Here is a 121,801-nt window from a genome sequence, read left to right as displayed (position 1 = left end):
GATCTTTAAAAAATGACAAATTTATTTGTTAAATCCAAGCACATGCCCCAAATAACTGGACGTGCTGGTTCAAATGTAATATAAAATGCAAATAGATTAAATTTATCTGTAAGATTATGAAGGGTTACTGATGATTGTTTTAAAAATGTTCAACTGTATGCTGTTTCTAACAATTACACTTTATCTCCAAGAGACAAAAACAGACTGAAAGTTGAGATAGCATTAAAATCTATCTTATTTATTTCAAATACTTGAAAACGGGGGTTACAAAGTTGGTATAGGGTTAAATTAGATGTCATAGCAAATAATACTAAAAAGAAAGTCAGAAGAGAGAATTAAATCTAAGATTATTAATTGTATGCAAATTGTTGTGAAGTACCTCTCTAGAAATTGTTCATCTTGCAAAACTAAAACCCTGTCCCCATTAAACAATAATTCCCCATTCTGCCTGCCCCCAGCTCCCGGCAACCATCATTCTGTTTTCTTTTTCTATGAGTATGATTACTTTACATACATCATATAAGTGGAATCATCCAGTATTTGTCCTTTTGTGAATGGCTTATTTCATTTAGCATAACGTCCTCATGGTCGATCCATGTTAACGCCTGTCAGGACTTCCTTCTTTATTTAGGGCTAAATATAATAGTCTATCATATGTATATATCCCATTTTCTTTATCCATTCATCCTGCTATGGACACTTAGGCTTTGTCTGTTAAACAAGTGTATTTTTAAACTTTTCTCTGAAATACTTCATAATTAAACATTTTAAAAACAATTTAAAGAGCAAAAAAAAATCAGTTTCAAATCAGTTAAAAATATTTTCAGCAAGGAATAAACGTAAACTTGGTGGAATAAAGAAAATCCCTTGTTTTACGTGCCACCTCATTTTGTTTAAATAGAATAGAGATCTAAGCTAAACAAATAAATCTATTAGCTGAAGGTAGAGCGGTGTTTGCTACGAATGAAGATGACGTGGGTTCGGATCATGTACGTTGATTTGGTTTTGTTAAGTGTGTACTGCACGATTTGGGTAGTGAATTTACACGCCCCTTCCCCCCCCCCACCCAAATGCTTGGTCTCAGCTAAGAGTGAACGTGGTAAGCATTTCTGGGGACATACCAACCGATATGGATTGCATTTGCTTTCTCTCCATTCCCACTGTCACTACTCTCATTAATTTTTCTGGAATGATAGCGATGTTTTCTAGAGACGTCTTGGCTGCTGTTTCTGAATCCATCACACCACGGCTGAAGCAGCGTCCGAGTGCAGCTGTGAAGCGGTTACTCCCTGCTCCAAAGTTTTCACTCTCTTTCTATAGAGGATCCGGCCAAGACTGATTTTCATGGTGGTCAGTGCTCTACCTTTTCAGCCTGAGCTCCAGCCTACACACCACAAAGCCAGATTATTGGCTCACCTCCAAACCTTTCAACCAAGTGCTTTCCCCGACACAGTTCCCCTTGCCTGGAATTCCCTGTTCCTCCAACGTCTCTCTATTAAAACCACATCCCTCTTTCAAAGCCCGTCTTAGTTGCGACTTCCGTCACCAACATTTTGCAGATTCCTCTGGCTGACATTCATCATTCGTGTCCTTTGGGGGCATAATTGCAACACACACCTCCATGCCTTGCTACATTTTCTCAAGTGTAGAGACCACACACTCCTTCATTCAACGCTCTTTATAGAGGAAGACAAATACCATATGATATCACTTATATGTAGAGTCTAAAATATAACATATGACACAAATGAACTTATCTACAAAACAGAAACAGACTCCCAGACATAGAGAACATACTTGTGGTTGCCAAGGGGGAGGGGGGTGGGAGAGAGAAGGATTGAGAGTTTGGGATTAGCAGATGCAAACTATTATATAGAGAATGGATAAACGACAAGGTCCTACTGTATAGCACAGGGAACTATATTCAACATCCTATGATAAACCATAATGGAAAAGAATATTTTAAAAAAGAATGCATATATGTATAACTGAATCACTTTGCTGTACATCAGAAACTAACACAACATTGTAAATCTACTATACTTCAATAAAATACACTAAAAAACCCACTCTTTATAGACAGCCTACTATGTGCCCAGCACTGCAGACAGTACTCACCACAGTGCCTTTGACCATAACTGGCCCTTAAGTATCAACACTGACTTGAATCACTGTTGGAAGGTGACCTGGGCCCAAGAGTAATAATTCTTTCCTTTCATACATTGTCCTTTTCAAAATATGTCCACATCGAGCTATTTAGCTCCCAATAATGGAACATAATATTCAATACCATCTTCAAAATCTAGAGTCTACCTCTTACTAGATTAGTCACTGTAGCAGGTTACTTTATCTCTCTGTAAATCAGTTTCTTCACTTGTAAGATGGGGCTATCCCATTCACGTCATGGGGCGGCCGTGAGGAAGAGTAAGTGAAGAACAAGATAGGTGCCTGGCGCAAATCTAGGAGCTGTTCTGTGCTTGTATCATTACTGTCACTGTTCTAAACAGCAAAAGAAACCCAGCTTGGAATGTAAAACAGAATCAAGGGCATATAACCGAGAGTTGTCTCTAGTTTTCTGCCTAAGTTTTCCCTTCAGCCTTTGGAATTGCACAGTGCTATACCTTCTGGAAAAATGTATCTTCTGGATACCGGAAGTGGGAAAAACACCCCTCCCCTCCCTTGTGTAGCGCGGGCTGGGGGAGTTCCCAGCCCAGTGGGTGCCTCAGCCTAGCCCTCATGGAAAAACCCTGTCACAGCTTTGCATTCTCTGCTGAGATAAAGACAATTAAGACCTTATGGGTTGAGTACCAAACAGAACCTCCAAAATTTGAACAAAACCATTCTCAACTAAGAGGTCCAAGATAATCTCTCGGTGGATATCTTTAACAGTTATTAATGTTGAAATAAATTCCATAGTATACTGTGGATACTGAAGTTGAGAAAGTAAAATTAACATGGTCTAAAAGAAAGTTACTTAGCACATTTTGCTCTTTTCTGAGATTGCTAGCGTGTTGGCGGTGGTTGGCTGTGGGCAAGGATAATGTGGAACATTTTTGTTGGTCTGCTAATAAAAAAAAAGACCTTATGGCATGTTTTGCAAATATAAATATGATTTCCAATATTCTGGCCCCTTCCATTGGTCATTTCATCTCTGATGACTATAATCTGATATTTGGAATGATCTCAGGACAAGCCAAGCTAAGGGCAGCCTGGGTCATGCTTCTCCTTTTATGCTGATAGCCTATCTCCAAATTCCAAGGTCTTGGGAAAAAACCCACCACGTTTGATCTCTCCTGCTGTCCAGAAGCGCCAGGCTCCCTATCAGGGCAGGTGTGTATTCAGGTCACGGGGTCCTGCACCTGGGGCCCTTCCACCAGCCCTGGCCCTGGGCGGCTCTCACTGGTGAATGGAATGTATCGGTTGGTACTTACATTCTCCCGATTTATAGCATGGAAATCGCTACCACAAATGCTGCCAGAATCTTCACTTTCATAGATGTGAGAATCAGTAGGAATCTAAGAGAAAAACATTTCAGTACGCTTCATAATGTTTAAATAAAAGAATAACTCATTTCGTGCCCAATGAGAATTCTCGGGAATATCAATACACTTGGCATTTGTGGCTCTGAGTGTAAGGCATGGTGGCTTAGATAACGGTGCGGCGATAACTATCACACATTTACAAAATCCAGTTCTAGTTCTATCATTGTGAAAGAGTATATTTTTAAAAGTCCAAAGTCAAAGGTGAGCTAACGTACAAATAGCTGTATCTGACCCTTACCTGCTTGTTTCGCTAGTTCAGATGGGGCATGACATGGAGCAGGTCTGTCGTCTACACGTATTTGAACTCTCATACCTTCCTTTTAGTAGTCAGGTTAAGGTGTTCTGTCTTAGGTTCTTCAAAGATTATTTGTTTTAATTTCTCAAGATGATATTCCATTATTCTGTCACATCTTTTTTCCTCTCTCTTAGGTGTAGGTGTGGGCTGCTGTAATTTGGGACCAGAACACAAAGAGATTTCAGAAGAAAAATGTTAGACATTGGGTAGAGGTTTCATGGGCCAAAAACACAAAGTTAGAGTGTGGGGGGCTGATTTCCTTGTTCATTCTTTTTAAAAAATTGTTTATTTTATATTGGAGGATAGTTGATTTACAATGCTGTGTTAGTTTCAGGTGTACAGCAAAGTGATTCAGTCATATATATGTATATATACAGATTCCGATGTTCTTCCCATATAGGTTATTACAGAGTATTGAGTAGAGTGCCCAGTGCTATACAGTAGGTCCTGTTGATTATCTATTTTCTATATAGTAGTGTGTATATGTTAATCCCAAACTCCTAATTTATCTCTCCCCCTCACCTTTCCCCTTTGGTAACCATAAGTTTGTTTTCTAAGTCTGTGAGTCTGTTTCCGTTTTGTAAATAAGTTCGCTTATAGCATTTTTTTTAGATTCCATATATAAGTGATATCATATGATATCTGTCTTTGTCTGACTTACTTCACTTCATATGATCATCTCTAGGTCCATCATGTTGCTGCAAATGGCATTATTTCATTTTCTCTCTTTTTTAAAAAAAATTTTGGGGCTTCCCTGGTGGCGCAGTGGTTGAGAGTCCGCCTGCCGATGCAGGGGACACGGGTTCGTGTCCCGGTCCAGGAAGATCCCACATGCCGCGGAGCGGCTGGGCCCGTGAGCCATGGCCGCTGAGCCTGCGCGTCCGGAGCCTGTGCTCCACAACGGGAGAGGCCACAACAGTGAGAGGCACCCGTACCGCAAAAAATAAAATAAATAAATAAATAAAAAATTTTTGGTTGTGTTGGGTCTTTGTTGCTGTGTGCGGGCTTTCTCTAGTTGGCGGCTAGAGAGGGCTACTCTCTGTTGCGGTGCACAGGCTTCTCATTGCGGTGGCTTCTCTTGTTGCAGAGCACGGGCTTTAGGCACGTGGACTTCAGTAGTTGTGGCACGTGGGTTCAGTAGTTGTGGCTCGTGGGCTTAGTTGCTCCGAGGCATGTGAGATCCTCCCGGACCAGGGCTCGAACCCTTGTCCCAGGCATTGGCAGGCGGATTCTTAACCACTGTGCCACCAGCGAAGTCCTAGTTCATTCTCTTTTTATGGCTGAGTAATAGTCCATTGTATATATGTACCACATCTTCTTTATCCATTCATCTGTTGATGGACATTTAGGTTGCTTCCATGTCTTGGCTATTGTAAATAGTGCTGCAATGAACATTGGGGTGCATATGATGTTTCCAAATTATGGTTTTCTATTCCTTGTTAATTCTTGAGCCACGAAAACTTGGTTTTGCCGTTGAGTCGTTTCCATTATTTTCTGCTCTGTGTTCCCTGTCTCAGAAGTTTGCATTCAAACCCATTGCCAAAAGGGAGACAGTTGGGTCCATGGGTGCCTGGGGACTGACCAGCCGTTATAGGTCAATTCCAGTGTAGCGGCTTCCTGCATCCCTCCCAGGGAATCTGGGTGTTTCTGGCGGGGAAGGGATCACATCTGGAAGCTGCTCTCACTATGACACTGACAGCTGGTATTGCTGTCCCAGGTTGGGACGCACCTTCATATGAGCTATTGTGGTTGCCTCTGAGGTGTAAATAGGGCAAGGAGTATGTGGGTATCTGAGCCACAAGGGATGCTCCAAGTCCTCTAGCTGAGAGTCTAATTTAAAAGATGATGAAAGTGAGGCTTGAGAAGCTAAGTCCGGGGCTAGAGTGATACAAGCTGGTCGTGGACAGAGGAGTGATATAGGGTGGGGGACAGACTAGTAGTGGCAATGGTGTCTGAACTGGGCAGACTGGTTCCTCCTCATTTCCAGCCCCAACCCTAGCCTGCTAACTCACCAGCTGTCTTCATGACTTTGGGCAATTTTCTGCGTGCCTCCATGTTCTCATCTGAAAAATGGGGATAAAAAATAGTACTCAACTCTGAGCATGTGTAAAGGGCCTAGAACAGTGCCTGCAACATATTAAGCGCTCAGTTAATGTCAGCAGTGATCAGTAGTGGTATCAAAGCACATTTAATCCATGGAATTCTGATCTCCAGGTAAGTACTCGGTGGTTTTTTTCATTTCATGTTACATCTCTTGTGTCCTCAAGGGTGTCTCAAGGGCATTTCAAATGGAATGAACACAGCCAAGGAGAAAGGCTGTCCTGTTAGCCTTGCATCAAGGAGGGGCCTCATGAGCCTCCCTCACTCTCATCCCTAACGTACCTCTTGCAGTTTGGTGTCGGGGCAACAGGGTAAACTCTCTCCCTCTTTTCCAGTGAGATGGCAGGTGAAAGGGACTTGGAAGGAGAGGTAGATTGAAGGGGTCATTACCAAGAAGACCAGCACACTTGTGAGAGCAGTGCTGGGAAGTCTAAAAGAATAAATAGATGTGTGAGAGATCCCAACACCAAAAGGCACCTTTAAAGCTGTGTTTGGAGCGTGTGGGGGACAACGAAGAAGAATAGTACAGCCGGGGAAAGAAGCGGCAATGTTAACTGGGAGTTTATTTAGCTTGGTTTTTCCTTGGAATAGGATAACCAACTGGAAGGTGTAGCATGAGCAATGGGTAAAACCCAGGAGGAATGTACCAGTAATAAGGCTGCACTGAACTAATTCAAATTAATCGTGTCTCGGCCCAAGACTAATTACATGCCAGGGAACCAAAAGAAATTCTGAAGAAAGAGCTTGTAAACGATGCTCCTTTGGTTCCTTCAATTTCCAAAAAGGAAGCCATTTAGATTCTGTAAATTATAGGTTGGGGAGCGTGAGGTTGACTTTATTTTTTTTTAGAAAAAGTATGAATGAATGAAACCATTCAAAAGAGGGTTTGAGAACTCTTGAGAAGGAAGCATTTTGACAAAGTCATGTGTGCGGAAGGGGTTTGGTGACTAAGGCTCACTAGATTCTATGGGATAGGAAGAAAGTGGGAGGAATCAATGTGAGATTTGGGGGTAGATGGACCAGAGATGGCAGAGGAAGACAGCCTGGGCTCTGAAGTCTTGGGAGGTGGGCACCCAGGAGGCAGAAGGGGAGTCTGAAAACCACGGGAAGGTGCAAGAATACTGTAAAGACCTTCTCAAGGGTCAGGAAGTGGGAGGAACCAGCCACCTTCCGGTGCGTGCTGATGGTGGCTGGAGTTGAAATCCGAGGCGTGGGCCCAAGCCTAGTCCGGTCCTGAGATGCAAACTAATTTGTCAGCAGAGTCAGGGGCTGGTAACACACACATAATCCATTAACATGCCCGTACCGTGTATCATAGCCTAATTCTTCCCCTTGATTTGTAAGCTTGTGAATGGCAAAGGGCCATTTCCTGCCTAAAGGATCAGTGATTAAGCAGTGCTTGATTGAACTAATTTCACTTCTTTTTACCCCTGTGTTTCTATGCTAGAGACCCAGACTTCTTATAAGCACAGATGGTTTCCAATGTGCTTATCATGGATGAGGTGGAAAATGAAAACGAATGAGCTTTAAACTGCTTAATTACAGAACCCATTGTTTGAACAAATCCAAGCAGAAGAGCTTTGATGAATAGATTGATGTTAAATTGAAGGAATGGATTTTGTGGTGAGAAACAGCATTCTAAAACTCACAGAGGGACTTCCCTGGTGGCACAGTGGTTAAGAATCCGCCTGCCAATGCAGGGGACACAAGTTCGAGCCCTGGTCCGGGAAGATCCCACATGCCACGGAGCAACTAAGCCCGTGTGCCACAACTACTGAAGCCCGTGCGCCTAGAGCCTGTGCTCTGCAACAAGAGAAGCCACCACAATGAGAAGCCCGCGCACCGCAATGAAGAGTAGCCCCCGCTCACCGCAATTAGAGAAAGCCAGTGGGGAGCAACAAAGACCCAACGCAGCCAAAAATAAATAAATAAAAAATAAAATTCACAGAACTTGTTCAAATAAAATATACTTGAAGTAGACTTGAATGAAACACTGGACAAAATTTCAGATGACAGGTTGTTGGAAAGAATGCCTAATATTCTGGTGGACAGATTGAGAATCCAAAGACATCTGGATAGGCCAAAATAAATTCCAGAAGCAGTGAAGACTCAGTGCGTTCACCAATGTAGACTCTACCTGGAATATTGCATTCAATTCTGAATGAAATTCAGAATTTGACTCTCTTCTCTGTGGCCTCCCCACGTGACCTGCACTTCTCCCTGCATGGCTGCGGGGCCTCCACAGGAGTATTCCTGGTGTGTGACAGTGGAAGCTGTAGATGGGTAAGGCCCGTCCATGGAAATTACACAGTCACACTTCTGCTGCATTTTACTGGGTCAAGAGAGTCTCCAGGCTCCCCAGATTCAAGGGCAAGAATTCCACTCTGTAAACAGCAGGTTCATCATAATCAATGATCAGTCACGTCACTTCTTTCACGGTTTTTCTGTGATTGGCCGCTAAGCGTCTGTTATTGGGTTCAAACACAGACAGCAAAGCATGTACTTGTGTTTCCTCCTTGTCTCCCGGTGATAAACCCATGTGACATTTTACAAACACGGATGATCGAAAGGGAGAATTGGCCCAAAAGATGAAAGTGCAGGAAGAAAATGAAAAGCAATCATGCTGGGAGTGGAATTTGGATTTGAACGTAAATGGAGTCACAACGAAAAGCTGACGTGGGGGATGTGGACACTCTAGCTGGGCAGCCACAGAAATTCTGTGAAGGTGAATTTATTGCATAAATGAGGAAAGCAGTTGTGATGGAAAGAAGGATGTCTTTTAGAGAAAGTGACACCGCCAAAAGAACACACTTAAAGGAACCCTTGGAGGTGTTTCACAGCACTGAAAGCTCAAAGGAAGAAATTTGGGAAGCGAACCCAAACTTAGAAAGAGGTAGGGCAATTTCCCCAGGCATAGAGAAGATGCTCGCTTGATGTCAGAAGTTACACAGCGGGAAGAAGGCCAGCACTGTTCAACTACTATTGGTAAGTTTTTACCAAAAAGTGAACCACTTTCTCAATGTTTTTGATGTCTGAACTTATGGTGTATTCAATAAATACTAGTTTTACTCTTTTTAAATTTTCCTATGCATTTGTAACCAACAGTAAGAGAGTTTTTAAGGTTTTGACAAAAAAATTTTAAAGGTCAAGGAATAATCATCATTTTTCCCATTTATTATTCATTGGTTTGCACAGTATTAGCATCTAGGGTCATGTTTATGGTCTCACGTTGCAAAGGGAGGACCACCTCTGTGTGTGTGTAAATATGAAAATAAAAATAAATACACATACACATGCACACAATAGCTTGCTTTATGGTAAAAAATGGGGCCCCCCTGGAATGTTTTAGAACCATGAAGTGAGCCTCCGCCAGGGGCTACTCTGGGAGTTTATGGGGCCACCTTCTGGTTGTCTTAATGACTCTAAGGTGCTGCTAGCAATTGGTGGGTGAGGTCAAGAATAACAAGTGTCCTGCTTTGCACAGGACAGTGAAGGCCACAAGGCATCTGAATAACCCACCAGACATCTGTGTAAGTGAAAAGCATGTTTAAAATTATTTGGTCTTCCAACCTAATTCTATTTCACACGATAGTTTAAAAATGTTTTAATGTAATTGAATTTGTGGGAATGCAACTACTGTGCAAATTAATGAATGATTGTACTTTGAACCAAGAAGTTTGCACCATTTTGGAAAATAGCATCATCGATGACAAAGGTGATAATGGAATCTGTATCTTTTTTTTTTTTTCTGGTCAAACTTTTTTTTTAACATCTTTATTGGAGAATTGGTGCGTTAGTATCGGTGCGTTAGTTTCTGCTTTATAACAAAGTGAATCAGTTATACATATGTCCCCATATCTCTTCCCTCTTGCATCTCCCTCCCTCCCTCCCACCCTCCCTATCCCACCCCTCTAGGTGGTCACAAAGCACTGAGCTGATCTCCCTGTGCTATGCGGCTGCTTCCCACTAACTATCTAGTTTACGTTTGGTAGTGTATCTATGTCCATGCCACTGTCTCACTTTGTCCCACCTTACCCTTCCCCCTCCCCATATCCTCAAGTCCATTCTTTAGTAGGTCTGCATCTTTACTCCCGTCTTGCCCCTAGGTTCTTCTGACCATTTTTTTTCTTTTTTCTTTTTTTTTAGATTCCATATATATGTTAGCATACAGTATTTGTTTTTCTCTTTCTGACTTACTTCACTCTGTATGACAGTCTCTAGGTCCACCCACCTCACAACAAAGAACTCAGTTTCGTTTCTTTTTATGGCTGAGTAATATTCCATTGTATATATATGCCCCATCTTCTTTATCTGTTCATCTGTTGTTGGACACTTAGGCTGCTTCCATGTCCTGGCTGCTGTAAATAGAGCTGCAATGAATACTTTGGTACATGACTCTTTTTGAATTATCGTTTTCTCAGGGTATGTGCCCAGTAGTGGGATTGCTGGGTCGTATGGTAGTTCTAGTTTTAGTTTTTTAAGGAACCTCCATACTGTTCTCCATAGTGACTGTATCAATTTACATTCCCACCAACAGTGGAAGAGGGTTCCCTTTTCTCCACATCCTCTCCAGCATTTATTGTTTCTAGATTTTTTGATGATGGCCATTCTGACCGGTGTGAGATGATATCTCATTGTAGTTTTGACTTGCATTTCTCTAATGATTAATGATGTTGAGCATTCATGTGTTTGTTGGCAATCTGTATATCTTCTTTGGAGAAATGTCTATTTAGGTCTTCTGTCCATTTTCAGTAGGAAGCTGCTGTGCGAAACCAGGAAGAACAGTCTGGCAGAGTCTGGAAGAATGATTCTAGAGCGCCTGCTTACTGGGGAAAAGATTTTAGTTTGATTCGAAGTTTCTGTTTTTACCGCGATTCCTAAGTCTAACCAAAGTGCCTTTTGGAAGGTGTGGATCTGCACATCTCAGCCGTAAATAACCGGAAATATTTTTATATGTGTCTCCACTAGATGGCGCAAGGTGCTCACCTATTTTGAGGCGATCCAAAGGCCCTTGGGCAAAATAGGGACCAAGAACAGTAAAACACTGACCAGGCAGTGGGTGGATACGAACTCCTGTGACATTCTGGAAAAATCATAGGAGCTCTACTGTAGTGGCACTGCATTAGCACACGCCTAATATCACCAGTCAACCATGCAGTGTTCCCTCCAAAAACACTGGCATCGCCACGTATTAAAATTATTGATTCTGACATACAACACATAAAACTCATGAATACCCAAGAGAGATTCACTTCTAAGTCTTATTCAGGAGCTGCACTTAGAAAACAGAAGATGTGGATAATTACTCATAGTAAACTAATCAGCCAGTCGAGCAAGGCACATTTACTGAATAGTGGAGTCCCACATACCCTTAACTCGACTTCCCTGTTGGTAACATCTCACATAATTATAGTACAAGATCAAAATCAGGGAAATTGTCATTGGTCCAATCCACAGCCTTAGATTTCACCAGTTTTATATGCACTTGTGTGTGTGTGTGTGTGTGTGTGTGTGTGTGTGTGAGTGTGTGTGAAGGGGGGTCAGTTCTTTGCAATTATATCACGCATGTAGATGTGTATAACGACCACCACAGTCGATACAGGACAGTTTCATCACCACAAAGATGTCCCTTGAATTGTTACTCCTTTATAGTTACACCCAATCCCTCCATCGCTCAGCCCTTCCCTGCATCCCTAAACCCTGGCAACCAGATGGGATGATGCACGTGCCAACATTAATGGGTGTATTAGTCAGCTCAGGCTGCTGTAACAAAATTCCACAGACTGGGGGCTTAAACAACAGACATTTATTTCTCAAGTTCTGAAGGCTGGAAGTCCAAGATCAAGGTGCTGGCGGATTCGGTTCCTGGTGAGAGCTCTCTTTCTGGCTTGAAGACAGCTGCCTTCTCACTGTGTCCTCATAGGGTGGAGAGAGAGACAGCTCTGGTATCTCCTCCTCTTCTTATTAGGAGGAGACCCCACCCTTATGACCTCATCTCACTCTAATCACCTCCCAAAGGCCCCACCTCCAAATACCATCACATCGGGGGTTAGGGCTCCAACATATGAATTTTAGGTGGACACAAACATTCGGTCTATAACACAGGTGATGACTGAGGACCAGTGGACCCTTCCTTATACCCCCAATCCATTCCCTAATGACTTGATGGAACTTAGGACCCATCCAACGGAGAGGAAGGAAGGCAAAGAACCCTAAATTGACTAAGAAAACAGTAATTTGATTTTTAAAAGACCCATATGGATGGTTTATCATGAACAGGCAAGAGTAAAGTTCGTTCTACACAGGAGGTTGGGAACTCAGTATGGAGAAAACCTTGAGATACAGGGTAAAAAGGATTACATATTTTGGTTCAGCAAGTCTGCACCTGTGAGATTCAAACCTGCTGCATGTGTTACAGAGACAAGAGAATTTCTCCCTCACCAGCCAGGCAGCAAGCCTGTGAGCACCGGAGAAAAAACTCGATGACAGCTCTGTTGTTAAGTCTTGATTTCAGAGAGTGCGATCTATCTCTTGGCATCAACCACAAACCCAACAATGTTTTGCTTTAGTCAAAACCCTTCCAAAGACACACCTGTGGCTTTCAGTGAAGTTCTCTGGACATCTCCCAACATCTGTCTGGAAAGGATCCAGCAGGTCATCAGGGAGAAAACTCACACTGTGGATGAACTCCAAGTTTTGCTGGCTTCTCCATCTTCAGTGCCTGAGAGAGAAAGAAAAAGCCTGGTGGGGCATTCACGTTGGGCACTGAGGCAGGTTGAACTGATCCTCTGTCCCTGCTGTAGCATCAGCAAAGCCTCTGTGCTATTTCAAGTCTTCTGTGGTCCCCGGTTAAATCCCAGAAAACCAGGACACCTCTCGGGGCCCTAGGCATTCTTCCAAAAGATAAGATTAATTCCTAACTTTGCACTGAGCTTGTTCAGTGTTCAGTGAGCACTTCTACAGAAACAAACCATTGCTCAACGGACAAATATTTCTTCAGAATGATTTGCCTGGCTTTGAATTACTCTTTAACACAGATGCAGAAAAGTAAAGACAGCCATCCACAGCTAATGCCGAAGAGTGAGGAACTGGCTTTGATTTTTTGTGTGTGTGTGCATTTCAGGAAATAAGGCCAAATTCATGCTAGTTGTGCCTTCTGATGACCTCGGGAATAATAAAAATATATTACTACATATAATCCTTAAAATTTTTCAAGGGAAGGCGATGATTTTAGTCCGTATGTTTGGAGAAAGATGATAGCGGTTTCTGAGAGCAGATTTTTGGGGGGAATCTTTGAAGGGGCAAGGGTCTCCAGCATAGAAAAATAGAGGTAGGAGTGGGGAAAGTGACAGATTAGAACTCGCTTCTCTCACCATGAGAACTCAAGCCCATCAGGATCTAATCCTCTCAGAGAAGATTAAACATCGGATAGAATGTTATATTGCGGGTCAAATTCAGTTGTCTTTCCCCTGTTCTTTTAATTATAACTCTCACAAAGATGAATAAATAATAAAGAGAGATAACTGTGGGCTAAAAACATTTTCAGCCATTGAAAGTCAATATTCTGCTTTTTCTTGGAAAATATTCACCCCCAGAGAGGTAAACACTTTGTCTAAGGTCTTATGGCCATGCAGGCTGGTGTGGTAGAAATTCCCAGTGAAAGGCACACCGTGAAGAGCAGGCCATTCTGAGTCTTCCTTACTGAGTCAATAAATATTTCTCAAGCTTGCTGGGGGCTGACGAAGCATACGAAGATGAACAGAACACAGAGCCTGCCCTCCGCTGGGTCTTGGTTTAGTAAGGAAGACAGACGTGTAAACAAAGAGATGAGGTCTCTCCTAGAGGCGCAAATAGCACTCACCAACCTGATGAGTCAGTGGAATGCATTCCATGCAAAGCAAGGAAGAAAGACAGAACAAGGGAGTGTATAGGAAACCAGAGTCATTGAGTGGGGTGGGTGTGTGTGTGTGTGTGTGTGTGTGTGTCTGTGTTTCGGGGCGTACAGGTCCCTCCCGTGTGTGCTACTGAGGTTAGCATTAACCCAACAAGCCCAGGTAAGATCAAGTCTGATGTGAGAGAACCCTCAGGAGTCAGCTTTTCCATTATTATTGTTGTTTTTGTTGCAGCTATAATTTTAAATTAATTGATCAATTGAGCCCGAACGGGTAATATATTCACAGTGTTCAAAAGTAAAAAGATCAAATATTATGTGTAAGAACAAAATTCTTCCCTTCCTCTCCTGGATTCTGACCTGTTCCCACCCTCTCACCATCCTGCCTTCCCCAAACACGCTTCTTCTATGTCTATGTTTCCTAGAATTGCTCTATGCAAATACAAGGGATCATGACTATGCTTCCTTATCTTCTTCTTTTCTAACACTAAAGACGGCACACATTACACTTGCTCTTTTTTCTTAATTTTATAATATATTGGGTATCTCTCTACAGCAACACAGAGGAAGCTGCCTCATCCTTTCTTCCAGCTTCATGCTATCATGTTATATTTAACCAGACTCCTGTTAATGAACGTTTGGATTCATTCCAGTTTCTGGGCATTACAAACAATGCTGTGGTGAATAACTTTGTACCTACACCATTTTATATGTGAGCAGGTTTATTTGCATGATAAATGCCCCAAAGTGGGACTGATGGGTCAAAGCGTAGATGGATGTCCAGATCTGGTACAGACTGCTGCCAGAGGGTTACATTTCTTTGGCTTTTCATTAGTGGGCCTACCACGTAAATCTATAGAGAGTTCTACATATACGTAACTATAGACTGGCATCACAGTCACTTAGCCCAGATGAATCCTAGGTGGGGAGTCCACAGCGTGGGTGTCATTAAAAAGCATGTGTGTTCTTCTCAAGACTTGTCATTGCCAAGGAGGGGGTAGGTGGGGGAGGGGTGGATTGGGAGTTTGGGATTAGCAGATGCAAACTATCATATATAGAATGGATAAACAACGAGGTCCTACTGTATAGCACAGGGAACTATATTCAATATCCTGTGATAAACCATAATGGAAAAGAATATGAAAAAGACTGTAAATATATGTATAACTTTGCTGTACAATAGAAATTAACACATTGTAAATCAATTATACTTCAATAAAATAATTTTTTTTTTTTTTTTTTTTTTTGCGGTACGCGGGCCTCTCACTGTCATGGCCTCTCCCGTTGCGGAGCACAGGCTCCGGACGCGCAGGCTCAGTGGCCATGGCTCACGGGCTCAGCCGCTCCGCGGCATGTGGGATCTTCCCGGACCAGGGCACGAACGCGTGTCCCCTGCATCGGCAGGCGGACTCTCAACCACTGCGCCACCAGGGAAGCCCTAAAATAAATTTTTTAAAAAGTATGTGTGCTCTTGCAAATGCATAATGCATCACATGAAATGTTTATTGAGCCTAATTTACACTGAGAGCTTTGGAGGCTGTGTAAATGTCTCTGTCAGATTCCTAAACAACATAACCTATCAATACAGCATGTGGCAATGAGCCATTTAATTTAACTTTAATGGTTTACTAAGAACAAGTTACTTGATTTACAACTGGTTGCTCACTTTCACCTGGCTGTACTGAAATGTCAAGTTGACTTGATTTGAAATTGTACTTTTTCCTTACATGAGAAGGTTAGACCACATGTTTATCAAGTAAAAATGTATTTTTTAAAAGTTTCATTAACATGAAAGGTTTATTCGAAAAAGCAAAAAAAATATATATTTAACTACTCATTTTATAGTATTAATAATGGCAGCAAGTATGGGTCACTGAAACAGTAATAGTTTTTATAACATCTAGGTATACGGTGCCGTTTGTGGAGGGTGTGGGCGGGATTTCAGAATCATCTGGGAGATTTCCCAAATGGCAAGTTTTCCCCCCAACGCCTTCCTGAGGCTCTGGTTCACCGCCTCCTCCACTGCACCACCCCTGGGGACATACTCTTCTCACCCAAGGACCCCCAGTGAGACACTATCACTAATAGGAGTGACAAAAACACGATCACTAATAGGAGTGACACTATCACTAATAGGAGTGACAAGGACAGTTCTTTAAAAAAAATTAGCTTGATGAAAAAAATATACCATAATCCCTCCATTTATTTATCTCCTTTTGCAAGGGGCTGGAGAAAACGTTGTCACGAGCCTGCACTGGTCTGCAGGTTTGCCCCTGGGGACTACTGAGATCTCCTTTCCCACCTGTTAGCTCAGGAACATTCTACAGGTAACTCCCCAAACTTGGACCTTTCCCCCAGCATTCTGTGTTCTTTTCCCCGATGTCAAAGCCTTTTCCACTCTTGGACCTTCTCCTTCCCCTGTCTCCTTAATGCCCTGTCTTCTCCACCTGGCTTTCAAATCCGATTCACGCAAAGAATAATTTCCACTTCCTCCCCGAAGCCTTTTCTAATTATTCTAGACCACAATCACAATCTCACCCTCCTCTCCACTTAGCATCTCACCACTGAGCTCAAATTATGTTGTCTGTTAGTTCCACCTTCATATCTAAATGGTAAATTCTTCCAGGTTGTGGACTGTGTCTAAAACCCCTGTTATAACACAGCTAGCACAGGGCATCATAAAGCCAGAAACACATTCTTTCAACCATCCATCAAACGCACTGCATGTCGACTCTATTCCAGGCAGACTGGGAATATAAAAATGAGCATGAGACAATCCTTGCCCATGAGCAAATCAAGTCTAATTAGGGTCTCAACTCTCTAAGCAGATAATTAAAATAAAATATGATGTGTTACACTTTGTGAATAGTTGATAAATTCAGCAAATCATCAATCAGAAGAAATTGGAAAACTGTATTCTCTGCTTCCAGTTTCACAAATCTTCTGTCTGGGTAAAACTCACTGTCTGTAAACTAGGTGAACAGTGGGTATAACTAGACTCCCAAGATATCAAGGGCTCCTGGGAAACCGTGGAGCCAAGGCCAAAATGAATCCGTTTCCTCCCCAGTCTTTTTGATTAAAAAAAAAAAAGGCAAGTTGTAAGAAACTGTCAGGATTATGCAAAGTTGTCAGGGGTCCAGGAGAAACACAAGGCCATGTAAGTAGATAAAAAGGTGAGACCGGGGAGGTGAGAAAGAGCTGGCCCAGAAGAGAACAATGGCCTTGCAAACACTCAGAAAGGAACACAGACAAGGGAGGGACTGATGTGGGGGCCGGAGGAAGGGCTTGAATCTCAGAGCAGCTGGATAGAGGGACCAGGCGGTGACCCTCGGGGGTAAATTCAAGGGAGAAGAAAAGAGACCAAATGGACAGCCTGCCTTCCCTCTTCAGTCTCTGCCCTGGCTACACTAGCTGGGCCCATCAATTGGTGGTCTCAAGCGGGGGACCAGGGGAAAGCCCCTAACTCTAATGAGTCTGATTCTAAAATTCTGGAATCCCTGGCCCATCCTTCAGTTACACAGGGGAGCCATTTCCTGGCAAGAGCCGGCACGGGGGCCTCTCCGACCAGCAGCTCCTCTTCGTTCTTGCACTATGAAGCCCTTGCTGCTGAGCCCTGGACCCAGATTCTGCCAATGAGCACCTGGGTCCTGGCTGGAGATTTGTGCCTAACTGGAGTGTGGGCCTGGTAAGCCCCTGATGTGTCTCCTTGGAAAAGTCAGGATAGGGTTTTGGCTTTGAGGTTCTAGAAGCTTTGTGGTCTCAAACTGCAAAGTCAGCAACTCCTGGCATCAAAGGACACATGCACGGGGATACCTCAGCCCCTTTTGGGGGAGGACAGTTAATTTTTTTTCATCCATATTTATAAGGTCAATATAAATCACTGTCTATGCTTATCAAGAGTTTTGTAAACCTTTCACAGGGTTCTTTTGGTTTTTTTGTGGGTTTTTTTGGCAGCGAGTCATGTGGGATCTTAGCTCTCCGACCAGGGATCTAACCTGCACCCCCTGCATTGGAAGGTAAAGTCTTAAACACTGGACCGCCAGGGAAGTCTCACTGTGTTTTATTTGTATCACACTACCTAGTTTTTAAAGATCATCCCTATCTGGTCGTGCAGATGCTCTGACATCACACAGAAGCCTAGGCTATTACAGTCTGCAAATACTAGGAAGTTTAGAAACTCTCTCAAGTCACATAGCTAGAAAGTGAATACAGCCCAGGCCTCCTCTGCCTCAGCACAGCCAGCTTGGCGGCAGGGGTGGGGGGCACCCTCAGGCCTCCAGTCTCCTAATTCCATTCATGGAATGCTTCTTCAATGCTAACTGTACCCTCAGCACAGTGTTACAAGTTGTGGAAGATGCTTGCCCTCAGGGAAGGTGGGATCCATTTGGTCAAAGGGGCCACAAAACAATGTAACAACCGTTAGCACCACAGCCTAGAGTACAATAGGAGAGTCCTACCAGATGAAGAAAATAAAACTCTTCTCTTGACTGTTTGACCTCTGCTGAAACCAGTTGGGACAAATTGGGACCAAGAGCAGATATAAGGTCAAAAATAGAGTCCAGTAGGAGAGGGATGGTAGAGACAAAGACCGGGTCCCAGTCCTGTTGGAGGATTGATGGAAATAACAGTAGCTGTTACTGTTTCCTTTCAAATAACCCGGCTTTGTCCAAATTCAACTTTCAGTTCACCAGTAGGTATTTCCCTTTGGCGGCGAGGGGTGGGGGGGCAATAGGCAAACCTTGATTCCAGATTTGGGGCTCTCCTCCTTAGTTTTAAAATGAGGATGGGGGTAGGCAGGCTTTGTAGGCTGCAAAGTTTCTAAGTGCGCCTGGGATACATCTGTAACTCACGGTTAGTAAAGAACTAAAAATAAAAATCCTTTGACTTCCTTCTCCTTTACCAGTGTTTTTGTTGCAGAAACTCAGCTGGACCAGCTACTGTCACTTCATGTTGGTGGCATTTTTTAAAATTAGTCAGTGGTTAGGCTATTAAATGTTCAACTGCTAATGACAATGATCTTCCTTTCATTTATTTCACCATAGCAACATTTCCCCTTCTCTTAATGTCTTTGTTTAAACAATCAGCGTTTCAACAAGAGTAAATAAAATATTTTAAAAAGAGATATCACCATAAGCTAACCCACCCACGGTTTTCATTTTTCCCTGCTTCTGATGTCCATGCATATGTATTTTTACCTAATTACACTCATACTCTCGATACGGCATGTGATCTGACTTTTTCCTTTAGATTATGCTGTAAACATTTTCCCTGTTTCCATAGACCTCGTGATTATTATTTAATAGCTGCATAACATTCCACAGGATGGACGTTCCATCATTTGAGGTAACCATTTCCCTGTTCTTGGCCACTGAGATTGATGCCAACTTCTACTACTCAGTGTATTGATTTAGATGCAATTTTTACAGAGACATAAAAAATGTCTTTGAGGTGCTTGTCTTTTGGAAGAGGAAACAAACAGCTCCAACTCATTGTGTGTCTACCAGGTACAAAGATGGAGCCCAGGGCTTCCCTGGTGGCGCAGTGGTTGAGAGTCCGCCTGACGATGAAGGGAACACGGGTTCGTGCCCCGGTCCGGGACGACCCCACATGCCGCGGAGCGGCTGGGCCCGTGAGCCATGGCCGCTGAGCCTGCGCGTCCGGAGCCTGTGCTCCGCAACGGGAGAGTCCACAACAGTGAGAGGCCCGTGTCCCACAAAAAAAAAAAAAAAAAAAGATGGAGCCCAGACTCTAAAAGGCCAGTCAGTGGGTGAGGGGTTGCCAGATAATTATTCTATGACAGACAGAAACATCACCGATAGTTTGTAACTATGATAACAATGACATTCACTTTCATGATTAACAGCCAAAAAATCAGAAATACTACGACATGGTGCCAATCCTAGCTTCCTCTTTTCTGTTCCTTTACGCCAGAGCCACATAAAACGGGACCACATTGCTAATGCCATTCTGCATTAGACTACAAATTAGCACCCCTTCGTTGGGCCTGTGAGCGTCAGAGTTGGACGCCAAGGGGAATGCGCTGTTCTCTCAGAAGAAGGCAGAAGGTCTCTTGTTGCCTTTAGGCTGGCAGGTGGGGGAATGGTGGTGGTACATACAGTAGGTGAGGGGGTGGTATATATTAGCAGTGGGAGGGTGGTACATATGGGGGGTATATATAGCAGGTGAACGGGTGGGCTGTGTACCGAGGGTCAGGCTGGCCCTTACCGTGTTCTCCTGCGACAGTAATGAAGTGAGTCCATGAAGAAGCGGGAGAGGAAGAGAGGGTCGGTCGGGGGCTTGGAGGTGGAGGGAGGTGCCACAAGAAGCCGAGGGAGGGGCGGGGCTTACGGGTGGGGGGGAAAGGACAAGGGAGCGGGTGTGAGCTGTGCGCTCTGGGCGGGGTGGGGGGGTAACCGGTGTGGGTGCAGGGGCGCGGGGCAGGATGGGGGCGGAGCTCGCGGGAATGCTGGGCCGGAGCCGGGGGTCTCGCGGGAGTGCAGGGTCGGAGGGGCGAGGGAGAGGGACCGAAGGGGCGGGGCCGGAGGGTGCGGAGGCGGGGCCGGGGAGGGGTGCGCGGTGGGGCGGGGTCTGTGGTGGTGAGGGGCCCGGGCGGGGCGTGCGGGGGGCGGGGCCTGTGGGGCGCGGGGGCGGGGCCGCGCGCGTTCGCAGCCGCGAGCCCAGCGCTGCACCTCGCGCTGTACCCCGCGCTGTACCCCGCGCGTCCCGCCGCGTCCCGCCGCATTCCGGTGACACCGCCCCGGCTCTGCCATGCTCCCGCTGCTCGGGCTGTGCTTGGCCCTGCCTTTCTGCGCGGGGTCGCTGGAAGAGGTGCAGAGCTGGGGGGACACTTCGGAGCAAGTAAGTGGAGTTCGGGGGGCCCAAGGCGGGCCCCGGACGCGGGCTGCCGCCCTTTCCCACCGCCTCCTTCGGGCGCGTGGCTGCCGGACAGGATCCTGGACGCTAGAGAGGGAGGGTTCACCCCCATCTCCTGTCACATCTTTCCTCCACCTCCTCTCTGTCCCCAGCCTTCTGCTCGGGAACTTCCCCATCTACTGGTCCCTCGAGGAGAGCGTCTGGCTGGCGAAGTTTCTTGCAGAGTTGTGTCTGCCACTTCAAAGTCCTGCAGAACCAAATCTCCTTGGCTCCTGTTACCTGCGCGGGTTTCTGCTAGTTTTTTGTTGTTCATTTCTGAGCCAGAGCCCCAAGTTAACTACAGGATTCTTTAAGACTCGTGTGTGGGGGTAGTGTGTTGTTGCTGTCGGTTCCCAGTTGTTCCAGAGAGAAAGCACATATAGGAAAAGTTCCAAACTCCTGGAAACCTCTGCTTTTCCCATCTGAAAACCGGGAGAACACGACTTTCCATCAGGTTCTTATCAATGCTTTAGCAGTTTAAAGGTGGCCAGATGATGGGCAGAGGATCAAGAACCAAAGGGTCTCAGTTACCCTGGTTAATATTCTGTGTATCTGCCAGAGTTTTTTAAATGGCTTAACCTCACAGGTGAATGAAACCTGCAAATATGAAATCTCAGTACAATGCCCCATGGATAGGAAAGCTCTTTGAAGAGTATAAAACAGGTTGGAACAGTTTTCAAAGCACAGACCTTATAGGGAGAAATGGCTCTGTCCTGATTAAAGTAGACAGTGCATTTCTAAAGTAGACAGTGCATTTCTGTGTCTCCTGGTGCTGTTTACACACACGTATTTAAATTGTTTAGCTGATAGCATGCTTTCATAGGATGGGAAGAAGAGATAAGCAAGTATACTTTGTGTCCCCTTTCCCAGCACCTTGGTTTGAAGAGCAGATCTGGAAAACAGAATCTACCTAAACATCCCATAGTTACTTTCATGTTGACACTCCCTCAAGGATGTGCTTATCTGTGAAATGGAAGAAATGGTCATTCTCTTGTAGGACTATCAGGAGGAATAACCCATAAAAATTCCAGGAGGCTGTTCGGTGGAGGAGAAACATGCAGGCTTCGGATCCAGAGAGAAAGGCTGGTCTCTCCTTTGCCTTTTACAGCTGTATGGTCTGGACAAGCTGCTTACCTTCTCTGAGCCTTCCTTTACTGTCCATCACAGCACGGAACACACCTCCTCTTGAGCATACTTGTAAGGATCCAGCTGCTAGTTTATGTAAAGGACCTGGTATACAGTGGGTGCTCAAGAAATGGTAGCTGTTTTGGTCAGTGGTTAAGGGCATAGACTTGGTGCCTGGGCTGATTCCTGATTCTGGCACTTACCAGCTCTGTGACGCTGAGCAAGGTCCTGGGTGCTTCAATCTCCAATTCTTTGAAAAGTTTGAGAGAACAGGGTGATGAGGATTGGATAGTTAATACACCTAAGGTGCAGGGAACGGTGTCAGCGCTTAATGTTGGTGGCTGCTGTCAGGCTTGGGCAGCTGAAATGCTGAGGGTAGGAATTTAGGGTAAAGATCCTAAAACTTTTTTTAGGGGGCGGAGGGAGAAGAATGTGGGAAGCCCTGAAACAAAGATTCTGTTTATGAGCTGGGAGGAGGGATTAAAGCTCTGACATCTGCAAGTCCAAGTAGGCTTAACACTGAACTTCCCTGAATAGAAGAACATAGGTTTAGCCCATTTTAGTGACTTCATGCATTCGTCAACTCACGGCACTATTTATTCATCTGGAAAATGACTAAATCAGAAAAGACTCCAAATATAAAGTTCTGTGAAAATTTGCGATTTTACCTTTTTATACTCTATTAAAAAAATTTGTGTGTGTGTATAAGATGTAGGATTTGAGAGCACAGGCTCCAGAACCAGACTTCCTGGGTTTGAATCCTGGCTCTGCAGTTACTGGGGAGTTAATTAACATCTATGAGCCCCTATTTACCCATCTTGAGAATGGGGATGATGAGATTACTTAATTAAAAGGATTTTGAAGATTAAAATAGTTAATATACTTAGAACTTAGAATGGTGCCTGGCAATGCAGTTAGTGCTTTGGTCTCAGTAATTATGGTCTTCAAAATTATATGTGAACAATTTTTAAAAATTTTATTTTTTATTCAAGTATAGTTGAATTACAATGTGTTAATTTCTGCTGTATAGCAAAGTGATTCAGTTATACATATATATATTTACATTCTTTTTCATATTCTTTTCCATTCTGGTTTATCACAGGATATTGAATATACTTCCCTGTGCTATACAGTAGGACCTTGTTATTTATCCTTTCTGTATATAATAGTTGGCGTCTGCTAATCCCTAACTCCCAATCCAAACCTCTCCCACCATCCCTCCCCCTTGGCGACCACCAGTCTATTCTCTATGTCCCTGATTCTCTTCTGTTTCATAGATAGGTTCATTTATGTCCAGTTTTAAATTCCACGTATAAGTGATATCATATGGTATTTGGTGAACAATGTTTAAATGTCAATGAATATGTAAATTTTAATGTACCTGAACTTGCCTATTAGCTTGTGTTGCAATTCTTGTGTTGCAGCTTGCCTATTAGCTTGTTATATACCTTTAATTGAAAATATTACTAATAATATGCTAGATTCAAGTCCCTTCCTCCCTCTCCACCTCCTCTGTAAACAGTGTTACCCGTAGTGTAATAAACCCACTATCTGCAGTGGTTTTCAAACTTCATCTTGCAGAAAGGCACTCAGGGGGCTCTTTAAACATTCAGATTCCTGTGCCCCACCCCCATCAATTTCCATCCACTGGGTTTGGGTGGGACCCAGGTGATCCTGATGCAGGTGATGCATGGACCACACTTAGACTAATTCAGCTTTGAAAGCATCTTTCAGGAAATCAATATTAAAAAGCAAGACTCTTGTATAAAATCAGCCTGCTTTCAAATTGATATAGTTTCTTTTTTTTTTAAAATATTTATTTATTTATTTTTGGCTGTGTCATGCCTTCATTGTGGCTCGCAGGCTTCTCTGTAGTTGTGGCACGCGGGCTCGCGGGCTTAGTTGCCCAGCGGCATGCAGGATCTTGGTTCCCCAACCAGGAATCGAACCCGCGTCCCATGCATTGGAAGGCGATTCTTAACCGCTGGACCACCAGGGAAGTCCCTCAAACTGACATGGTTTCTTTAACTAAGGATGGAGCTGTGTTCCCATTATTACAAAAGCAGTTTTTAATTTACATAGTAGTAGTAGGCACCAAGTGTTGAGTGTCAGGGAGAGTTTGCTAGGAGCTCTGTGTAGAAATAATAAGAAGCAATAAAGTATACGGTTAAGAGCACCCCAAGTGGAACCAGACTGCCTGGGTTCAAATCTGGATCCCACCACTTACTGGCTGTGTGTACTTGGGCAAGTAACTTAACCTCTCTGGGTCTCCGTTTCCTCACCTGCAAGATGGCGTTGTTAATGGTTCCTACTTCATAGGCAGGGGCGGATCTAAGTTTTGAGAGAGGAGTCAAGTTTATATAATGGGCAAAGCCCTCTTAAAGAAAAATGCTAAATGCTAAAAGTGCTAAAATAAACATTTATTTAGAAGGATAAATAAATCACAGCAAATGACACATTTTGACAAACACTACGAATACCACCGTTTGTTAAGGGACCGTGCAAGTGAAGGATCCTGATGCTCACCTTTTATTAGCTTCTAAACAATCATAAACTATTAAATAAAAAGTAACAAACCCACTTCTGCTCCTGTTTGTTGTGAGGATAAAATGAGCTGATTCAGGCACAGCACTTACATATAGTAAGCACTCAGGTCCTATTAGCTATTTGGGCTATTTATGCACAGCCTGGTTGAATCTCTGACACTGCAAGGAAGGCCTCAGCTAGCTTATGCTCCAGGGGAACTACGGAAGTCCACCCAGGGGAAGTGATGCACGCAAGTGATATTTCAGAGCCTAGATTAGAACCCAGGAGTGCTGAATGCCAAGCCGGGCTCTCAATGACGCCTCCAAAGACCGCCACTTTCATATTTACAATGTAACGTAATTTGTTTAAACACGATTTTAATTTGTAGCTCCTGGCACATAGGTTGTGTTCAGCATAGGCTTCTGGTACCGCACGCACAGTGGTGATACATTTCTAATTCCCTGAATCAAGCATTTCTGCGGTTTTAAGTTTTATAGTCTCTCACTCAGAACCTTTGCATTTGGGAAAACAAAGAAAATCAAGACCAGTTTTGTTTTTTTCTTAACGCTTTGAAAAGGAAAGTCACGGAAAGATTCTGTGAGCTCCAGACCACTCGATAATGTCTCCTTTATGTGCACGGGTGTGATCGTTGCAGTGGAGTCCTAAGGCTGGATGGGGAAGAAGGGTATTAACAGGAGAGATTCCAGAGATTTCCTCACTCCCGAACCAGAGCCAGCCATATCTGGTTTCTCTGAGGGGGAGGTGGGGAGAAGGATGGGGGAGTCCCGCGAGCTGGGCGATGAGTCGTATGTGGCTTAGTGTTCCTAACTAACGTTCTCCTAAAGTCTTGGATGCGCTAACATAAAGCAGCCGTGCCCACGGTGCTGTCAGAGGTCCAGCTGGAGGTCCTGTAAGCTTTCTGTATCTAAGGAGCAGAGGGTCCGTTTAGGAAAATGGGGCCATAGGATGGAGACCTGAGCTTTCTTTGTGGGGTTGGGGGGTGGTCCCACCCTCCTCATTATCTTCCCACAAACCAGATCCATTTCCCTTGTTTCTCACAGGTTAAAAGAAACAAGGTGACTTGCCTAAGGATAGTTGGTTTGGGTTTTGTTTTTCCAGCTGCCTGGAAAATTGTTTGGAATTTCAGCCCCCAAAAGAAGTTTCTTCTTCCATTGCTGAGGTTATGGGCCCCCCAAAGGGCAAGAGGTTCATAGCAGGACAACCTGCAGCAACATTTCTCCAAAGGAAGAGAACTTTTGAGAATTACCCAGATGGGATCCTCCCAGACTAACTGTCCTCGGTCCAGGTGATGGGTGGCAGCTCCCGTGCTTTGCAGCCTGTAGCCCTGGGTTTGGTGTCAGGTCCTGTATCAGATCTCTGAGGCAGCAGACTCCTGAGTTCCTGGCTCTTGGTTTCAGGTTTTCAGCATGCCCTCAGAAGATGGAGCCCGGCGGGTAGATACATTTCTGGCACAGAGCCCACCAGGAACTCCTGTCTTCAGCCGTTTGATGGTGTGTGGCTGAGGCTGGCCTAAGTACAGCCTGAGGGCATGAACCCTGCCTTTCTGTCCCTCTTTCAGGGCACCCGGGTCATTAAAGCATCCATCCGTAATGGGCATGTGTGTGTGTGTTCTACGTGTTCACGATATCCCTCACCCTGGGTGGAATTAGGGTTCACTCCTCTTCTCCTTTCCTGTGCTCTTTCCCATCTGTGGATTTTCTGGAACGCTTTCACGGTGCTTCTCTTCCCTCCCAATCCTGTTCCAACCCTGTGATCGATTCTGGCGGGAAAATACCATCTCTGTTATCCAAATTACGAACATGAAGCAGTGCCTGCTGTTTTCTACCTCTGGCTGGACTGTCCGATGATGGAGTGGATGGAGATTCCAGTCCTCCAGCTCTGACGGTGTTACCGCTACATTCTTTGTGCAGAGGCAGTCTTCAGCCACCCTTGCACATACTGGTAGGGAATGCTGCTTGGTCCATGTGAGCTAAAGAGGCAGATTCTGAGCTTTTTCCCAGCATGCTTCCCATATTGAACTGGATGCTCTGTAAATTTCCCTTCCCCTTTCATTCCACTCCAACAAACATCCTACACAACTACTTCTAGCCATCCCTCCATTGTAAAGCCTCTCACGGTCATCTGAGAACATAGTGAACTCTTCTTTTTTCCATTTCCTTTGTAAAAATTACCTCGTCTACTAAGTGTTCCTGAGTGTACTTCTTTCCGGTTAGGTAGTATGGTCCTTGATGGCAAAGGTCATGGCTGGTATTTCGCAGTAAACACTGTGGTCTGGACATCTGTTCTGATGCTGGAGAAGCAAGCTCAACTCAGTAGGAGCAAAAAATCCTATTTGAGCCATCTCTTAAGTCTATTATCTGGAGGTCCATGCTCTGAGATTACTATTCATGGCAGCCCTTGACATTAAGCTGGAGTCGGTCACTCACCTGTCCTTAACCCACACTCCCAGGTTCTTACAAGGCAAGGGGAAAACTCTCGAACAATAAAAGGGATCAGGAATTCCTAACTAAAAACAATGAAGATGACTGCTGTCATTTCCACTTCTAATCCTAGCTGGTACCAGGAAGTTTTGATTCTGGTTCAGTCCGAGTCTAAATTTGGACTGAAGTGTAGCCATCGTGATCCCCTGAGAGGCCAGTCATCTCAAAAATGAGAAACCAGCCTCTCTTGTTCTTCTTAATGCTTGTTTATTTTCATGGAAAACCTATTTTACAAAGGAGGAGACATCAAAGAAATACTTTAGATCAACCGGAGAACATAATACCTGCGCAGGCCTGAGCTTCCCTTCTGACCATGGCTATCTTAAGTGGTCCCCAGCCTATTCCACAATTTTAGGAAGGGAGAGGCCTGAGCTGAGCCTGCAGACCCGATGGAGACCTTGCCCAGGAAACTTATTCTGGCTTTCCTTGGATGGTCCCAATCATCCCATGTCATTTTAGAAATAGAAACCAGTGTCCTCCTAGTCATTGTTTGGTTCTCATGGAGCCAGGGCCGATGTCAACCTAAAACCCTGTACTAATTCTTTCTATTCCATGTTCTGTAGAATAGGAGACTCTATAATGGCTTATAATGGTAATGTACAGTAGCATTATCTATTTTCAGGAGGGATCAGGGAGAGGATAGTGGTTAAACCAGTTTCTGTTATACTTTGAGTTTACAAAATGGAAATATCTTTATTGTTTTTTTTCCTATTTGGAAATGATACACAGTAATTTGTCCAAAACTGAGGTAGTCCAAAAAAGTTTAAAGAAGAAGAATTTAATCGCTCAAAGGTAACAGCCATTAGCATTTTGGGCACATTCTACACACGTAGACACTTATAAAAATGAGATCATGTTAAAGATAGCGTTTTGCTACCTGATTTAATCACTTAAAATATGGCTGAATGTATAAGTGAGGACAGGCCAGGCTGTACTGGGGTAACAACCCCCAAATCTCAGTGACTTAAATGACAAACGTTTGTTTCTTGCTTGTATGACTTGTCCATCTTGGATTGTCGGTGCAGCAAGTGTGATCTTGGGCTTGGTGGAGCAGTGACCATATCAAACGTTGCTAATTACTATGCCGGTGAGAAAAGGCAGTTCTGGAGGACCTCACACCTGCGATCAAATCCTTGGCGCAGAAGTGACAGATACCACTTAACATTCATAACTTATTGGCCAGAGCCAGTCCCGTGGCTCTGTCTTCCCACAAGGGGGCCAGGAAATGCAATCCTTCTGGCAGAGAGTTGGAGAAATATTTGGGGAACAGCACAGAAGTCTAGTAAAATTAACATTGATGTCAGTAAATATAGACCCATAGTATTATTTTCAATAGCTATATTCTAATTAATCAATGTATCATAATATATTGAACCAAACCATTTTTAAAGGATATGTTAGGGTATTTCCAATGATTAGCAATTGTTTTAAAAGTTGCAAAGAATTTTTTTGTACATTCATTTCTTTTCCTATTGATTTTTCCCCCATATGATGCTTTTCTGAAACTAGGATTTCTAAATTAGAAGACGTGCATACTGGTGGAAATGTAAAATGTTGCAGCTGCTTTGAAAACTGGTTTATCTATTTCTTAAAAGTTAAATTTATCATATGATCCAGGAATTCCACTTGTAGGTATCTGCCTGAGGAAACTGAAAACATATGTCCAACACAAAGAACTCTATGTGAATGTTCATAGAGTTCAAGTTCCACATTATAAATAATAGCCAAAAAGTAGAAATAACCTAAACGTCCATCAACTGGCCAATGGATAAACAAAATGTGGTGTATCCACACAATGGAATATTATTCAGACGTAAAAAAGAACAAAGTGCTGATAAATGCTACAAGATTACGCTAAGTGAAAAAAGCCAGTAATAAATGACCACATATGGTATGATTCCGTGTATATGAAATGCCCAGAATGAGTAAATCCATAGAGACAAAGTAGATTAGTGGTTGCCTGGGCCCAGGGCAAAGGCTGGGGTTGGGAGCCTTTCTGTTAGGACAATAAAAACGTTCTAACTTGATTGTCGTGGTGATTGCACAACTCTGTGCATACACTAAAAAACATTGAATTGTTTTAAATGAATGAATTTTATTGTTTGTAAATTATACCTCATAAAGCTGTTGAAAAAGGCATGCATACAGTCTAAGCATATTTTCCAAGTCTGTGATCGACATTGTCAAACTGCCCTCCAGAAAGGCCGATTCATCACTCACAGCAGCGGTAGTTAACACTTCTGTTCTTTAAACAGTGATGTGTCATGAGAAATACTCAGCAACCAGCTAGGACTTTTAAATTAGTCCAGAGGGGCTGGTTAATTATTATATGATTTTTAAAAATAAGGATGTTATTACCATCCCCTGCCCCTCCTCTGCATGTGGGAAAGTATAACAAATCATCCACAAAAAAACACAGTAAGAAAGTTCAAGGTAAGTTCAGTTTTGCTTCCAGAGTTTCCTGGAGTTTTGAGCAGAGTAAATGAGCCCATCAGAGTTGAGCTGACAGGTTTACTCGTTGTAGCAGACACAACAGCAAAGAGCCGATTTTCAAGCCAAAAATGAATGGAAACCGAAAACAGATATTCTAATGAACTCTGTCCTGGCCATTTCATCTGTCTTCCCCTAACAGATGTAAGAACCCTCAGGTGAGGAGGGGGTGTGACATCATGGGTTCAGCAGTCAGCCAGGTCTGAGAGGGATGAATTCTAATCCTGGCCTGGATGCTCCCTGGTTACAGGTCAAAACTGCTTTTCAGGATGGATAACCCTTTGCATGAATTCGAATTGGTTTTAACCCCCTCATGTAACTCACATGAGAATGACCTCACGATCATATTTCATGTCTCTTTTCTTCTTCTAGGTTGCACTCAGGGTCCCAAGACAAGTCAGGCTGTTGCAAAGGCTGGTACGTATATTCACGTATATTCTCTTAAAAATCTGTTCCCCTTGCTATTCTGTGTATTTTGAACCAGGCAATAACTATGTTCGCAGCTCCCCCAAAGCTTATAAATTGCATGTAGAAGAAATCGAACATGAAACAGTGTAGCTTCTGTAAGGCTTTCTTTTATAGGCTTTTATAAGGCTTTCTTTAAGTGGATTTTTTTTCTGAAAAGAGACCTGATTATTCCAGTAGAACTGTAAGGACAAAGTATGAAGTTTTCAAAGACCTTCTTAGAAAAAAGCCCAACACCTAAGTGAATCTTTACTTTTTTATGATGTTCTTACACAAGAAATAAAGGCTGTGTTGTGAAGTCAACAGCTAAAGCAAGCAAAGAATTCCCATTTATAGATTAAAGCTTTGTGTAATGGAAGTTGGTCCAGGCTCTCAGTGCATGCTGGAGTTTCCAGATGGAACTTGGGCAGATGTTCAGGATTCTAAGCATTTAACTGAAATGATCTCAGTCCTTCCTTCCCGCTGTGTGTGCCGTGATCTATCAAAATGTGGGGACACGCCTTCAGGCTCTGAGGCTACGGATTCCTCTGTACATCCTCAGGAATGAGCCATTTACCCGAGGCCTCCGCACTCCTGGCTGGTGGTCGAGTCAAGGCTGGATTGACCATGACCAATGTCGCAATCATTACCATCTTTATTTGGACCAGGACTTTGTATTCTCATCGTTTTCTGCATGGCCTCTTCCTCCCCTCCCTTCTCCTATTCTCCCAATCTCGACTCCCCATACCCCAGGTTTGCTAACCTCATTGTCTCATGTTTTTGTTCATGTTCACATCATCATACACAGACATATGTGAACATAAACGGGTAAAGAATTGTGAAGCGTCTAGATTTTTACCCGACTTACAAGCCAATAAGCTAGTCTGTTGCTGTTTCATGGATGCTGGCACAAAACAGGAGACTCCTGGGCCAGAGATGAAGGATGATTTATTACTCACAGTAAGAGCAGAAGTCAGAGTGGCAGGATTGGTGCCTTTCCTCCAGCTCAGTTCTCATGTAGTGATACAGAGAGGGCCAGGCGACACCTACACACGTGGTTGGTTTTATCACAAGAGAGGTACTGTATAGCACAGGGAACTCTACTCAGTACTCTATGATGACCTATGTGGGAAAAGAATCTAAAAAAGAGTGGGTATGTGTATAGGTATAACTGGTTCCCTTTGCTGTACAGCAGAAACGAGCACAGCATTGTGAATCAACCATACTCCAATAAATATTAGTCAAAAAAAAAAAAAAGAGAGAAACGCTAAGCTTAGGGAACCTGCCTCTTTTGTAATGAACACTAAGCCTGCCTGATCTTTGCCCTGGAGGGAGACATTCTCTTTATTATTCTGGACTTTAAGCCAACCTGCCCTTTGCTCTGAAGGAAAACCCCACCTCTCTCTTCCCAAGCTGTTCATTATACAAATATCCTGGAAAATGCAGTACAAAACAGAGGTAGCCAGTGCCTCTGCACAGAAAATGTGCAGAAATACCAGACTCATGGACAGTAGTCTCCCAGCAAGACATGGATACACATATTCATTCATTCAACAAGGTTTTTGTTTTGTTTTGTTTTGTTTTTGGCCAAGCCATGCGGCTTGTGGGATCTTAGTTCCCTGGCCAGGGATTGAACCCGTTGCTGCTTGCAGTGAAAGCGCCGAGTCCTAACCACTGGACTGCCAGGGAATTCCCAACAAGTATTTTTTTGAATCCTTACTGTCTGCCCAGAGATGTTCAAGGCATTGGGAGTATAGCAATGAACGAAACAGGCAAAAGACCCTGTCTTTCATAGAGCTTGAATTCTAAAGCGGGGCAGAGATAGACACAGCCAATAAATAAATGGTGAAGTGTGTTAGGAATAGAGAAGATGCCATGAGAAAAACATCATGGCAGAGGCAGGTGGGGGACCCTCGTGTACATTGGCATGTATGAGGGTTCTCATATTTGCTTTCAGACAGTGGGACCATGTAACCACAGCTACTGTTCCCTGCATGCTGACCACGTGCCAGGCACTGTCCTGAGCGCGTCATGTGTCATAGCTCAACCAAATATAGAGACATTTTACAGATGAGAAAACCGAGGTTCAGAGAGATTGAGCCACTTGTCCAAGATTACACTTTCCGAAAGAGGTGGTTGAACCAGGATTTTGAGTCCCAGCAGTCTAGCTTCTGAGTCTGTGCTTGTCACTTATACACACAGCTGCCTCCTCACCTGATTGTATTTTTCTGTTTCTTATTATTTTCACTCAACAGTGCCTCACCTGGCCTGCCTCTATCCATTCTTTGAGATGGTGAAAAAATATTACAGGTTGTTGGCACACGATGGTTTATCAAGCATTCTACTATTGATGAGCTTTCAATATTTTTCCAATTTTTTTGCCCCTGTAAATGCTGCTGCAAAAATTTTTTTTCTATTATGTGGGTGCTTTTAATTCTGTGGCTGAGATTTTCAGTAAGAGGATTGCTGAGTCAGAGTGCACACACACTTTTAATTTTGATAGATGTAGTCAGGCTACTTTTTGAATACACCTAGTACCTTATGTCTTAATTTCATTTCTGTCAGCAGTGATGAATATGTACGTTTCTGCCAGCAGTGCTATAATTACTCCTTTTGATTTGTCAGTCTCTTAGATTTAAAGTGATACCTCATTGTTCCTTTAATGTGCATTTCCCTGAGTCTGGACTTTCCCCCATATATTTATTGGCCATTCAGAGTCATTCTTCTGTGAAATTTTTCCTGCACCCATTTTTCTATTGTGTTTTTTTATCCCCTAATTGTCAGTATGTAAGAAATCTTTGTGTGCTGTACATACTCTGTCTTCTGAATTGGAAGAGTTCTCCCCTAAATCTGTTACTTGTCTATTAACTTTGTATATAGTATAGTTGCCATATAAAAGCTTTAAGTTCCTGAGTAATAAATAAGTTTATCTCTTCTTTATACCCTTCAAGGTTTCATTCTTGGTTAAAAAGATTTCCTTGGCCCTTTGGCTTAGACTGTTCTATACAATCTCTTAAATTTTCTTAGAAATCTAGTAACGTTAAAAGGCTCACTTTTATTGATGCATGTATTATAATTTTGTGATGTGGACTTGATTTACCCATCCAAACAGTACCAGAATGATCTTTCCAGCATAGGTCTGGTGCATCACTCTCTTTTGCAAATGCCTTCAGTGACTTTGTATCACCTGTAGGATTAACTCTGAGGACATCTATGGCCCCTTGTGTTCTGGCTCCTGCCTGCCTCTGTAGCCCTCGTTTACCCGAGTCTCCTTGTATTTTGTGTTCTAGCCATACCACACTAATCTGAATGTTCTCTACTCTAATTAACGAAGAGGACGCGGTGGCCACAGCTGGTACCCTCCTGTCACTGCCAGCTCATGGACCCCTGGGGATTTGCTTGATTTTATTCTGAATTAAGTAGATACTCTTTTAAGGAAGCCCTTGTATCACAGATGCCAAAAATGTGTATGTTTCGAAAAACAGGAGTATCTTTTTTTCTGAGTCTCCATGGTGCTTAACAGCTACTGGCCTGTTTTCCTAAAATAATTCACTGCCATCCTTTAACCTCCCGATGGCAGGGGCTATGTCTTGGCATCCCCTTCCTAGCAGATATTCTAAAATTTGTAGCCGGGATATGTTTTGAGCAGACGTGGTGAGACACACAGACACGGAAATGATCCTCACGAAGGAGGAAGTTTATACTCAGAGGTCCCAAGGGATGAGAAGCATGGCAGCGCTATGTGGGGAAGCACCGGGTCAGTCAGGGGGCAGCAGGGACAGAGAGAGAATGCGGCCAAGAGCCTTTATTGGGGTTTCTACAGGAAGAAATTGATGAGTCAGGTTAGGCATGCTGCTTAAGCTTAGGATTGGGCAGTTGGAATAATGTTGGCAGTCTCTGGGCTACAGCGATGGTCCCCAGTGGTTGGGTACCTGGTCCTGGGGTGATACGGGGCAGGGGGAATATTGGTTGGTGTGTGAGAGTTTGGTAAAGGAGGTGGTTGAGGTAGAGGGCTCTGTGCTGATTGGTTGTATCTCGAAGGTGTGCTTGCAGGGGTGTCATTTGTTATCTCTAGGAATCAGCTGGCCCTGGGAGGAGCAGCCTCTCCAAGATCAAAGCCCCAAATGCCAGAGCATCAGGAGTATCGAAAATAAGAAAATATAGACAGTTCAGCAGGTAGTGTGGTGCTGGGCCCCATTACCTCACTGAGAGCCAGCTACGTACGTGTCTGTCTCCCTGCTCCCAACTCTAGCCATCGTGGTTTATCTGTTTTAGGGGGTATACAGAATGGAATTTTTCTTCTGCATAAAGATGATAATTGCGGGCTTCCCTGGTGGCGCAGTGGTTGAGAGTCCGCCTGCTGATGCAGGGGACACGGGTTCGTGCCCCGGTCCGGGAAGATCCCACGTGCCACGGAGCAGCTGGGCCCATGAGCCATGGCCACTGAGCCTGTGCGTCCGGAGCCTGTGCTCCGCAACGGGAGAGGCCGCAACAGTGAGAGGCCCGCGTACCGCAAAAAAAAAAAAAAAAAAAAAAAAGATAATTGCATTTTGTGTTTCCTCTCTAAGCATAATGAAATATTGCCCTATAGAATGTATTACCGCAAATAGGCAATTCAGAGCTGATGACACCCTCTGTCTACAGAAGGAAAATTATTTCCCCAGGGTGGTAAATACAGTCATCAGGGAGGTGCCCTGTCTGAAGTCCTCTGCTTCATGTAATAACAGCATGCGCTGTGTTTTTCTCAAAAGGAAGAAGCATTCAGGTTTAGTAAAGATCTCTGGACTGGAGTCAGCCAATTGCCAAGCTCCATAAAGTGAGAGGAGCTGATGAAGTTGTTTCTGAGGTTCTCTCCCACCTTTGGGCTGATTTCTTCTAGTGGTCGACAAAGAACTCTTAGACCAGGACAAAACAGCAGAAGGTCAATCTTCTGGGAAGAGACCTGGCTCCTGGCAAAGGCCGTGGCAAACACTCCCCTGTCACAGTTCCAGATGGCATCTTGGGGGATTCAGGATGTCTTCTGGGTGACTTGATCTTAAGTGACTCACATGAGTTACACAGAAACCTCTGGTCCCCCAAGCAGCTAATTAAGACACTCCCTGCCTAAAAGTGCTTTTCCATCTGTTTCGTTTTTTCAGAAAAGATAATGAAGACATTATTATGTCACAGGAAGACTTGACTTCTGCCCCCTGTTTTTCAGCCCACATCCCCAAACAAAATACTGAGTTGAATGCATATATGGGAAGCATGTTGGATTTTTAAGAACTGTGCTTTGGGAAAAACCTAGACCATGGTTTTATATCCTCTCTTTTATGACACATTTTCCTAAACCTCTCCCATTCCAGGTTCTGTGCTTGGCCTTGGGGTGGTGCATCTCCTCGCGATTTTATGTACCTGGCCAATATTCTTCGCCCCATGTGCCCTCCTTTCTAACTAAACTGCACTATTCTTGTGCCAGGAATGGGCTATGGTTCCTTCCCATTTCTATGTCTTTTGTGTTTTTTGTTTTTTCTATGTCTTTTTGTTTTCTTTCACCACATGTAAATCCTACATCTCTTTAAAAGCCTTTTCTTACTTTTATGGTCTTCACTGTTTTCTCTTCCTTCTGAGCTCTGGAAAGTCTTCTAGTCAATCAGTAAATATTACTCAGTCATAAAAAGGAATGAAATTGTGTCAGTTGCAGAGACGTGAATGGACCTAGAGACTGTCATACAGAGTGAAGTAAGTCAGAAGGAGAAAAACAAATATACATTAACGCATATATGTGGAATCTAGAAAAATGATATAAATGATCTTATTTGCAAAGCAGAAATAGAGACACAGACGTAGAGAAGAAACATATGGATACCAAGGGGGAAAGGAGAGGGGTGGGATGAATCGGGACATTGGGATTGACATATATACAGTACTGTGTATAAAATAGATAACTAATGAGAACTTACTATATAGCACAGGGAACTCTACTCAGTCCTCTGTGGTGACCTAAATGGGAAGGAAATCCAAAAAAGAGGGGATATATGTATACGTATAGCTGATTCACTTTGCTGTGCGGCAGAAACTGACACAACATTGTAAAGCAACTATACTCCAGTAAAAAAAAGTAAATACGTATATCTCCCTATATCTTCCTGTGCTTCTCTCTATTTTTTGCACTTTCTTCCCACCGCGCCTTGAGAGAACAGATCGTGTGTAATATTTCTTCCCAATCCATCATAGAATCTAGAGTCGTGCTTCTGAAATACTAGTTTATTACTATTTCCCTTTGGAGGATATCTATTTTTCTCTAATTGTTCAAGATTCCGAAAATTCAGTTTTACAAATGTTTTTGATTTTGATTCTTTGCTGAGAGCTGTGGGCGAGAAAAAAGGAATAAGTCATGGCCCCCGTTTTCCACGTGTTCACAGGCCAGGAGGGGCAGGGGAAGGGATGGGTAGCTTTCGGGGATGGGGGATAGAGTTGCACATAATTGATGTTAATAGATTTTTGGCGGACAGCGCAGTCACGGAAAGGCAAGGGCTATCCATGTAAATAACACAGGGGCTCCTGTGGGAAAACACTAACTGGGCAGAAGCAGTAAAACTAAAATAGTTTCTTGAAACTTTTCTCAGCCTGTCTCTCGGGGCTACAGACCATAAACTGTGCTTCCTCGTGATGTAATGTTGTGGAAAATTCTGCTACATCCGTAATCTTAAGGCAAAAGAAGATACCATAGTAGTCAAACTTAGCATTTTGTCAGGCGTCTCCTAATTTTCACATTTTAATTGCAGTGAGATTTTAAGTGATAATTATCTCATAAATGAGAACAAATCAACATGACATCAAAGATAATCTCAAGGGTACCAAGTGCAGAAGATCTTTAAATACTTTAGAAATAGTACAGGGCAAGGACTCTTTATGGTAGAAACTCCGTTTTGTTTGGAATGCCGTGCAGCTAGAGTTGTATGCTCTGTTTATCAAAGACGTAAACTAAACAAGATTTTCTCCCTAGTAGTGCTCGACTTTTGTGTAAAGAAGTGATAAGTTGATAAGAAAAATATTGGGGGGGCCGAATTCCCTGGTGGTCCAGTGGTTAGGACTCCGCGCTTCCATGGCAGGGGGTGTGGGTTCAATCCCTGGTCAGGGAACTAAGATCCTGCAAGCTGCATGGTGCAACCCAAAAGAAAAAAGAAAAAAGTTCTAGAAAATGTCAGAATGTGGCACTAGTGCAGAATGGATTCAGCTCCCTGACCTGTCTGGAGTGTTTACAGTTTAATGGGGGGGATAACTGAGGTTTACAGGTAACTTTTGAATTGAACCAGCATTACATATACTATGCTTTGGCAGTTCTGTATTTTACTGGCTGTCTAACAGTGACCGCTGGGAAAAGCCTTGATCAGCCAGGCCACCTCTGGAATCCTTTTACAGAAGAGGCAGGATTGGAAGTCAGCAACTCCATATTCTCATGCTGGATTTCTGACCAGGGGCAAGTACCCTAGCCTGGTCTTAACGTTGGTAAAGTGAGGGGATTGGACTTGAGAGTTTCTTTTTCTTTGTATTTGTCTTGATAGCTTTTACTATAACTTCTTCATTTCAAGGGCGTTTCTAATATGCAGAAGTCTAGTTCCCAAAACAAAACCAATAAAGCACGTAGAGATCAGAAAGAGCATAGAGTTCGAAATAAATTAACAAAATGACTAAATCCAGCTCAAGGGCAACTCACGCTAAAGTAGGGTTGTAAACTCAAATGTCTAAAGGTGTCCAGGTCTAAAGGTCCAGGTCTAAATGTCTAAAGGTGTACGAGGAAGGTGTCCAGTTTCTGTTGTTGTATGAAAATCTTCTCTCAACTTGGCGGCTAAAGCAGCGGATTTTGTCCTAAAGAGACGAGATGTTCATAAAGAATGTTTTGTCAACCTTGCTTTACAGTGTTGTGTTAGTTTCTGCTGTACAGCGAAGTGAATCAGCTATATGCATACATATATCCCTTTCCTCTCGGGTCTCCCTCCCACCCTCCCTGCTCCATCCCACCCATCTAGGTCATCACAGAGCACCGAGCTGAGCTCCTTGGGCTATACAGCAGGTTCCCACTAGCTCTCTGTTTTACACATGGTAGTGTATATATGTCAGTCCCAATCTCCCAATTCATACCACCCTCCCCTTCCCCCCGCCGTGTCCACACATCCGTTCTCTACGTCTGTGTCTCTATTGCTGCCCTGCAAATAGGTTCATCTGTACCATTTTTCTAGATTCCACATATATGCGTTAACATACAATGTTTGTTTTTCTCTTTCTGACTTACTCTTTGTGACGTTGTAAAGCAACTATACCCCAATTTTAAAAAAAGAGGACTTCCCTGGTGGTGCAGTGGTTAAGAATCCGCCTGCCAATGCAGGGGTCACGGGGTCGAGCCCTGGTCCGGGAAGATCCCACATGCCGCGGAGCAACTAAGCCTGTGCGCCACAGCTACTGAGCCTGCGCTCTAGAGCCCGCGAGCCACAACTACTGAGCCCGCATGCCACAACTACTGAAGCCCGTGTGCCTAGAGCCCGTGCTGCACAACAAGAGAAGCCACCGCAATGAGAAGCCTGCGCACCGCAACAAAGAGTAGCCCCCGCTCGCCGCAACTGAAGAAAGCCTGTGTGCAGCCACGAAGACCCAAAAATAAAATAAATAAATAAATTTATTTTTTAAAAAAGAATATTTTTAAATAAAAAATATAATCATATATATGATTATATATTATATATAAATATATATGTGATTATATATTTTATATATAAAATCATATATATATTTTTTATATATATAATCATCGATTATTTCTGATTTCAGGAATAATTTCCTAAAATCCAATGTTTTATTCCTTACTTTTGACTTTGAGTTAGATTCTTGGATCTCAGAAGAAGACATAATTTAGGTGATTTACAAACCCTCTCAATTTATAGATATAAAATTCTAGCAGAAATACATGAAGTGTCACCTAGTTATATTAGTTTAAAAGAGTGCTTCTCAACCCTCAGAATCCCCTGGAGGGCTTGTTGAAACATAGACTTCTAGCCCCACCCCCTGAGATGCTCGCTCTGTAGGTTTGGCATGGGGTCTGAGGTTCTCATTTCTAATAAGCTCCCAGGTGATGCTGCTGACGCTGCTGGTCCAAGGACCACATCTCAAGAACCATTGTTTTTGAAATACCTCCTTCTCAGACCGAATTGGAGAACTTGTTTTCTTTCTAGGGGAAAATCTTTCAGATGTGTTTAGATTTTTTTCTGCTTCAAGTTCAGCCACCAGACGAACAGTCTGGTGGAACTCTGCCACCACCACTGCCCACACCCTGGCCTGGCTCATGCGGTGAAGAAGACACTTAGCAGGAGTTATAATACCATGAGGTAGAAGCAAGTGCATATATTATAGATGCACAGAGAACTGTGAATAGTTTAACCAGCTTTTAAATTTGCACTGCCTAGCTACTGCCCTTATCAGAAGTTTTGGGGGATAAATTTAATTAGCACAGACTTCCCTATTTCTGGCTTCTAATTCCCCAAATACTTTCTTGAGCTCAGTATTGATTCTTATTTTACAATAATGTGATTGTCATCTGAAAGGAAAAGCCCCAGAGTATAGTTTCTCTAAGTGGATATTGAAATTAATTAGGAAATATGAGAATTTCTTTAGGTGTAATCTGATGTTGTGGTCAATTCAGTGAGTCTAGAAATGTGATCTAAACATTTATAACAGAAAAATGTTACACACTTCACATACTTCTAAAATTCCAATATTTTATTCTTTAAGTAGAGTATATTCTCTGTTAAATTGGAAATCTTAACTGTGTCCATTTCTTTTTGTTTTTTACAGTTTTTAAAAAAATTTTATATTGGAGTGTAGTTGATTTACAATGTTGTGTTAGTTTCAGGTGTACAGCAAAGTGATTCAGTTATACATATACATGTGTCTATTCTCTTTCAGATTCTTTTCCCATATAGCTTATAACAGAGTATTGAGTAGAGTTCCCTGTGCTATATATACAGTAGGTCCTGTTGATTATCTATTTTATATATAGTAGTGTGTATATGTTAGTCCCAACCTCCTAATTTATATCTCCCTACTGTGTTCATTTCTTAAAGCTGGGCTAAATAATTTGTTTCTCTGTCATGTACTGGTTGTTCAACCATGACTTTTACAACTGAGGGGAAAATCTGGAAAATCAGGACAAGACAAAGAAAGAAGAAAACAATCACAAGTCAAGGGCTCCCAAACTGAAGATGATTTCTCTTACGGAAAAAAAAAAAAAAAAAAACCTACCCCCAAATGGTTGAATCATGCTTTCATGTGCCATTGAAAATACTGTTTTTTTAAAAAATTTTTATTGAAGTATGGTCGATTTACAATGTTGTGAGAGTTCCAGGTGCACAGCATACCGTGTGTTTTGATTCCAACAGAAAACCAAACCCTTGATGACAGAATTCTCAGTGAAGTCCACCATCATTTCCCGTTACGCCTTCACTACGGTTGCCTGCAGGTTGCTGAACAGAGCATCTGAGGACCAGGAAATCACGTTTCAGATGCAGATTCCAGCCGCAGCTTTCATCACTAACTTCACTATGTAGGTGACACCCTGGTCAGAGACCCTGGGTTGAAGGTTTCTAGGCAGGAGGGTCAAGGGGAGCCTGAGATGCTGTGAGGACCACAGTCTTTGGCCGTGAGAATTTATAAATTCTCAGTCCAGTGGACAGTTCGTGGGAAAGAAGGTTGATTCCCTCCCCCACTTCCTCTCCCTTCTTCCTTCTATCTCTCCCTCTCCCCCTTCCTCCTTTTTATTACCTCTTCTTTTATTCCACTACTCTCTTCTTTCCTCTCTCCTTTCCTCCCCCCACCTTCATTTCCTCTTTCTTTCCCTCCAACAAACGGGTACCCACCCTGGGCCAGGTGCGCTTCAAGGTGATTGGTCTACTTCTATGAAAAAAGACAATGTTGCTCTGCTCCAGCAATTCCACTGGGGAGAAACAATAAATAAGCAAACAGATGAATAAATGAGATAACTTCAGACAGTAGCAAATGCTGTGGAGATGGCAAGTAGGATTGAGGCGGCTTGTTTAGTTGGGGAGGTGGATCAGAGGAGTCAGTGTTGAAGTTGAGATCTGAAGGACGAGACACCGTGAAACCTTTGATGTACCAGATAGAATATCTTCTTTTCTCCTGAACTAAGAGGTAAAGAGATGCAAATGAGGTGTGTGGGTTTAATTTTAGGTCTGGGCAAGGTTCAAGTTGGGGAATCTTCTTGGAAGTTTGAGCAGGTCTTCTGATTTCCTCCTGGAGAATCAGAGGCCCCCTGGCTTGGATCTTCCCATCTGGACCTGTTGAAAACTGCCCTAGAATGAGATGAGCGATACAAGGGGAGTGCCCTGGCCTGGAATGCATTCTTTCTGCACATCCAAGAGGCAAATAAAAATATTTTCTAGGGTTGTCATGGTTATGAGATCCATGTTGGAGTTTGTCTTGGACGGCAAGCTGGCAACGCGGCTGTCTTCTGTTTCAGGCTTATTGGAGACAAGGTGTATCAGGGAGAAATTACAGAGAAAGAAAAGAAAAATGGTGATAAGGTAAAAGAGAAAAGGAATAAAACCACAGAAGACAGTGGGTAAGTACCATTGAATTAAGGAATTAAAAGTCCACTTTAGCCAAGTGTCAAATTTTCTACCCTGCCTACCCATCTTGTTCTCACCCTTTTCTTCAAAGGTTTATCTTTTTATTTTTTATCATCATAATAAATAATTAAATATACCTGGTTAGGGACTTCCCTGCCCGTCCAGCTGTTAAGACTTCACCTTCCAGTGCAGGGGATGTGGGTTCGATCCCTGGTCAGGGAGCTAAGATCCCACATGCCTCAGGGCCAAAACATCGAAGCATAAACCAGAAACAATACTGTAACAAATTCAATAAAGACTTTGAAAATGGTCCACATCAAAAAAAAAAATCTTAAAAAAAATACAGCTATATACCTGGTTAACAATATAGTAGCTAAGGGTTTATGATGAAAAGGAATATTTTATTGCTCCCATTCCCCAGTTCTCACTTTCTAGAAACATCCACTTCTGATATTTCTGTAGATTTCTGGTAGTTACCTCCCTCACTCTAAATATTATGATAGTTTGCTTTTTAAAAATTTCATGATAAAAATCAGATATTATCTGTTGATTCTGTGCTGTGAAGAAAGAGGATTTAGCATGTTTACAATACTCCCACTTTCTCTCTGCATTCCAGTTTTTTGTATTATTATCTTTTTCTTCTTCAGTTAATTTAAGCAGTTATACCATCTCAGACGAGCCCTGTTATCTTCAGTGATAATATTCTGTCTCCTTCATGTCATTCTGCCTTTTCATTTCCATCTCCAGCACTCATCTCTTCCTACTTAATCATTTACTTTTGCATCATCAGTTATCACCGTTAAAATTCTGATCTGTCCTGGTATTTGTATTCTTTGTCTATAAACTGAATCTAAACACTGAAAACCAATAAATCAATTCACTTTTAATGACTCCGTAGATAACATTAACTAGAGAACCACCTAGTATACTGAGAATAATCAATTTCCCTCTCTACCAGCCCATTTGAAAAAAAAGTCATCTGTTCCCTTTGAAGAAAAACGACCTTAGTATCTAGAGGAAAAGGTGTGGGCTTTATGAGGATTATCTTTTCTTACACTTCATAAATTGTGCAGAATCAGGCAAGCCACAGTTCCGTTTAGTCGGATCACAGCAGGAATCTGTTTTTCCTGGAGGTCAGCTGTGTCAGTCCCCCTCCCCTTTGCTCCCTCGGGTCTGACACAAGGAGAGGTCGGAGAGTTCAGTAGTCTTTGAATTCTCTGCTCTTCAGAATTCCTTGAACCTGTCTGACCTTCCTCTAGTGCAGGCCTTTGCTACTCGTCCCAAAACTAAATTCTAGTTTTTCTTTCTAATGTCAACTGAAAAAATATGCACAACCTAAAAATCAAGAATTATGTTTTATTGGAGGCATTGCTGAAGACTATAGCCTGGGAGACAGCTTCTCAGCTCTGAGGGACTGTTCCAAACAGGAGCCAGGATATAGAGGAGTTTTTGCTGAAAAAAAAAAAGAGGTAGTCACACATCAAAAGATTACTGCTAATCACACACAGTGAAAAACAACAGACATCTCGAGTTGATGAATTCAGTGCTTCTGTGTATAGGAAGATGCAAGAGTCTGGGCTCATGGAAATTATTCCTTAGATATGCATCTTAACTATCTAGGGCCAGTCTCCTGGTTTTCTCCTTCCTGAATCCCCTCAGGATGCATCATGGGGGCAGCTGCAGTGGCTGGTGGCTTGATGATGGGGAAACATTGTGGTCCACGCTAAGGCCTCTCGCTGAGAGAGTTTGGCCGGGGCCCTGGGGGACTCGAGGGAACCTGGCTTTCTCCGATCCCCTGTTCCCTTTTCTCTTTCTTCCAGGGAGAAGGGGACGGAGACCTTCAGAGCCTCCGTGGTGCTTCCCAGCAAGGACAAGGCTGCCTTCCTCCTGAGTTACGAGGAGCTCCTGCAGCGGCGGCTGGGGAAGTACGAGCACGTGGTCAGCGTACGGCCCCAGCAGCTGGTGGGGCGGCTGACGGTGGAGGTGACCATTCTGGAGAGGTCGGGCATCGCGGCGCTGGAGGTGCTGGGGCTCCAGAACAGCCGTCGCCAGGGCAGCGGGCGGGGGCAAGGTGAGCGGTGCTGGCCGGATGCACTCAGGTGTCGTGTGCTGACTCCAAGCTGGGCGCTGGCATTAAACCAGATGGCACCCCTGCAGCACGGGCCCCAAGAGGAGGGGGAATCTGAAGGACAGCAGCAAAACAAAGACAGTGCCCTGTACCTTTGTTTTTTAAGCCAGGCTCTATGAGGAGATTTAAATGTTCAAATCATTTGACACTGTCGTATCACTCCTGGGAATCTAACCTCGGTGAGACATCTAGAATATCGGTACTGTTACATGTACAAACCCGTTTGATAATATTTGTAGTAGCAAAAACATTCCTTCATCCTAAGTATTCAACCACACAGACGTGATTAGTAAAATAGGGTTACGAAAACAATTCAGCACGTGATAGAGAAAAAAGAGACACAGTTGTACATACACTTTAATGTTAAATATGTTAACTGTGAAGCTGACAAAAGACCAGGAAGTTATATAAAATAATCATTTTATACTAGGGGTAAGGGAGTATGTGGTCATTTTCTAATACTCTATTTTATTTTATTTTTCAATACTCTGTTTTTAAAGCAAACTTTTGACATTAACGTAAACATCTAAATAATGTGCTATATCTTTCTAAATTTAAATAATGAAAAATATGTACTGCCAGTTTGACTTAAGACACAGACATTTTTTCTTCATTAGTAAGATTGCTCAATTTGCTTTTTTCTCAAATTTTAATTTTTTAAATAGCACTCTGTTGAAATGATAATGAAAAATTCAATCTAATCTAATTTTAACCACTATATTAATTTCCACTAATAGTTTACATTAAATATTCACTTACATTGTGCCTTATCCTAAGTATATCAGTAAGGCTTTATGTCAAATTGGTGACAGCATAGATGTGCCCCCAAATTCACCGGGGTTAGAATGACAAGATTTCGGACATCTGTGACACTGAGATCAGGGAAGTGCTGAGTGCTGAGTGATCATGGAGTGTGCAGAATCTGAATTCAACCCCTGTGACTGCAAGGAGGGTCCAGAGTCTCCCAAGAAGGCTTCTCGTACAAGAATATTTAGGGATGAGGTTGGAAGGAGAGGAGAGAAATAACTTGACACGAGGAATAACAGAATGTCGTTATCTTACATGATGCAAAAACAGTCAAGAGCCGGAGCTGGTATGTGGGACAGTGAACAGTACGGAACATACGCGTTCTGCCCCCAGCACGCAGTTCAGTGGGTGACTCTGGACGTGACAGTGTGGAACGTACGCGTTCTGCCCCCCGCACGCAGTTCAGTGAGTGACTCTGGACGTGACAGTATGGAACGTACGTGTTCTGCCCCCAGCACGCAGTTCAGTGAGTGACTCTGGACGTGACAGTGTGGAACGTACGCGTTCTGCCCCCAGCACGCAGTTCAGTGAGTGACTCTGGACGTGACAGTATGGAACGTACGTGTTCTGCCCCCAGCACGCAGTTCAGTGAGTGACTCTGGATGTGAGAAGTCATTCACCCTCAAAGACTGGAGTGTGGATTCAGGTCTATTATAAGTTGACTCCAGACAGTGGGCTGGCAGTCCATCCAGATCTCGTCAGAAAGTTACAGATATCATCAAGGGACCTGACATTCAGAAATGGCATGAGATACATGACACCATTCTTAGATCATCTGGGTCACTGTGTGTATGGTTAATGGATTTTCAATCAGTTATGAACTATGTCCTTGAAAAAAGCTGACCTGGGCCGTGTGAGACTCAGCTTACGCATCTGTAAACAGGGATAGTAACTGTCTCTTAGGGTCATTGGGAAGCATTTGTGTACATGTGGTGCCGAGTAAGAGCTTAATCATTGTAATTAGTATTATCCCCTTCTATTTACTTTTTTTCTCTGCAAATCTTATCTCCCTTATTAGATCATAAGTGATTGTGAAGCAGGTCTTTGTCTGATTAACCTTTGTCTCCTTACAGTATTAAACAGGATGCGTTTTAAAGAGTAGATAGCTAATGAGGTGTCTGCAAAGTAGAGAAGAAAAGGAAGAAAAAAAAGGAAAAGAAAAAAAAAAGAAAAATACACACCTAATCTAATAAGAAAGAACATTTTAAAATTTCATTTCTCCCTAATCACAATTTAGTGGGGAATTTTCCCACGTGGGAAGTATGGGCGTCCTGTTGTAGGAATGAAATGGATGTGTGTCTTGCCAGGTTCAGAACCACTGTGACTCTTCAGAGGTGTCCGCGTTGTGGTGTGTGGGTTATGCTTGGAGGGGACAGGTCTGAATGCTGTTGTTAATCCTGTTACTGCTTATCTGCAGGGCCTGTGGGAATCTCAGAGGAATTTTTCCAGACCATTGATCTCTTGGGAATCTGTTTATTTTTAAGAAAATTGTTTTCCTGGCTCTTTACACCAGAGTAGATATTTTGCCTTCCAGAGTGAGAGGTCTCACAGGCCATTACCCAGGCCAGGTGCAGTGGACCGGGGCCCTTTTGCCCCTCATTCCCATCCAGAGCTCAGCTGTTCCTCTTCCTGCAAAACGGCAGCCCCAGGAGCCAGAGGCATAGGATGTTGTGATTTTGTCTGGACGCTATTGCGTGTTTCCAGAAAGCATCCAGGATAGAGGTGCAGCTAGAATAGCACTTAGACCAGGATGTTGGCTGTGATCGTGTGAATGTGGACCGGAGCCAGCACATGCCTCTGATAGATCTGGCTGTCCTTAAGAGGTCAGACTTCTGGACTTCTCTGACCGCTGGACCCATTGACATCTTTACGGAAGCAATTCTAGATAAAGATGACTACGTGCTAGCTACTAGACTCGGCCCTTGCACACAAGATTATCTCCTTCAACCTCTAGAACAGCCCTCTCTGGGAGCTTTTGTAAAATACTGAGGGTGTGAGTTCAAATTCCGAGTCTCTCCCTAGTTACGAAGAAAGAGAAAGGCTAAAAGCAGTGGAACCTACCTTTGCCTCAGTTTACTTGTCCGATGTATGGGGATTGGACCCACGGCTACTGAATCGTAAATGAAAGGGCTTTTTCTCAATGTGAAAGCCAATTCGGTGAGATGTACTTTGGAAGCCAAAGCATTATACTTTCTGGATTATTAAAATAGTTAACTCACGTGCATGGTTCAAACTATAAAAGGATACAAATTGGTATTCGGTACAAGACCAGACTCCCTCTCTCATCTGTCACCCTCCCTTCTCCTCCAGTAACTCCTCTAAAATATTTTTATGATTTGTGAGCTCAGTGGAACAGAGTATTTGAAATTAAGACTTTCCTGGAACATCCCTGGATGTGTGATCTTCTCAAGTCATACACCAGGATAGATATTCCATCTATGTTTAAAGCTGGTTATTTCACTCTCTAGGTTAAAATCTCAAACTTCTTATGGCCCTATGGCACCAAAATTACTGCCCTTTCCATGCTTAAAAAAAAAAAAAACTGGAGGGGGGCATAAAACTTGCATTTATGATCAGATCCCTGATGGCTAGGAGTAAAATAAAATGAGATTAGCAAAATAAGAAATAAGGTACCTTGCCTGTTTTATCCCCTTTTGCTTTACATCTGCGATGCTCAAACCTGGCTATACCCTACAGGCACAGGAGAGGTTAAAAAAAAAAAAATACAGATGACTGAGTCCTACCTGAAACACGTGAATTAGAATTTATCTGGGTGAGGCCTGGGTAGCTGTATTTTTGGGGTTTGATATTATTTGAATTTCTATGAGAAACAGATTTTTTATGAGCGCTTTTTAACATGCTTATTTATTTGTAAAGCTAAAGAACAATGTTGAAAAGTTTTTCTACCACTAAACAGATACGGTTCTGTGACTTTCATTGTTTATTGCTTATATTCTTTGCTTTTTGAAAAAGCAGTTTTTATTGAAGCTTAGTTTGCATAGCATAAAATTTTCTCATTTTAAGTCTATAATTCAGTGATTTTTAGTACATTTGCAGAGTTACGCAACATCAGCACAACCCAACTTTAGAACATTCCTATCACCCCGAAAAGATATTTGTGCCTACTTGCAGTCACTCCCTGTTCCCACCTCAGCCCCAGGCAACCACCAATCTACCTCTGTCTCTATTTTCAGACAGCTGCATTTTTTTTTTTTTTTTTTTTTTTGCGGTACGCGGGCCTCTCACTGCTGTGGCCTCTCCCGTTGCGGAGCACAGGCTCCGGACGCGCAGGCTCAGCGGCCGTGGCTCACGGGCCCAGCCGCTCCGCGGCATGTGGGATCCTTCCGGACCGGGGCACAAACCCGTGTCCCCTGCATCGGCAGGCGGACTCTCAACCACTGCACCACCAGGGAAGCGCTCAAGTCACTTTTGACTGCAGACTAGCCTGTGTTCTGCATATCCGTAGATGCACAATGAGGGGTTGGTTGAATCTGTTTAAAAATCTTATTTCTCTTTTTCTTTGCTTGGTCTGGTAACCTCATGACTCTGCCTTTTGCTGTGAAGGCTCTCAGGATTGTAATCAAGGCACCTAGTGTGGTGCCTGGCATAGAATGGGTGCTCAATGAATATTTGTTAAAAGAATTTAGGAATAAATAACTGTCGGCAGTGAAGATGCTATTGGATTTTTAATACATTCCTGGCTTAAGTTGGTCAATTTTGTCAGCTCTTGGGTGTAGCTCTTATTCTGTTGTGAAGGAGGGATTAGGAGACAGAATTTGGTTCCAGAAGACCGGTTACAAGATCCCTCCCTTTTCCAGAATTGCCAGATAAAAGACAGGATGCTCCGTTACAGTTGAATTTCAGATAAACAGTATATCCTGTGCAGTATCTGAGACATACTTATCCTAAAAAAATCATTCGTGGTTTATCTGAAATTCAGATGTAACCGGACATCCTGTCTTTTTATTTGCTAAATCTGGTGCTCTGCCCTATTAAAGGCTGCATTGTGACTAACGGTTCACCCCCAGCTCCGGTTCCCCACTGCTGAGTGTCTTTCCCCTGGATCCAGTCTCCAGTCTGCAGCTGGAAGGGCATGGCCCCTCTTGGCCTCTGTACATTTGCCAGGAAGCAATCTGGTTGTTATGTGAGGGCTTCCAGCATTGTTCAGTGCAGAAATTATTGAGGTATGAATCATTTGGCTCCATAGTTGGATTTGTTTTTTTTTTGGTTCTGTTTTTAATGCTGATAGGAGGACCCATGTTACTTGTCTGTGTGGACGTTGGCTCTAGTTGGGTCGGCGCTGGCTCTGAGCAGGGTGGCTCCGAGACACCGGGGAGGGTAGCCTTCTCTCTTTCACTTGGTACTGGTGACCCTCCTGCTCTTCTCTGGGAGGCCTCACTCTGTTTCTTCCTTTCTCCTGCTGTCTTAGTTTGCTGTGCGAGGTGGGGTGTTGTCCGGGTGAATGGCACTGTCCACCACAAGTGTGGCTGCAACCAGAGGTGGATGCAGGGGACCTGTATCAACTAGAGCATCTGCCACGCCCACCAGCACACGTTCAAGATGACCCTCTTGAAGGGCCCTTCCATTCATCTGCCCAAGTATGTGCCAATGTGCTGAGTCGTGTCCAGGTTAAATGTTCCGCAAGCGTACCTTGAGTCCTCACCACGTCCTGTGCTGAACGCCTGGCACCTGCAGATGTCCAAGGCATTGTCACTGCCCTTGAAGAGCTTAGAGTGGGCAGTTTTGAAAAATCAATACAAGTTTTTTTGTAATTGAAGTGTCGTTGATTTACAATGTCGTGTTAGTTTCAGGTGTACAGCACAGTGATTGTTATACATAAATATATATATATTTTTTTCTTTATCAGATTCTTTTCCCTTATAGGTTATTGCAAAATATTGAGTATAGTTCCCTGTGCTGTACAGTAGGTCCTTGTTGTTTATCTATTTTATATATAGTAGTGTGTGTATATTAACCCCAAACTCCTAATTTATCCCTCCCCGCCTTTCCCCTTTGGTAACCATAAGTTTGTTTTCTATGTCTGTGAGTCTATTTCTGTTTTGTAAATAAGTTCATTTAAAAATTAACAAAAGTTTTAAATTGTGGTAAAAAGCATATAACATTAAATTGACCATCCTAGTCGTTCTGAAGTGTACAGTTCAGTAGTGTTGAGTTTATTCAAAATTTCCAGAATGTCTTCATCTTCCCAAACTGCACCTCTATATCCATTTAACAACTCTCCCTTCTCCCACTGCCCCAGACCTTGGCAACCACCATTCTACTTTCTGTCTCTATGAGTTTAACAACTCTAGGGACCTCGTATAAGTAGAATCATATAGTACTTGTCTTTTCGTGACTGATTTATTTTACTTAGCATCATGTTTTCAGGGTTCCTCCATACTGTGGCACACAACAGGGTTTCCTTCCTTTTTATGGCTGACTGGTATTCCATTGTGCATATAGACCACATCTTGTTCATCCATTTATCTGTAGAAGGACACTTGGGTTGCTTCCCCTTCTTGGCTATTGTGAATAGCATTGCTATGAACATGGCGTGTAGGGTCTTTGAGATCCTGCTTTCACTTCTATTGGGTATATGCCCCAGAGTGGAATTGCTGGATCATGTGGCGGTTCTACTTTTAAGTTTTTGAGGAACCACCGTACCGTTTTCCGCAGCGTTATACCATTTTATATTCCCGCCAACAGTGCACAGGGGTTCCAGTTTTTCCACACCCTTGACAACATTTGCTATTTTCTGGTGGGTTTTTTTTGTTTCTTTTGTGTGTGTGTGTGTGTTTGTGTTTTATTTGGTAGTAGCCATCCTAATGGGTAAGACGAATTGGCAGTTTTGAATAGTAGTATAAGGACACCCTCTGTAAGGTTGCATCTATAAAATGCCACCCAGGTTTTCTCAGTGATTGGGCCGTGTTCTGCCTGAGTGCCAGAGGACAACGTAGAAGAATTTACCAGAAACCTCTTAGTCTTATATTCCTTTGCTGTCCTAGCACTACTTTTGCTGGGCCTTCATTTGGTCCAGTTTCAGGCACGTAGAGCAGCTAATGTTGGAGGTCATCAATGGACACAAAATGGTATCAGGAAGGGGTAATTCATGTTTTTAGGGGTTATCTGCATTTAGAATGTATGAGGTAGCTGTACTTGTTTTCATGCATAGTTTCTCTGGGCAAGTCATTCAAACAGGGAAACCTGAGACTCAGTAATGTGTCATTTTGGGGAAAGAAAGAGCTTTGAGTAAGGAGTGAAGTAGTAAGCTAATTGGCTAAGAAATCTGGGCAAACACTGCTTACCTATACAGTGATGGAGTTGAATTTGAACGCCTTCAGCTGTAAATTTGCATTATCATTCTATGCTGTATGTTGTCATATCTATATGATGCTATTTTCCAAAAGGATTTAAAATACCAACTATCAATATAGAGGAGAAAGCCCCGTTCCAATACGAAAACTGCATGTAATAGGGGACTTATGATGGTATTTAAATTCTTTTCCGTCTTCATTGCCTCAACTTTACCACTTTGTTTTTCCCCGAGACCTATCCAATATAGGTACCGTTGACATACATTATGTTAGTTTCAGGTGTACAACAAAATGTTTTATTTGTATCTAATGCAAAATGATGACCACAGTAAACCTAGCGACATTCCTCACCATACGTGGTTACAGAATTGTTTTCCTTATGATGAGAACTTTTAAGATCAACTCCCTTAGCACCTCTTAAATATGCAACACAGTATTATTAACCATAGTCGCCATGCCATAATTACATCCCCATCACTTCTTCTTTTAATACTCTGCCAGTTTGCTTGAATGTTGTCTTCATCGTGACCATTGAAGGGTAGTTGGCCAATTATTCACATGTTTTTGACTTGCCCTTTATTGAAGAAATCTCCCCACTGGAGCCCAGGTGAGAAAATTACATAAGCAAGTATAGACAGTTTAGCCTCTTTTCCAAGGGGAAATGAGTAGACAGTGTTTGTTTGGAAATCCTTTTATAAATCACCAGGTGTTGGCTGTTTTTCTCCGACAGTTGGCAAACCCAAGGCCCACAGGAAACAGAGGCCAGGAAATCCCCCATCAGTTGACCCAAAGAGGTGTGGCTTTCAGCTGATGACTTTGACTGTGGTTCTTTGCTCCTAAATCTTTTCACCTTTAGACACTGTACATAGCAGTCAGCTTCCCTTTTCCCCCAGGTGGTTGTCTAGGAGGGGAGTGTTTATTTGTGAATAACATCCCTGTTCTCTTCATGCTTTATGCAAATTAGATGACGTGCCTTGTCATTACAAGATAGAATCAATGGGAAAAATAGGAATATTTAATGGCACTTGTATGCATGGCTCTTAACTTTATGGGGGCTCCTTGGAGAATCTGGTGAAAGCTACGGACATCTCTCCAGAAAAAAATACACATGTACACTTTCTTTTTTGAAAAAAATATTTATTTTATTTATTTATTTGGTTGTGCTGGGTCTTAGTTGCGACAGGTGGGCTCCTTAGTTGTGGCATGCGAACTCTTAGTTGTGGCATGCACGTGAGATGTAGTTCCCTGACTAGGGATCGAACCTGGGCCCCCTGCATTGGGAGCATGGAGTCTTAACTGCTGCGCCACCAGGGAAGTCCCTACATGTACACTTTCATGCCAAATTCTGTATATAATTTCAGGGAGCTCTTGGGAAGCTACTAATTCCATTATACTTTATAAAGAGCATTCTCTGTATCAACATTCTTGAATTCCCTGTTAAGAATGTTCATTATGATGTGCGTTTTTTCCTCTAAATAATGATTATTTGTTTTTACTAAGCTCTTAGTGGTGTAGAGAAACCTGTTATGGGAAAATGTAAACTGTGTTACCAAAGAGTTTTTTTTCCCTCATGAGTTGCCTTTCATCCTAGACAAAAAGAATAAGAAGGTACTTCTGAAGGGGGAGAGGCTGGGGCTATTATGTATTGAGCATCTACCATGTGCCAGGCACCATCCTCACTTGCTTTTATATATGATGTCACTTAATTCTGACTGTGATTCTATGATGTGGATTTAAAAGATGTGGAACTGAGGCTCAGAGATATTAAGTCTGTCGTTTTGAGTCTCCCAAACTCTAGAGCCCACTTCCTTCGGTATTATGTGGGTTCTAAAATAACACGTATCTTCTTGTTCGAAAACATGGGGCTTTAGACAGGAAGAGGGCATCGTGGGGATGCTAATGACCTGAGAAGCAGGGAACGGTGGGTGGGAAAAGAGCAGTCGGTGAATCTTCTCAAGGATGCTCTAGAGGCAGTCTTGTGCCCCCGAAGGTCATCTTACACAAGACCACTGATGCTTGGATTAAAACAGGGGGATGACATGAGAAGACACAGTTTCCTTCAATTCAGAGCAATCACCGAAGTTCACTGCTATCCCTGACCAAGTGGGCACGAAGGAGGGCAAACCAATAGGAGGAAAAAATATGTGCTTTCTCATTAGAAAAGTAGGTCAGATTCTCACTCTTGGTCTGCTCCCAACCTGTTGCCTTGCACTCTTCATTTTGTTTAGGACACATCCCGTGATCGCTGAGGGCCCTGCTAATAAATTAGCTCATTGTACTTACGATTTTGTGGCGGTCACCAGGATGATCCCCAATTCACAGTCAGGAAAAGCTAAATAGTACTATTCTGCTTTGAGATTTTGGTCAGTAACTGTGGGCAGCCTATACTAATCTCATTGATTTTTTTCATTCTCTAATAAATTTTTTATTAACATTTTTTCCTTCTCTAATAAAAAGAGGATTTTATTTTCTAGAGATACTACTCTGGAATTTTTCCCAGCAGACCTTTTTTTTTTTTTTGATAGGTAGTGGAAAATTCCTTGGGTCACATTGACTGTCTGGTACTTAGTGGGTGGAGGTCAATCTCAGGAACCGGGCTTCTTGGTGAATAACCCAGCTGGGAATCAACCCACTCTTTGGGCACATAAAATAAGCCTATTTAGAGGAATCTCATGAATTTTCATCATGCACTAGCAAACATCAGAGGTCAGTAGGAAACAAAAATAATAATACACTATCCTTTCTCATGGCTTATATCAAAGAGCCTAGTCAATTAATTATGAATAGAGAAATTATACTTTTTAATCCTCAGTACTTTCATTCAACCATGAATGGTATTAATTCAGGGTAATTGTAAAGACCATTTCAATGAGAGAGACTTGAAACATGAAATAGTAGGTATGTCCTGACAGTGTAAAGAGAGTCAAATCTCATTCATGTAGAATTTTAAGGTTAGAGAGAATCTAGTGGCGCCCAATTACGTATATCAAAGGCACATGACCACTGTCTTTGTGCAGGAACCAGAATCACCTGGAAGGATTGTGAAAATACAGATTCCTGGGTCCCACCTCCAGGGTTTCTGACTCAGAATTTCTGGGATGAACCCAAGAATTTGTGTTTCTAGCAAGTTCCCAGGTGATACTGCTGCTGCTGGTCCAAAACTATGTGGTAGAGCTGGTCTGCATCACCCCTGCAGGTGATGAACCCATCCAGAGTTTGCTGGAACACTTCTAGTGAGATGAGTTGTGAAAGCTGCTTCTGCCAATAGGACATCTTTCTTAGAGCTTAGAGATGCTGCACGAAAGTGCTTCCTCGTAACTCTGTCCCTGGTCCTCATTCTGCCAGCTGGAACTACAATGAATACACCTAATCCCCATATAAATGCCCACACAAACAGACTTACCCTAAGATAGAGGTTCATTTGCAAATAATACTGTGTTCCATCCCAGGGATTGTTTGTTCAATCTATTGGACTATACAGCTTTCAATGAGTTTAATTTTTTTAAAAAATTGGGCTATGCCCAGAATAAAGTGTATAAATCCTATGTGTGCAATTCAATGAATTTTTACCTATGTATATACCCAACCAACTACTTTCAGGTCAAGACGTAGAGTATTTTCAGCACCCCAAAAGGTCCCCTTATCCTCTTTCCCAGTCAGTATTCACCCCTCAAGGGAACCGCTAGGCTCCTTCAATTGCCATGAGTGAGTTATGCCTGCTCTTGAGTTTTGTGTAAATGGAAACATAGTGAATACTTTCTTTTGTATCTTGTGTTTTCACTCAAAATGACTCAGATTCAACCGTGTTGCGAATAGCAGTAGTTCTTTCCTCTTCGTTGCAAGAAGTATCCCAAGTTTGACACGTTGTGTTGTTTTAGAATTCACTGGCCCTTCTATTTTTTGTACCCCTTTGTGGTTGATGATAATGTTAGCTAGCGTGACTGCCCACCATGAATCAGAATGATGCTAGGTACATCACATCACAACCATTTCAGTAGTGTGTTTGGTAGACCATTCATCCATTTTATAGATGAGATAACCAGGGCTCAATAACCTGCCCAGAGCCTCAGAGATGATCAGAGGCAGACCCAGTATCAAATGCAGGTCCTTCTGACTCATTTGTGATCCTGAGTTCCTAGCTAATGTATTATCCTACCTCTCACTCTTGGGGCTTTGCCAGTAATAACAATGAAAGATTGACTCCAGGGAACACAGGCTGGCACTTGTCAGCATGCCTTTGAGATTTTCACAGCTCCTTCTTGAGATGAGCAGATCTGTTGGAAGTATGTTCTCTTGCATACAATTGACTTTCTGTAAGAACAGACTTTCTGTTTGCTAGCTCTCTGGTCACTCCTGAAATCTCTGCCCTTGATAAGTACAAATAATAGAAGAGTCAGTTCTGCCTGGTGGTTCCTGTTAAGGTTACACCTAACTGGTCTCTAAATAATAATTGTCAGTTCTGTTGAAGGAAATGTCTAAGCTTCCTTTGACTTTTGTCTAATAAGCCCTTAGCAGAAAGAAGTTTATTTATTTATTTATTTATTTTCGGTACGCGGGCCTCTCACTGTTGTGGCCTCTCCCGTTGCAGAGCACAGGCTCTGGACGCGCAGGCTCAGCAGCCATGGCTCACGGGCCCAGCTGCTCCGCGGCACGTGGGATCCTCCCGGACCGGGGCACGAACCCGCGTCCCCTGCATTGACAGGCGGACTCTCAACCACTGCGCCACCAGGGAAGCCCAAGAAGTTTATTCTTAAACACAAATTACCATGGACAAATTATGCCTCATTTCCTTTTTTGTTTTGCTAATTAGGGATGGAAAATTGCTGGTCAGCTTACTCCATGGTACAACTTGAATAGATTTAAAAAGAGAATCAGATGCTGTGCAGCAGTTTTAATCCGGGCTTTGATTCAGTATCTGGATAAAAAGTCCACATACTGATGTTTACGAATTCCTCATTTTGTTTTCATATTCTTCATGATGCATGCAGATCTCAAAACTTTGGGTTTCTGTTGTTCGGTATATAGACATGGTGTATGGATATACAAAGGTGGGTAGTCCACGAAATAATTCTCTGTAGTGTGTCCTACGGAAGGAATGAAGGTTAGGAGTGAAACGAGATGCTCTTTGTCATCACTAATTTTTCTCAAATCACATAACATCCATTTATCCTCTTTCTGGAATTCAATTTATATCCTAAGTTTCATGCTGGGGAAAGCTTTGGGAAATTTTTTCTTTAAAGAGTCATAAGTTTTCTGGACAAACAGTATGTTAGGGCAACCAAATGATTGATGGAGGAAAAGTGTTCCTTACTGAAGAATTCCATATGGAAGGAATGATAGAATTCGAAAGCAGCCTTCTGCGACTCTAATGAAATAGTGAACAGGCAGACATCATCAGTGATTGATAAAACTATTAAGGGAAAGACTGATGAGGAACTTTATCGTGGGTGATCAGAACCCACCATGAATCTTACTGCAACTAAAAGTAGCCAACTAGATATCGTGTACTTTCTGATGTGATAAGGTAGTAGGGACTCAGCATCACCAAGAAGTGTTCTTGTCCATGGCGCTGAAGCTGAGTGTAGCCTGTCTGTAGCTCTACCCACCAGAACACAGGAACTACAGGGGACTGAGCTGTGATTCTCAATCTTAACTGAGCATTAGACTCCCACAGGGAATTTAAACATCCTGATGCCTCAGCTGTGTCGCAGACCAATTAAATGAGCTCTTGGCCCGGGCATTGGTATGTTTTCTACTCCCCCAGATGCTACATTCAACCCAAAACTGGGGACCAGGGCTTCAGAAGAGCAAGTTAAAAGACAGGACAAGTAAACAATCACAAAATACAGAATGTAAGAAACTCCATAGGACAAATAACCAGTGTTTTACAGCACTTATGTGTAGCATTAGAAAAGAGGTGAAGAGGGGGGACACTAGTGGATTAAAAGAGATTTAAGAAACATAAACCAAATGTGATGTGGGGACTTTGTTATGATCCTGATTCAAACAAAGCAACTGTTCCAAGATAGGTTCTAGAGACTCAGGAAAATTTAAATACAAACTGAGTATAGGTTGATAATTAAGTATAGGTTGATAATTAAGCATTAATTTTGTTACTTGTGCCAGTGGTTTTGTGGTTACACTAAAAGTGTTCTTGTAGTTAGAGATATATACTGAAGTATTCATGGATGAAGTATGAGGGCTCAGATTTGTTTTAAAATTCTAGGAAACACTTGTGAGAGGATACATAAAAACAGATGCAAAAGATTGGTAAAAGGTTGATAATTGTTAAAGTCAGGTGATGGGTACATGGGAGTTCATTTTACTGTTCTGTCTACTTTTGCGTATTTTAAAAATTCTTATAAGAAAAGATTTAAAAGGAGGCATAGAAGTGAAATATATGCTAACATACCTGGTGCATTGTGATATGTTATCTGTACAAAGTTTTGGGAGTTCATATGAAACATAAACCTGCACTAAAATAAAGTCTAATCCTTTGTGTCCATGCAAAATAGATCTTGTTTCTTTTCAGAAAAAATTTATGTATTCAGTTATTAATTATCTTTATATCTTGCTTACAGATGATTCTGGGCCACCTCCTTCTACTGTTATCAACCAAAACGAAACTTTTGCCAAAGTCGTTTTTAAACCTACTGTGGTCCAACAAGCCAAGATTGCCCAGAATGGCATTTTGGGAGATTTCATCATTAGATATGATGTTAATAGGGAACAGAGCATTGGGGACATACAGGTAATGGGTTCGTTGTTGCCGTTTCATGTTAGTTGCTTGATACTCTTAGTTACACCCAGAACTAGGGATTTCAATACTTACCTATGGGAGAGAGAACTTCCAGTTCTTAGGAAATCTGTTTTAACCCCAAATATGTCTCCAAGAAGACCAGCAGTGTTCCCTTGCTGGAGGCTGCGGTTATCTGTTTCCTGCGTCAGTAATCTGGAATCAAATGAAACCTATAATTTTCCCTGCGGTGTTTTAGATGAAGTTAGAACTTAGTTCATCTTTAATTTTAACTTAGAGAGACTGGCCCATGGCTCCTTTTTCTTAGGTTATGTTGCTCCAAAGACAGGGTGGGAATATCAAAATGTATTAATGTGCATCCAGGATGTAAGCAGTCTTTATGTCTTAACATGAAAGGTGGTTAGGAAAAACCAGATAATGAAGGGAGCAGGATTCTCAAGTGACAAGAGTCAAGAAGGGATGGATAATTTAAATTGATTTAGTCAGTGTAGTCGATATACTTTTAAGGAATGACTTTATACAGATTAAATTAGCAATTAGTCAAAGATGTCACAAAGAAAGAAAACTACAGACCAATATCACTGGTGAACATAGATGCAAAAATCCTCAACAGAATGCTAGCAAACAGATTCCAACAGCACATTAAAAGGATCATACAGGCTTCCCTGGTGGCGCAGTGGTTCAGAGTCCGCCTGCCGATGCAGGGGACACGGGTTCGTGCCCTGGTCCGGGAAGATCCCACATGCCGCAGAGCGGCTGGGCCCGTGGGCCATGGCCTGTGCGCCCGGAGCCTATGCTCTGCAACGGGAGAGGCCAAGACAGTGAGAGGCCCGTGTACCGCAAAAAAAATAAATAAAATAAAAGGATCATACACCATGATCAAGTGGGGTTTATCCCAGGAATGCAAGGATTCTTCAATATACGCAAATCAATCAATGTGATACACCATGTTAACAAATTGAAGGAGAAAAACCATATGGTCATTCAATAGATGCAGAGAAAGCTTTCAACAAAATTCAACATCCATTTATGATAAAAAACTCTCCAGAAAATGGGTATAGAGGGAACTTACCTCAACATAATAAACGCCATATATGACAAACCCACAGCCAACATTGTTCTCAGTGGTGAAAAACTGAAACCATTTCCTCTAAGATCAGGAACAAGACAAGGTTGTCCACTCTCACCACTATTATTCAACATAGTTTTGGAAGTTTTAGCCACAGCAATCAGAGAAGAAAAAGAAATAAAAGGAATCCAAAATGGAAAAGAAGTAAAGCTGTAACTGTTTGCAGATGGCATGATACTATACATAGAGAATCTTAAAGATGCTACCAGAAAACTACTAGAGCTAATCAATGAATTTGGTCAAGTAGCAGGATACAAAATTAATGCACAGTAATTTCTTGCATTCCTATACAATAATGATGAAAAATCTGAAAGAGAAATTAAGGAAACACTCCTACTTACCATTGCTAAAAAAGAATAAAATACCTAGGAATAAACCTACCTAAGGAGACAAAAGACCTGTATGCAGAAAACTATAAGACACTGATGAAACAAATTAAAGATGATACAAACAGATGGAGAGCTATACCATGTTCTTGGATGGGAAGAATCAACATTGTGAAAATGACTATACTACCCAAAGCAATCTGCAGATACAATGCAATCCCTATCAAACTACCAATGGCATTTTTCACGGGACTAGAACAAAAAATTTCACAATTTGTATGGAAACACAAAAGACCCCTAATAGCCAACGCAATCTTGAGAAAGAAAAACAGAGCTGGAGGAATCAGGCTCCCTGACTTCAGACTGTACTACAAAGCTACAGTAATCAAGACAGTATGGTACTGGCACAAAAACAGAAGTATAGATCAATGGAACAGGTTAGAAAGCCCAGAGATAAACCCACACACATATGGTCACCTTATCTTTGATAAAGGAGGCAAGAATATACAATAGAGAAAAGACAGCCTCTTTAATAAGTGGTGCTGGGAAAACTGGACAGCTACATGTAAAAGAATGAAATTAGAACACTCCCTAACACCATACACAAAAATAAACTCAAAATGGATTAAAGACCTAAATGTAAGGCCAGACACTATAAAACTCTTAGAGGAAAACATACACAGAACACTCTATGACATAAATCACAGCAAGATCCTTTTTGACCCACCTCCTAGAGAAATGGAAATAAAAACAAAAATAAACAAATGGGACCTAATGAAACTTAAAAGCTTTTGCACAGCAAAGGAAACCATAAACAAGACCAAAAGACAACCCTCAGAATGGGAGAAAATATTTGCAAATGAAGCAACTGACAAAGGATTAATCTTCAAAATTTACAAGCAGCTCATGCAGCTCAATATCAAAAACACAAACAACCCAATCCAAAAATGGGGAGAAGATCTAAATAGACATTTCTCCAAAGAAGATATGCAGATTGCCAACAAACACATGAAAGGATGCTCAACATCACTAATCATTAGAGAAATGCAAATCAAAACTACAGTGAGGTATCACCCCACACCAGTCTGAATGGCCATCATCAAAAAATCTACAAACAACAAATGCTGGAGAGGGTGTGAAGAAAAGGGAACCCTCTTGCACTGTTGCTTGGAATGTAAATTGATACAGCCACTATGTAGAACAGTATGGAGGTTCCTTAAAAAACTAACAATAGAACTATCATAAGACCCAGCAATCCCACTACTGGGTATATACCCTGAGAAAATGATAATTCATAAAGAGTCATGTACCACAATGTTCATTGCAGCTCTATTTACAATAACCAGGATATGGAAGCAACCTAAGTGTCCATCAACAGATGAATGGATAAAGAAGATGTGGCACATATATACAATGGAATATTACTCATCCATAAAAAGAAACAAAATTGAGTTATTTGTTGTGAGGTGGATGGACCTAGAGTCTGTCATACAGAGCGAAGTAAGTCAGAAAGAGAAAAATACCATATGCTAACACATATATATGGAATCTAAAAAAAAAAAAAATAAGGTTCTGAAGAACCTAGGGACAGGACAGGAATAAAGACACAAACATAGGGAATGGACTTGAGGACACAGGGAGTGGGAAGGGTAGGCTGGGACGAAGTGAGAGAGTGGCATGGACGTATATACACTACCAAATGTAAAATAGATAGCTAGTGGGCAGCAGCCACATAGCACAGGGAGATCAGCTCAGTGCTTTGTGACCACCTAGAGGGGTGGGATAGGGAGGGTGGGAGGGAGAAATGAGAGGGAAGAGATATGGGGATAAATGTGTATGTATAGCTGATTCACTTTGTTATAAAGCAGAAACACACCATTGTAAAGCAATTATACTCCCATAAAGATGTTTAAATAAATAAACAAATTAATTTGCAATTAGTTGGAGGAATCAGGACCATGGATACTTTTGTTCTGGGTACAGAATCTGGCCCTAGACTCTGTTTCATGCTACCTTTGACTTTTATTAGAGATCCCATAGACTATCCATTTTGGTTTGTTTTCCTACCTAATCTGGGTACCATTTTTACATTCTTTTCCCTCCACCAGGTTCTAAATGGCTATTTTGTGCACTACTTTGCCCCCAAAGACCTTCCTCCGTTACCCAAGAATGTGGTGTTTGTGCTTGACAGCAGTGCCTCCATGGTGGGAACCAAACTGCGGCAGGTGAGTGAGTGCTTCCTGCCCGTTTTTTCCTCTCTCACATTTGCCTGGGACAGTGATGTTCTCAGTGAATAGAATTCAACTGATGACAAATGTCTGCTTTACCATTCAGCTGTTCCTGCCTGTGGGGAACCTTCCTGAACTGATTCAGTTAAGCCAGGGACATAAATTATCATTTCAGCCTGGGGGTTTTAGGAGAGCAGAGGGCTGTAGAAACACCTTGAAATAAAGGGGACTGGCAGGGTAGATAGTGTGAATGAGAGGGGAATTCGAGGAGAAGGCCACTCAACAGCACCATTGTTGATGGAATAATTCCTTTCAGTAGTGATGTCCTTTGAGAACAACGGAATAAAATCATTGGCAGCCCCCTTGGCCTGTAGTTAGAACCAAGGACTTGTATCTCAGTAATTCAGGACTAATATTCTCACAGTATTTAGGATGAATCTTAGAATTCCAGGGATGGGAGGACATTAAGGGGACCTGTAGTCTGTGCTGAAAAATTAAATTATCCCCAAAATACAACTATTTACCTTTTTTCACAAACCATAGGAAAAGGCTATTCCTTATCCTACTCTTGTATCATAAATATCAGAAATTTGCATTTATAGTATATTTCCAACTCACATAGTGGAAAACAGAACTTTTTCTGTACTGGTTGCCAGACCAACGAATATCTCTACATTCAACAAAGAACTAGGTCTCTTAGGTTTCTTTCTTAATTCATTATCTGTTTTTATCAATTAATGATAAATATGTGGTCTAATGAGTAAAATAGTATCTGAAACCTCTTAGGAACCCTCTGTCCCCCCTGTTTCCACCCCTAGGTTTCCCTCCACATAGAATTGAACCTGATCTTAGCTGATAAATTATTGCAAACATTTTCTGTTATTACTTTGTAGTTACTTTCACCATTTATATTTTTTAAAAGATGCAGTATTATATGTATATATAGACCTCACCATGCGGCTTGTGGGATCTTAGTTCCCCAACCAGGGACTGAACCCAGGTCCCTGGCATTGGAAGTGTGGCATCCTAACCAGTGGACTGCCAGGGAATTCCCAGTATAATATATTGATCTTTTCTCCATGACGTTTGATTTTCCCCCACCCAAAAATCGTGAAAAATATATTCCAAAATGTGATACAAGGATTTGTTTTAACTCTTTTCTTTTGGAGGATAGCCAAATATAATTTTTAACTTGTATAAGGGGAAGGTAACCTCTCCTGTAAGCTAGATTTTCCTGGTTCTTCTGCATCACGTTCTTGTACAGTCAGCCTGCTGACTCCTTCCTTTCTAATACTTTTTCTTCAGTCAGCATCTCTGACCTTCCATCTGGGATTCCTTTTTTTTTTTTTTTCTTTTTTTGCACCTGAAGAACATTCACTGGTATCTTTTTAATGGTGGGTCTGCTGGTACAGACTTCTCAGTTTTTGCTTGTCTGAAATGATTTATTTCCCTCTCCCTCTTTAAGGATATTATTACTGGGGATGTCAGTTCTAGGTTGGCAGTGATTTTCTTTCAGCCCATTGAAGGTATATTCCATTGTCGCCTGGGTTCCATTGTTGCTGTTGAAAAGTCCATAATAATTTAAACTGTCGTTCCTCTAAAGGTAATCTTTTATGGTCAACTGTCTTTAAGATTTTCCTCTTCATCTTTAATTCTCTGTAGTTTTAAAATGATGGTTCTAGATGTGTATTTCTTCTTATTTTTTTCTCCCTGAAGTTCCTAAGGCTTCATGAATTTGGGGATTCACGGGAAAGGCGTCAGCTGTCATCCATGAAATTGCTTCGACTCACTTTTCCTCCTGGGATTCCCATGTTAGATTTTTTTCCTCCATATTCTCTGTGTTTCCCATGATGTCTTCTGTATATTCCAAATTTTGCCTTTCCATGCTTCATTCCAACCTGTCTTCCAGTTCACAGATTCTCCCTTCAGGTCTGATCTGCTGTTAAACTCACCCATTGAGTTATTTCAGGTATTGTGTTTTTTAGTTCTAGAATTTCCATTTGGTTCTTTTTCAGATTTGCTCTCTCACTTTTTAGAATGTTATGTACTAAGTTTTTAATACTTTTTTTATTTTCTCAAGCACAGTACACATAGCAATTTAAAGTCCACATCTGATAATTACAAACTCTAGAGCCACTTAAGAGCTGTTTTGATTGTCACTCATCTTTTCTCCAGTGTGACTGGTTATCTTCCATTGTGTGATGGGCATTATATTGAAAATGTTTTGTAGAAATAGTTTGAGGCCTAGGATCAGGATCTATTCCTCTAGAGAGTTTTGAGTTATTTCTGTCAGGTTCCTGGGGGAATAACAAACTGGGATCATTTTAGTCCATTTTCAGGGCTTGAGATTTTTATGGGCAGACCAGATGGCTCAGAGCTGGATTGCAGTCCTTTCAAAAGCTGGTTTATTTCTATCCTTGGAGGTCTCTGGACATCAGCTCTTGGATGCTTAAGCTAAAAAGTGATCCCAGATGCTGAGCCCCCCTCTTTAAATTTTCATCTTCTCCCAGATATTTTTCTCACTATTTTATTAACTCTTTGATACTTTCAAGATTTAAAAATATATACATTTTGTTTAACTTTTCAGTTGTTCTTAGTGGGAAGGTTGAGTACGAATTGCATGTAGGTTTTACTTATGGGCATCATTTTCCAAAGTTTTATTCACATATAAGTGAAGCATTCTTTTGTTGTGGTTGATTATTTATTGATGTTTCAGAGGCCTTATAACCTTTCCATATTTACTAAGTACTCTGTAAAGCTCCTTGCTTTATGTACTCCAGGTTCTTAAATGCCATTTGTTTGCTAAGTTGTTTTTGTGCCTTTGGTGGATAATATCAATAGATGTTGACAGAAGGATAATCATGGCTTCTTTTGAGACCACTGTTGGCCACAGAAGACAGTGTTAATTAGGCCTTGTGTATGATCCAGTATAATAATTCCCGTTTGGAATTCCAGTCAGTTAACAGCTGCAGAGTAGGTGCCATGTGCTACATTTCCCTGTGTATCTCATTAAATTCCTATGCACCTATTGCACTTCAGATTTTCTGGGTTTTTTTTTCTCTTTTCTTTAAGACAAGAAGCTTCGTGAGGGCAGGGTTTGGGTTTCCTCTATAGAAAACAGCATTTGATGAAGATATTGATGATTAAAATTACTGCAACCAATCTGAATTCAGTAAATATTTTATATTTTGATATTTTTACTTACCATCATATTATAAATTATCCAATGGTTTTAAATATTCTTTCAAAACCTGATTTTAATGGCCACAGAGCAGCACTATTCCACAGAAACCTCTGTGAGAATGGGGATGTTTGGTACCACTGCTATCCAGTATGGTAGCCCCTTGTCACATGTGGCTATTGAGCACTTGAGCAACTGAGGAGCTGAATATTTAATTTTATTTAATTTTAGTACATTTAACTTTAAATACCGCATGTGGCTGATGGTTACCATTATTGGACAGTGCAGCTAAACAATATTTACTCCACCACCACGAGAGACTTTGAAGTTATTTCCATTTTTTGCTAATATAAGCATAATCGGAATGACTGTCTTCAGTAGAAATCCGTGGCTGTATGCCTGATCATTTTCTTTAGTTACATTTTTTAGAAGTAGGGCAAGGAACACCAACCCATTTGTGGTTTTTAATTCATATTGCAAAAACATTTTTCCAGAAAGACTGTACCAATTTATAACATTTAAACCTGTTACCAGACTAAGAATTCTAAATAAATTAAGCAGTTAAAAGTAATCAATGAACCACATGCCAAAATATGTAAGAAAATATAGGTGCACATTTAACTACTTTTGAAGTAAGGAAAGACTTTCTAAACTTAAAAGCAATGAAAGTAATTACAAAGGAAGAAGATCAATAACTTCAGCTATATAAAAATTTCAAACTTCTGTTTTAAATAAAAAGGGAACAAAAGACTGGGGAAAACTTTGCAGCAAAAAGAGGTTTATCTTTAATATATAAAGTGCTATATGAGGAGGAAAGGAGTTTATCTTTAATATGTAAAGAGCTACTCCAGATCAATGAAATTAATTCTGTATAAGAAAATGGGCAAAGGATGTGAAACAATTTACAGAGAATAAGAAGATTCAATAAGATTATGAAAAAGAGTCAATTGTACTAGTAACTAAAGAAATGCAAGTTTAAAGAAATACGATTTTCATCTTCATAATGTAAATTACTTATAATGACAATTTCTATTGTATGCATTTGTAGAACTCAACAAAATTATAATATTTAAATGATTTCCTAATAAATATTAAGAAACACCCAAATGGTAAAATGCATGATCAGTTCTACTGCATGGTCACAAGAAGGCCATTCATCACCCAAAGGCTACAGCAGCTTGAAAGCCTCTCACATCTTCAGGAACCTGAGTCACTTCAGGATTTAACCTCAAGCCCAGTCCATTCCAGCACACATGGGTCTTCTCCCACTTCTTATGGGAGAACTATCAATAACCTTCTTACCAAATAACCCCCAGAAAGATAAATCCTGCCCCAAATTGTGCAGACAAAATCAATGAACTGAACCAGGGGCTCCTAGACTTACTTTTAATGATAACATAATTCAGGTGCTTCTTAAAAATGGAGCATGAAGCATTTTCAATATGCTAAGGCAATTACATGAATTTTTTAATTAATGAGTATTTAATCTTTATAACGATTTGGTTGTCATCCCCATTTCACTGATGGAGAAACTGAGGCTTTGCAAAGGTAGATAACACAGCTAGTAAATGGCAGGGCCAGGCTTCAAAGCCAGGTCTGACCCTGAAGGCCATAAATCAAACCAAGATGCTGTGAGGTCTCAGTGAAAGTAACGGGGTGATGAGACAGCATTCCCATGTGCAGTGACAGATGTGCAGATGGCAACACGGTCAATGCCTTTACATTTCAAGACTCAGTTGAGAAGGCTGCATCTAGAGGGAGGGATTTCCTTACCAAGTGCAGTGTAATGATAGATGTCACTCTGTTATTCTCCCCTCTTCCTTCATTCCTGGATAGGGAATCCCATTCCTTGCAAGGCACTGAACGTCTGGCATGCACTCTGCTGCCTTCTGAGCCGCAGTGTGGCCGCTTTCCAGGAGAACCACCCTAGAGCAGCCAAACACATGTCAGAAGCCTCCAGGCAATTTCTAAAGCCCGTGGCTGCCTTGAGTGGTTTTGAAAACCACTGACTGTTTTAGCAGCTCTCATCTCCTTGAAGGCCACAGCCCTGAGTGAACAGCTTAGCTGGCTCTTTGTAGAGTCTGGTATACAGTATTGTGTCCCCTGGTGAAGAGGGAGATTACCCCCAAACACAGGGCTTTGGTGATATGTCAGCAGGCTTGGCAACATCAGCCATGTGTCTCGGGTCCACTCTTGTGCTGTGAAGAATCATGCATTCACTCTCATCCTGGATGTTCTTGGCTCCCGCATCTTTGAAGGGCCCGAGATACTTCACTGTATTTATCACAATGTTGGGCATATAGTTGGTATTGAGTAAGTACTTAAACAACTGATCTATAAGGAATTGTAAAGGTCATTTCACCTTAAAATGTATTCTTAGTCAAGGGTCTATCAGTACCTGAGGAGCGCCCCGAACTGTGTGCGTTTGGCATTGTCTCCTTCTGGTCCTCACATCCTGGTAGGAATGTGAGCCTGGATGCCGGGACTTAACCAGCCTGGGGGCAGCTTCAGCAACTCCTGCAGCTGCTGGCTCAGGGCTCAGCTCCGTTTTCTCTCCACCTGCTCTTGCTGAAAAATATATTGAGATGGCTCTGGTGTTGGGTCAGGCAAGATTTCTGCCTCCCAGCTTGAGTTTGTGAAACTTCTTAGTGAGACGGGGATCTGAAGAGGAACAAAAACCGTGAGCGGGTTAGACCTTTTTTACTCTGTCTGGTTACCTGCTTAAGGGATTGGCACAAGCAAACATAACGTGGGAACACTGAGGATAGTAGGTGTCTATTAAATACAGTCTTCTTTGACAAGGGTCTGCATGTTCTTCTCATTCTTTGCCCTAAGCTATATTATTGGACCTACTACTTTTGCCTTCATATTAAGGAGCTTGGCTAAGGGACCCGCTTTGGCGACCAAGCAGTGGCTAATACGTGAGTTAACAGATGTCTTTCATGCCACAACTTTCTGCAGACTTGCTCCATTCTCTGCCAATCCTAGACTCCCATGTGGCTTTGGGAGGTTGTCTTCCTTTCTCCGTTTAATGTAGTCAACAGTTTTCGAGGGCAAAGAACAAGCGCAGAGGTGCTTATCTGTAATTGCCAAACTAAAATGAGGGGAAGTGTGAGCTTGTGAATCGGAGAACTCGCATCTGAATTTCATTCGTGCTTCCTTCACTGGCTTACTTCATGCTCCAGAACCTCACTTTCTTCTTTGAGCAAAATTGGGCTTCCATGTGCTATTTGGACATTCTGTGTGTAACCTTATAGGCAAATGGTCTGTAAGCTCCATGGGTTTGGGAACCATCTTGGTTTTGATCATTAGAGTACACAGCCCCAGCTCCTAGCATGGTACCTGGCATGTAGCAGGGTAGTGATTTTTGCTGAAAAACCCACCAGAGCATAAATTATTAAATGTAACTGGCATTTTTAAAGTTAGTAGCTACAGCCCCTGAGTGACCAGCAGGTACCCAGCACACTAAGGGTTTTCCATACATTTGTTCATTTCATCTTCCAGCAATCCATCGAAACAGACATGGTTATCCCTATTTTGTAGATGAGAAGGTGAGGGACAGGAAGGTGATGTAAGTGCACTGAAATATACAAAGTTATATGTAGAAAAGTTTGGAGTGAAGCCCGGTCTACCCCACCCTGAAGCTCTTCCCCATAACATTCTTCACTGTATCATGAGGGCGGAACTTCAGGCCGGCGCTCAGGCTTTCGGGCTCTACCTGTTCTTTTTCTTTTCCTATTTTTTTTTTCTTTCTTTTTTTTTAATCGAAGTATAGTTGATGTACAATGTTGTATTAGTTTCAGGTACAGCAAGGTGATTCAGATATAGATATTCTTTTTAAGATTCTTTTCCCTTATAACAGCAGTCCCCAACCTTTTTGGCACCAGGGACTGGTTTCGTGGAAGACAATTTTTTTCGTGGACCAGGTGGGGCAGGTATGGTTCAGGCGGTAACGCGAGCCATGGGGAGCGGCAGATGAAGCTTCGCTTGCTCACCTGCCGGCACTCACCTCCTGCTGTGCGGCCTGGCTCTTAACAGGAGACTCCCCACCCTATAAGGCAGGGGCTGGGGACCCCTGCCTTACAGGTTATTACAAAATATTGAGTATGGTTCCCTGTGCTAGATAGTAGGTCCCTGTTGCTTGTCTATTTTATATACAACACCTATTCTTACGCCAAGTGAGGAGATCACTTGAACGCTGCCCATCTCAGGTGAGTGCACAGAGGTCACCTGCCCTGAGAGACTTCCCCCAGCAGCGTGCTGTTGTGAGAAATGAATGGAGCTGCTGCTCTGATACACAGAATTAACTGTTAGTGTTTCCTTATTTAGCTTTAAGCCTACCTGGGGCGTGTGCAGGGATGCAGGCCGCTTTCCCTCTTATGATTTGGGTTGGACAGGCTGAGCGTGAGGATGGAGACCACAGAGGTGCAGAGTGAGGAATCTCTGGGTACCATGAGGTCCAGTGGTGTCTGCTGGTACATTCCTTTTAGCCGTTCTCTTCAAGAGCGGTGAGAATGCTGGAAAGACGTTAAGATGTGGAGAGAGTACCTTTGAAGTGGTGGGGATCAAAGGAGGGCAGTCTGAGTTTCGCTGAGCAGCCCGGAAGAATGCTGGACAGGGCCAGCCCGGCCCAGAAGGACCTCGGGGAGGTGATCTGGTTGGAGGAGAGAGCTCCCTGCACATGTGAAGGAGCTCAGAAAGGAGGGATGCAGGCGTACAAAGGAGATCATGTCTAAGAAATTTGGAGTCTCCAGAGGTTGGAACCGTGCACCTGTCATGCAAGTAAAAAACGGACAGTGTAAGGTTTGGGCCCTCCTGCCTCACTTTTTCAGGCTGCAGGCCTTGTGGTGAGCCTCTGAAGCATGACTCCAGTTAATAACACAATGTCCAGTTTCCCTCTTTCCAGTTTTCTGGGACAGGGGTCAGCAAACGTTTTCTAAAAATAACAGACCAGTGAATATCTTAAGCTTTACAGGCTGGATGGACTCTGTCGTAATGACTGAACTCTGCCGTTGTAGCGCAAAGGCAGCTGTTGCAACGTGCAAAGAAATGGGCTTGTCGTCTTCCCATAAAATTGTACTTATTCAAAAGAAGTAGCAGCCTGGATTCGGCCCCCAGGCCGTGGTTGGCTGACCCCTGGTCTAGAGTGGCGGCTAATTGGTGTTGTCTAGGAAGACTGTTTCAGTTGATGGCGTTTATCCTCATCTCCTCAGATGCCTTTGTCCAGACAGTGCTACTAACAGATGCATGTCTCAGAAATACATTGCAGAACAGAGGTCTGGGACTCAGGGCCGTGAACGGAAGGCAGTGGGGGAAACTGGTGTCTTTGGGCTCAGACTCAGAATATGAGGAAATAAATGATGGGCAGAGGGCAAAATGTTTTTACCCTGGGCCACCAATGAAAACTTGAATCTTTTTGTTTCAAAGAAAAGAAAAACTTGCTCTTCAACAAAGATCATATAGATAATTTTAAATAAATAGGAGGCACCCATTTAAAAAGTTTGCTGAGGCAGTTAAGACTGAGCTAAATGAGGTCATGTCTAAAAAGTTTTGAGGATCTCTGAATGAAGGTACTATGTGGCTATCGTAGGAAGGAAACATGAACAGTACAGAGCTTTGAGTACTCTTGTATTATCTGTCCAGAGTGCGGGCCTTGTGGTCAGCATCTGAAAGCATGGTCTTTGTATAACCCAAAGCCTAGCTTCCCCTTCCTGGCATCCTGACCTTGCACTTACGTCTTTCCAGTGGGGATTTCGATCAGCAGACCTTCTCTGTAAGGGGCTAGATAGGGAACTTATGCTACAAGTAACAACGAGATAAATGCTATAAGTCAAAGAGGATTAAATGAGGTAACAAATGTGGAATGATTATCAGAGTGTCAGAAAGCATTGTTATTCCTGGATTGCATCCACTTGGTTGGCTGATGGAAAGGGGGTACAATTCCTAAGACCTGCCCAGGTCTGACATCACAGCCACCTCGTTCTCTTGCTTAGGACCCCACTCTCCCTCAGGATGGCATCTTGGCTTTGACTCCAGACTTCAGATTCTCCAAGAATGAAATACATGTGGATTATGTGCTATGGGAGAGGTACGAGGCATGGGGGTACAAAGATAAATAAGACAGAGCCTTTTCTCCCAAGAGGTCCAGAGAAGAAAAGTCATGTAGAAAATTGTATGCAAAGTGCTCCCTGTGATAGAGGTACATGTAGGGTCCAGTCACGGCACGATGGAGGTGCTGATCAGTTTTTTTGAGGGGATCAGTTTTTTTGAATGCTTCCCAGGGGAGGGGATAGTTAAGTCTTTCAGAAGTTAATTCAGGGATGGGATAAGAAGGGAGAGGGAGAGAGAGATAATGTGCAAAACCACGGAGGTGAGAGGAAGAGTATATATAAGAAAAGCACCAGAGGAAGACAAACACTGTATGATATCCCTTATATGTGGAATCTGAAAAGTACAACAGACTAGTGAACATGGCAGAAAAGAAGCAGACTCAGGTAGAGAACAAACTAGAGGTTACCAATGCGGAAAGGGGAGGGGGCGGGGCAAGATAGGGAAGGGTAGGGGAGTAAGAGGTACAAGCTATTAGGTATAAAATAAGCTAAAAGGTTGTATTGTAGAACACAAATATAGCCAACAATTTATAATAACTATAAATGGAGTATAACCTTTAAAAATTGTGAATCACTTTATCGTACACCTGTAGTAGATATGTTATACATCAAGTATACTTCAATTAAAAAAAAAGGAAAAGCATCCTATTTAAGTCACTTTAATGAAAGACCTTAGAATTCTGCTGGGGAAAAGAAATATAGATAATCAGGTGTTAATCAAATCCAACATGCCATGTATTCTAGATAGTGGAAAGAATTTGGTGGAAAGGAAAGGGCTTGAGGTACTTGACAAAAGATTAATGATGGAGGTGACCTAGGAGCTAGTCCTTGAAGGTGGCAGGAAAGGACGGAGTGAATTCTTGGTTGGGGAAAAACATGAAGAAAGCTACGAGACGAGAGTGAATAAGTTATAGCCGTAAGTTTGTGGTAATATTTTGGATTAGATAACTTGAAAACCATTCTGATTGGAGAGGCAGGGATATTGTCCCAAGTCCTCAGGTGCACAGCTGAGCAAACAGAGGACACCGCAGATTCTCAGCATGGAAGGGGCACCAAGGGGCAGAGTGGTGACAGACACAGGGACACCGCCACTGTCCCAGCCTGCTGGAGGGTGACTCCACTTGCTCGATTTCCTTGTGTGTACGATCCTCCTGTGCTGATGTGCTGCGTATACTTCTCTCGTAACTGTTCCACTCTTTCTCACTGACTGTGGCTTTTTCACAGCCTCCCCACATCCTTCTGTTATATTCTTGATGTTCGCCAGGGCACATTTCTGGGTATTTAAAGCGAGTAGCCTAGGTGGACCTATGCCAGGGACACAGAAGTCATAAGAACTCATACCTAAGGGAAAGTTGGATGGGTCAAGGGGTGGTCAGAGAGTCAAACACCGCAAAAGTCTGTAGACTGAAACGGGTAGGACTCTAGAATCCAAGCATGCAGTTGGGCAATATAAACTTCAGAATCTAGACCTGGCCCTGGGGACCAAGAACTCAGTCCTCTTAGTCAGTAGGTGTGTCAGAACGTGGGTGAAGGACTCCATTTACAAAGATCTGTAAACGTAGGTGAACTTTTCTGGGTTAGCATCCTCTTATCTACTTCCTGCTTGAGCAGGAAGCCATACCTGTGAATGAGCACCCAGAGCCTATGACCACCTGGATAGAAGTGGTGAGGTTATATTCTTGGCCAGAGTAAGAGGGATGGCATCAGCCATGTGAGCAGATCGTGATAACTACTAACCTTCCATGTGAAGAGAAGTGAAAAAGATTATCTCTTTTGAGCCTTGAGTTATTTCTACATCAAGCACGGGAAATAGATGTGCTTACTACATCATAAAGAATCAAAGAAATGTTATTGGCAAAGAGCTTTTTAGAAAAATGTACCATGACATTGTTAGGTAAATACCTGATATATTTGTCAAAGCAAAGTCAAAACATTAGGTGATAGATTGTAACGTTATCCAGAGCATTCATATGAGAGTTTGCTTCTCAAGTTAGAATAATGTTATCCAAACACAAAGACTCGTGAAATATAGTTATGTTTATATTGCAAAAGATGCTCTAATATCTAAACCTATTCAGACTTTTTTTATTCAGCCAGAATTTAGTTAAAAACTATTCTCTTTTAGAACCAGTCCTGAAGTAATACTGGGATTTAGATCTGAACTTTTACTAGAACAGTGCTTTTCTCTTGCTATGAAGGGACAACCATTTAACATTTTTACACAGATTGGGTAATCAGAACCAGAGTTATAACATAATTTAGCACAGTATTGCATTGAAAGAGCATTTGAAATTAGAATTCAAACAGTAAATGAAATTACAATAGCTTAAAATAATGTATTTTTAAATACGGGAGCCTTATGATTTTGCTTAATTTTGAAAATATGCTCTTCGTAATAGTACAGACAACGTAGAGACCAAAGAAATAGTTTTCTCCATTTACTCCTAGGTGAAATTTCAAGTTAATATTTAGCACTTACTAAACTGTTTTAAAATATTGGAAAATCTGATGACTTCTATCCCCAATTTTCCAATTATATAAAGAAGGCTTCTGAGTTTCTGCTGTTCCTCTAAAAGGAACACTTGGGCCAGGAGAAAAATAGTTTTAGTTTCTTTCAGCAAGATTCCTCATATTGGACAGAGACACACTTTGATGGTTTATGTTTGTTTTATTACAGCTTAAAGTTTTTATTTTTAATACAAATTATATAATGTGTTCCATTTCAGGAGCTATTTACGGCAGAGAGGAGACAGGAGGGCACCAGGCTTTGTGTTATCACTGTTTTCCTTTATGGGTTTACATAACCTCTTGAACTGTGCCTGTACTGTCACCAGTGGGGTAACATTTTTAATATTTCAGGTTCTTCTCTGAAACCAATCTGTTGCTAGATTCTTTGGAAAGTGTAACAATGATATAGACACAAATATATTATGGAGAAATGGTCTTTCTCACTCAATTTATTGCCTTGCTCCTAAAATTGGGATTTTTTTTAAAAAACCCAATTACTTGGTGGGTCAGTCTCGATACAATTTCGGAAAAATTCCCTTCAGATCATTGAAAGACCTGTAGCATGTCCATGTAAGGTTGTGCTGCCTTTTGCAGAATCTGTGTGAAATGCCATGGTCTTGGAATACTGCCACTGAAGCGTAATTGCCACCCAGGGACTGGCGGCATCCAGCTGGCTTGTTGTGGCTGCTCTGGTCTTAGCCGTGACCTTGACTCCGGGGTGACGTGGGCTGTATGCCTGCGGAGGGCACAGAGAGAGGCCGGGATGGTGGGCATCTCCGTCCTCCTCAGTGCCGGCTTAGACAGGTGGTTTGAGCGTGCAGGGAGCACCTAATGTTGCAAACTTCGATGGGATAACAGACTGTTTTTTATTTCTGTCTGTCCTTCCATTGGAAGGACTCCATTGCCAGTCGTGGGCACAGAGGGGTCCCCCTGCTGGCAACAGGAGGGACTGCAGCTCACAGGAGGATGAGCTGCACAGGCTTCCCTCTGGTCCCCACCCGTGTCCCTTATCTCCACCCACCTGGGAAGGGAGAAGGCCCACCTGTGCCCAGTTCCTATTTGGTGTATTCCACTCCCCAATATTACCTCTCAGAAACTTAGGGCTGTTTGCAGGGTATGTATCTGCTGATCATGATTCTCTTTCATGGCTCAAGCAAGACTTTTAGAAGGTCTTAGATTTCTTTTGTTTTCGATGAGAAAAATCATAGATGCTTTTCTCTCGGGTTCATCCAGAAGGAGTGTGTGGACCCAGGAAAGAGAAGAGGTCAGCTCCTCGGTAAACATTTTAGAACAAGGCAAGTGATAGGACTGCTTCGGAGCACAGCAAGTCCATTCTGCTGAAAAGCATGGCGTGGCTAGTATCTAGGACCCTTGAACTTGGATTTCCTCTATGATGTCACAACCCAGGGTCTGTGGTACAGAAGCCTTTTGTGTCAGAGTTAGTTGCTGGTGAGTGTGGTTTGGCGGGGACACAGAAGTGTCTGAGAAAACTGTGTCAGCGGGCACCCCGATGGAGTGGGCAGGCAGCTGGGTTTTCCATGGGCTCCACTGATGGGTCAGCCTGAGGGCGTGACTGCACGATGCTTGTCTCCTGGGGGATGTCTAAGAGTTGTTCACGACACAGTGGTCAGCACAGGGGGTGCTCACCCCACCCCCCCGAGGCTGTGCCGAGAGCCTCCAGCTGCTCAGGCTTAGTTTTGCAGGGAGGGGGAAGGAAGGGCCATCCCTTGTCTGTAGGATGGCTTGATGCAGGGCCCAGAGCCCGCAGGACAGAGCTGCCCGCAGACACTCCCTTCCCCGGGAGCAGCCCTCGTGAAGGGCAGCGTGAGAGAAGGGTGAAAAGGGGGCTGTACCTCCCGGGGCCCAGCCCTGCGCCTTTCCACAGACACCATCAGGGAAGCCTACAGAGTTCTGCTTCCTGAAGACCCACTGGAGCAAGAGGGACCGTCACCAACCATGTTGAATGAATAGAGAATCTGAAACCGAGAGCTCGTCTTTATTTATTCACATGGGCCTGAAAGAATTTAAATGGACAGAGATGAAAAGGCTTACTGAATAATAAACCAAAGGTAGCACTGAAATTAACCTCTCAGACAGTTTTCAAAGGAAATACGTCTTTCCCCTCCTCTCCACCCAAGGAAAGTACCTATAAGAAGAAGGATTCTGGGCTTCCCTGGTGGCTCAGTGGTTAAGAATCCGTCTGCCAGTGCAGGGGACACGGGTTCGAGCCCTGGTCCTGGAAGATCCCACATGCCCCCGCGCCTAGAGCCCGTGCTCCACCACAAGAGAAGCCACCGCAATGAGAAGCCCGCACACTGCAACAAAGAGTAGCCCCCGCTCACCGCAACTCGCAGCAACGAAGACCCAACACAGCCAAAAATAAAAAATACATAAGTAAATTTAGAAAAAAAGGAAGAAGGGTTCCTCACCATGGAATAGTTTCAGGCAGGGACTCATCCCTGTTCTCTGAGATTCTACGTGGCTCAGATTAAAAGGAATCTTGTCTAAATGCTCCTTCCAGGCCACGGTGCTTCTTTACTATCTGAATAAGAAGAAGTTTTTCCTCTATTCGTTGTATCTGTGTGCCTTTTGTATCTTCCTTCAGTCCAAACACAACCTGGGATGTCAGAAGGAGCCCTTCTCGTTACATGTACAGACTGGTCTTTGCAGGTTGCCCTCTGGGACCCACAGGGAGTGGATCTGATCCATTGGTGCCTTCAGGGTAGCTCAGGCCTTCAAAGCAGCTTGGATTGTACATTCTCTGCCCTTCTGGGCTTTCTCTGATCTTTCTGGAATGCGCTTACCCTGTTTTCTGGGCTGTACTCTTGGAAAAAGTCTGACCAGGTTTCTGTTCATCTTCAGCGTATAAACGCAGGGTGCAGAAGTATCAGCTGAAGCCCCCTCACGTTTACTCTTCTATCTGGACCCTTACCTTCCTCCTGCCTGTTCAGCCTTCTACAGAACACAGAGCTCCCCAGGCCACCCGCCATCTAAGGAGACGGTCGGAGCTCGGAAAGGGTTAACGGATGGCGGTGGCTCCAGGCACCTTCTGCCCAGGTCTCTTGGACGAGGCCTTGGAGACCAAAGGTTCTAAGGCAATTGGAAATAGAGCCACTGGGAGCCCACGGGTCTGCCTGCCCTGGAGCACATGAGGATAAGTTACAGCTGTGGCCTTACAAGGTCATAAGAAACCCGTCGTTGCTGAGCTCAGGGGAGGAGGGTGGAGAGGCTCGAAGGACTATTCCTAATGCAGAACATCCATCACGATGGGGAAAAAATCATCAAAGGAGCCAGGCCAGCCCCGCTCGAGGGCTTTCGCGCTCTATTTAAGGAACCTCAGGATGCCAGCAGCTAAACAAACGGCAGGTCCAGCCTGCACCCTGGGGTGCTCAGCCAGCTCTGAGCCCCAGCAGCGGGAACATTTCCAAGTGCCTGCCTTAGTGTCGGGCTCCAAACTGTGTCGTCTCAGGGATGGCCACCGCTTGCTGTGGTCCCATCTGTCACCTCCCCGCTGTGGACCTTCAGACTTCCCAGAGGTCTAGACTCTTGGACGGAGAATGACGCCGAGCCCATCTTTGCTCATGCTGGGGTTGTGTTGGCTCTGAGTGGAAGGAAGGATGAGGGGTCAAGGTGAGGCATGCTTCCAGGAATTCCGTCAGCATCAGTGCTCAGGGCACTCCACCCACATCTGTTTATTGTCATGATCTGATCTATTTATTTTTGCTTTAATGCTATCCATCATTCAGCTCTTGTTTCCTGCATATCATCCTTCTCAGTGTTCCCTGTCTTAGCTTCTCAAGGATGGGGGCTGTGTCTCTCTTACTTCCCTTGTATTCACGTCATAGAATTCCCTCTCTCTCTCCTCCTTTCTGTCTCAATTACTCATTCAACAGATATTTACTGACATACTGACAGCCCACAATGCGCCAACTGTTGTATTGGGTGAGGAGGAGCAAGGGGACAGCTGTTTTGTGGAGTCTAGCGTGACAGATGGACAGTTCATTCGCCATTCACTTTTCTCTGGAAAAATGTATCAAGACTCTGCCGTGTGGCCAGGCACAGCCGGGTATGACACAGGAGTGATGGAACAGAGAAAGCTCCCGCTCTCGGAGGCGTGGAGCTGAGTTGGACAGTCAAGTAAATGCACAGATATGTAATGACATGCTCGCTATCGACGCTGTGAAGGCAGAGAAGCAGGGTGCCGGGCTTGAGAGGACAGAGAAACGAGTGAGCCCAGAACTAAAGGATGCGGAGGGGCCAGCGGTCATGCAGACTGTAGGGAAGAGCATTCCAGACACAGGGAACAGCAGGTGAAGAGGTCCTGCGGTGGGAAAGGGCTTGAGGAAGTAATGATAATGCAGTATGATAAGTGCAGAATAGATGTGTGTGCTGAGAGAGGATCTCAGAGAATGGGGCCATTAATTTTTTGTCATTTAATCTTTTCCCCCCAGTTGTATTGAGATACAGTTGATATTCGGCACTGTGTATGTTTAGGTGTACAGCATAATGGTTTCACTTATTGTGAAATGATTACCACAATAGGTTTAGTGAACATCCCTCATCTCATATAGATCAAAAATGCTTGTTTTTCCTTGTGATGATAACTCTTCAGATTTTCTCTCATAACAGCTTTTAAATTACCACACAGCAGTGTTAACTGTAGTCGTCACGTTGTACATTACATCCCCAGGACTTATTTATCTCGTAACTGGAAGTCTGGACCTTTTGACCACCTTTATCCAATTCCCTCAGCCCCCACCTGGTGCCTCTGGTAACCACAAGTCTGATGGCTTTTTCTATGAGTTTGGGTTTTGTTCTGTTTTTAGATTCCATGTGTAAGTGATATCATATAGTATTTCTTTGTCTTTATCTGTCAGGGCCACACAGGTGGTAAGTGATGGATCCAGGGTGAACCCCAGCCCTCCTGCCCTTACAGTGAAGTGCTCTTCACCCCTGTGAAGGGTGGCAGAGGTCATGGCAATGACATGACAATGACATTACATGGCAGTTATGTAATGAGCATCCCCTACCTCATACCTCACATGCCACATCTCTTTCAATGTCTAGCAATAATGCTATTTAGAGAAGGCAGTGCTTGCTCACAATATCGAGTTGATTGTTTTAGAAACTCTTGTCCAGGCTCCTGGAGCTTTTCTTTTTTCTATTTTTATTGGTGTATAGTTGATTTACAGTGTTGTGTTAGTTTCAGGTGTACAGCAAAGTGAATCAGTTATACATACACATATATCTATTCTTTTTCAGATTCTTTTCCCATACAGGTTATTACAGAGTATTGAGTAGACTTCCCTGTGCTATACAGTAGGTCCTCATTAGTTATCTGTTTTATATATAGTAGTGTGTATTTGTTAATCCCAATCTCCCAATTTATCACTTCCCCCCTTTTCCCCCTTGGTAACCATAAGTTTGTTTTCTACATCTGTAACTATTTCTGTTTTGTAGGTAAGTTCATTTGTACCCTTTTTGTAGATTCCGCATATAAGCAATATCACATGGTAGTTGTCTGACTTACTTCACTCGGTGTGACAGTCTCTAGGTCCATCCATGTTGCTGCAAATGACATCATTTCATTCTTTTTTATGGCCGAGTAATATTCTATTGTATGTATGTACCGCACCTTCTTTTTCCATTCCTCTGTTGATGGACATTTAGGTTGCTTCTATGTCTTTGTTATTGTAAATTGCACTGCAGTGAACATTGGGGTGTGTGTATCTTTTCGAATTATGGTTTTCTCCAGATAATATGCCTGGGAGTGGGATTGCAGGATCACGTGGTAACTCTATTTTTAGTTTTTTAAGGAACCTCCATACTGTTCTCCATAGTGCTTGTACCAATTTACATTCCTACCAACAGTGTAAGAGGGCTCCCTTTTGTCCATACCCTCTCCAGCATTTATTGTTTGTAGATTTTTTGACGATGGCCATTCTGACTACCATACTACTTATGGTAGTTTTGATCTGCATTTCTCTAATAATTAGTGATGTTGAGAATCTTTTCATGTGCTTTTTGGTCATTTGTATGTCTTCTTCGGAGAAATGTCTATTTAGATCTTCTGCGAATTTTGATTGGGTTGTTTGTTTTTTGATATAGAGCTGCATGAGCTGTTTGTATGTTGTGGAGATTAATCCCTTGTTGGTTGCTTCGTTTGTTTTTTGATATAGAGCTGCATGAGCTGTTTGTATATTGTGGAGATTAATCCCTTGTTGGTTGCTTCGTCTGCAGTCCTGGAGCGTTTCTGTTTTCAGTTTCCGATGGTTTCTTTCCTCTTTCCACAAGTCACGTCTGACTTACCTGTACACCTTTCATTCACTCAGCATCTCCGGAACTCACCTGTGTCACCTCTCTGCTTTCCTCCAGCCATCTCTCTGACCTCCTTTGCTTCTTTTCGGGATGCCCTCCCTCATCTCTCAAGTTACCCAGTTCCTTTGAGTCTCATCCTCAATTCCCCCTTCTCTGTGACACCTTCTCACATCACTCCAGCCTTCAGTGCTTCGTTCTCTTTTAAATTCCAGTGGTATTTATTATACCTTTATACCTATTTAAATACCTTTATACCTATTTAAATTCCAGTGGTATTTATTATACCTTTATACCTATACCTTTATACCTATATTATACCTTATTATACCTATTATACCATGCGTTCATTCATCCTCTGAACTTCTCTCTAGCGCCTCCTACGTGTCAGGAGTTCTCCTCTGCTCTGGGTGATAAGAAAATAGAGGCACCTGCCTTCAGAGAGCTGACACTGGAGGAAGGGAAAGAGGCATGAAGCAGACTGTAGTCATGACGGGTAATACGCACTTTTCTATGTGAGTATGTTGAGGACAGCGCTAGCCTACAGGAGAGAAGATGTGCGCTCTCTTCAGAGGAGCTAGAAAATGTTGCAAATAGAGAATACAGCATGTTAACTGGGTTCTGAATGACGAGGGCCTTGTCAGATGAAACAAGGGCATGAGGCAGTAAGGAAGAACATTCCAGGTCTAGAGAATAGCAGTGGTGAAAGATACAGAGGCTTGATGCAACGTGGATTCCAGCAGATGTGATGGTTCATATATGAAATACCCATTCGTGTCTTATATAAAATTGTAACATATTAATGATGGTTTTTTTCCAGCTAGGTGACAAAGTTCCTTGACATTTATCTGAGTCCCTTTACGTAGCAGGTACTTAATTTTAACCCTGGGATTGTCCCCGGTGTGCAGTTTCCAAGCCAGGGGACGCGTGGACTCATGCGCTCGGACGTGACTGTTTTTGCTTTTGTGTTTGCCTAGACCAAAGATGCCCTTTTCACGATTCTGCATGACCTCCGACCCCAGGACCGTTTCAATATCATTGGATTTTCCAACCGGGTCAAAGTGTGGAAGGACCATTTGGTGTCAGTTACTCCCAACAATATCAGAGACGGCAAAGTCTACATTCACCACATGTCACCGACCGGAGGTAAGCGCGCATCCGCTTTGCCCATTCGCCTCGACGGGATACGTGAGTAGCTAACTTTCTGCCCAGAGACAAGGGTTTGAAAGCTGACGCTGATCACAGGAAAGGAGATAACAGGGGAGAGCTTTCCCAGGAGCTTGTTTCTCCTCTTCCAGGCCCCAAGCTAAGATGGTCAAGTAAGTTAGGGGGGGGGAGGAAATACCTGATAGGTTTTGGAGCCTTTCCTGGTTTATCTCACGGATCCCAAACAATGCAGCTCTTTTTGTAAATTGTTTCTGGGGTGGGGAATGAAAGCCAAATGGGTGATTCAGCGTTCTGTGTGTTTGAATATGAGCACCTTAGGAAGCAGCAGATGAAGCTGCCCTCCTGAGCTGTTAGATCCCTTGGACCCCAGGTGGCCTGGGCGGTGCTCTGGGTGGAAAGGGGAGGACTCTGAGGTTTTGCACACTTGGCTGGGGGGTCGTGATGAGGTAAGTACGCAGACGCGGGGAAAGGTTAGAGAGTCAGAACAGCGTGTTACCAGCCGTGCTGGATGTGAGTTCCTTCAACCCTGGACACACAGCTGACTTCTGCTGTTACATCCATCACTAGGACAGCAGATGCGTGGCAGATGCCCAGTATTGGAGTGTTTATTGGACCTGAACCTGACCCTTTGACACCTTTCTTAAAGGCCCCTGTAGAGACACCATCTGCTGGGTGTCTCAGATAATTCTGCTTTGGATACCTGGAAACATAGAAAACACCCATTTCTGTCCATCCTCTTCCATCTGAGTTTCTCATCGCTCATATATTTGTTATTTTCCATCCAAGGCAGAGTTCTGGTTTCCCAACTGAACTTCATTTGGAACTTGATCTTGTTTGGATGGAATTTCGATTTACAAATGGGATTTCCTACCAGTCTCTACAGAAACACGATCTAGTTACTGTTTTACTGTAACTAGATAGGAGAAATGAAAGGTTATATTTAATATTATAGTGATGATCTACAGCAGGAAGTTGACAAGGTGGTCAAGTCTTTGAGGGAAGAAACTCTCCTTCATCTTTGTTTAGCCCCTGTTTCCTGTCGTAGCTCCCGACCTACAGTGCATACCCAAAGAATATGCATTAGAGTTATTTAAATTATTTAAACGGTTCTGCTTGCTATGAGAATCCTTTGTGTGTGGGAGGTGGAGATAAAGCTTTAGAAAACAGTTGTGTGTATTTTGGAATCTAAACCATAGAAACCTTATTGGTTTCCTTTATTTTTTCTTGGTACTTCATTGTCCCAACCTCTGCAGGTGAACAGAAAATTAATCTACTTCTCTCAGAAAAGTGTCATTTCAGGAGATGAGCATAGATTCTGAAGCCAGACTGTCTGGATTTGAATCCAGCTCTACCAGCTATGAGTCATTTAACCTCCTTTTACTTCAGTTTCCTCATCTGTAAAGTGAGGATAATAATGGACTTGTTATTAGGATGAGATGAGTTAAAATATTTAAAGTACTTAGAAGTGGCTGCACATAGGAAGTCCTCTCTAGGTGTCAGATATGGCCATTTTACCCAAGTGATCCCTGTTGCTGGTGCACTTGGGTCCTTTGATGACCCTGGGGGAGCTCTCGGCGGAATGGTTGTGTCAGCTCCCTGGGGAGAAAGCCCCCCGCTGTTGTTAAGCATGCGGGAGATGCCCCAACTTAACGGATGTTCAGTACCAAGCCGTGCTGTGCTTTGGTGTCTCGTGTAAGAAAAGCTAAGTGTGTCCTTTGCCTGGGCTTTCCTGGGCTTTAAAATGCAGTGAGAGGGCTTCCCTGGTGGCGCAGTGGTTGAGAGTCCGCCTGCCGATGCAGGGGACACGGGTTCGTGCCCCGGTCCAGGAAGATCGCACATGCCGCGGAGTGGCTGGGCCCGTGAGCCATGGCCGCTGAGCCTGCGCGTCCGGAGCCTGTGCTCCGCAACGGGAGAGGCCACAACAGTGAGAGGCCCGCGTACCGCAAAAAAAAAAAAAAAAAAAAAAAAAAAAAAAAAAATGCAGTGAGAGATTTGGCATCATTGTTACGTTCTAGGTTACAGAGAAAATAAACACCTGCGTTTTGGTTCATGCCCACATATCCAGAGGCAGCGTGAAACTAGGCTGGGCATTCAGAAAGGCAAGTGAGTGAACCCAAAGAAACGTTAAATACTGTTTCAGCTGTAACTTTCCCTTACGTTCGGGCCATGTGTACATCTTAGAACGAATTATCAATGTGTTTGCACAGTCACAGTCATATGTATTTTAGCCAGAAATTCTGGAGGATGTGAAGCAGTGGGGAAAATTGTCTGGTTCACTCAAATATGGTACATTTTGCAGGGAGATAAAAATCACTCCAGTCAGGGGGATGGATGGTGGTGATGGGTACACAACTTCATAAATTTACTAAAAATCATTAATTGTGTGCTTAAAAGGGGTGAAATTTTTGGGACTTCCCTGGTGGTCCAGTGGTTAAGAATCTGCACTTCCTGTGCAGGGGGCATGGGATGGATATCTGGTTGGGGAACTAAGATCCTGCATACCCATGCAGCTCGGCAAAAAAAGAAAAAAATCCCTAGCGACCAAAATGCGTGACATTTTTGGTACGTCAATAAGGCCATTAAAAAAAACCCCAGTGGAGTCAGAAAAAGGAAGTACGTATTCACGGCGGCAGTAAGAACTCTCAGTTTTTCTTGGCGATGGTAGAACAGCAGCAGCAGAGTTGAATGAAGTTCTCAGCTAATCCAGAAACCTCACGTTAGTTGGCAGTTTTGACTTCCACCAGCCATCCGTCTCTCCATCCCCCAAGCAAAATACCTGTCCAGCACCTCCCACAGACACTGTCCCCTGACTTTAATCAGAGCTGCGATGACAAGCGTGTCTGAATTAGAAACGGCAGGGGTAGGAGGTGTAAACTTGAAAGCCTTCGCTTGGTGGGGTCCTAACAAGCAGGGGTGATCCTGAAGGGGCAGGAAGCAGGAAAGACGACAGCAATAAAAAAAAAAAAAAAATTGAGTGCTTTAACCAGCATCCTCCAGCCCCAGGACACAAGTGAGGTCACCGCGATGGTCTCCGCATCGCCACCTCCTCGTTCTGTGCCGTTCCCTTCCCTCTGGGACGCTTGCTTTCTCTGAATTCCTGCACCCAGCACCCTCCTTCCCTTTCCAAAGTGATTCTCCAAAAAGGAGGTAGAAACCGTTCGTGCTAAGGGAGTGGAGACGCCTAAGCTGAGATGCCATCAGACACCTTCAGGACAAGGTTATATAATTCTCTGCTGTTCCTAGTCATTTGCCAAGTTTCTAGCAGTCTTTGTGACATGGAGTCACCCCAGGAATGCAGGTGGCTGCTTTCCCCACGCGTCACTGCTGCAGGTGCCCGTGAGGGGCCCGAGAAGGTGTGTCCAGGTAAAGGAGGTGGCGAGGCTCCTCAGGTGTCCTGTTCTATGTCCTGCAGGCACGGATATTAACGGGGCCCTGCAGAGGGGCATCAGGCTTCTCAACGACTTCGTGGCCCACAACGACATCGAGGACCGCAGCGTGTCCCTGGTCATCTTCCTGACAGACGGGAAGCCCACCGCCGGGGAGACCCACACCCCGAAGATCCTCAACAACACCAGGGAGGCCGCCCGGGGCCGGGTCTGCATCTTCACCGTGGGCATCGGGGCCGACGTGGACTTCAAGCTGCTGGAGATGCTGTCCCTGGAGAACTGTGGGCTCACACGGCATGTCCACGAGGACCACGACGCCCGCGCCCAGCTCATCGGGTCCGTGGGTCTGTCTGTGTCCTCAGGGCGGGGGGGCAGGCTCAGCGGGAGGCTCGGACGTGAGGACGGACCCCAAGTCTGATCATCACTCCTTTCATGGGAGACATCGCCATGGGTCTTGAAACTGGGTGGATCTGGGTTCACATTCTGGTCCTGCCTTGTGACTTGAGGCTTTAAGACTGTCTGTGCCTTGGTCTCCCCAACTGTGAAGTGAGGATTCTGGTCAGATGATAGAATTTAAGGAGAAAACCTACGTGAAGTATTGGCAGGACGGCTTTCACAGGTTAGGTGTTCTGTTAGCTCTTATGGTTACAACTGTCTTCCTGACACTTCAAAGCACTTCCTCATCTCAAGACGCACCTCAGAGATACTGCAGGTCAGTTCCAGCGATAAAGCAAATATTGCAATAAAGCGAGTCCCACAGGTGGATTGCTTTAACAGTGCACGTAAAAGCTATGTTTACATCACACTGTAGTCTATTAAGCATGCAATAGTGTCATGTACATACCTTAATTGAAAAATACTTTATTGCTAAAAAATGCTATCATCTGACAATGCAGGATTGCCACAAACCTTCATTTTGCAAAAAAATGCTAGGTCTTCGAAGTGCAATAAAACAATTTATGCCTGTATTTACTCTAATTCCACCCTGAGAGGGAGGTGGGATAGGTAGCGTCAGCTCCACCTTGCCTGCTAGTTACAATGATCGTGTTTTTATGTTGAAGCACAATGGCCAGTTGAAAGTGGTCGCTGACTGTGCTATGTTCTGGGGTGAAGAGGAAACCAGGATTTAAGTCTGGCAAACGGCGAGGGAGCTTGTGAGATAGTGAGTTCTCCGTCACCAATGGTGTTCGAGCTACAGCCGCACGGCCTCCTGTCTGAGATGTTCTGCTGGGTGGAATGTTGGACTTGGTTGCTTCTAAGATCAGATTCGCCCCCCCAAGACAGCCTGTGATTTCCTCTGGGACGTGACCTGCCTGCAGCTAGTGCAGGCCCCGATCCTCCCTCTCTGTTCCTCCTCTCCAGGTTCTACGATGAGATCAGGACCCCGCTCCTCTCGGACATCCGCGTGGATTATCCAGCCGGCTTGGTAGAGCACGCCACCAGGACCCTGTTCCCCAACTACTTCAACGGCTCCGAGATCATCATCGCGGGGAAGCTGGTGGACAAGGAGATGGACCGCTTGCACGTGGAGGTCACGGCCAGCAACAGTAAGAAGTTTGTCATACTCAAGAAGGACGTGCCTGTGGAACCCCGGAGGATGGAGAACGACGTCCCGGGGAGCCCCAGGCCCAAGGCGGGTGGCCAGGAGGACCCGAACCACCTGGAGCGTCTCTGGAGCTACCTGACCCTGAAGGAGCTGCTGAGTTCCTGGCTGCAGAGTGATGAGCAGCCCGAGAGGGAGCGGCTGAGGCAGGAGGTACAGGCTCTGGCCTTGAACCATCGCTTCCTCGCTCCGTTCACCTCCATGACGCTCAAGTCAGCACCGCGGACAGAGACCCCGGAGGACGCCTACGGCACGTCGGCGGCCACAGGGCCCGAAACGGTGATGCAGAGCCTGAGGGGCGCCCACCTGCAGCCAGGTAAGGGCACTCTCGGGATGGCCCTTCTGTCTCCTTTTCAGGCCAAGGTCGTCTGTTTTACTTTCTCGTATTATAAATCTTATAAACAATGTTCTCTACCTGCAGCTCCTAGCCTTCAGAGAGTGCCTTAGCTTATGTTTGTGTTGTTATAAACCATGGATCTCTATAGAGAAATTCGAGAAAGTCAAGCCAGTCTATCGATAAATCATCAATATTGAGTGACTCCCGTGAGCCAGGCACTATTGGAGGCACAGGGATGAACAGACAAGTAAACAAATACTCATTTTTAAATGCCTTTCTATAGTTTAAGTACTTCAATTATGTCATACGCTTGATATTATTTTCCTGAGAAAACAAAATATTTTATTTTATAGATAAAATGAAATTTTATTATATATTTTATTTACTCATAGTTTATTAATTTTACTTATAATTTTCTAAATTAAAGTTTTATTTTTTAAATTTTAATGATTTTGTTTAGAATTAAATAAAATTAATAAAATTTTATTTTATTATAGATATTATTATATAGGAGGAACTAAGTTCTGGATTCTCAGGAGAATCCAGAGTTTAAACAGAAATTCTTATTATCTGTCTCAGTGCCATTTGTCAGGGGGAAATTAGTAGCACCAGGAATGGGAAAAGGACAGGAAAAGTAATCCAACCAAAGCAGAGGGTTATATTCTCAGTAAAATCTGTTTATGGAAAACAGCACTTTTTTATGTGTGACATTTTTCTTAACTTCCTGTCAGGTGCACACGCCCTAAGGTGAGGGAACTGACATTAACCCTGGGCCTCATTTGATCCTCATATCCTCAACTCTGAGATCACCTGGGCATGGTAGGGAGAGCACACGGTTAGGATCCAGACAGAGTTTCAGCTCACGGCTCCTCCCAGCCAGCTGTGTGGCTTGGGGCAGGTTTCTGAACGTCTCTGAGCTTCCATTCCCTCACCTGTAAAATGTAGATAGTAATCTCTTCCCTGAAAGGTTGTTGCAAGGATTAAAGGTGTAGATGCCTTGGTGTATACTAAGTGTTCTACACATGTGAGATACCCTTTCCCATGAGGAGTGTAGAACTAGAAATCTATTGAAAAGTTCAGACCTGATGTAGGGGTGAAAAATGATATGTTGCCTTTTTAGAAAGAGTGGAACTTGTCTTGGCAAAACTAGTACAATATTTGTTCTGATGAAAAGGATGAAAAGTAAGTTGCATGATGTTGTTACGTCACGCTACAAGATCCATGCCACATCCAGGGAAGATGGCTTTTTGAGTAACATCTTGATTCAGTGTCAGCAACTCAAATCTCAACAGCTTCAGGAGAGAGCAAACTCAAATGACACGAGACTCAGAGGGCCAAGAACACAGATGAGGGAATAACTGACTGATCGCTCAGAAGGCTTGCTAGACATAGGATTTCCCTGAAGATGATTTTTTAGTTTTAATTTTATGATTTTTTTGAGTGTCGGTGACAATTTAAGCCAACTCAAAGCAGCCGTTCAGACTGAGATGTCGTTCCGCCTTCGTGGTCAGCCTGATTCTGTCTGTGTCTGGCTGACCAGGGACCAGTTGGAGAAGGGAGCGCTTAAAAAACATTGAGGGCTTCCCTGGTGGCGCAGTGGTTGGGAGTCCGCCTGCCGATGCAGGGGATGTGGGTTCCTGCCCCGGTCCGGGAAGATCCCACATGCCACAGAGCGGCTGGGCCCGTGAGCCATGGCCGCTGAGCCTGCGCGTCTGGAGCCTGTGCTCCCCAACGGGAGAGGCCACAACAGTGAGAGGCCCGCGTACCGCAAAAAAACAAAACAAAACAAAAAACATTGAGATACTGTGATCTTCATTTTCTGGGGGGGCAAAAATCAGTTAAGAGGAGCATAATCTTAATACAGACAATTTGAAATAAGATATTAATTTTATTTTATTGACAGAAAGTAATTTACTTTTAGGTTATTCTTTAATTGAGTGTTTATTTTTGCCTGCTGCTTTGTGAATTGTACTTACACACATGGCTATAGACCTGGATTATCGCGTTATCTTTTTCTTTTACATTCTTGTATATTTTCGGTTGTTTTAAATTGCTATTTTGCAAAAAACACATAACGTAACATTTCCCGTCATAACCATTTTTTCCATTCTTTCTTTTTAACTGAAGTATACTTGCTTTACAGTGTTGCATTAATTTTTGCTGTACAGAAAGTGATTCAGTTATATTCTTTTTTTGTAATATTCTTTCCCATTATGGTTTATCAGAGAATACTGAATATAGTTCTCTGTGCTATACATTAGGGCTTTGTTGTTTATCCATTCTCTATATACAAGCTTACATCTGCTAACCTCAACCTCCCACTCCATCCCTCCCCCAACCCCCTCCCCCCGGCAACCACCAGTCAGTTCTCTATATCGTAACCATTTTTAAGTGTGTAGTTCAGTAGTGTCAAGTATATTCCCATCGTTATGAAACAGATCTCCAGAACTTTTTCATCTTGCAAACCTGAAACTCTGTCCCCATTAAACAACTTTGCTTCCCCCCTCCCCCCATAACTATACCTTAAGAATGATAGAATATTTTCTCCTATTATATACACAGAAATCACAGACAAGAAGAATATTATCTAATTTATAGAGGAATAAAATAGTTACGCCGCGTCGTTTACACCTTCGCTTTGTGTTGCGAGGCCAAGAGCTTCCTTTAAAAGAGATGTGTTTAACTTGTCACAAACGTATCTGAGAGCTGTACTTGACTCCTCTCAGCCCTCTGTACCTCTCACTTCCTCCTCTTTAATGAATAACGGTGGTGGATCTCTTCCTTCTCCTCTCCAGGACCTGCTCTCAAGAAACCATACAACCCAAGGATTAAAGTCTCCAAAACCTCAGGTAAAGGAAAGAATGTGCTGGTGTCTGATTCGAGAGTTGAAATGTTTAGGAAGCGGATGACCAGGAATTTCCCGAAGCCAGTTAGAACATCAGCTCATAGGACGAGATGTGAGGACCCATATTTATTTAGTGCAAACCGGCAGCATGGGGCAGTTCTCAAAACCAGGATCGTCATTAAACCATCACATAAACCCCATGGGTAACACAGTCCTGAGGAGCCTGGCAGGAGCCCTGATAGAAGGGTGGATGGACAGAGCTACACATGAGTCACGATTGAGCTGGAAAGACGTTTGTTTTTAGAGATTTGAAGTATGCTCGCTTCTAACTTCTGGTGTTACAAATATCTGTGACACTGCAAGGTTTTTAAACATTATTATTTTATTATTTTCATGATCCTTGGCTTTAGAAGGGAAGACCAGATTACAATACCCTAAAATTTCCCTTGGCCATATTCCTGGGATTATAATAAAAATCTGGATGGAATAAGGACACAAAGGCTGGGTTTTATTCTTCAGATGTACACATCTGCCTTTGTAAGTCTTTCTTATTGCCTTGCTGCCGACGTGCTGGGCGTCCAGGTTCACGTAGCCCAGGACAACCTGGAGATTAGCTCTGGGGAGAGGAAACACATGGTCTCCAGTGGGTAGCGTGTTGTTCCTTTGAACACACATGCTTTATGGAATGCAGGAAAACTTTGCTGTTGGATGCAGCATGGAGTAATGACTTCCAGACCTCTCCTCTCTTTTTCGGAGCAGGCAGCATCTTTCCCTATAAAGGGATTTGGAAGATTTGAGTAGAAATAATATGGTATGAGCACAAGGAACTCTCAGAGAACTGTCACGTAGTTATATTCGTACCCACAGAGTGCCAAAAATACGGACTTTTATCTTTAACGGGTGTTATTTTTTTCATCTACAGAAGACCCGTACCTTGTATTTCTTTATGAAGTTGCCATTCACTGGGTGCTTGAGGCACTTTACAGTGAGTTGAACCAGATTCTTCCAAAGGCCCTTCTGAGTCACGCTGGGGACAGAGAGGGTGTTTCAGCAGTTCCACCAAGAACATTGATTGGCTTGTAGCTTGAAAACACTTGAACTCCTGGCGCCTACCCCCCACCATATACAAATGCGTATACATACATGTACACGTGAAGTAGAGAGGAATTCGGGAACACGTTGTGTTTGGTGTACAAATTAGAGAGAAACTAATGCTCCAATCTCGCGAGAAAAGAGAACTGACGTAAACTCTTGGGAAATATTTTGTCTGTACAGTGAGAGGCAAGACTGTTCATCTTTAGCAGAGGCAAAAATGAGGAGAATGGGTAAGGAACAGGGGCCAGCTAAACTCTGTGGTCTTATCCGCAGACACAAATTTGAGAGCAGTAAAGGCAGTAGGACCCAGAGGAGGGATTGCCACTGTCATCGCTGGCTGCACCACCTGACCTCCCGTTGACTCTGTGTCCTTTACTTCTCACCAGCCCTAAACGGGGCTTGGTCATTACTACTCATGCAAGGGCCGTGTCCATCTGGTGCTGTGAATGACTCAAGGGCCAAGGCACTCTGGTCACAGGACAGGAAGTTCTCATCCCCATCTCTTCACTGGGGAGGGCAAAGGGGGAAGAAAGTGATTAGCGGAAGCCGCACAGGGAATTGAAGAATGTGAGCTCAGTGGTCGTGGGGAGTGTAGGGTGATGCCCCGCTTCCCTCTGAAGTTCAGTTGTCTCTGTTTGACTGCAGTGTGGTGACAGGAGCATCATATTTGAATTTAGGGGACCTGCATTCAAATATTTACTTTCCACGAACTGACTGCGTAACTGGTGCATCCCTTCACCTCCCAGCCACCTTCCTCGCGTAGACACGGGGGATCCGTTGTTGACAGGGTTAAGTCAGTAACTCATGAGGAAATAGAAGAAGGGTGCTTACACAGAGAAGGTGCCCAATAAATGTCTTTTCTTTCTTTTTCTCTTCCGTTCTCATCCTGTTCTGGCAGCGGATGGAGACCCCCATTTTGTTGTGGATTTCCCCTTGAGCAACCTCACGGTCTGTTTCAACATCGATGGACAGCCCGGGCACATCCTGAGGCTGGTCTCTGATCATGCGGACTCTGGTGAGTTCTGCCTAGAAAGTGAAAGAACTTGAGTTTGGGGAGTGAAAAAAAAAAACCCTAATCTTTGCATTCTACCCCCCTGCTCAGTGGTGTCCCAGGGTCTCCAAATCAGGAGCAATGGAAACTGATGGGTAAGAAATACCGTGTCAGGGCCACACAAGAGTTTGGGGAACTATAACCAGACACTGGAATGAAAGGAGACAAACATGTCAACCCCCTTTTTTAGAATTTTTATTTATTTACTTTTTTTTTCACTTTAAAATTTTTATTGGCATATAGTTGATTTACGATGTTGTGTTGGTTTCAGGTGTACAGCAAAGTGAATCAGTTACGCATATACATCTATCCACTCTTTATTTAGACTCTTCCCATATAGGTCATTACAGAGAATTGAGTAGAATTCCCTGTGCTATACAGCAGGTTCTTATTAGTTATCTAGTTTATATATAGTAGTGTGTATATGTCAACCCCCTTTTTATGATATTTTCCCCCAAACCTACATCAGCTTCTCCTACCCAGGACGTTGGTCAAAAATCACCCATACCTTCATGCATTCGTTCCTTCCTTCCTTCATTCAGTGGGCACTGAGTGGTCCCTACGTGTGAGCGGAAGTTCTTGGTTCTAGAGGTACAAGAGAGGAAGGAAATTCGGATGAGAAGCCCTCTTGTGAAAGTGGGGGTAGTTTTTCTAACCACTGCTCTCTTCCCCCCCGCCGCCTTCAAGGCGTGACGGTGAACGGAGAGTTGATCGGGGCCCCCGCTCCCCCAAACGGCCACAAGAAACAGCGCACTTACTTCCGCACCATCACCATCCTCGTCAACAAGCCCGAGAGGTCCTACCTGGAGATCACGCCCACCAGAGTCATCGTGGATGGTGGGGACAGGCTGGTCCTCCCCTGCAACCAGAGCGCGGCCGTGGGGAGCCAGGGGCTGGAGGTGTCGGTGTCCGCCAATGCCAAGGTCACCATCGCCATCCAGGGCAACGTGGCCTTCGTCATCCTCCTCCACCTCTACAAAAAGCCAGCCCCCTACCAGCGAAACCACCTGGGCTTCTACGTCGCCAACGGCCAAGGCCTTTCTGGCAACTGCCATGGCCTGTTAGGTAGGTGGCTGCTCTCCACGCTGACTCACAGCACAGAATTCAGTTTCCCAAAACGAAGCTGATGCTGCCCGTGTCTTTACTTGGTTGAGAGTTTCCACAGGAATGTGGTCCTTATGAAGCTCATGAAAAGTCTATTTCTTTTTCTTTTTTCTTTTTTTTGGGCACATGGCCAATTTTTCTTTTTGCTTTTTTCAAATACAATTTTTAAAGGTTACACTCCATATACAGTTACTACAAAATACTGGCCGTATTCCCCGTGTTGTACAGCACATCCTTGAACCAGTCTTACACCAATAGTTTGTGCCTCCCACTCCCTTACCCCTCTCTTGCCCCTTCCCCCTCCCCCCTGGCAACCACTAGTTTGTTCTCTCTGTCTGTGACTCTGCTTTTTTTTTTTGTTATATTCACTAGTTTGTTGTATTTTTTAGATCCCACCTATATAAGTGATATCATACGGTATTTGTCTTTCTCTGGACGTATTTCACTTAGCATAATGCCCTCCAAGTCCATCCGTGTTGCTGCAAATGGCAAAATTTCATTCTTTTTCATGGCTGGGTAATATTCCACTGTGTACCACATCTTTATCCACTCGTCAGTTGATGGACACTTAGGTTGCTTCTGTATCTTGGCAACGGTAAACAATGCTGCTATGAACGTTGGGGTGCACATATCTTTTCGAATTAGTGTGAAAAGTATACTTCTTGCTTCCTGACACTTTTCTAGAATAGGAATGGGCTTATAAACTAATTCGCACAGGCCTTTGGGGAAGGGGAGCAAAGAAATGAGGAGCCCTTCTCTCCAGGTCTGGTTCTTTACTCTCAGGGAGAGGATGCAGACACATCCCATGGCCCAGCACCAAGTGGGAGATGCATGGCCCCTCCCGGGAAGCACCCCCATGGCTGGGAGCCTCGGGCAGCCCACTCTGCCTGGCTTCCCTCCACGTGCAGTTTCATGTGGGCGCTTTTCCCACAAGTAAAGAGGGAGCCTCTGCCAGGGCTCAGATTCCCTGGCACTCGAGAGGGATGCGTCTCTACGCAGCTTGCCTGGGAAGCTCCGCTCCCAGACGCAGACTGCTGTCCCTTCGGCCTTGGTAGTGCCCTCACTCGACCTGGAGGATTCTGACCCTGCTTTCCACACCCTCCGCCCAGTGCACACCCACTAAGTGCACACATGGAAGGGGTCCTCCAGAGGGAGGAGAGCGGGGAAGACCGGACCCTTCTTCCCTTGTTATTTGCCCCCATCTCATCCTCCCATCTCAGTAGGAGACTGGGCATCTCTTTTTGTGGGTTGGGCATCTTGCCCGTGGTAGCTTCCAGAAGTGGAGGCCACTACCAATACACTCAGGTCTCTCCTCCCCACACCCTCCCCGGACACTGGAAAAGGTGGAGCAGCTCTGGGAGACTCCAGCCGAGGACCACAGTCACTGCTCTGGTGTTATGCATCCCCTTCCTCTGGGTCACACCCGTGCATTTGCTGGCCATCGGTGCCCGAACTGAAGTTAGATTTTGTTCAAACACGTTGCTCGCACTTGACCTAGACCTGACGTCTCTTTTGTCCTCTCAGGTCAGTTCCTGAACCAGGAGGCCAGACTCACCGGGCTCGGCAGGAGCCCTGCCCATCCTTCCGTCCCTGAGACAGGTGAGAGGTCTGAGGCCGTCCTCGAGGTAAAAGGACACCAGGTCCCAGTGGTGTGGAAGCAGAGGAAAATCTACAACGGGGAAGAGCAGGTGGACTGCTGGTTTGCCCGGAACAACGCCGCCAACCTGATTGACGGGGAGTATAAAGACTACCTGGCGGCCCATCCTTTTGACTCCGAGACCACCTTTGGCCCAGGCACATCCCGGGGACTCTGACGCCAGCAGCCGTAAGGCAAGAGCGTGTGACAGGGAAACGTCTTCGGGGACCCCGTGGTGTGGTTCTTGTCGCTTGGCAGGTAGCCGCCGCCCAGGACTCCCCCCTGGTGGCGGGGAGGTCTAACCTCTGCTTGAGCAAAGGGTGGGGTCAGGACGTTGAAGCAAGAATGGGATTTCCTGCTCTTCCCCTCCCCCTCCCCCATCTCCAGTAGAGAACAGTGGTGGCACCAAAGGGACCAGTCACAGCTAAAAGCAAGTCTCTATCTTATACCCGCTGGCTTGTCCATCTCACTGCCTAGCACAAGGTGACTCTGATGAAGGAAGGTGGCCATCAGGTCTGTTTTCTCTGTGGAAATGGCCAGGCTTGGGCACTCTGCTTTTTGCCTTATACTAATGCATAGGCATCTCTCCTCCTAGCCCGCTGCGTTCTCCGGGTGTGCGGCCAACCTCTGCCTCAGGGGAACCTCTCCTTGGGCCCAGGCCACGAGTCATGAAATAGCATGTAGATTTGATCACTGTAAACCATTCGGTCTTTTCTTAGGAGAGGATTTTCTTCTACTGTGATGTCTTGCCCTTGAAAATTTGTTTTCGTTTTTTAAAAATTGACTCAAAATAGAGACTCTGCATCCCAGATACCGGTATTTTTCTAACGGGCTTTGTAAATCACTTAACTTCGCTGTTGGAGATTCTCCTATTTATTCCAGAAAGCTGAGCGCTTCTAATAAACAGGGCAGCCCACGTGGGTGTATTTCACTGGCCTGTCTCAGTGCTGCAGCGTCGGCCAGCAGCGTGATGAATCTTTCACTCGGCTCTTCAGCCTTGGTCCTGATTCCGACCTGATTTGCTCTCGGTCCCCCAGGAGGTGATAAATTAGGCTCTTGCAGAACTGGGATGGGGAGGTATTGGCAGCACAGAGCCGACCTACAGGAACCAAACTGCATGTTCCCAGCAGGAAGTGCGGACATGCTCACAGATCTAAGGAGCCCTCCCACATCCCAGACATGCGAGGCCAGGAAGTCAGCGTGAGCAAGAGGCTTTGGACAAATCTGATTCCATCAGGGAGGGGTTAAAATCAGGGGTCAGGGTGGTGTCAAAAGTCAATGACTGTCACTCCTCATGGTGGAACCTGTGAAGCCCGTCACATTATCAAGGGGAAGGGAGGTTGATGGTGGTCTTGAGACCTCCTCTCTCCCCCTCCTTCCCGGCTTTTTGCTGGACCACGGGAGGTTCAGTAAGCCTGACCCTCACTGCGGTCAGGACGCAGATGGACATGGGGGGCACTGGAGCCGAACAGCAGGGAAAGGAAGGTTTGGGTCAGAGACATGGAATATTTTGACGTGAGACCGAATGAAATAAAAGCTTTTGTGCCGGCTTCATGGAACGTTTCTTCCAGTAGGGAGTGACTCTAGAACTTTCATGCCATGTGGAAGCAGACAGCACTAGGAGAGAAATCAGAACTAAGAAAATTGTTTACCACCTTTGCCCTTGCCTTCCCGTTTTCCAGTGGGAAACATTTGAGCAGCAAAATGACATCCACATGTTTTTGTGGACCAAGTGGCTGCAGGAGTTCAAGTTAGTGCCTGGGCCGTCGGGGGTGGGGGTAGGGGAGCGGGACCGGTTGTGTCTCAGAGTCTCCGTCTCTCTCCACCTTGGGAACCCACCAGACCAGGGCCGGCAGCTGTGTTATTTTTGACTCAACTCAGCTGCCTGTTTTCATGCCAGCAGTGTGAATGCACAGGCCCAGGCTGCTGACAGCTGCTTCCATATTTCAGAGGGAGAGGAGGAGCCGGAGCTGGGCTGGCCAGGACCTGGGCAGGCTCTGCGGGGACTTTCCTGTTACATAGACCTCGGGCCCAACTGGGCAGAGATCCCTGCAGCCACGATGCCAGCCCATTGTGTTAGCGCCTGGAGCCGCGATCTGTGTTCCAGGTGTGGCCTCAAAGCTGCAGACAGGGCTTCCCTGGTGGCGCAGTGGTTGAGAGTCCGCCTGCCGATGCAGGGGAAACGGGTTCGTGCCCCAGTCCGGGAAGATCCCACATGCCGCGGAGCGGCTGGGCCCGTGAGCCATGGCCGCTGAGCCTGCGTGTCCGGAGCCTGTGCTCCGTGGCGGGAGAGGCCACAACAGTGAGAAGCCTGCATACCACCAAAAAAAAAAAAAAAAAAGAAAAAGCTGCAGACAGGAGGCTGTTACTACAGGACCAGATATTCCAATGGGGTGACCGTCCCTTACTCTCCTATTCAGAAAAAAAAAAAAATGCACATTTTTAAAAGTATTAGGGATGAGCTTTTATTTTAGTGTTTTTACTTTAGACTCATCCCACTTTTCTTTCTCCTCCTTTTCAATTGTACATCTTTTTTTTTTTTTTTTTCGCCAAAGGTATGTATCAGGGCATTTTCTGTTTTAGCCAGAGACTGTGAGATCTGTGGGCTCCAAACTCCACCCCAAGGTCATACTTCAGGGTTTTTTTTAAGTTGACTGAAAAATGTCATATTTTCGATTGGCCACGCGTGTTGTGAATAGCAAGGTCTTTTTAAGTAAATGCAGCGGCAAGGAGGGATTCTCTTCTCAGGTGGGAAAACGGAGTCAGAGTGCAGTTGGGTGACTTCCCCCACATCATATAAAAGACTTAGAGCAGGGCCAGACTGAGCCTCCAGAGCTCACTGGTTAGCTTTGACATGATGTCACTGTATGGACAGTCGTTTATCTTCCTTGAGCATTTATAAATAAGGCGGGGTCGGGGTTACGAAATGAGCAGTCGAATGAGGTTGAGAAGTACGTTGCAATTAGAGGGGATAAACCTCAGGTTACATCATCACTAATGTTAATGGGTCCTAACAAGTTGACTGGCTGGGCTCTTCAGCAAGTCTCCACCCCTGGGACCCTAATCCACTCCCTCATCCGAAAAAGAGAGGCATCTCAATGGGCCGTCTTTAGGGGTCTCCTAATGTAAAGTTTCCCATTCCCCAAATAAAATGGGCTGAACGTTCTCTACCCACTCATGCTAGGTGCTTTATGTTCTTCCATTTGCCTTTTCAGTGGTTTATTAGTTCAGGATGGAGGGAGCGGGTGTTGGGAGAATAACCCATCCTGACCCTCCCTCACAGCCGGGCAGTGTGATGCGGCGCTCTGGGAATGGGAGAGAGCACCTCTGTTTCTGTGTGACGTAACATTAGGTCTTTAATTGAATCATGTGTCCTCACGGGTGAATTAGGGACAGGATTCCTTTCTTTAAATGTATGTGTTGGCTGAGCTGAATGCTATGGACAGAATGTTTGTGTCCCCCCGAATTCATATGCTGAAAGCCCAAATTAAACTCCCAAGGTGATGGCATTAGGAGGTGGGGCCTTTGGGAGGTAATTCGGTCATGAGGGTGGAGTCCTTGTGATGGGATTAGTGCCCTTATAAGAGACCTGAGAGAGATGGTTTTTCTGTTCTCCACCCTGTGAACATGAGAAGAATGCCTTCTAAAATCAGGAAGTGAGCTTTCATTAGACACCAAGTCATCTGGCACCTTGATCTTGAATTTCCCAGCCTCCAGAACTGTGAGAAATCAATGTTTGTTGTGTAAGCCACACAGTCTGTGGTATTCTTGATATAGTAGCCTGAGCTGACTAAGACGCTGAATCATTCAAGATACGAATTCCTTTTCTTTTCTTCAAGCTACCCAGAATGTATACAAACAATGTTGTTATTTAATCTGGACTCTTGGATGGGAACCATTCACACATGTTCCAACTAAAATAAACAGCAAATAAAAGAACACAGCTAAGCAAATACTTAGAACTGTGACTTTAAATATTTATCTTAGTCAGTTTAAAATAATAAGTAGGGCACAAGATAGTTCACCTTCAACAGACATTTTCCTTCAACAAAAATTTGTAAGAGAATGACATCTAAAAACAAACAATACACTGGTATATATGTTTTGAGGGAAAACGGCTAGAGAGAGTAAAACTTGTTGATTCTAACTGCACTGCTTGTTTGTAGGAATTTCTGAATTCCATAGAAATATATGTAAATGGAGCAAGTGAGTAATATTGAAAGAACCGTGTTAAAACAACACATTACTGGGACCCTGCTGTATGGCTCAGGGAACTCTACTCAGTGCTCTGTGGTGACCTAAATGGGAAGGAAATCCAAAAAAAAGAGGGGATATATGTATAGCTGATTCACTTTGCTGTACGGTAGAAACTGACACATTGTAAAGCACCTATACTCCAATAAAAATTAATTGAAAAAAAAATAAAGTGACAGAGCCAGCAATAAAGCTAAAAAAAAAAAACCCAACACATTACTGTGTGGGACAGCCAATGGACAGCATCCATTTCTGACCTTTTATAAAACCGTCAAATTTGTAGAGAAGTGTCTTAAACCTCAGTCCCTTATTTTCTGGGGACTCGGGCATCCCAGAGCTTCTCTCACCTTCTTCTTGGGTCACTTGTTTCCCCACACTGACCATCACCTGGCTCGGTTCTTCCATTGGCACAGGGCATTTCTCTTGATTGTCATTCTGGCTTCTCTCTCTCCAGTTCCTGTGGTCAGGCCAGATCTTGCTTAGATGTTAGATCCTGAATTAGAACCAAAGCAGACCTGGAGCAGGAGTGAGAGAGACATCACTGGGAGGTTGTGTTAAAGAGAAAACTAGCCAACTCCTCATCTCAAGGGCATGAAGTCCACCTCTTCAGGCTTTGGCTTCTTCGTCTCTAATAAAGGGACTGGACGAGGTCATGTGCTCAGATCCCATGATCTTTATCTTCTGCCTGCACATGAAGATACGTCCTGAACGTCCTAAGTAATAAATGCAAAATGATTCAGTCAGTGACTCCAGTCTATTCTGGGATCCAGTGTTCCAGGCTTGGGAATTCAGAGGAAAACAAAGTTCCTGCCTCCATGGAGCCCACAGTTTAGAGCAGGAGATATGCAAAGATTGGAACAGAGTGTGAGAAATCCTGCAAGAGAACTCTGCAGAGGCCCAGCTGAAGGGAGGAAGGAGGTGGGGAAAACATTCCAAACATGGAGAGTACTGAGCTGCAAGGAAGAAGTGCATATACAGAGGGACCCACGTGAAATATTTCTTCTGTAAGGTTAAGCAGCTGGGAACAGCTTAGGAATTGAAGCCATCGTCTTCATTCAGTTTCAATCAGTTTTGACCTGTGCCCTGTAGATTCGGGGGTTACTGTGAACCCACAGTGGATGACACTCAGTGAATCTGCAGGTTCCTGGCTCCCTGGACCCTTGCCTGGGTCTGTCTCCAGCCCCGCATCCATCACTCTTGTCCCCAGGTATGGAGAATGCATCGGGGAAGTCAGAGTGCCACAATGGGTCCATTCAACCAGCAGGGCTCCCGCAGGCATTTAGCAAAACTGAAATCTGTTTTCCTTGAAGTGCATTGGCCTCCATGGCTCCCGCCTTCTGCTTCAGCTTTCTAGACCACCTCACTCCGCAGCTTTCCCCAGCAATTCGCCTCCTCTCGTGCTGAGAAAACTGCAGAAGGAGCTCCCTCGCTTACTCTGTCTCATAGCATCTTTGTCCTGCTGCCTTCGGGGTATAACGGTCCACCTTCTTCCAGGCTCTATCCTTCTCACTCCATCTGGGCAGTTGCCTCAATGACTCCTCTTCTTTCTAGAATCTCCAGACTCTTACTCCCCAGAGGTTCTTCCCTCTTGGTTTTGGATACCCTTCCAGACGAGATCGGGCGTGTTCAGGGTGGTTCGTCCGTAGACTCGGACACCCTTCCAGAAGTCTCCTCCAGGCTGAAGCGCTCCTCCCTGGCCAGGCCCCTGGGGCTTCCATCTTCTCTTTCATTTCAGTGTCAGGCTTGTGCTAGTGGTCGGTGTTTGAACCCTCACTTTTTTTACCTCCTAGTCAGTTGCTTAAGTCATCAGATTCATCTTCTGTCTTTACCACGTTCATCAAACTGTGTCTCAGACGTCACATTACCATTTCTGACATCCAGTCCCAGCGATGGGTGTCTCCAGCCCCTACTACATGATACTTTTGGCCTCTTCCTCTTTTTTGAAATGTTGGATCCCTTTGCTTCTCTTACGAGATTAGAATTTTTTTTTCCTAGTCTCCTTTCCTGCATGTCTTTCCTCCTACCAACCTGTGGACATCCCCCAAGGTCATACTGGTCCTTTTATTAAATTTTTTTTTTTTTTTTGGCCATGCCGTGTGGCTTGCAGGATCTCAGTTCCCCAACCAGGGATAGAACCCGTGCCCCCCTGCAGTGGAAGCGCAGACCTAACCACGGGACCGCCAGGGAAGCCCCCATACTGGTCCTTTATACTCTCCACTCCCTCCACCTCGCGGGCTCACCCACTTCACGGTCTCAGCATCTGGCTCTGCGTGGACTTGAGGACACTTCCCTTCCGTTATTCTGGCGTCACCTCAAACTCAGGAATAAAAGCAAACTTTCCATCTTCAAAGTCTCTGTATTTATATCAGAGGAATTTGGGATCTGGGAGGAAAGGAAGAAGTTCTAGCACCATCTTTTAAAATTTTTATTGTTGCGTATAAACGTGGAAATGTGCGTGTGTGTGTGTGTGTGTGTGTGCGTGTGTGTGTGTTGGGTACATTTCCTAGGCCAACTCAAAATTAATTTTTATTGACACAAGACTTCTTCCTGAAAATTCTCTGTTAATCATATTATTTTCTCAAAACAACAGCTGTGTTTGTGTAAGCGAAGGGCTGATGTCCTGACTGCTCACTGGGAATTTCTGGTTATATAAGAAGAAAATCACAGGTCCTAAGTTTATCGATGTGTCAATTAAATCACTTCATTGTACTACAAGTATGAAATGCATTGTAAATACATTTTAGTGTGCTTTTTTTTTTTTTTTTTTTCAGTACGCGAGTCTCTCACTGTTGTGGCCTCTCCCATTGCGGAGCACAGGCTCCGGACGCGCAGGCTCAGTGGCCATGGCTCATGGGCCCAGCCGCTCCACGGCATGTGGGATCTTCCCGGACCGGGGCACGAACCCATGTTCCCTGCATCGGCAGGTGGACTCTCAACCACTGCGCCACCAGGGAAGCCCTAGTGTGCTTTTTTGAAATGAATAAATTTTATTTGAAATGTATAGAGGCAATGTAGAAAATACAATACTGCAGATACTTGAGCGTGAATGAATGTCTGTAGGGGAGACCTGTACCGTTGTCCCATCTGGGACATTTCCTACTGGAAGTCTGTTCAATCACTAGGCTCTTGCCTCCATGAAAGTAACATAAGCTCTCTAAGTGTTACAGCATGTTACAAAAGAAACAGACCTTTCCTGGGGAATGCAGAAACAGTATGTCTGAAGGCTCAGCTCCAACATAAAGTGTATTTGCTTTTGAAGAAGGCTAGAGTCCAGGAGTATTCTAGAAACTAAAAGTTCTCCTGTCTAACTTGGAGGCAAGTACATATCCTTTTGATCTCTTCATCGGCCTGGAAAACTAAATAACACTTTGAGACCTTGTGATGAAAACATAGGATAAAACTTTGTATACGATTGAAGGACAGGAACATTTTGAATTGTTCAGTGCAAATTTCCCAGAAGAGAAAATGCTTCAAAACAAGTACATTCATTTATTCATTCATTCGACTAATAGCGAGTGGGTGCGAACCACCGTGGAGGGGATAGAGGGGCCTCCCTAGCCCATCCTGGAGATACTGTTGTGTGTAATTACTTATAAACAGAGACAGCAGTGTGCCCTTAAAAAGTTCAGGAAAAAAACGTGGGTGGGAAGGGGTTTAAAAAGGAAGAGACTGCTTTCAGCCTGGGTGGAAGCGGTACTGGTATTTGATCTGGGTCCTACAGAACGGGTAAGGATGGGGGGAAAACGTCTAAGAGTATTTTATATAATAAGTTATTTATTCGTAATAAAAACACTATAAAGGAAAGGAAAATAAATTGTATAGAAGAACTAAAATTTCAGGGAGATGGAATGACCAGCCCTCATCACAGAGCTGACATCTGGCTTAGCCTGGATGCAGGGACTCTGCTCTTCTCATGACCCTGGCATGCTTTGGACAAAATAGAAGCAGCTTCCACAGTGATGGCTGTGATTGCTGGACACCGGATCCAGGATCCCACCTGTGTGTATCAGCTGAGCATCACAGGGCGAAGAAGTAAGGCTGGGGAAGGGGGCTCTCTTGCGTGTCCCTGAATGTTGGACTGCTTTTTTTTTTTTTAACATCTTTATTGGAGTATAACTGCTTTACAATGGTGTGTTAGTTTCTGCTTTATAACAAAGTGAATCAGCTATACATATACATATGTTCCCATATCTCTTCCCTCTTGCGTCTCCCTCCCACCCTCCCTATCCCACCCCTCTAGGTGGTCACAAAGCACTGAGCTGATCTCCCTGTGCTATGCAGCTGCTTCCCACTAGCTAGCTATTTTACGTTTGGTAGTGTATCTGTGTGTTGGACTGCTTTTTGCCACTGGTCTGGGCTCGAACTGGGCAGGGAATTCTGTGGGCTGGAGACACAGGACTGCGGCAAGTTCATCTTTCTCTCTCTTCCTTAGAAACGACATCCTAGGAAACATCTCCTAGTCGGTAGCTTCCTGAAACAAATCACCCTCCGTGCAAAGGACACAGAAACACATCTGGGGAGCTGGGGCAAGGAAAGCCCGCTGGGGAAGGGGGTCCCAACCCCCCACCCGGTTAAATACACAGAAATGGAGAGAGACAGAACTCACGTGCACATCTGGTGGCTTTTAAACGTCACTTGTGTTCCTTGGGAGAGGCACAGGCAATGCAGCTCTTGATGTGATTTTTTTTTTTTTTTTTTTTTGCGGTGCGCGGGCCTCTCACTGTTGTGGCCTCTCCCGTTGCGGAGCACAGGCTCCGGATGCGCAGGCTCAGCGGCCATGGCTCACGGGCCCAGCCGCTCCGCGGCATGTGGGATCTTCCCAGACCGGGGCACGAACCCGTGTCCCCTGCATCGGCAGGCGGACTCTCAACCACTGCGCCACCAGGGAAGGCCTCTTGATGTAATTAATGAGCCTCTGGCCGCACCCGGCAGAGAGAGACGGGCTGAGGAGGTGGAGGCGTCAGCAGCTTTCCTTTTTCTCTATCAGACGCTCAGCGCCGTGCTAGGGCGATGTGCCCTGGTTTCCACGGAGGCGATGAGCAGGCTTGGTGGGGTGGAAGAAAGCAAAGAGCCGACGCAGACCAAGATCAGGGTCCACAGGCCAAGGAGACTTAGTTCCCAGAGGCTGGAGAACAGGAGGATGGGAGGTGCTGGGAGGGCTCCCACTGCCCGAAGGTAAAATAACTTGAAAAGCAAGTCTCCTGGGTCCCTGCCAACCTCGTGCGCCCATCCTTTTGTCACCGCAGATCACGTGAGCCATGCACAATTGAAGGACGAGCTGCCCATATTTAGAACCGGTGACAGATTCTGAGGTTCTACTGAGGTCCTGCTGGCACAGCCCTGGCTTCTGCACCCATGCAGCGTGGGTGCACTTTCCGACCCCTGCTCCCTCTTTCTTCCCTGCCGTTTGTCTGGGCCACCCTCGCCCCAGCGCCTGAGACCCACAGGGGAGTTTAGGTCCTGTCACCTCTGATCTGCTTGCTCGTGTTTCCGCTCCAGGCACCGCAGTCTTGTTTGGAGGAAGAGTGAATGCGGGAGGGGCTGGGAGAAGTAAGGACGTAACTTCCCAATCATTAGGGAGCCGAGAGGGAGCTAAACAGTTCACAACATCTGGTTTTTTCTTTTGTTTTACTTTTATGAAATTATTTCATAAACTCACATAAATTCACAAAGCAACATGTACAGGATGTTACTTGCCACTTTCTAGTAATAATAAAAACAAACACATAGACACTATGAAATGGCTTAAATGATTAAAATGTACACACTACTATATATAAAACAGATAACCAACAAGGACCTACTGTAGAGCACAGGGAACTCTACTCAGTATCTTGTAATAACCTATAATGAAAGAGAAAGTAAAAAAAGAATATATATTTATATATGTATATATATAACTGAATCACTTTGCTGTACACCTGAAACTAATACAACATTGTAAATCAACTATTTCAATAAATTTTTAAAAAATAATTATAGTGAAATGAATCAACTTGAAAAAAAAAGATATGGCCTAAATGGTCATCAGAAGACAGTCATTAAGGGCACATTAATACCACAGTTTATAGCTATTAAAGCTAGCTATGTATTATACAACGTGGAATACAGAAAGCTGTGTAACATGCATGAAATTCAAAACCAAGCTTCAGAAGAGCATGTACAGAATGACCCTCTGCTAGATCACAACCCCTTAATGTTCAACATCTTTGGAGTCACAGGCACTTCTGAGCACCTGACAAAATAGGACGTCTAAAATATGAGATCTCTCTCTCTCTTAAAAAAAAAAAAAAGCTAGCTCTCAGGATAATTCCTTACTAAAGCTGTCCAAAGCAGAAGCGCTCTTGCTGCTGTATTCAGGTGGCAAACCGCAGTCAAGCCTGAGTACCTAGTGCTATGACTTCAGCCTGCTTCACCCAGGATGGGTCCTTAAGTGACCCTCATTACCCTCGTCTGCTCCCGACTGACTGTCCCTTTAAGGGAGCAGAGCCTCATTCTAGGCACAATACTTAGAATTGTTGTCGTTGTTTTCTCCCACCAGCTCTTCAATTCCTTTCCTCTGCGGGACTTTCACATTTGGACTAAAGCAGTTCCCAAGCCCTCCCTGCAAGTTCAGGAGAGGCAAGCCCATTCTTTCTGGCTTCTGGGGTCACAGTGGAAGCTGAGACCTAGTGACCCGCCGATGACCACACAGTCTGGGCAGCCGGGTCTGCGTTATCACCCCTGGCAGAAGCCAGCGCCTGGGCGCCCCTCTGCCTGGGCAGCTAGGGTTTCTGCTGAATGGACGGCGGGAAAGCGGAGAAGAGCCGGGCGGCTTCAGCCGAGCCTGGGGTCCCAACACGGGCGGTCCCTGCTGGGGAAGAATGGGGCTTATTATGTGTGGAGGGGGCGGAGAGGTGTCAAGTGGAGAAAATGGTTGAAATCCAAGTGTGGGGGATGCTGGCAGCCCGGCGCCTGCTGTTAGACGGTCAGATGAACCCTGATAAACCCCGAGGCACTTTCCCCTCACCCAGCCTGTTCCCCTCCAGGCCCGGAAACTTTAGAATCACGTGACGAGCGAAGGGTCGGGGAGGGGTGGGGGAGATCGTCTGCTGGGATCCCAGGGAGGGGGCTTTCTGCATCACCAGGGGGTCAGCGAGAGGCTGACTGTGCTCAGGTCAGGCTGGCAGCACTGGTTTGCTGACATAATGGGGTCTGCAGGGGAAGGTGCATGGCCAGAGGGGCCCTGCTGTTGGGCCCCAGGCAGGGGCAAGGGGGAGGGGGGCAGCAGGGGGGCTCGAGTTCAGGAGGGCTGCCATGAAACCGCAGTGGTGGTGACCAGAGGCTGGGGACGGAGGACAGTGAGAAGCCCGCCTAAAAAACACGCCATGGGGCTTCCCTGGTGGCTCAGTGGTTGAGAGTCCACCTGCCAATGCAGGGGACACGGGTTCGTGCCCCGGTCCGGGAAGATCCCACATGCCGCGGGGCGGCTGGGCCCGTGAGCCATGGCCGCTGAGCCTGCGCGTCCGGAGCCTGTGCTCCGCAACAGGAGAGGCCACGGCAGTGAGAGGCCCGCGCACCGCAAAAAAAAACAAAAACAAAAAAACACGCCATGGCTCCTGGAGATTGGGGTGTCCTCCCTGCTGGGTGGAACCCAAACTTGTGTGCTGGATCCCAGAAGCCTCAGCCTCTGTGCACAGCAATATGAATGTGCCTAATGCCACTGAATTATACATTTGAAAAGTGGCCAAACATGGAACCACCATGTGATCCAGCAATCGCACTTCTGGGTATACGTCTGAAGGACATGAAATTATGATCTCGAAGAGGTATGTGCAGCCCCCCACCCCCCATGTTCATATTATTCACAAAAGCCAAGAGCCAAGGTATGGAAAGACCCTACATGTTTGTCTGTGCAGGAATGGATAACGAAAATGTGGTACACACACACACACACACACACACGGGAATACTATTCAGCCTGGAACAAGGAGGAAATCTTGTATTTGCAACAACGTGGATGAACCTGGAGGGCATTATGCTGAGTGGAATAAGCCAGACAAAGAAAGACCAAAAAAAAAAGATTTCGTAGAAAGTAGAAAAGTGGTTGCCAGGGCCTGGGGTGGCAGGTGTGCCGGGGGAGTATAGGGAAGGGTTGATATAGGGGTACAAACTTTCAGCTATAAGATGAATAAAGTCTGAGGGTCTCATGTATAACGTGGTGCCTATAGCTGATAACACTGTATCATATAATTGAAATTTGCTGAGAGAGTGTTTAAAAAATGGTCAAAACGGGACTAGAACAGATATTTGTACTTTGAAGCATTATTTACAATAAACAAGAGACGCAAGCAACCCAAGTGTCCAGCAGTGGATGACTGGATGAGCAAAATGTGGTCCATCCATATAGCAGAATAAGATTCAGCCTTTAAAAAGGGCATCCTGGGGCTTCCCTGGTGGCGCAGTGGTTGGGAGTTCGCCTGCCGGTGCAGGGGACACGGGTTCGTGCCCCGGTCCGGGGGGATCCCACGTGCCGCGGAGCGGCTGGGCCCGTGAGCCGTGGCCGCTGAGCCTGCGCGTCCGGAGCCTGTGCTCCGCAGCGGGAGAGGCCACAACAGTGAAAGGCCCGCGTACAGAAAAAAAAAAAAAAAAAAGGGCATCCTGACACAGGCTACAACATGGATGAACCTGGAGGGCATTATGCTCAGTGAAATACACCAGCCACAAAAAGACAAATACTGTTTGAGTCCACGTATACGAGCTATGGAAAATAGTCAAAATCATAGAAAGAGGAAGTAGCACGGTGGTTACCGGGGGGTGGGGGAGGGGGAGGGGGAATGGCTGCTTCATGGATACAGTTTCCCATTTGCCAGAGGAAAATGTTAGGACTTCGCAACAATGTGAATGTACTGGGTGCCATGGAATTGTACACTTAAAAGAGATTAAGATGGTAAATTTCATGGTACTTTAAAAAATAGACTACTTTTAGAGCCATTTTAGGTTCACAGCAAAGTAGAGAGAAGGTACCCTGATGTCCCACAGACTCGCTGCCCCCCACGCCGCCGCCGCCTTGCCCACCATCAGCATCTTCCGCCGGAGGGGGATGTTTGTTACAATCGATGAACCCTCACGGACAAATCACTGTCACCCAAAGTGCTATATGGGTTTTGCCACAGTAAAAAAAAAAGTGGGGGAGAAAAGTGAGTGCAACATTGATAGAAAAGCCTGACAAAATGCTTAATGAGAGGAAATTATAGACAAAACTTTTAGGAACATGGATGCAAAACTCTTCAACGCTGGCTAAGAGAATCTAACTACGTTAAAAGAATAACATACAAAATATGGTTAAAATGGTAGATTTTATGTTCTATGTACTTTACCACAATTTTTAAAAAACCCCCCGAGTCCTTTACTTTCCAACCGGAAGAACAAAACCCTCAGGGGCTCCAAAGTGAAGTGGGAAGACCAGCTGGGCATCAAGGCGAAGCCCATGACCATGGGAAATCCCAGGCAGGCACCAGGACGTTCTGGCTCCCAGTCAGCGGCACAGCTGGGTGACAGTGGGGCAGGGCCCAGAGGTTCACATGCTCCTAGGATGTCTGTGACTCATGGTTTAGCTTGGCCGATTGGCGGTGAACATCTGCGGGTGAGAGGGGACCCCAGGCCCCTCAAAGCGGGGGCCTTGATCCTTAAGAAGAGGGCTGTGTACCGACAAAAAGATTCTTGAGAGGCAAGAGGCAAAGAGAAAAAGTACAAATGGAATACAGAGCCAGAAATATATATTTTTTAATTTTCGAAAGGAATACCTAGCTTCTCTGTAGGATGGGTTAGGGTAACTCCTCTCTCTTCTCTTTTCTTTTCCTCCTCGTCATTCTCCTCCTCCCCCCTTGCACCTCCTTCTTCTCCTCCTCTTATTCTCCATATGAATCCTTTACATCTGCTCCCATGTTATTTCATAAGTCACCCAAGTGTTTATCCATAAACCATACAGCATATTAAATTAGATATGTATATACATATATTTCATTTCCGACCTGAAGGCGTGCTGGGATTGACACACTCGGGTGATCACGTGACTGATCACATGATCCGCTTCTTTGACCCAAGGCAGACACTGTGTCCGTCACCTCCCTTTCCCATCTACACACCCAAGACACTTGACCTCTCTCATGGCAAGAAGCTAAACCTGGAAGACAAAAACCATTTAAAATGACTAGTATTTGTCATAATTCAAAATCATCAAAACGGACCACCGTTCAGACCATTGCTTCAACAATTTTACATCATTTTTTTCAAAGAAAGAGGAAGGTACTTGGTTGGTGTGGTTCTGTGAGTTGAGTAGTAGATACTCCAAAATTACTTCTATAATTATTGCAAATATATTCAGCTTTCTCATCTATTATTTTAAGCTACCAACTATTGAGAAGGACTTTGCTTCACTTGTGAGTAGTTGGCAAGAGATAGTGTGTGTGAGAGTGCTTTGTTCTTTCACTAGAAGACATTGCGTTAGCCTCCTCGTTGGAAGAACTTTGAAAGGAACATTCCATGAAGCACGCTCTCCAAGGGGAGGGGGTGCGGCGGGGGAGAGAGAGAGACAGAGAGAGAGAGAGAGAGAGAGAGAGAGAGAGAGAGAGAGAGAAAGAGAGATTTGAGAGAACACAGTGCAAAATACCCCTCTGTGCTCCCACTGGCAGTTGGGCTGAAAGCCCTCTATTTTCAATGACCAACAAAGCACAATTGTTATCTGATTGCAAATAATACACATTCACTGTTAAAAAAGAACACCTTGGAAAATGAGAAGACCACAAAGAATCAATTTCTTTTTGATTTTTAAAATCTTTTTGGGGTCCTTTTGGGGGGAAAATGTTTTCAAAAGAGACCCATTTCCAGGAGATTATCTACAAGGAATAAAACACCTCTTCTGACAGTTTAGGTAAGCCGTGCCAGTACACAGCAGGAACACGTATTCTCTGAAGTGACATTCAGGATCTTTAGCCAAAATTGAGAAAAACATTGGTTCCCCATAGTCCTGTATTATTGGATTTTCTGCTTGTGACAAAGGCAGAAGGACCCCTGTCCCTCTCCAATGAATGTCTATCTGACCCTCAAGAAAGACAAGTGACAAGTGGAGAACATTCAGTGAGCAGTAAAGGATCTGGTCCTCCCTGGGCTGTGACTGACCACGTGGCCTCGGAAAGGTCCACGAACGCCTCTAAAGCATGTTTCGTCCCGTGTGCAATGCGGAAGATCTTAGTGACTGCCTCCCGGTGGTTGAGAAGAATCAAGGGGCTGATGCATGGAGAGGATCTGGGGCTGTATCTGGCATATACTAAGTAGTCAAAAACGATAGTTACGTATCCGATAAATCGCCAAGCCACTGAATTTCTCTACTAAGCAACCTGCCTTGAATCATCACGCATGCCTCTAGGTAATTAGGATACCAGTTCTGAAGTCGCCTTTCTGAATAAGACAACAAAGACTTCGGTTTATCCGAGGAGTGGCCAGCTCGCTCCCAAGTGATCTTTTTCTGTTTACTTGGCATCTGGTGCCATGAGTCTGCCTGGTGCCATGAGACTCGCGGGATTTGGGGGAAGGTGCCAATCGTGGGGGTGGAGGAAACCTCATCTTGTTTCTATCTCTCTGCTCTGCTGGGAGTGAAAAGTGTGTGATTCCCTGGACTATACTCCAGAGAGAGAGTTAGAAGGTGCCTCTCCAAGGATGGGAATGAATACTGCACCCCTGCCCTGAATTCTGCGGCAGACACTCTATCCCCACACATTGTTCCAAAGGCTACTGCTGCCGGCGGGAAAAAACAAGATGCAGCGATAGGACTGAGCTGACCCTTTGTCTACTAATCTGCAAGGCTGAAACCAATCCGGTCTGACACGTACTGTAATTGACAGGAGTGGAATGGATAGGACCCCTGCCACCTGCGCCGTTGGGGCCGCCTGATCGCACTCTTTCTGTTGTATAAATGACGACACTGAACCCCTGTCTCGGTTTTGTTCTTAAAATTGGAGTTTTAGTGCCTCCATGAACCCCTACTTATTTCTCATACACACCGCCGAGACTTCCTTTGTTGTATGGTGTCTTTGTCAGCTCTGGCCACCATAACAAAATACCACAGACTGGGTGGCTTAACCAACAGATATTTATTCTCACAGCTGTGGAGGCTAGAAGTCCAAGATCCAGGTGCCAGCCAATGTGGTCCCTGGTGAGGACCCACTTCCTGGCTTGCAGATGGCCCACCTTCTTGCTGTGTCTTCATATGGAGGAGAGAAAAGGTGAGCTTCCTGATGCCTCCCCTTATAAGGACACTAATCCTATTAAATCAGGGTTCCACCCTTATGACCTCATTTAACCTTAATTCCTTCTTTACTTCAGATACAGTCACATTGGAGGTGAGGGCTTCAACGTATAAATTCTGTGCGGACACAATTCAGTCCATAACCTGTGGTTATAACTCAATCTCTACATTCCTAGATCCATGCCATTCATGGAACTGGTGAGCTGACAGCATTCTAGGCAACTAACCATGGGAAGAAAGCCTTCGGGGAGGAATGAGGAGGCTTGTCCCTCATTCCCTGTCTTGTCCACCAAAGCTAGAAACCTTTAGGCAGCTCCTATGTACAGGGTCCACTAGGTTTCCTTAACCTTGGATGGAGACCACTAGTGTGGCAATAAATGTTTTAAGAGCCCTACAAGTTAGTATCACTATTAAGGTCTGACCCCATGAGTTAAGAGGGGAGGAAGGTACATTCTGCAGCGATCAGAGCTCTAAGCATGCCTCGGCCAAGAACAGCTTTTCGCTCACAGGAAATGATCATCACGGTGACCTGGCTTCTCCCACAGAGACGTGAACACAGTTCAGGCAGCTTCCACACACTTGGGGCCAACTTGTGCTTCTCCCCATTGTCAGGAAACGTGAAGGAAAATTATCATTAAGCATATAGTTCACAACTATATATGGCAAAGGAAGGAATGATGCTTTGGGGACAGTGAATTGAAATCGAGTAGAGGCAACTCTCCGTTTTTCATGGCAATGGAAATCACAGAGATAAGTCATGAAATCTACAAAATCCTCCCAGGCTCAAGGGAACTCTACTGAGGTTTCTTTTCTGCCCTCATATGTGTTTGGTCAAAACTGCTTCAAAATGCATAAAATGGACCGGTTTATGTTCCCCTGGAGGACCAGAGAAATGGCTCAAATGTGAGCGGCAGGTTGAATCCCTATAATTAGTGCTTGAATAGCCAAGAGGTGGCCAGATCTAATCGTCATCCTGGCTCCAAACCTCACCGCTCCCTTGAACACCAACCCACAAGACTGCCAGAAATGTCACTCGAATTCTTACCATGGTCCAGCCTAGGAAGAGTAGAACGAGGTTGGTGGCCACTGTCACAAACACCATGGTCAGCAAGTTCAGGACGGACGGCCCAGCCCACGCCGTGGCTTGGGGAGAGTCACCTGGAAGGATAGGATGAACCCAGTAGTAACCACTGACTAATACCCACCCTGGGGGAACCCACGGGATCACTTCAGGCCAACCAGGGAAATTTTTGGTGAATTCAAAGCTTAACTTCTGAGACATCTCTACTTCCGGGCCTTGGAACTTTAATGACCAGCGCCACCTGGTGTCCAGAGCCGATATTCCTCTTTTATAGTCAGCAAAACATACATAGTGAAGCAGGGAAAAATACTTGTGCCCTGGCCCAGAAGGTCAGGGGGCCTAAGCAGTGTGACACTGTGTTCTATCGTCCTAAATGTGCTGGTTTGATTGTGATTACTTTCCATTTCCCAAGGTACTAGAATCCTCTATGCTACCCCTGGTCCTCCAGAATCTGATTCGGGTGACTTCCTAGTAGACCCTACAGCTCTCCACGCACCTCTCTGTTTTCTGTGGAACTAAACAACCCCCCCAGGACAGTGATTCTTGTCCTCATGGCTGATACATGGGAGGCAAATAGTACACATGGAATGGACGAGAGAACATAGAGGGACCGAGAGTAGGGCTGATTTTAACTCTGATCATTTTTTTTTTCAAAACTATGTTTCTCACATAGTGGAGAGAAGCAAGAGCCTGCTTGCTCTTGCTCTTTTGTCTCCTTTCTTTCCATCTGCCTCCAATTTCCCTCTACATCACCTTCCAACCTGGTCTGCACGTAATCATGCATGGATTCTATCATCATTTCCCAAATAAAGGGACACAGGCCAACATTCTTTTAGGTTTTATACATAAAAAACAATTATATGGTGTCAAGAGTGAGAAAGTTATTCCCCATCCAATCGTCTTTCCATTTTTCTGATTCTGACAAGGAAAAAGACAAGGTCCCAGATCATGTTACTATGCCTTTAACACCTCTCAGATATCCTCGTTAGCAAAGGCAACCATCACAGGCAAAACCGTCAGCAGGCAACAATATCCATCTATAACCGAAAAGTTTTACTTCCAAACCAGTAAGACTAGTGTGTTTTCGGTACCGATTTTAGTGTTCTTTGCAAAGTAAACTTACAAAGTTTACCAAGTCAGCTTAAGGTAAAATATTAAGTAAATCATTGTAAAGGCAGTACCACTTTATGGCAAGAACAACAGGAAGGTGCTATATGGTATGGGAATGACTTAAGTTGGGGAAAACTTGGACAACCAGACATCTTTTCCTTCTTCTCGCTGCCTTTCTGCACATCTGCACCTGGCGTGCCTTTCCAGGACTTGCTTGGCCATTTCAGAAAAGGTTAGGAAACCGGTGAAAGGTCTGGCCAGAGGTGGGCATCACTCAGAGGGATGCTTCTCCCATCAACACATTGTTTCTGCACTGCATCCTTGCATCGACAAGGCCGGCCTGTGGACCACAGTGAAAAATTCAACCCCTCTTTAGTTTTCCCAGGGGCTCCCACTTTGCAGCGATACTCATGAGCCAGGCTCAGCTTTGTAGAATCTCATTCATCAGAATCACTTGAAGGCTAACAAGCCGGCCCCTCTGCCGGGGCCACATGTGGGCGGATCGGATGTCTGGTGGCTGCCGATGCCAGCAAGATTGACAAAGAAACATGTGATGACTAAAGGTCTCAGGAAAGAACCAGGGGTTTCCATTATCCTAGGCTTTCTGGGTAATGCAATCTGAAAATCAATTCTCATTAAAAACAAGTGATACTAAGACCTCTGACAGGTTACATCTTAAGTGATAATTAAAAGCATATTTCCTGACGCTTAGCTGCTATGAAATGCATCCCTATTTATGCCACAGAGGGGGTCTCAGGCTAAGACCCTGTGGACAGTCATTCGCTCCCCCAGGAAACCTCATAGTTCCTGGAGTGTCATTCATTATTTTAATCTGATTTTCTTTACTTAAGTGAAATAGAACCTGGCATTGGCATTCTCTCTCCAATTCCACCAACAGTCCTTAAAAAGCAATTAATATCGTCATTTATTTTGCACAAATACAGTCTTTAGTGCAACGTGTGGATGGACTTCACGAATCATCAAAAGCACCCCGCTAAGTTTTGTAAACCTTCCTCAATTAATACAAGGAGACGTGGTGGCTGAGACGTTAAACTCTATTTGAGGTGTCACAGTGGAGATCTCAATGTCGGGGGCCCAGAAGTGAGGAGTAGGGCCGACAGGGAGGCTCAGGCTTTCAGAAAAGTATGAGAATATTCACGACAGCCGATAATAGTTACTGATTTGCCCTTTTGGATATCAAGGTGTCGAATTTTATCTCAAAAACTATTGGCAAACATGAAAATGTTCAGGATCTCTTTCTCCTGAGATTTGCAGGTTATCAAAATATCTCATTAAGGCACAGGAATGAGCCACCAGGTCAAAAGAAATGTGTCCGTTATATGTTGTTTTACCTTCCCAGGGCCGCCATAACGGAGTACTACAAACGGGGTGGCTTCAAACAGCAAAAATGTATTGTCTCACAGTTCTGGAGTCTGGAGTCTGAGATCACGGTGTCAGAGGCCATGCTCTCTCTGAAAGCCCCAGGGGAGCACCCTTCCTCACCTCTTCCAGCCTCTGGCAGCCCAGGTTTCCTTGGTTTGTGGCAACATTACTCCAATCTCTTCTTCTGTCTTCTCACTGCGTTTCCGTCTTTTCATCTTCTCCTAAGGACACCCGATATACTGGATTAAGGGGCCCGCCCTATTCCAATATGACTTCAACTTTTGTTTTTTTTAGACAAAGACTTTTTTGCTAGTTACAGCAAAATTAATACATATTTCCTACTAAATATTTAAGAAGCATGGAAATCCATAAAAACACTTGAACTTTTTTTTTTTTGGATTTACTTATTTTATTTACTTTTGGCTGTGTTGGGTCTTCGTGGCTGCACTCAGGCTTTCTCTAGCTGCGGCGAGAGGGGGCTACTCTTCGTTGCGGTGTGCGGGCTTCTCATTGCGGTGGCTTCTCTTGTTGCGGAGCACAGGCTCTAGGCGTGCGGGCTTCAGAAGCTGTGGAGCACGGGCTCAGTAGTTGCAGCACGTGGGCTCAGTAGTTGTGGCTCGCGGGCTCTAGAGCACAGGCTCAGGAGTTGCTGTGCACGAGCTTAGTTGCTCCACGGCTTGTGAGATCTTCCCAGACCCGGGCTCGAACCCGTGTCCTCTTCATTAGGAGGAGGATTCTTAACCACTGCGCCACCAGGGAAGTCCCAGCACTTGAACTTTTGTGTTCTTCTTTTTACTTATGTTGTGAGCTGGCTGAGGGGCGGTGGGAGTAATCCAGATCATTTGGAATCCTAGTCCCAAGGCCACGGAGGCAGAACATGCCTGGAAAGGAAGCTGTACTGGTCTTCAAGGTGTTCTTGTGTTTGTTTTTGTTTTGTTTTTATGTTTTGGCTGCACTGCATGGCATGTGGGATCTTAGTTCCCCGACTAGGGATCGAACCTGCGCCCTCTGCTTTGGAAGCGCGGAGTCTTGACCACTGGACCGCCAGGGAAGTCCCCAAAGGTGTTTCCGTCAGACGCTCGTGAGTCCTGGAGGGGTCCAGGGTGGAAAGAGGCCTCCTCCTGCTCTGACTCTGCTGTCACAGCTGCCATAACATCTCTTTCCACAACTACAGGTCCCAAAGACTGTATTTGCTTCCTAGGGTTGCTGTAACAAAGTACCGTAAATGCTTGACTTGAAACAACAGAAATTTAATGTCTCACAGTTCTGGACACGAAAAGTCTGAAACCAAGGGGCAAAATGACCTCCTCCTAACTAATTACTTCTTCAAGGACCCTATTTCCATAGAAGGTCACATTCTGAGGGACTGGAAGTTAGGACCACAACCTCTCTTTTTGGGAGACACCGTTCCACCCATAAGACACGTGGAAAGAGAGATTAGTCCCTAAATGATGTTTGGATAACTGGCGAACCTTTAGGGGAAAAACGAATTCCTTAATTTCTTACCCACTCCTTACACTAAGAGGCCAAAGGGATCTAAGTTTTAAATGTGAAAAGTCATTAGCACAAATACTTCTGTGCAGGCATCGTTTGAAGAGCTTTACACGTAACAAAACTGAATCCTCACAGCAACTCTGCTATTGTCTCCGTTTTACAGCAACAGAAACTGAGGCACAGACAAGTTAATTAATTTGCCGGAGGTCACACAGCTGGTAAGCGCTGGAGCTGGTTCCAGAGTCCAGCTGGTTCCTGGCAGCTTGGTTCCAGAGTCTGTGCTCTTGATCAATTTTATATGTTTTTTTTTTTTTTTTGGCTGTGTTGGGTCTTCATTGCTGCGTGCAGGCTTTCTCTAGTTGTCCGAGCAGGGGCTACTCTTCGTTGCGGTGGGCGGGCTTCTCAGCAGTGGTTTCTCTTGTTGCGGAGCACGGGCTCTAGGCGCGCGGGCTTCAGCAGTTGTGGCTTGTGAGCTCTAGAGCGCAGGCTCAGTAGCTGTGGCCCACGGGCTTAGTTGCTCTGCGGCATGTGGGATCTTCCTGGACCAAGGCTCGAACCCATGTCCTCTGCATTGGCAGGCGATTCTTAACCACTGTGCCACCAGGGAAGTCCCAAATGTATATGATTAATACAGTCTTGGAAGAGGGCAGCTCTAAAGTCCATTTCTTTAATGGTCATATGTAGTGTTTAAAATTTCGTAATAGGAACTTCCCTGGCAGTCCAGTTAAGACCCTGTGCTTCCAATGCAGGGGGCACGGGTTGGGTCCCTGGTCAGGGAACTAAGATTCCACATGCCTTGCAGCTCAAATAAAATAAAATAAAATATTGTAATAGATATGCATCACTTTAAAATTAATGGGAAAAATAGTTTCACCTTTCTCCTTTTCTTCTTTTCCTGCCCACATACCCCTGCCCCTGCCAGGGCCAGAGAGATGGTTAATCTGTTGGAGATTTGCAACTAAAGGAACCCAGAAGCTTCTAGGATGGAGTGTTTTCTGTAGAACTGCTCTCTTATATCTGGAATTCTCTGTCTTCCTTGGTGCTGAAACTGTTTCTGACTCGGCCAAATACAGATTTCTTTCACAGTTCTGAAGATGGCTGTGTGAGCTTTTCTAACCTTTCTTCTCCAGCATTAACCACTTACGAATCACCTGGAGAACTTGCTGAGCTGTAGCTCCTGGTGTTGAGTGGGGAGGGGGATGAACCTGAGATCCTCCGTGTTCCAGCAGCCCCCAAGGGAGGCCTAGGCCATGTCCTTGGACCACACTGTGAGCCGTGAGGTCCAAACCTCTCCTTTCTCCATCAGCCCTACCTCCCATTTCTATTTCCCTCTGAAAATCGGGACTGCAGAACTTGAACTTGAAAAAGCACAAAGGACCAAGGCTAAATCTTCTCCTAAGACTCTGTCTTCCCAACAGGCTCCTCTTGGGAGATGCCTGGGGAGAAAGAAAAATGAGAAAGGGAGTACAGAGCATTCCTATTCAGCTTGTGGAAATGTGGGCCCGAGAAATAAAGCCCTCCGACACTTCCACGTGGGAGACACCACTCAAAGCGAATTCGCCAAAAGTTGGGCTTCTGCCCATAGAAGCCAGATGGCCAAAACATGACGTGTCACCACACTGATAGTTTGGGGGGGTCATTTTACTGCTTATTTGCTAAGTGTGGGTCCCTGTATCAGACACGCGTTTATTTTATTATTAACAATAGAGAAATAATGTGGGGTCTTGAGCACTCTTTTCTTCTGGGATCACAAAGTGTGTTAAATAAAGCACCTTATTCCTGTGCAAAACCGGCCATGACTCCCTCTCAGCAGATGAAGGAAACTCGCACATGATTTCCTGACGGTCACCTAAGCAAGGCAGCAGAGTCAGAGCCAGCACACAGCTCCAGGCTCTACTTTCTGCCAGTGCTTGTTGCTGAGTTCTTCGTAGCAGGGGAAGGAAAGGTATCAGCTTTTATGGATCCCCTGTCCACTGGGCAGTATGTCAGGCCCTTTATATAGGGGACCTCATCAGAGCAGATAAGTGGCCAGAGTCAAGCTACTAACCCAATCTACTACCGTCAAAAGCAAATCGAAACCACAGTGACATATCCCCTCATACGTGTCAGGGTGGCTGTGATCAAAACAACAACGGCAGCGAAAGACAACAAGTATTGGTGAGGTTACGGAGAACTTGGAACCCTTGCACACTGTTAGTGGGAATGCATTACAGTGCAGTCTTTATGGAAAACGGTATGGAGGTTCCTCCAAAAATTGGAACTAGAACTACCGTATGACCCAGAATTCCAATTCTGGACGCATATCCACAGGAATTAAATTCCAGATCTCGGAGAGAGACAACACTCTCCTATGTGCACTGCAGCATCGTTCACAATAGCCAAGACATGGGAGTAACCTAAGTGTCCGCTGATGAATGAATGAAGAAAGAAAGTGTGATGGACGCATACAATGGACTATTACTCAGCCTCAAAAAAAGGAAATAAAATCCTGTAACTTGTGACAATACGGATGAACCTTGAGAACATTATTCTAAGTGAGATGAGCCAGTCACAGAAGGACAAATACTGCATGATCCCCCTTCTGGGAGGAAATTAAAACAGTGCTCTCTTCGGAAGCACACACACTAAAGCTGGAACGGTACAGAGAAGATTAGCATGGCCCCTGTGCAAGGATGACACGCAAGTTCATGAAGCATTCCATATTTATAAAAAATAAAATAGAAGCAGATAGTAGAATGGTTGTTGCCAACGGGTACACAAGACGAATAACTTCTAAGGCTGTGCTGTACAACACTGTACACTGTTAACAATACGGTATTGTGCACGAAAAATCCGTTGAGGGTAGATCCCATGTTGTGTGTTCTTACAAAAAAAAAAGGATGTTTCTGGGAATGTGAGTTGTATGCATGAACCAGGACAGTGACATTTCAGTGAAATCATGTGTTTACCACACTGTCGTGCATAAAATATCCAATGTAAAGACACACGTAGAGGGACTTCCCTGGTGGCGCAGTGGCTAAGAATCTGCCTGCCAATGCAGGGGACATGGGTTCGAGCCCTGGACCGGGAAGATCCCACGTGCCACAGAGCAACTAAGCCCGTGCACCACAACTACTGAGCCTGCTCTCTGGAGCCCACGAGCCGCAGCGACTGAGCCCTCATGTCACAACTACTGAAGCCTGTGCGCCTAAAGAAGCCATCGCAACGAGAAGCCCGTGCACCACAACAAAGAGTAGACTCCACTCGCTGAAACTAGAGAAAGCCCTTGCGCAGCAATGAACACCCAACGCAGCCAAAAATAAGAAGAGTCAGGTACTGTGGGGGAAAAAATCATCTATATGGTCGCCAAAAAATTCCTGGTAAGTCAAGGGATTTGCAAATGGTACCGTTGCCTAGGAGTTGATACTGAAAGCATTAAGCTATTTGAATTACACTATGTAAACAGATATTTACCCCGTGCTTATTACGTAAATACAAACGTGTTTCAGTCCTCAAGGAACTTACCCTCTAATTGGGAAGATAAGAAAAGCAGATATATAATTATTTCCTATTTTACCAGCTGGGAGAGTTTGAACAAAAATATTCAGATTTCCTCTCCATTGTGGTAACTAGGATGGATGATGCAGTCAACCAGGACTGAGGGAGGAATGGTGAGATGGGGCCAACTTGGGGAAAAGGTCCCCCTGGCACGCTGAGAAGGGGATGCCTGCCCGTGACAGCGGCCTGACCGTCTTCATAGACGTCCCTTGCAGAGTCACCAGCAGGAGGACACCTCTCGGCCCAATTCAAGTTTTTTTTCTGATTCTGAGTAAACGCAGTTAGTGGCTTTTGTTCCCTGGATACTTGTTACTCCAATAAAATTGCTTATTTAAGTACGATCTGAGCCCAGTGTAGACTCCAGCCCACACTCACCACGCTCCGTTTATGACAGGAGGGAATCCCTCCTCTCAGTGACATACACAAGCCCCAAATGGAGGGTGTTTTGCCACTTCCCGGAAACAAAAAGCTCTCCTTAAAATCAAGTTTAAATTACATTCCCGAATTCCTTTTTATTCTTTTGTAGAAAAGGCTAAAATCTTGACGCTACAGAAGTTCATCGTTGCATGTCCCCCTGGTCATTAGCTCACTGCCCCCCCTCACTTTTTGTTTTCTCACTCTGCTCTCTGCAGCTACCCGGATCTCACGGACATGCAAACCCCTGCAGCTGAAACACTCAGCTCGCCCTGCAAAGGAAAGGAAAGCAGAGACAGTGTGTTCATTTAATACCTTCCAAGCAACTCCGTGTCTTCCTCCGGGATCACCCCCTTTCGCTCTTGAGCCTGCGCTTATGTACATGCCTGGCTCGAGCCGCAGTTAAACTTTCACACACAAAAATCAGAATAGCGATCCCCAAGGGCCCTCGATCCGCTTCCAGCCTGACTAGCATCATGCAGGGCAAACGGCCCAAGTTGACTTGCCCAGAAAGTGGGAAGGCTGTGTTATGGAAACACTGCCTGGTGTCATGGCAACAGAACAGATAGCATCCCCCACGCCTGCCTCCATGGCCGGCTGGATGTGTGTCTAAGACATGACGGCAAAGACCAGCCACATTCAGAATCAATCTTATTTTAGGGAGGAATTAAGTCTCCATGTCCTTTGGATGATGAATGACTGCAACCCCAAGGGCCATATCTATAGAGACAGTCACAGGAAACAAACAAAAAAGACCCATGACTTGCTTCAGTTCATCCTTCATCGGAATATAATATATAGTTTTATTTTTACATAAGGAGGAGAATTTATGTCAGACTTTCATCCTGTTCTTTGTACATGATCTTATTGACTGTTCACCACCAGCTACCCGTGCACGCGCTGTTTGCACAGTGTTGTAGGACACTCCGTGGGGTTTATTCCTAAGAGAGCAACGGTCTCTGCCCTCAGGCGTCTATCCTCAAAAGTGCAAAAAATGAAATGAGGCTTCTCCTTGAACCTCAATCTTTGCTTTAAAAACAGGGAGGGAGTGAAAAGGTTGCCTAGCATATTGGAATAAACATTTTCTCACCTTTTAATCAATCACATAGTTGTTAATTGTCAACTAAGGATGGAGAAGAAAACCCATCTGTTATCTGTGAATGGAAACCTGGTACAAACTTGCACCATCCTTGAAACTAATGTGGGCAAATTTCCCTGCCACAAATTGGCATGTGCTTTAGGCAAATACAGAGAAACTGTAGAATTAAACAGGAAGAACGTAACTGGAAAAGTGGAACTTGACCTGAAAGCAGCACATTATATTCTAAACAAAGAAGAGCAGAATTTGATGATCCCCTCTTGGATAAGGAACGTGATCATTCCGTTCCTGTACAACTCGTTCTGGCTACAGCGCATCCCAGGCCCCCAGTCCTTCTCCTTCTTGCCTCCGGGGTGCCCACCCCTGCGAAGCACGGCTTGTGGTCTGTTTCTCACTTCTAATCAGGACGTATCCTCCAAGTCCCAACAAGAGCAGTTCTGCCCTGCCCCCTCTGCCAAGAACAGAAGACAGCTGGGAGCAGTGTTATTAAGCAAAGAGATAGGAGGAGAACAAATACATATTCTCTCCCCATTGGGCTTTCAGATGAAGAAAGATGCATAACCCTCCATCGGTAGAGAAAACTAAGCCTCAATAAGTCAATGGAAATTACCTGTGAAAGTTCATAAGTGTAACATTACGTAGAGCTGGATGATTTTGTTGAAAGGACTTTTAAACTCCTTCTAAACAGATGAATGTCAAGGCTCACCATCACTGACTTCCCTGAGTCCAACAAGCATGAACTTGACCTGACAGTGACTTTATTCCCACCCACTCCCAGTTTTTGGAGCAAGTTGAAATAGTTATTTCTTCCATCCTCTGGCCATCTGCTCTCCTCCCGCACAAAGGGAGTCAGTGAGGAGCGCCCCCGCCCCAGATTCCATTAATTCTGACCCTTCCCAGCTTCTTTATATTTTTACCACCCCAGAGTTACATGGCTAGCGCCTTTCATGCTTAATTCCAAGCAATTGTGAAACATCCAATTCTTTCTATCTTCAGAAGTACAAAGCCAGGACGGCAGGAAGATCAGAAAAGCAAGAAGACAAATCTGACATTTATTTTCTTGTTTTTGAAGGACATCACAGCACTCAGATGAGATGTCAGATTTGTAAATAGGTCACGGGGCTGCAGTTTTCTTCCATGTTGGTATGTAACCCATGGAGACGAACTTTACACTGATGTAATGAATGTATAATCTAATCAAGAACAACTTATTGCATGCCTGCTCTGTGTTCAGCAGTGTAAGAGGTGCCAAAGTCTTCGTATCTAGTCGAGAGGTAAACATACACACAAGGAAGTCAACTCCTAATAGAAGCAAGTATACGAAGGGTGCTGCCAGTGATATAGAGAGTAAAAGTTCAGAGGAGGGAGAGGATATTGGGAAACAGAGCAGCCAGGAAAAGCATGGGAGGCGATGTGGCTGAACCTTGAAAGATGGCAGGATGGCAGAAGCCAGAAGGAGAGAGAAATGTCCAGTGCCACTGTGAGAAGACAGCCCTTCCCAGAGCAGCAGAAAGTTGGCATTGGAGAGCAATGCTAATGTTGGCATGGAGAGCCTCTGAGTGTGGGTTTAGCATCTCCTGTTTCCTTTCCTCTTTGCTTCATTACCCAGGGAATTTTGTCTTAGGTGCTGCTGTGGGAACGCAATGCTGCATATGGACTGGAGTGAAATTAG

General features: G+C 44.3%; 1 protein-coding gene and 1 non-coding gene across 4 annotated transcripts; both read left to right on the top strand.

Moving 5' to 3' along the window:
- Nucleotides 1–8,872: 8,872 nt before the first annotated feature.
- ITIH5 (inter-alpha-trypsin inhibitor heavy chain 5) lies at nucleotides 8,873–100,739 on the top strand. 3 transcript variants are annotated; one of them, XM_060006016.1, is made up of 15 exons: nucleotides 20,510–20,686; nucleotides 29,755–29,799; nucleotides 40,239–40,402; nucleotides 41,336–41,437; nucleotides 43,265–43,515; nucleotides 57,275–57,444; nucleotides 61,014–61,130; nucleotides 80,225–80,393; nucleotides 83,827–84,136; nucleotides 85,163–85,719; nucleotides 88,536–88,589; nucleotides 90,579–90,695; nucleotides 91,419–91,796; nucleotides 93,360–93,665; nucleotides 100,497–100,739. In XM_060006016.1, the coding sequence occupies exons 1-14, from the start codon at nucleotides 20,597–20,599 to the stop codon at nucleotides 93,647–93,649; spliced, it is 2,814 nt and encodes a 937-aa protein (XP_059861999.1). In that variant the 5' UTR covers nucleotides 20,510–20,596; the 3' UTR covers nucleotides 93,650–93,665; nucleotides 100,497–100,739. The 3 variants fall into 3 exon arrangements, with proteins under 3 accessions (XP_059862001.1, XP_059861999.1, XP_059861998.1); XM_060006018.1 differs by lacking the exons at nucleotides 20,510–20,686; nucleotides 100,497–100,739 and adding an exon at nucleotides 8,873–8,922 and having other exon boundaries at nucleotides 93,360–95,128; XM_060006015.1 differs by lacking the exon at nucleotides 100,497–100,739 and having other exon boundaries at nucleotides 93,360–95,128.
- Nucleotides 100,740–117,679: 16,940 nt separating this feature from the next.
- On the top strand, nucleotides 117,680–117,786 carry LOC132421231 (U6 spliceosomal RNA). The gene has a single exon (XR_009518522.1). It is a non-coding gene; the product is annotated as a U6 spliceosomal RNA (small nuclear RNA).
- The last annotated feature ends 4,015 nt before the right edge of the window (nucleotides 117,787–121,801 follow it).

The sequence above is a fragment of the Delphinus delphis genome, chromosome 2 (assembly GCF_949987515.2).
Source record: "Delphinus delphis chromosome 2, mDelDel1.2, whole genome shotgun sequence".
NCBI lineage: Eukaryota > Metazoa > Chordata > Mammalia > Artiodactyla > Delphinidae > Delphinus > Delphinus delphis.
Note: the sequence above shows the minus strand (reverse complement) of the source record. Positions and strands in the feature narration are given on the sequence as shown.

Bases quoted from the DNA above. Each gene is read 5' to 3' on its own strand.
- ITIH5 (XM_060006016.1), top strand. From the start codon at position 20,597: ATGCTCCCGCTGCTCGGGCTGTGCTTGGCCCTGCCTTTCTGCGCGGGG. The intron at 85,720-88,535 runs GTAAGGGCACTC...TCTCCTCTCCAG, and splicing joins GGGCGCCCACCTGCAGCCAG to GACCTGCTCTCAAGAAACCA. The intron at 91,797-93,359 runs GTAGGTGGCTGC...TTGTCCTCTCAG, and splicing joins CAACTGCCATGGCCTGTTAG to GTCAGTTCCTGAACCAGGAG.